This window comes from Protopterus annectens, chromosome 1.part0 (genome assembly GCF_019279795.1).
Source record: "Protopterus annectens isolate FY-2018-M chromosome 1.part0, PAN1.0, whole genome shotgun sequence".
NCBI lineage: Eukaryota > Metazoa > Chordata > Ceratodontiformes > Protopteridae > Protopterus > Protopterus annectens.
In genome coordinates this window covers 157,410,420-157,554,598 of record NC_056725.1, presented here as the reverse complement: position 1 = coordinate 157,554,598, position 144,179 = coordinate 157,410,420, and positions in this window count along the sequence as shown.

The window sequence follows — 144,179 nt, the reverse complement described above, 5'->3', positions numbered from 1 at the left end:
CTTTACAATCACAAACTTTTCTGTTTACAAAGTTCTCTTACTCAGACTCATTGGCTACACACAAATGAATTAGCAATCCAGGTCTCTTTATTATCTGACCTCATTAAACAAAATTATGATACTAATATCTGTGTTTACCAGGTGCAAACTCAATGAATAACACTCTCCTGGAATTAGGTAGTCAGCTCATACCTCTCAACCTCTAAGCATTAAAAATCATAGCAAAGGTTCAGAAAGTAGAGCACTTTCTAATTTCTTACAATAGAAAGTCTTTATATATTAGGCCCTGTAAAGTTAGTGGTAGCAAATCTTTGTATAGGCTTAGTTTATGTATTTCATGAAGTTTGTACTTGTGGACAGCCTGACTTTGAGGAACATCATAAATGTAGGAGGAACAAAGTTACATCTGAGGGCAAAAAATCACAGCGATATACCTAAACCATACCAGTTGAGATAACAGTGGAAGTGGTAGCTTTTGGAAATATTATTCCTATGTTACACGAAGGCTTAAACAGAGATGCTCAAACAAAAGAAGCACCATATTTGTTAATGTAAGGAATAAGTTGCATCTCAGTGGCACAGCAAGCTGTACCATTTTGTAGCACTGATGTCCTTTAAAAGTAAGTAAGTAAAGTAAAGAGATATATGACCCATTCCTGGAATATGGCACACATCCATCTGACTGCCTGAGCGCATTCCTTTATACCTAAGTGCAACAGTCACTTTACTGCCATCACTGGCTGTAAAACGTTACTCTTTTCTTATGAGGTTGGTACAGGAGACTTCTCCTTTCCCTATATTAAGTTAGAGGGTGAAGAGGGCAAAGCCCCCCCCCACTTGGAGTTTGTAAGGGGGATTACCCCCAAGCCAGTACAGGATATCTGGCCTGGGAATCAGCAAGTACTGAACTTGTACAATGGATGGGCTGGTTAAAGTGGCATTAATTCATCTGGGAAGGACATTACCCAGTTACATGGCAACCCTACAACATGTATGCATGTCATGAGAAGCACCCCAAAGGGAAGCACACATACACAGATGCCTCCTTGAGGAATGAGTACCATGAGTTGCAGGATCCCAGCAGTGCTTTAACTGACTGGTGTGGAGAGATGTCCTTTAAGCCCATTAGAAGAACAAGCCGAAAACAACAGTCAGTGCAAAGAAGCCCGTGGTTACTTTTGAAAGTGTCACAGATACTCTTGAGAAGAAGACATGCTTTAAGGCACTGATATACAGCTATACAGGGGATACCTACATTCCACATTTGAGACCCCCAATGAAAGAAAAAGCATAACTGTAAAAGACATGAATGCTGCCTGAACTTTCTCTTTCATGCAAAAACCTAACAGATTGGCATATAACCCCTACTATACCTTGCTGCCTAAAAGCTTAAGCTGAGGGAATTCCTTTCCAGACTGTTGTAGGCTTCCTTATTTAAGAAATAAAAAAGAACATCCATGCTCAGAGCTACTTGAGCGCCACAATGCCAACTAAACCTCAGATGATGTAAGACCATTAAAGTATCACAGTAATGCTTACAACCATATGTTTTAACGATTAAGTGATGAGCAATGCACTGTCAGAAATTTTAATAGACTATCTTCTAGCTTTTCAGTGTGAACCACAAAATTATAATATAAGCATGAACCAAAACATGGCTTCTCAGTGACATGGCAATGCAACAATCCACAGTGCCACCTTTACAACAACAGGGTTATTTTACTAATGTTCTTACTGTGAGGTTAAAACTCATTTTGTGTAGTATTTAGTGAACATGCAGGTTAGTGAAATACAGGCAGTGCTGATGTTACATTATTACAAATATCACAGTGCAAGACATAGGGCTGACACTGACAAACCTTACATTAAGTTTTTTTTTTTTTCTTTTTTTTTAAATCAAGGCTGCCCTACAGTCAAGGGTAATTTTCTTCCCTTTTGTATCATATTGCTTTCATTAACTGATTATCTTACACACCCACTTAACCTACGGCACAAAAGTGTTGGTTGGTTCCAGTTAACTTGGCAACACAAACAGTCAAATCCTTTGTGCCTAAGTGCTTAAAGTCTAGAACAGGTTAAGAAAAATATATAATAGAGGGTGTGGCCCTTTCGCCTCCCAGTTTTGCATTACATTTTCTTAGGAATTTTTCTTGGTGACATACAAGGACCTGCAGTCATATGACAGGAATGGTTAATAATGTATTTAGTGATATATTAAAATGTTGTCACATAAAATCCCTTTACAGAATGTCTTCTGTGACAGCATACCTTGCAAAGCTTTAGAAAGCATTTTCTTACCACACACATAATGGAAGACAGAGAAAATATTTAATGTGCACAGCATGAGGACAGGTTAGGAAACCTTCACTGCACAAGAGTTTACATGAATTTTAGTGACACTGTTTATAACATTACAACCATAAGCCACAACAGTGTATGGAGTATACTGGGAGTTACAAATGCTTTCCTTGGTTTGTTCAGAAAGAAGTGAGAAGTCAGTTGATAAAAGTGATGTTGTTTTGTTGGGATTATACAAACGCCTCTCTTCTATAGCAGTACCAATAAATAAAAGGTAAAATATTTTTTGTTACTTTAAAAAAATGTTTGCACAAGTGTATGTCTGTCATAGTTTTATTTGTACCATGTAAGAATTTAGTTTTGGAGACTCCAGGTTATTTGTCTCTATTTAGCACAAGTAAACTGAATTGAGTGCATCTTGAAAAATGTCATAGCAAGAGTCTTACATCAGCTTTTCTTTGCTTGACAACTTCACACTGCATTACCAACAGAATAAATTGTAATCTTACTTTAAATCATCACTTTTAAAGCACTGTCATTTACTAAGAAGGATTCTTAGGAACTGCAGGAATAAAAATGCATAAAGATTTAAAAAGCAAGGAAATCACAGCCAAATGCTTTACTTTATGCAGTTGGCACATCAGTGTATTGGTTGTGGTTTTAACTTGTGCTTTCTTGTCTCTGAAAGCCTCCTCTAAAACTGAAATGAATGCATGTATTTATTAGATATTCTTCAAAAAGTTTGGTACTTGCGTATTATCGCAACCAGATTTTCTGATACAATGTACTTTACTGACGTTTAGTAAGTGAGCGAAAAAGAAATGTATTACGGGAGGGTAAAGTATTCCAAAGTGTGCTGGGATACTGGTAGTGCTTCTTTAGGGAATTATCACATGCAGTTTCAGGATTTGTCAATAGCCTGCTGTAAAAACGCCAGAGAGTTGAGTTCATTGATAAGAGCGGTTGCGTGTGTTCGTATATTGGCCTGAAAGCACTGTGGGACTTAGCGTACAATGTAAAATGTAAGCTGCTTTCTGGATTTAATTTTTCTGCTTTACTTTGTTATTTTTGGAGTTAGTACTTACATTTCCAAACCTTTTCAGTAAGGATCTACTGCCAAAAGCTGTTGCTTGTTGCCTTTGCTTTCATGCATTTTCATTCGGATGAATGTGATGTCTGTCACAGCAGTAGTGTTGATACTTGAAAGTGCTGAAGGTGTATATTCTGATAAAAACATGCAGTAAGACTGTGTAGCGTATGACATGTACCTAAAAATTTGAAGGGAATGTAACTCTGTTATTCCCTGCCTATCCAATTAAAAATGTAAAAACCTATCTGCCTTTGAAAAACCCGTTAACTGCAGTTTTGACAACTCTTTTGATGGCACGAGAAAAGGAACGCATATAAAGCAGTATGGGACAAGCTTAGCTGACATGAGATGCTGGCAGAAACACGGGAAACCTATTTTCAAGGCTTATTTTGTCAGCGGTTTTAATGGTAAACATAGTTAAACCTTATAAACATTACATAAAATATGTTGTTAAAGTTTATAAGACTTTATTTGTGTTTTTTCACATAAACTGAAACAACCAGCATTACTGTGAAAATCTGGTTGTGATAATACGTAAGTACCAAAAGTTTAAACTGTTGCTTTCTTTTAAGCCAGTAATATGGGTACCTCATATGCTCTAATGATTTTGTAGAGCAGGCAGCCATAATAACAGCTACATATATTCTAGCAGGTAGAACTCTGTACTCAGGCTTTCATTTGCCCTCAGATACTTGATATTTTCAGATTTTCCCATATGGACAGTATATATTCTGAGATTATGGATTAAAAAATCAGGAGTAGCCTCAGGTGTCACAGTAATTAATAAAGGTTTCTCAAGCCAAAACTGACTCAATAAATATATATCTATATATTGGTCAGCTAGCAACCACTGAATGGCTGCTACATCAATGTGGCTAACAGCTAACATGCAATCGTGGGTGCTCTACTGAGCAGTTTTATATATACTGTATGTATGTATATATATATATATATATATATATATATATATATATATATATATATATATAAAATAAATATGTTTGTGTATAGATGTATAAAAATTCTGAAGTGGACTCATTTACTGAGGACCATATTTTATGGCGCTCACAACAGCCTCAGTGTATATTACAAGAAACAAGAAAAAAAAATGCACAACCTAAGGAGTAACAAAAGATTTTTAGGAAGAGGCAAGTTCTTAGTCAAATGAAGCCTTTTTTCTACTATGTTTGAGGTAGTTGTGCTACCATGTTTGATCATATTCCTTTTTGCTCTATACTAGCATTATTAATGTTTGGATAAAACAGTCACCATTTACATGACCGCTGTGTAAATATATTTCAGAGACTGCACTGCTTGGCTTTATGATTGTGCTTTTGCAGCAGTTCAGTTGTCTAATTTAGTTCTTTCATGCTCTGTTTATACAAATAACTGGTTGCAAACTGCTGTGCTACTATGTTGAAACCAAGTGGTAATTGCATTTACACATGGATGTTATGTGGTCATTGGCCTGGCTGACTCCTGTCATTTATTGGCCACACCTTCAGTAGATGTGCTGTGCCTTGGCTGATAATTGTATTGTAGCACCAATAATTTGGTAACTGACACCAGAAGTATGCAAAGTATGGTTGTGAAGACATTTTTTACCCAACAATATACAGAATTAATCTTTTGTTTGCCTGCCTTTCTGACTCTAACTCTTTTTCTCTCTCCATGTGCATACATGGCTAAGTGGGTTCCAAGACAGGAAGGAAAAAATATTTAAATTTCACCCAGAATAATACCAGCAGTATTAAGGATGTGGATCTAATGTTTTCAGAATGAATTCATACAGTGTTTTCTAGACATACAAGCCACATCAATGGGATACACAGTATTTATAGACAAGCTGAAACAAAATCTGCTTTAATGGCTCACTGAATCATTTTATGTCACTGATCCACTTTTTGGTGAAACACAAGATGCCAAGTCAAGGTCATAAAGTCATCAAATTGTTGCATCAGAAAAAAACATACCATACTGAAAAGATCTGATGCTATTTTTTTTCACGCTGTTGCATCTCTGATGACCCAACACTTTTGGTGGAGAAGGTAATCCAGGTACTTCTTGCTAAAATGTCATGCAGCCGCAAGAGTTGTAATGCATGAACCATGAGGGTAGGGATTGTGGAGCTTGCCCCTTGTAAAACAATTTCCGATATTTTTGTTTTTCCTAGTTCAGCAAATTGAAAATGTGGTGATTTGTGTTCGGTGAACTGTGATTTACCAGAAAATGATTTAAGAATATGGCTCATTGTCTTGCAGTCTGGTGATGCCACACTCTCTGGCTGTTTGGTGATATGGTCAGTTATGTTCAGCAAGCTATGATTTAAGAACCTCCATTGTTCTCTGCTCATGCCTATTGGATCAATGACTGGATTTCTCCTGGCAATTCTAGTAATCAAGAGTGCAGTATTTGTGCCTCAAGTGGTCAGATAGCTAGGTAGGTAGAAGGATAACGTACTCGGTGAAAGCTTGGCTTCCCCTAAATCAAGAAAGGTGAACAATGTAACCTGTTTGGAGAGGTAACTTGTTAGCGTTGAGGGTCATATCATGGGCTCACAGCAAAATTACCCAAGAAAGGTGAATATTCATCTCATGCATCACTATACTACGGAACCCACTGTCCCCACTGAAGGGTCAGAGGAGGAGATTTTCAGCAGGAATTGTTTTCTTCAGAGGACATCCAGTCAAGGAATTCTACCTTTCTGGTGGTATTGATGTCTGGTGGCTTGATTCACTGGCTGTGAACAAATGGTCACAGTGGTCCTAATCTAGATAATAATGTAGAGAAGAAACACTGTAATACATGTTAATAGCTACCTATAGAGCTTAGCCATAAAAGACTCAAGAAAATTACTACATTATTACCAGTTTTTCATTTTTAGGCTAACTCATTTAATCTCGAACAACAGAAGGCTAACAACTTTGTTACCTGAGAGCGTCTAAGCCAGGAAACCACTTGCTTCCTGAGAGCGTTTCTCCAAAACCCTCTACTTAAAACACTCTTTATTAGATTTATTATATCTGATAAATGGTGTGAGTTACAAAAAAATGTATATATTATCATCTCTTTGGTAGTAAATGGGCTATACAAAGGTGTTTGTATCACAGGTCTATCTGTAAATGCTGATTTTAATACTGCAGATTTATAAAAGAAAAAAATATATTTTTGATTGCCAAAAAATACTAGTGTTATGGTCAAACAAAAGGTTTCACCTCTGTAAGTGTGCAAGATACATCGAAGATATAAGTAAGGAAATTGTTCATCTGTCCAAGAGCTTTCCAATGATGTTTGGCGAGAGGGAATAGCATAATGCTGGTTTTGAGATATTGCCAAATCTATGCAAATTATGCATGTAATGATTTCACAATATTTTAGAACAATCTACAAAACTACTTGTGTTAGATTTCAAGTATCAGTGACAACACTGTGTGTCTTAATGTTTTCCATATGTTGGCAGTATTTGTTCACCTGTAGGTCACACAGTTTTTACAAAATAACTGCAGGTATCAAATATAGGTAATAGTCATAACTGCTTTACCAGTAAGAGCATTTATTTTTCAGAATGTCTCCACATTACCCACCAAGTTTTAATGTCTTTTTTTACTAACGTCCACAACTCGAACACACCACCCCTACCTAACAGCATTACATTCTATTTTTGCATTAGTAATGTAAACATAGAAATATGTCTTATTTTTCATACTGTTTTGTACACATTGTTTAATATCTCCAGTTCCCCACATTCCATGCTGACCAGTTTATAATTATGCTTAGCAAATCACGTCAGCTTGTAGATGCCACCCTACTGCCGTAGTGTTATGTATGGACATTTACCAGGACTTCAGAAATGAGACTTTAAAAACAGTGATGAATGTACCCATTCAGGAGTACAGGGACGTCCCCTGTAAAGACCAATGTACTCTTACAGGTTACACAGGAACTCTGCTTTCCTGACAACTATACCCTTGTAGGAAGCAATGAGTTAACATTGTTCCATGATAAATAGCAGAACATATGAAGAATATTATTTCTATTCTCTTTTGCAGTTTATTTCATGACTTCTTCCCAATTTCCATGCACTGGAACAGTTACATAAAGCATAAAACAGTCTGTATCACAAGAGATGTTGTCCTGTGAAAAATAAATGTAGCATAAGCAAGATACCATAAAAAACCTTAATGCTTTTACTTTAAAGCTACTTTATCTTTAGAAATTCATGTGGTATTTTAATAAACTATATGTTTCGGTCCTACAAGTATGAACAAAGTATTTTGCATCTGAAGTGAAAGACAGTAAAATATCTCTGGCATTATATATTTATATGTTAACTAGGTAAGTTAATTGATCCTTTGCAGGTACTGTATTTCTGTTAGTATTTATTTATTTGTATGTTAAACAGCTAAATGAACTGATGCTTTGCAGGCTTTTTCTAGTTATGATCGCAATCTACAAATGCAAGAGCATGTGCAATAAATTTAGATGGACAGTCTGAAACAGCCAGTTAACCAGCATGTTTTTGGGAGGTACTCAGACAATCACAAAATAGACTAGTGCACATTTCACAGAAACCCTGCTTTCACAACAGTGCTGCACATGTAGTTAAACTGGCTAGGCCTGGTATAAATTAGCTGCCCCTTTTTATGTTTCCTCATGTTAATAATGGTTTTCATATTAACAGTAGAAACCGGTGAGTCAAAATTACTACTCAAACACACAAAACATTATTTTTACAGGGGGCAAGCCCAGTGCATTCCCTATGTTGAGGGGTCTGCTCCCCTACCTCTAAATGATATATACCAACTGTTACACCACATGGAAACAAAGGGGGAAATCCCTGAAAAACACTCCATCAGCTCATGCAACACATTGATATAAATTTTTTTTTAACAAAAGCCACTGAACCACCAAAGCGTCAAGACACGTAATTATGCATTTAATAACTGAAACATATTTTAAGGGTTAGTACTGTGGTGTAAAAAATATCTTGGCCCAGGCTAGTGTGAAGTTATATAGATAAGGGTGTGTACATTAGGATTTAGAAGTAAGACTTTGAAAACAATGATGAGCATACTCACCAGTGAATACAGATGAGCAAATGGATAGTTTCTACTCTTAATTTACTATCTGGTGAAAGAGATGTAGTGCTCTGGCATCATTTAGTTCTCTCTTGTGCAAAAACAGTAGTCAGTAAAAAAAAAATGCCTACTGATTTATTCATTTATCACTGTTATTATTAAAATTCTTCCAAGATGCTGCACACTAATCAACAGCTGAATTTCAGCTCTCCTTACATAAAAAAGTTGATAGACAAGGGCAAGCAATGTTGCCTGTTTTAGTAAAAATCAGTTACTGGTTAGTAAGTGCATTGCCTGGATATCAGCAAAGAAGAAAGTTAGAGAGCATGAAAGAAAATCAACTAGGAAAGGTGAAGATGGACAACTGATTCAGAAGAATCCTTCAGCTGTTCAGCAAAAAAGCAGTTCAAACTTCAGCTTTGGTATGAGAGTTGGCTTCCTTTAATTTTCAGGAAAAATAAGTCTAATGTGGTCAGAGCTGATTAAAATAAATGAAACATTGAAGGAGTATATAAACTCAAATAACAAATGGCTGGAAAAATGAAAGAAGCATTTAACAACTATTCAGATGAACTGCTAAAACTGCAAACATCTGAGGAAGAGATCAAGAAGATGCTGACCGAGTATGATACTGCTCAAGAAGAGCCGTTTCAAAATATGTTAGAGTTAGAGGACAACACACAGAGAAAATGTGAGATTTTCTGCTGTACCAGAGAAACCATAAGGAACAGATGGTATTAATTTAATGAAAGCACAAATAAGTAAATGGACTGGTTTTCCACAGCAGGATTTGTTAATTGAAAGGATGCATCATGTGCATGCTCCAAACCTGACCACGAGAAAGCACACAAGATCTGTATTAGTAAAGATGCAATCATACTAACAGAATGAGTTGATCTTGACAAAACTGTGACAGAAGGCCAAAATATTAAAAACTGGTAACAGTAGAATGTTTGTGGAAAACGATTATATGCTGTACACCAGGCAGAAGAGAAACAAATTTATCTCAGCAATCAGGGAATGTTGAGAGGCAGGTATGAGATTCAAGCTGCTGTATTCAGCATGTTCAGAATTTTTTTTCTTGGATGATCAAAGCCAGTTTTGATGCAGAACAGGTTATGGTGGAAATACAAACGTTTGTCCAACAAAAAGTGAGCCATCAAACAGAGGGGGACACTGCTTCTCATTCTTCAGATAATAAATCTCATAGAAGGACTTTGCCAGTGAAACCTTTTCCACCGTTTCAAAGAACAATTGTTGAGAGAGACAAAAAAGGACAGGAGTTGACTAAAAGGATCAGGAGCACCTTGGGCTTGAACCAGAGTCTGGGGTTGGGAGATGGAGATGAAAAGGAAGAAGATCAGCAACAAAGAAATTAGTGAATAAATGTAAGACCATAAAGTATCAATCACATTTCTAAAATCTGCTTTGTCAAAAAGAGGCTAAGAAATATTGGATTTTATTTGACTTCAAGCAACTAAGAGAAAAAAAGAAAGTAACTGTAAGTAAAATATTTTTAACAGTATTTGTATAAAGCATTTCATGAATTAAATTGCATGTTATATAGTAAAATATTTTCAGTGACTGGTATGCATGATGAAGTTACTAAAGTAAACAAGTACTTTTTTCTTTTTAGTTATAAGAAATGTAGGCATTACAGTGTAAAAAGAGAAAAAAGACTGGGCAAAAGCATGTTTGAGTTAATGAGCTGTAAGCTTGGGTGATGGAGTGGTGGATGGGGTATAAAATGCACTGAATATAATATATGTAGAGCTAAAATGTTTTCTTTTGCATAAGTGAATGTCTGGGTTAATGCCATTGGCTTAATCTAATGAGACTTTTTTTTGTTTAAGCAAGTTTTGTTTTTAATGAGAGACAATGTTATGAATAGTTTTCCTTTAGCAAATTAGTGTTCAGCAATATAAGAGTAGAATGTACTTTTCCATGGAAACAAGCTGACAAAGTGAAAACAATCAATCAAAAGACATGGACACTGTTTACTGAGAGAAACATAAAACTAAAAAGTAAAGGACAAGCAGCTCAATAAAAAATAACGCTTGAAATTATTGGAAACAGATTCATTGGTAACTAAATACTTTACTTAATTTACTAGAACAATGTATACTTTATTAAAGATACCCAGTGCACTTTTTCTTAAGGCTAAACATTAAGGCTTTCTGAAAGCATATGAGCTGGTTTTCACATCTAGAAGGAGAATAAAATTAAGACAAGAACAGACAATAATTAGTGTAAGTAGGAGTACAGGCTATAACACGTGCATTAGCATGGATAACTTTAATTTTAGGTTAGTTAATGTATGCATGTGCAGCTGTTGATTTGGAATAATTGTTCTCATTTGGAGGGTTAAACTTCATTATTTCAAGAGGTACACAGTTTTGTGTGTTTATGTTAATAGGATACAGAGGTTTGGGGGTCAGTTTTTTTTGAGGGCTTTCATTAAAACAAAAAGTCTTGTAAAATATGACATAGCTTGAAATGGAGATAACAAAAACAGCTGTATAAAGGATGAACCTTCCAAACATTAGGGTGTACATGCAACACAAAAGCTGGTAACAGTTTTTTTTAAAGATGTCATATAATAGATGGGAATAATAACTTCTTATCATAATGGCTTTACTAAACATATTATTTTGGAATGAGAATTGCCTCACAGGTATAAAAAAAATGAAAAGTATAGAATTATATTAAGAAATGCAGAAAGTAAATAGCAGTGGTACAGGAGACTTGTTTGGAAAGAAGTGAGCATGTAAATTTGATAAAGAAAGGATTTCAGGATGGTTATTCCGCAGAATATCAGGAACAAAGGAAAAGGGGAGTATTTATATTAATTGGTAGAGGAGCTTCAATGGTGATAGAAGAGTGAAAAAAAAAGTAATGATATATTTGATGTTTTAAGGGGCTACTGGTAAGGGAGGAGGATTATGCTGGCATGTACTCCACCTATTATGAAGTATAAGAACATTTTGTGTGATAGTGGTTGTTTTCTTAGTCATGTGCTATTCACCATATTTGTTAATAGTCTATCTACTATTCAACTTGATTTGCATATCCAGCTATATGCATAAATAATGATACTTTGGTAAGCATATTTCTCAGTTGAAATTATCAATATGAACCTCCAACTTGATATTTACATAATCTTTAACATAAAACAAACACCCTATGTCATTACCAATAAAATCAAATGCAGCCTATTGGTATGTTGCTACCAAAATACTAAATGCAGTCCCAGGAGAAACTGTGTGGTGTCACATGAGGAAGGTTGTCCTCTCTACCTGCATCAAAGATAGATTTTTTTTCAATGCATAAAAAATATCTTGTCTTCATGGAGGCTACTAGCTGCTAAAACAGTGATTAATTGTAAGTTTGTATGGCATAGACAATAAATTCCTAAAGAGGTGAAATAAAGTGAGTAATAGTTCTTACACCGGTACATTTTTTTGAGTGTGCTCCTTCTGTGCATGGTGGAAGGGAAGCCATAGTCACATAGGAGAGCTTGGATACTACTGCACATCAGGAGGTCTCTGATGACTTTGAAAATTTTTAAAGCCATTCACTTTGGCATAGTGTGAAAATTTACAGCAAAAATAGACTTGGGTGTTAAAGATGCCAATGTGCTACTTTATGACCAAGTAGATGCCATGTTTTTGCAGCAGAAAAACAAGACAATGAACTAGTTCAATAATTTATAGTTGAAACTGTCAATATTTGCCTCAAAGCTTGTTCAACATGAAGACAAGGCTCTAAAAAAATGTATGTGTGATTGGAGTACAGGATAAAGAAAAAGGTTTGGAGTGTTTTTTTATAAATATATATAGTGTGTGTGTGTGAGTGTATGTTGTGTGTATACACATGTTTGTTCTGGCAAAAGTGACCAAAACTTACAAATATCAACATCTGTTCTGTCAACTCAACTTGGCTAACAAAGCAGATGGTCAACAGGTATGCGAAATTGAGTCTAAGGGGTTGAGGAATATGTTCCACCCCCAGGGATTGTGTGATCTCAGAGTCTATACATAGTTAGCAATTGTTTAATGAATATCTGTAAACAATAAAAACATCTCAGCCACTTTAATTCAAGAACATTTTAAGGGAAAAACTGGCTCTATTGATGTCTAGGTACAACTATGTTTTTGTTTTAACTTTCTACGGAGTGGATCATAAAAGAATGCAAACATTGTATCATTGGACTTTTAACTCCAAAAGGAATAAACCAGTAAGAAGCAGATTAAAATAAAACAATACTCAGTTTGCAGAGTCATCATATTGTTTTATTTGTTTACATTATTTATATTTGTTAATACCAGGTGTTAAGAGTTAATGGAACACAGTTTTGCAACGGCCTAAAAGTAAGATCCCCCACACAACACTGACATACATCTTTCAAAAGTAACATCTGAAGCAGTTAACAAAACTTTGTAGAAAACATTGGTCATGAATAAAACTGTCTTTATAGATGACAAGGAGAATAATTTTCACATTTTGTTGTGTGATAAAGCAGAAGGTAAATGGTGTTTATATTTGGGTATATTAATTGTATATTTAAACTCCATAATAAAACTGTGCATATCTTCTCTCATAGGATTGACACCCAATATTTGGGTAAATTGCTTTCTACCAAAATTTAAAAAATTACAGATTGATTAAATCTATTGCACCTATTGCACAAGGAATAACACTGTAATGGCATTTTATTTAGAATACTTAGTCTCACATCAATTAATTCACACACACAAACTACTAAGGCAAAAAAGATGCAGTGTAATGAACATGAGAAAAATTAAAGACCTATAATGTCTAAGCCATGTAGTTTTATTTATGTATTTTAATATAAGTAGGAATTTGGCTCTGCTATTAATTTAACAAAAAACACTCAGCAGCACTAATTGTAAGTCATTTGGTGAATGATCCCATATGATATCATTAACCACAGATATCCATTAAGTGGACAGGGTTATATCAGACAGGTCCACCTCTTGCCACCACTTTCCCTCATCACAGTTTCCTATCATTTTTGTGCAGGTATTTTGCTAATTTTCTCATCATTCAATGTATTGTGTAATAAATATACAATTTGTTTTAGAGAATGGTATATATACTTGTGTAGGTAATAATAAAAAGTTGATCTGTGTTGATAAATTCAAAGAATTTAAATTCAAGTGCTGTTAAAATAAATGAAACTCAAAATGCTAAACCTCAGCACCATACATTTACTGACATTTTTTGTACACGTGCAAATGAGATGTACTTTTATCATTTCCTGAAATTATACTTAATTGGATCTTCATGACTTATTGTTTAGCTGCTAACAAATTACTAGAATTCTTCTAAATAAACAATACTAAATAACCATTAATTTAGTGTTCAGTTCCTGTGGAAGCATTTTTAGTATAATGTTTTGTACATAGAATATTATTACAGCGATTTGTATTTCTAATGCAGGACACACTGATAGCCATGTGTATAGTACATATCATAATTTCATAGATGATTTTCTGTGCCTAGAGAAGACAGTTTGACATATCTCAATATAATCTTGCAAAAAGTGCAATAGGACTGGAAAACAAAATTAGCTAAAGACAGATTTGAAAGAAAATGTGGAATGTATGCATTTGTATTGACATGCATAATTGTTTTAGCATAAGTTCTGAATGAAATATAATTTTTGCAAAACACGCTTTACTTTTCTATTTGATATGCCGGTCTCATTAAATCTTTGTTTTGCTTCAAATTGTTACCCAAAAGTTCTCAGTGGTCATATATCACTGATTACAGTTAGCACAACAGTTTTTATCTCAAGTTATATTTCTAAATAGCTCTTAATAAAATTGACCATTTTTTAGAAATACCCCCCCCCCCGAGAAAAAGTTCAGGTGACATCAGATTTTTCAGCATAGCTCAGTTGTTCATATTTAATTACAATGCCAAGACTCAAGTTTGGGAATTTGGGCTGAATTCATAAAGGGAACCAAGATGTGTGCACTTTGTGATAACCATTTTGTATTCAGAGACAGGCCTCACCTGACATGTCTGCATGAGTATGTGTAGCACCCACCATGTCAGGCTGTGTCCACAGCCATGCCATGAGCTGATGAGGCACTTCAGGGGAGAAGCATAGGCTAATTAGCCATGTGCTCTATCCCCCCTCAGACCAGTCTTAGGGAAGGCATCTAAGCATCAAGTAATTCATAGAATTGCTCCGCCATATAGATTAGCACAACTGCTACTTGATTATCACATGGCTGAGCTAAGTAGCAGGGAGTTTAGAGATAAAGTTGGGTTAGAAGATATGCATGCATGTATATGAGGGGTTGGATGTGTGAGTATGTGTCTGCTGGGAGGTAGCAGTAAGGTAATAGTGAGGGGTTACGATAGGGGTGTGTGTTTTTGGGTGAATAGGATGAGTAGGTGAATGCCACTGGGTGCAAAGGGACTGTTTTGTGTGTGTGTGTGTGTGTGTGTGTGTGTGTGTGTGTGTGTGTGTGTGTGTGTGTGTGTGTATGTGTGTGTGCGCGTGTAGGTTGGGGTGGATGCCTTACTTCCACATACCCCTAGACTAAAGAGCAGAGCCTGCAACACTGCTTGGGAGGAACCACTAACCAGCAGGGATAATCCTAAAAAGTTGTGCCTGAGTGGTGTTTAGGCAGAACAGAGATCGTGGGGGGGGGGGGTGAGGAGAGCACTAGACATAAGGGATAACTCAAATGTATGTGCTTTAGTGGCCCTTTAACAGTACAGGGATGGGAAAACCAGTAGACACTGGGAATAAATCTTATTTCAGTACCTTAATGACACTTTAACAGTACAAGGATGGGGGTGACTAGATACTCTAATATATTTTATGCCCGAGTTAGTGCAGTAGGTGTTTTTTTACATATGTATTAAGGAGCATGGACATTATGCAATGCCTGCAACACTTAGACATGTACAGAGGGATGGGAAATGTTTAGGGGAGGAAAAGGAAACATTAGGCATACTTCAGTCTCATAAGCTTTTGCTCTGTCATGAATCTACTGAAGAAAATGAAGTTTGAAACTCGAATGTCTGGCATTGTGGACTGACTAATCATTCCTGAATTGCTTGGGCAGGGAAAAAGGAGACATTGTGGACAATTTGACAACTGTGCCAGTTATGGGGTAAAGTGGTGTGTGTGTGTGTGTGTGTGTGTCTGTCTGTGTGTTTTACTGTGTGTTTGTGTGCTAGAGTGACTGGGAGGGCCGCTGCTTTCACACTGTCATCACCATTACTGTTCACTAGAGCTGGAAGTGCTGATCTGCACTTTATGATAGTCGATACAATTCAGAGACATGCAAATTAGCTCATAATTAGTTCTTTCCTCATCATAGCTAAAGTGTCTCTGAATCCAAGAATACTGCATCACATTGCATTAAGATGATGTTTTTACAGCGGCACTTATCACAATGCAGTAGCACTTTAATGAATCCTCTGTTGTGTGTTTTCCTTAAAGACAGGACATGAGTTACATATTTTGCACATAAATGTATTTTTGATTCCAAGAGGATAAACAGAAGCAGAACAAAATAAAACAATATGGCTGTTTACAAAGTTGCCATACTGATATATTATGATTATGTTATTCATAGAATTTATACCTGGTGTAAGAGTTCATAGAACAGTTTTGTAACTGGTCTAAAGGAAGGAAGGATCTCCGTAACACATGTGCACATACACATACACACTGCCTCCCACAGCTTTTGAAATAACAACTGAGGCAGTTAACTTCAGAAAGCAATTCTTACCAAAGAACCTGCTTTTGTAGGCTCTATAGATAATGCTCCCTCACCATTAGATGTGATGAAGCAGGAAAATAAAAATTTTCAGTAACAGAGTGGCATTTGGCAACAAAGTTGTACATGTGTGCATGCAGACTAGGTAGATGTGTGCATATAAAATGTTTTTGTCAGTTGTTCTGTACTCATATTAGACTTACATGCACAGAAAAACTGCATCTTTAGTGCTAATAACCTGCAAGTATGACCTGATGCTTTATTCAGAATATTAAGCCTTGCATTAGTTAATTCATGCATTTTAGTTGTATCAAAAAGGCAAGATATAGCTGATAAAAGAGGGCAATAAGGTGCAATTCTTAGCTATGTATTTTGACTTACTTATTTTTCTTTAATGCATGGAAGATCTTTTTGTGCCCACTTATGTAACATGAATCATTTAAAAATTAGTTCATAGTCACTTGTTGAACAACAACTAGCCCTGGAATGGATAGCTGAACAATGGAGGGGTCCTGTACTTGATACAATGTTCTCTTTTGAATACACCCAGTCTCACTGTACAGATGTACTAATTCTATGATTCCTCTAAAAAACAAAAAAAACCCTATGATCCCTTTCTGTATTGGTTATTAAATATACAGTTTTATTTTAGAATGAGATGTCATGTTACAAAGAGTATTTCAGGAAATCCAGCCTTCTTCATAGGTTCATAGATAGGTACTAGGCTATCGGCCCTAGGGTCCATACAAGCCTAGCCAAAAAATGTACCCTGGCTTTTGCCACCCAAGAAATTGATTTTCCTGTGCCCCTGTCGAGCAGAGCCACAGAAGTGATCCCCGGGGTGAATTTCCCATTTCCCATCCAATCATCAAGATTTTTCTTGGAGTGCTAATGAGGAGCTCTGTTTGACATAGATAGGTAGTCTGTTCCAGAGTATGGGAAGTCTCTGGGACAGGAATCTATCCCTCCAGCATGTTCTGTGTATTGTGGTGACAAGGTTTAAGTCCCATGGAGGGACTGGGATTTCTTTAAGTGGAGCATGTCCAACAGCTCTGGGTTTGACATAGCTTTGTATGTTAGGCAGAGATCGCCCCTGAGTAGGCGATATGCGATGGAGTAAAGCTGTAGTGTTTTGAGACGGTCTGCATAGGGCATCTGGTTGAGGTCAGTAATCCTCTTTGTGAGGTATTTCTGTGGTCTTTCCAGTTGTAGATGTCTTGTGAGGTACATACCAAAAGGGGCGTTGTACTCTATAATGGGTCTAATGAGTGATGAGTAGAGGGGAACAATGACCTCTTTTTTTCTGGATGAGAATCCTTTTGTGATGAGATGAGCCACGTAGAAGGATTTCCTGACCACTGTGGCGATGTGATTATCAAAGGAGAGACTACTGTCCACCTGTGTCCCAAGGTCTCTTATCACATTTTTGGCATTAAGTAGACTACCAGCTATGTGGTAGTTCATGGGTACAGAGTTTTTACCAAAGGGGATGACGATACACTTTTGGCATTGAGCTTCAGGCCATGGCTTTGACACCAGGTATCTGTCTCAGTGAGGCCCTTTTGTAGTTTGTCCACATTGTTAGGAGTTTAGATTATGGCTCCTAGTTTGCAGTCATCTGCAAACTTTGTTAGGCAAAGACCTTCTGTGTTGGCCAGCACTTCAGAGAAGTAGATACCAAACAGGAGAGGACTCAGGACTGAACCCTGTGGTACTCCACTTGTCACTGGTCTGATGTCGGATTTGGAATCCGCTACTTTCACAGTGTGGGTTCTGTCCATGAGCCAGTTGGCAACCCATCTTGTGACACAGGGATTTATACCTAGTTTAGTGAGCTTATTTATAATTTCAGAGTGGGGGATGGTGTCAAAATCCTTGGCGAGATCTAGATAAGCTGTGTGAACCATTTTACCCTCATCTATGGCTTTGGTGACTGCTTCACAGAAGTCAATCAGGTTTAGGAGACATGATCTGCCTTTTACAAATCCAAACTGGGTAGGGTCCAGAGTTTGGAGATTACCAATGTCTTTGTTTATGAGTTCCACGATGATATGTTCCATGGCCTTGCAGACCAGGCTCGTCAGGCTAATGGGGCGGTAGTTCCCGGGGTCCGTCGTGGCTCCCCCTTTGTGGAGTGGGATAACCATCACGGTGCGCCATTCAGTGGGCACAAAGCCTGAGGTGAGGCTATGATTGAACATGGTGCTTAGGTAGGGTGCCAGTTCATTCTGTAGTTCTTGTAGAATGCAGCCTGCGATATTGTCAGGTCCCATGGATGCTGTGTTCTTGGCTTTGGAGAGTGTGTTTTTTACCTGTGCAGCCGTGATTATAGGAACTTTGCATTCTTCCGGTATAGAGATGGGCCCTCTAGGGGGTGAGAGGGGGGTAAAGTTAGCACTGAACCTATCTGCTAGGATGTTGGCAATATCAGTTGGTTCTGTATATTTAGTGCCATTGTGCTGTAACTCAGAGCAGATCTGAGTGTTCCCATTTAGATTCTTGACATAGCTATAGAATGCTTTGTGGTTGTCTTTAGAGTCAGTGGCAATTTTGTTTTTGTAACTAGCTTTGGAGGATTTATGAGAGATCTCAGCTTCTTACTGAGGTTGACCAGGGAGTTCCTCCAGTCATGGGATTTTACTCTTTTTTGCAACAGTTTCTTTCTTCTGTTGTAGAGTTTGTTTATGGCAGAGGACCACCAGATTGGCTTCCTTTTTTTGGAGGATAACATCTTGGTTCTATTAGGGATAGCATGATCCATGCACTCATGTAAGTGCTTATAAAGTGCATTTGTGTAGGATTCGGCAGTCATACATCTATTGTCTGGCTGCATGGGTGTCATGAAGTTTGCCACTTCTGTCTTAAGAAGTGTGAAGTTGGCTTTGGAGACGTTTTTTTACGATGGTTTCCCTAATTGGGGCTGGGGGTGGGATGTGGATGTCTAGGCTGATTAGCTTGTGGTCGGATCTGACCAACAAGGAACTGACCTCTGGTGTGGAACACCGGTTTCCCATGTTGGTAATGACCAGGTCTAGGATATTGCTGCCCCTGGTGGGGGTGTGAATAAGTTGATCCAAGGCGTTGGAATTTATGAATTCTAGAAAACGTTGAGCAAAAGAGTTGGTACATGAGTAGTTTTCCCAGTTAATGGTGGGGTAGTTGAAATCGCCCATTATTAGGGTGTTGGGTTGTACCCTAATACTTTCCAGTGTATCAAGAAATGAGGAGTGTGAATCCTGGGGCATGGTGGGGGGTCTGTAGCAAGCTACAATTTGGATTGCGGTCTTCCCCAGATTTAGTTGCACTTGGATAATCTCGGATGCATTATGCTGTGCAACTAGCCTGGAGGTGTGGATATCCTTAATGAATATGGACATGCCTCCGCCTTTAGTGCTTCTTTCTAGGTTAGGTGGCCGAAAGGTGTGGTATGAATTGAAGCCTGGTAATGCAGGGGTGCTCTCTGGAGCTTTGAACCAGGTCTCTGTCACTGCACAGATGTCAATGTTCTCCATTTTAAGGAGTGTCTCGAGTGAGTGCATTTTGAGGTATAGACTTCTAGCATTGAGTAGCATTACCCTCAGATTTTGATTGCTTGTACCTGTTACGGTGGTGAATTTGTCATTTGAACCTTGCCTAAAAAAGGCACTATAGGGGTGGCAAGAGCCTTAGCCAGTATCTGGAATCCTAAGGGTGACAGGTGCAGGCCATCTCTGGCAAAGCATCGTGGACTGTCGATCATGTCGTCCCAGGCAGACAAATACTGGATCCCCTTAGAATGACACCAGAAGCTTAGCCACTCTGGGTGATGGCAGGATGCTACTCAGGGTTAGGGTCATACCTGCCTGGGATACAAGATCGGAGAGCTCCTCCATGTCTCTTTTCATGTAGTTCAGGGAGGTTCACCTCAGGTCATTCACACCAACATGGACAATGACAGTGTCATATTTGTACTTATTGTGGAGTGACCTGAGTGCATGGATTATGTGGTGGATCCTGGCACCTGACAGGCAGTTGACAGTAACTTTCTCCTTGTTTAGTCTAATAAGTGGAACATCAGTGTGCCTGACAATAGAGTCACCTATAACTAGAGTGTTGGGTACGTTGTTATGCCTTATGGGCTGTGGTTGAGCGGCACACTGAGTTTGTGGGCTATGTGTCATTTGGGTTGTGTTGGGGGGTGGAGTTTGCTTGCATTTATGCTTTGGATGTCCCTGATGCTTGGGCAGGTTTTTATTGAGAGCCTCCATGAATGTAGGTGTGTGTTTTGTGTTTCTATGTGCGTGTTTTGGTGGTGTAGGTTTTGAGGGACTATGTGACGAGTGTGGTGTGGTGCAAGTGTTTACCTTCTCCTCTTGACTGTCTAGTCCAGTCTTGAGTGAAGAGAGCTTTGCTTCCAGTTTGGCTATATAAGTGCATCTCTCACAGGTTGTAGTGTTGGGTGGTAGGAGGAGAGGGTTGTCTGTGTACATGAGGCAATTGCTGCATTGCCCCAAGATGCCCAGATTCATCAGGTAGACAGGAGAAATCACCGGGAGCTGACCGTTAGACATGCCTGGATAGGTGCTCATTTATTAAGTACTAAAAACTGCTTTCCTCTAGACAAGTGAGGAAAGTTGAGTGCTGTAGTAATTTGCAGCTTATGTAGTGCTTACAATGAGTTCTGAACAAGTGCTGAGTTCAAAGAAACAGATTTGAGTGCTGAAACTAGAAAACTGGCTAGTTATAAGAAACAAAACTAAGCTAGAAGGCTTCCCTCCAACACAGAAGGGCTTGGGGCTCAGATGCCTACAAACAGTCTAGACCACCTTAACAGGAAATGCAGGAAACAAGCTTAATTTTTTTTTGTTCTCTTTCCCAGATGCTCTCTTTGTACACAGTAGGAGTGTCTGAAATCAGAATATGATCTCACTGCACTCAGTTGAGTGAGAAAATGAGATGGGCCCAGAAGGAGTATCCAAACACAAATTTACAAGAGGGGCGGGCAGTTTCAAAGCCACTAAGATTAACACCAAAACAGAATTAGGGAGGGTGGGTGAGAAAACTAACTGAAGAACAGAGTCAAAACTTCCAGTTCAGTTAATAATCATGCAACACAGTTAAATCAATTTAAATATTGTATTATTTGAAAAAAGTGCAGATAAAGGTACTTAAATTCTCTTATACGTCCAGTTGAATACAGCTAGATCTTAGCCGGCCAAAGCTGAGGTTTTTAAGCAGAAAATATTTCAAACTGTACCACTTAAATAGGCAAGGACAGGAAATCAAAGAATGTGGCTACCCCCACACCTGCAATTACTAAGAAATAATAAAATTCAAGCAGCACTAACTGAATAACAGAGTCAAAACTTCCAGTTCAGTTAATAATCATGCAACACAGTTAAATCAATTTAAATACTGTATTATTTGAAAAAAGTGCAGATAAAGGTACTTAAATTCTCTTATGCATCCAGTTGAATACAGCTAGATCTTAGTCAGCCAAAGCTGAGGGTTTTAAGCAGAAAATATTTCAAACTGTACCACTTAAATAGGCAAGGACAGGAAATCAAAGAATGTGGCTATCCCCACACCTGCAATTAGTAACAAATAATAAAATTCAAGCAGCACTAACTTGAGAACAGAGTCAAAACTTCCAGTTCAGTTAATAATCATGCAGCACAGTTAAATCAATTTAAATACTGTATTATTTGAAAAAAAAGTGCAGATAAAGGTACTTAAATTCTCTTATACGTCCAGTTGAATACAGCTAGATCTTAGCCGGCCAAAGCTGAGGTTTTTGTGCATACATTAAAAAAAATACCCAGTCATTGATACTATAAAACTAAACAATGAAAATTTCACTAGCATGTATTTGGCAGTCTCTGCATTACAAAATGTGCAAATGCTAAGTCATTCATGCCAGAGATTTCATTCTTTCAGTCAGCAGACACAGCTGGTGACATAGGCAAAGATGGGGATGTACACTGACTGGTAAACAACGAGACTTGTCTGAGACATCAGCTCCTTCGTCACACAACAGATCAGTTCACTGGTGACATTGTTACAGCCTGTACTCTAATCCACCTGTCAGCCTTGTACTCCCCCTCACCATTTCTTATGAATAAAACCTACATAAACCCCTCAATAAGGGCAGCTATCTGTCCATTGAGCTGCTTCCTGGTACCTCAGTGCATCAGGCTACGAACATGGTCCATTTGGAAGCCTTCCTGGAGGTAGTAGATGAGCTCATCTCACAGAGAAGCCCAAGTCAGAGATTACCAAGAGGCTCTTATTCCTTTTTAGGATGTCTTATGTCTGTCCTGCTGATGCTTCATCCAGCAAATTCAATTCAACACCAAATAGTGAACATTTGACAGCTTTGCCCCTCTCTTCTCTCAAGTGTACAAAACACATGGCCTTATGTCTGATGACATAACCATAGACTCTATCATCATGCTTCTGTTGTAGGTATACACATTAATTTAACATCCTTATGTTCATATATGCTACTTGTTGTGGACATTCCAGTACTTGTGCAAAAGTCCAGTAATAACCAACTTCTGGGGTTCAAATCCTGGAAGCCCTTCCTTCCAGACACATCTGCTCAGGTATTTATGTCATTCTCCTTAGAAGCACTGAACTCTCCCAATAAAACTATACAGTCACTACATATTTTACTCACCTACTCCCTCTCTACTTACTGGTTCCTACCAATTATCCACCAACTATCTACTGCTACCTATTCTGCTTGTTCAAATTCTTCAAAAAGTCTGAATACTTTAAGCAGCTATTTGTGCATGTATAGCTCTTTAGTAAGTACAACAGCTGTCAGCTTTCATCTCCATGACTGACAGCTGCATTGAGGTAGCCATGCATCCAGTGGAAAAAAAAAAGCCACTAGCTGCATGACATTTGGCCTGACAGTTGTAAGTATCCAGAAGCAAACAAATTCAACAACAGGAACTAGCTACAAAGCAAATCTCTTTAATCCAGATTTGGGATAAGTAATTTGCAATGCATCTAGTTCCTGGTGATCGGGTGTTTGTTTTTTAATTTTACTTTGCTACACAGGAGAAGCTGTTTGCAGTTCAGTGTGTGTGTGTGTGTGTGTGTGTGTGTGTGTGTGTGTGTGTGTGTCTGTTTCTCAGATGTGAATATCTGCACAGCAGCTCAGGACCTTTTATAATGACTATCTCCTGCACACGAAAGGAACTACATCTGATTAAGACTTCTGATTTCAAAGATCGGTTGGCAGTGCAGAGTGATAAAATTCTGACTATGACAAAGACAGCCAGAGTTCACTTAGCATCAACAAGTCTAGAAGAGGCATCAGAGGAGGATGGTGTGAGTAGCCATCACTGATCTGCTCATCTTGGGGATGGGTTGCAACTCAGTCTGCTGCATAGGCTGGGTGTGGCAGTGACTGGCACAAATGACTAATGATATACACCCAGTAAACACTAAATGTGCACCTCTGGATACATACGAATGTGGGAATGTGCATGTATCTGAGCCTAGCACTGTGGGAGTAGCACATGTGTAAAACTTCAACAGGGGAAACAGAGGGTTAGACCATACTAGAAAACCCTGATAGCCAGGAGGGCAGTCCAAAATGAGGAAATGACTATCTGCAGCAGGCAAGAGTGAGAGATCGACATAGAAAAAAAAGAAGCCTCTTTCCACATCTCATTGTGTATGTACAGGTAAATTTGTCTATATTTAACCTGCATTATTCTACCTCTTTTCCACCCCTTTCATGGAGGCAATAGTTTATATCATTAAAGCTACTTTCATTTTCAGAGTTTAGGTGGCCTAAATGTGCCCTGCTCAATCCTGCCACCTAGTGGGCACTACAACCAATTGCAACTCTTTGTCTGAACTAACAAGTTACTGGCATTCTACCAGTTAGATTAGGCTACACTTTATCTATTACTTTGGTGTTCCAGTACTGGAGAAAGACTTCATAGGATCATAGGAGGTTGCTAGGCTAATGGCCCTAGGGCCCTTACACATTTAGCCAAGTTCTACCCTTATTTCAACAGTCAGCACCAATTGCCCCTGTCCGAGAGGGGACCCAATAGTTCAGATTGCATTTGAAAAGGGCCAATGAGGTGCCCTGTTTGATATGAAGTGGGAGTCCATTCCAAAAGTGTGGTAAACTCTGTGAGACAAATCTGCCCCGCCAGCAGATTAATGTCACATACCAGGTTAAGGTCTTTAGAGCGAGTGACCTGTGTACCATTTGACTTGCAGGTATGCAGCATTTCCAGTAAGAACGGGTTAAAGATTGCCTTATATCTAAGGCATAGATCACCTCTGGGTAGTCTGTATAAGACAGAATAAAGTGACAGTGATTTCAGACGATCCACATAGGACAGATGCTGAAGACCTTGAATTTTCCTTGTGAGGAACCTTTGTGGTCTCTCCAACTGCTGCATGTGCTTGGAAAGATACAGACCAAAAGGGGCATTGTACTCTATTATTGGCCTGATGAAGGAAGAGTACAGAGAGGTTATAACTTCTTTTTTTCTGGATTCAATGCCCTTACCTATGAGATAAGCAATATAGAATGCCCTTCTTACCACTGTGGAGACATGGTGATCAAAAGTAAGGTTGCTGTCAAACAGTATGCCCAGGTCTCTCACCAGTGAGTGTTGTTATTCATGTGGTAGTTAATAGGAATATCGCACTTACTGAAAAGGATGATAATACATTTTTTTGCATTGAGTTTAAGGCCATGACTTTGGCACCAATCATTTGTTTGTGTAAGACCCACTTATAGAATGTTGACATAATTTGGAGATTCTGTGACCGCTCCCAGTTTGCAGTCATCAACAAACTGTGTCAGTCACAGACTTTTAATTTTAGCTTGTACTTTGAAGAAATAGATTCCAAATAGTAGAGGTCCTAGAACTGATCCCTGTGGAACATCACTGGTTACAGGTCTGCTGTTGGAGGTGGATTCCCCTATTTTGAGCATATGGGTTCTATCAGTGAGCCAGTTTGTGACCCATGTAATGATATAAGGGTTGATACCTAGTTAGGTGAGTTTGTCAATGATGCCTAAGTGGGGATAGTGCCAAAAGTCTAGGTAGACTGTATGCACAGATTTCTGCTTATCCAGGGCCTTGGTGACTGTGTCAAAAAAGTCCACCTGGTTTAACAGGCATGATCTCCCTTTGACAAATCCAAACTGAGTAGGGTCAAGTGTTTGGAGATTTACCTATATCTTTGTTGATAAGGTCCATGATGATTCACTCCATGGCCTTACAGATAAGGCTAGTCAGGCTAATATGTCTGTAGTTTCCAAGGTCAGTGGAAGCACCACCTTTGTGCAAGGAGATAAAGGTGGCCATTTTCCATTCAGCTGGGACAAAGTCGGAGCTTAGACTATGACTAAAAAGAGTACCCAGTGGTGTTGCCAAGTCTTGTTTGAGCCCATGTGAAATGCAACCTGGGATGTTATTAGATCCCATACATGTTTTTGGCCTTAGAGAGGGCATTTATGACCTGCTCTTTAGGGATACAAGGCAGAGGACAGGTGGTAAGAATGTCATGGGGTATGTGTGGCAGCGACGTGGGGGGGGGGTGAAGTTTCCACAAAACCTGTCAGCTAACAGGTTTGCTATGTCCACAGGTTCAGTATACGTGGTATCATTAACAGTTTGTTTTGAGTTTCATGACATAAATCTACTAGCAGTCTATTTCAAGGACAGCACACATTTGCTGTCATGTGGATTGTACACATTTTAATTTTAAGGAACAGTTTCTGTACAATGAAAAAAAAATGTTAGCAATCTGGTATTGTACTTGTTCAGTACAAAACATGCCAATTCCAGAAAATGAGAACTAGTAACAAGGAACAAAAGGAAAACAAAATTTGTGCATCTGAATGCAGAGTGCTAATATTATACATTTACTGTTGTATAAATTCTGAGCAAAATAACTCTTCTGTAAATCAGATTTTGGTTCACCTCTTCCACTGCCAGTTTCTTTAAAATTTGTTTTGCTTTGAAGTGTAGCTTCTTGTTTTCCCGGTAGTTTAGCCCACTAACAAATTGCCAAATTTTGTGCTCTCCTCTTATAGTTGGATTACGTAAGCATGTTCTTGTTAAGAAAATGATAAAAGGCAAATAACATACATCATTTTGAAAATCTAGACAGGCTGAAATCAACAGCTGAAAAAATGTTTTTGAGACTTTAGAATACGGTAGCTGATGACATGGCCACCATATGAATAATGATGTTAACCCATGCCTGGTCAGCAAGACTTAACAGCCAGCAGTTTATGTTGCCACTTATTTACAGTTAGTTTTATTAGCTGATGTCCTGCAAATTCACTGGAACGTGAGAGTTTAACCTGTCCTTGCTTTTGTGAGACACAGTAGCATACATTTTGATAAAATTCCGTGGTCAGTTGATTTTTTTTCAGAAACCTTATCCAGTTACTTGAAATTGTCAGGTCAAATAGGTAACATGATATATTTCATAATTTATGTCAAGGTCTTAGGCTTCAGAGACAGTTATATTGTTTAGAAGGTTTATGGGGTACAATCCCTACATGAAGGGAGCATGATTTTGCCCACACATGCAAAAAGACCATTTGTAAAGTTACTAGTTTAGTCTACTGGTCTCCAATGAATGGGTTTCCTGGGGAAATTATATAATTTAGTGAATCATATACATCTTGACATCAGATAATGATAATTTCATTCACCTAATCTATCCAGTCTCACTTTAGATAGTTGCATCAGGTAGGAAGAAATATATCAAATGTGAAATGTAATTTAATTTGGTATAAAAGTTACTGTATAGTTCCTTTTAGTTTCTGCCTCATAGTTTCAAGTGTGGGGATCACTACAGACTGATTGTGAACAGTTTGTTAATTTATTCTGCATTTGTTTATTCTTCCAGGAATTCACCTTTCCTCACAATTCCAAAACATTTACCAGTATTTTGATCTGTGTAATTATGTTTCTTATTGCTGTTTCCTAACTAGAATATTATATTTTCAGTTATGTACACTTCCATGCAAGATGTATCCATCCTTCCATTTTCAAAGCTTCATGTCCTGCTGAGGATCATGGTAGTAGATCAGCTCAGACTTCCCTATCCCCAAAGAGTCTCCAGCTTATCCCTGGACATTCTTAGGCAAGCTTAGAGACAAGCCTAACCAACATGGACAATCTGTCCTTCAGATGAGATGGTAAACTGGGGTCCCATCTGCTTGAGCTGGGGATAGCTTAGGTGGATGTAAATGATCCAACGGAACCTATCAAAAAGAGTAGGGGAAGCTTCCCCAATGGCCTGGCCAAATTTCACCTACTAGTATAAGTACCACCTTGGGTCTCCTCTGAAAAGAGGCAAGTTGCCTAGTATGACTAACCTGGTCAACAAAATAATAAATCAATAAAATAAACAAACATGTTTTAGGTCTTCTGTGGGGGTCTCCTCGCAGTGAGCCATATCTGGTACTCCTCTCTTACAAGGTGCCTCGGATCCATCCTCACAAGGTGCTCAAACTACATTAACTGATTTTGCTCAACATGAAGAAGCAACGTTCATACTCCGAGATCCTGTCATCGCACTGATCTCCTTATTCTGTCTTACACACTGAGACCAGCTACTCTCTGAAAAAATATGTATCTGTGCATCTCTAGGGCAGTGTCCAAAAGGACATCACCATAAGTGAGGATGTGTACAGAGGCTGACCATTAATTGATGGAGTATCATGTACCTATGTTTATTGTATTAACCCTCCTGTTTGTCTCCAGGGTTATGACAGAAATAAAATGGGTCTGCAGTGAACCAGTTTTCTTATCAAGTTAACAAATAAAAATAGCTTTAAAGTAAAGTGTTTTAGAAAATTATGATACTGCAACTGAAACACCTTAATGCAATATGTAACAGCAAAATCAGCTTAAATTTTCAATACTGACCTTTAGTCTGAAAGTAAATTAAACGTCCAGAGCTGGAGAAAGAAGTTATTTTTATCTATTTTATTTAAGCTGGTAGGCCAATCAGGCTGTTGGATTGACTTAAGTGTGTAGATACATGTATTTTGTGCACTCTGTTAAGTAAGTGTTCCCTGAAGATCTCTCAAACATTTATTGATTGATTGATTTATTGATAGATTTAAGCATGTTTACCAGGGTATTGCACTGATCACACCAGAGTCCAGACCCATTGCAGGCACAGCCCAGGTGAAGGAAAGTTCAGTTCATTGAACTTATTCACAAACATAGAACAATCACAGATGGTACAGAGTACAGCAAATAATGAAAACAATAAGCAACTATTATAACAGAGCAGAAGAACAAATATGGATTAATTTTAGTTGTAACTACGAGAGGTAGGCAGCAGGAGAGAACACAGGGCGGCAGTATAGTTAATATCGGTAAGGGGGACTAGGTGAGGTTTCCACAGGAAAAGCAGCTGCAGCCAGATTGTTCATGGAGGTGCATTTTGAGCTGTGCTCTGAAAGTGGTGAAATAAGAGATTTCTTTTAGGTGATGGGGGGATCATAAGAGTTTGGGTTCAAGAATGGAGAAGGAGTGGTCAGCTCAGTGCAGTTTGGTATGAGGGTCTGGCGTGAAGGAGTTAATTGGGTGAAGTTGTGGTGGTTGTAGGGGGGTGTTTCTATTATTGAGTTTGACAGCAAGAGGTGGGGATGGCACCTGGATGAAACAGTTTGAAAAGTAGAATCCCTAGGAGTAGCTTAACTCTGTAGGTGACTGGGAGCCACCTGGCTTTGGAGAGGTGGTGTTATTGGGGGTGGTTGTGGAAATCAGGATATTTTATAAACTAAATCAAATCTCAGCAATCCTATATGCAGACTTAGAATCATTTATCTGGATGCCATAGTTATGCATGCAGTGTGATTAGAGATATGTCTGAGCACCGGAAAACAACTTATTTATCACTGTAGGGGTCATCAGCTGAACGTTATGCATGTACAGCTGAACTGTGTGAGGGCAACTACTGGAATGATTTGCACAGGTTTTAAATGTCAAAATGTGAAGTGGGTTGAGAAACAACAATGTGAGTATGTCAGTTCAAATCGTCTGACTCCTGTACTAGGCAAACATTGTCAATGACAACTTTTGACAGGCATTGATGATGGATTGCAGCAGCTTGGAAAGAGGGAGACCGTGAGTTACAGGCACAATGAGCCAGAACTATGAAGCAGCAAACACCATGCAAGCTGTGGTGTAAACAATTCTGAGTCATGAAAAATCCTGGCTATTCTCATGGTGGCAGACAGTATGCAGGATTTACTTAGATCTAAGTATATCCTGAGATATGTCTGCCACCATGAGAATAGCGATCTATCATGACTCAGAATTGTTTACACCTGCTTCTACAATTCTGCATGGTAGTTTGCTGCTCCCATCAAAGTACAGGTTTCTGAATGGCACACTTTAAACAAAGAACTCCCTCACCTCCTTCAATGGTATCAACTCGCACTCACCCACAAACTGGTTAAGCATCCTCTAAAGGTCCCACCCCTCCAGTATCTACTCCCACCCTATCTCACCACCAGATCACTACAATCCAGCAACAAAAATCAATTACAGGTTACTAGAGCCAATAACATTGCTGGAGAAGAACTATTTTCCAGCGCTATAGCCAAATTATGGAACACCCTCCCACCAACAATAACCTCTCTACCATCATGCACCCACTTCAAAGCTTTACTTAAAGCGCACCTAAAAACATGCTGGCTATGCCCTTGTAACTCTCCCCCTCCATCTACCCTCTACCTCTCTTCCACCCCACAAACTACCTTTGATTACAGCAAGATCTGATACTTCCATGCCTATGTACTTATTATATGGCACTAACTTCTTATTGTAACAATTGTTAATATCCGCTATAACTTCGTGGATAGAACAGATGCTAGTTATCTACTGAATGTACTATGTTCTTCATCTATAACTATGTTTGTAATATTTTAATTGCTAGGATTCCTCATCTGTAACTATGTCTGTAATATTTTAATTTGTGGAGCTTTTCTCCCCGGGCCTCCGCTGAAAATGGACCTGCATCCAGTCAGACATTCCCAGTCAACAAATGTAAATAAATAAATAAATAATAAATAATATATGTGTGTGTGTGTGTGTGTGTGTGTGTGTGTGTGTGTGTGTGTGTGTGTGTGTGTATAAACAAAATCTATAAGTTAGTAGAATCAAACTGTGACAAATATTCTAAAAATGTTTTAAAATTTAAAATCGATCATATTTCATTGCACAAAATAAATACATTCTTTAAAGTATACACTGTGTTTTACATGGCATATGCCTGGCTATGCTATGCAAACAGTGAGAAATTCTATTCACATACAGATTGCTTTGTTGAGTACCAGATATTAAGTAATGTAAACAATATGAACAATATATATTTAAGGAAATAAGAAGGTTAAATGAAACTTGTGCAGTCTTCAGTAAAGCAAGGCATCGCCCCATTTTTGCATCTTACTTTAAGTGGTGCATACTGCCTCATACCTATCTTTCTCACTCCCTTTTTATCTATACTATTACTCTGTGATAGATTGCAGTCAATATTTGACAAGACTAATTGCTTATATTAAAATGTTTTTGCCCCCTTTAGAAGACCCAAGTTCTACACAGATATGTCTAATGCTGTAGTGCCCATTAACTCCTCCTCCTCAGGAATAATAGCTGCAGATTGTTCTGCTCCCTTCATATGCCACCATTTTACCTAAATTGTCTGCTGTGACTTGATTGCATAGGCCTCATGGTAGACTGCAAGGAATCCCCTTAAACCTCCTCAGAAAATGTGATCCACACATTACCCACTCACTACTTCCCTCCTTAAACATGGTCTGCCCTCAAGCCACCTAAAAAATGAATTGAGCTGACAAGAATAATTACTTATTTTAATTGAAATTATGAAGTCTCAGATAGTTTAAGCAGATAAGTTGTGTACTCACACCTGAGTCAGCTTCCTAATTTAACTTAATTTATGACTCATGCCTGTCCATGGCATAAGACTTTTGTTAGATACACAATTGAATGCTTCACTTAAAATCAATGTGAGTTACATTCTAAATTAGTGCAGGGGCGGCTCGTGACATCGGACTGCCGGACTGCAGCCCCCTCATAAAAAAAGAAAAAAGTACCTTTTTGTGTAGGCAAGTGTAGCGTTATTTTTTTTTTTTTACTATGTCTCTTAGGCAAGCTGCAGACTAGTCTCCGCGACTTATAGTTCCTTCCAGCATCGGCAAGTACGCGCATGCGCACTTTAACCGCTTCGGGTTGCGGCTATTTAAATAAAGAATTTTTTTTGTTTTTGCTGCAGCCCGGTGAAGGAATTAAGGCATCAGTGTGGTGCCCAGCAGTCTATGTGGTTCCAAACTGCATAGAACTGAAAGGGGTTCGGACTGCGACGTCCACGGGCAGGGCAGGCACGTACATGACGTGCTTGGCCTAAAATGCTGTTGATTGGTTGTCGCTCTCTTCCCGGGCTTTATGCGCTGGGAAAAGAGCAAGAATCAAACAGTTTTAGACAGTTAGTGTTGTGGACTGAATTGTCTGATCATCGTGACTGACTGAGTCAATCGCATTTCGCAAGGGAAGGATTTACATAGGCTATTCGCCTTTGCCATTGGAATTGGATTTCTATTTTTTTTTTTTTTTTTGTTATTTTGGGTGGCCTATATTTTGTCAGCTGTGCTGCAGAAGAACAAGAACTGAAGAAAGAAGTAGTAGAGTTAGAGTAGAAGAAGAAGAAGAAGAACAGAGTAGAGTACAGAGAGTTTTCTTCTTGGTGGTATGTATTTATATATTATTTTTTATTGTCCCAGCCAACTGCATCTTTTATTTTTAACTGTCAATTTGTTTATATCTGAACATAAAACCTGTTCATGAAACATAGATTAATTTCATTTAATCCTAACAGCTGCTATGAACAGAACATTACTGTAGACTTGTCAGTTTTTTTATTTTTTTAACTTGATTTGCTTACACACAAGGCAAAATGAGTGAAGTCTGTGTAACATGAAAAAGTTAAACTGTTTTGTTGCATGCTTGTTTAAACAGAGACCTGAAGTAAAAAAGAAAACCACTTGGGTTAACTAAAAAATGTGAAAGTTATGCAAATGAAGTGTGTGTGTGTGTGTGTGTGTGTGTAATGCCCCAGTTGCTATATACTGGTGGCTAGATAGAACAAATGGTGGTGGGTAGAGATACTCAGGCTTGAACCCTGTACCCTGGATGCAGGTGGCAAGGACCTGAATTCCCTATCCACCACCATTTGTAAAATAATTTGCAGATATTTGCCTCATATTTGTTCTGTTCCTCATAAAATCTGTGGTTTCTGTATCTACATTTTTCCTTGCAAAGTCTGTAGTGCAGTGGTGCACTGGTAGCATTGCTGCCTGACAGCTACAGGTTCTCTGGTTTGATTCTTGGCTGGGGTGCCTTCTGTGTAGAGTCTGCATGTCCTCCCATCTTACAAAGATGTGTCTAGAGTTTCTCCCTGCTCTGCAGAAAATTGTCTTTTGTTCCAAGTCAGACTATTTTCCTGGTTAAATATTTAAAAATAACAGGCATTTGAATTTCAGACTTCATATTCTTCAGAAAGTACATGGTAACACAAAACTGTTTATTCTAGCAGTTGTCTAAGTTTATAACATGGATATTTGAAATTTGTCCCTATTTTTGGGACTGTATTCCCCCATTATTGGCTTTGTCCAGGTATTCTGTGCTAAGGTTGAGAGCTATCTATGGTGAGAACTGAATTCACTGAATGTTTGGGGGCTGTATTCCCCCCATTACTGGCTTTGTCCACATGTTTTTTTGCTAAGAGGTTGAGAGTTATGGTGAGAACTGAATTCACTGAATATGTTTGGGGGCTATATTCCCCTATTATTCGCTTTGTTCAGGTGTTTTGTGCTAAGAGGTTGACAGCTATGGTGAGAATTGAATTCACTAAATGGTAGCCATTTAAGTTTGTCTTCCTCTTTTTCACAAAACAGCTGATTTGGCATAGTGGTATGTTTCTCTGACTGTTTTTCACAGGGTCCCCTGGGTTAAAGACTTGGCAGTGAAATGTTTGGTGGTAACACAGCATTTTTTTCTAGCAACTTTCCAACATTATACAAGCAATGTTAAAAATGTGTCCCTGGTTTTTGGGCTTTTGTCCCCCCCAATAAATTTCGGCTTTTTCCAGATTTCTTGTGCTGCAAAGTTCAGAGATACAACTGCGTGTCAAGTAGATTTTACAAGGAGCTGAGAGCTGCAGGGGAACTAAACTTTAGTGCTGCTTATTCTGAGTCTGCTTGCATTTTTAATAGCACAACAAGTAGTGTACTTGCTTTTGATGCAGAAGGCTGTGGGTTCTACTCTCACAGTCGATAGATGCATTGCTGATACTGTACTGTGTTCTAAAGGGGGTGGATGCTGCAGTCCTTTTTGGCGACGATACCTAGAGTAGTAATTATGAACCTGTTATCAGTTTGCCATACATTCCCTATTGCGATATTACTAGCTTATCATTTTTTTAATGCATGCAACATAGGCAATTTATTCCTCAAGGGCAACAGGCACTTTATTTGTAGATGAATAAACAATGACATAGAAAGTTGTTTGCTAGCAGCAACCTCTTCATTGTTACAGATTTCTTTAATGTGGAATTATTTAGATGACTTTTACTACTTCAGATGTTGTGCATATTTACTGATACTGGTGGACTGTAGAAGGTTGAGTAGACTTTTATGATGGAAATGTTCTGAATTGGGTAGTTTTGTCATTGGTGCATGCATTTTGTTTCATTGTTTACTGGAAAAATGTTCAAAACAATACATTTAAAATGCCCTCTAACAACTGTACTGTGTTGTACAAGGAATACAATTTAATACAATCGGGAATGTGTATCAAAGAGCATGTGTATGTTTCGTGATCAAGGGGCCTATGATTTGAAAACAGCCCAAAAGGGGGCTATGATTTGAAAACAGCTCAATGTTAATCTTTATCTGCCACTGGCAAAATGTATTTTCTTTGAATGTGGGTTTCAATGCTGTTTCAATGTATGTGAGTTTCAAGGGCAGAGAGGTTTTAATGCTAAGCAAGTTTTTATTGTGAGACTGCATTGCTTTGTTTAGCAGATATCTATTGGGGTTTGTGCTGTAAAAATGCAAAATAAAACTTTCAAATGAAATCTAAATCATTGCAGAAGTAAAGCAGTATGCACATTATAGTGTTTATGGTAAATGGGGCAAAATAACCAAGGAATGGGACATTGGAATGGTTGCAGGGAGGGAGGCTCCAATCGACCATGATTTTGAGAGGAATGGCAGCAAACTCAGACAGCCCCAGTTGAACTATACCTCACAGCTGTCCATATTTTTGCAGAATGAATAGATATTTGCTTCTTATTTTTGGTTTGTTCCTCATAAAATGTGTGGTTTTCTGGCAAGTTATTTAGGAATGAAGTCACTAAATGACAGACATTGAGTTTGATGTCATAACCTTCAGAAAAATGCATGCTAAAGCAAGACCTGTTAGAAATTCTATCAACTGTCTTAAGTTTATACAAGAGCAATTTTTAGTAGTGTTTGTATGTTCCCCCAATATATTTGGCCTTGTCCAGATTTCCTGTGTTAACAGGTGACAAATCACAGATGGTACAGAGTACAGCAAATAATGAAAACAATAAGCAACTATTATAACAGAGCAGAAAAACAAATATGGATTAATTTTAGTTGTAACTACGAGAGGTAGGCAGCAGGAGAGAACACAGAGCGGCAGTATAGTTAATATCGGTAAGGGGGACTAGGTGAGGTTTCCACAGGAAAAGCAGCTGCAGCCAGATTGTTGATGGAGGTGCATTTTGAGCTGTGCTCTGAAAGTGGTGAAATAAGAGATTTTTTTTTAGGTGATGGGGGGATCATAAGAGTTTGGGTTCAAGAATGGAGAAGGAGTTGTCAGCTCAGTGCAGTTTGGTATGAGGGTCTGGTGTGAAGGAGTTAATTGGGTGAAGTTGTGGTGGTTGTAGGGGGGATGTTTTTATTATTGAGTTTGACAGCAAGAGGTGGGATGGCACCTGGATGAAACAGTTTGAAAAGTAGAATCCCTAGGAGTAGCTTAACTCTGTAGGTGACTGGGAGCCACCTGGCTTTGGAGAGGTGGTGTTATTGGGGGTGGTTGTGGAAATCAGGATATTTTATAAACTAAATCAAATCTCAGCAATCCTATATGAAGACTTAGAATCATTTATCTGGATGCCATAGTTATGCATGCAGTGTGATTAAAGATATGTCTGAGCACCGGAAAACAACTTATTTATCACTGTAGGGGTCATCAGCTGAACGTTATGCATGTACAGCTGAACTGTGTGAGGGCAACTACTGGAATGATTTGCACAGGTTTTAAATGTCAAAATGTGAAGTGGGTTGAGAAACAACAATTTGAGTATGTCAGTACAAATCGGCTGACTCCTGTACTAGGCAAACATTGTCAATGACAACTTTTGACAGGCATTGATGATGGATTGCAGCAGCTTGGAAAGAGGGAGACCGTGGGTTACAGGCACAATGAGCCAGAACCTGTACTTTCCCAGATGGGGAGGGAAGCTACATTGTAGAATTGTAGAAGCAGGTGTACAATTTCAAAAAAAAAAATCCTGGCTATTCTCATGGTGGCAGACAGTATGCAGGATATACTTAGATGTAAGTAAAGTGAGATATGACCTTTGAAATGAAGCGATCTGTCATGACTCAGAATTGTTTACACCACAGCTTGCATGGTGTTTGCTGCTTCATAGTTTCTGAATGGCACACTTTAAACAAAGAACTCCCTCACCTCCTTCAATGGTATCAACTCGCACTCGCCCACAAACTGGTTAAGCATCCTCTAAAGGTCCCACCCCTCCAGTATATACTCCAACCCTGTCTCACCACCAGACCACTACGATCCAGCAACAAAAATCAATTACAGGTTACTAGAGCCAATAACATTGCTGGAGAAGCACTATTTTCCAGCGCTATAGCCAAATTATGGACCCCCCCCCCCCCACAATAACCTCTCTACTATCATGCACCCACTTCAAAGCTTTACTTAAAGCGCACCTAAAAACATGCTGGCTATGCCCTTGTAACTCTCCCCTCTAACTTCTCCCACTCCATCTACCCTCTACCTCTCTTCCACCTCACAAACTACCTTTGATTACAGCAAGCTCTGATACTTCCATGCCTATCTACTTATTATATGGCAGTAACTTATTGTAACAATTGTTAATATCTGCTATGACTTCGTGGATAGAACAGATGCTAGTTATCTGCTGAATGTACTATGTTCTTCATCTGTAACTATGTTTGTAATATTTTAATTGCTAGGATTCCTCATCTGTAACTATGTCTGTAATATTTTAATTTGTGGAGCTTTTCTCCCCGGGCCTCCGCTGAAAATGGACCTGCGTCCAGTCAGACATTCCCGGTCAACAAATGTAAATAAATAAATAATAAATAATATATGTGTGTGTGTGTGTGTGTGTGTGTGTGTGTGTGTGTATATAAACAAAATCTATAAGTTAGTAGAATCAAACTGTGACAAATATGCTAAAAATGTTTTAAAATTTAAAATCGATCATATTTCATTGCACAAAATAAATACATTCTTTAAAGTATACACTGTGTTTTACATGGCATATGCCTGGCTATGCTATGCATATAGTGAGAAATTCTATTCACATACAGATTGCTTTGTTGAGTACCAGATATTAAGTAATGTAAACAATATGAACAATATATATTTAAGGAAATAAGAAGGATAAATGAAACTCGTGCAGTCTTCAGTAAAGCAAGGCATCGCCCCATTTTTGCATCTTACTTAAGTGATGCATACTGCCTCATACCTATCTTTCTCACTCCCTTTTTATCTATACTATTACTCTGTGATAGATTGCAGTCAATATTTGACAAGACTAATTGCTTATATTAAAATGTTTTTGCCCCCTTTAGAAGACCCAAGTTCTACACAGACATGTCTAATGCTGTAGTGCCCATTAACTCCTCCTCCTCAGGAATAATAGCTGCAGATTGTTCTGCTCCCTTCATCTGCCACCATTTTACCTAAATTGTCTGCTGTGACTTGATTGCATAGGCCTCATGGCAGACTGCAAGGAATCCCCTTAAACCTTCTCAGAAAATGTGTTCCACACATTACCCACTCACTACTTCCCTCCTTAAACCTGGTCTGCCCTCAAGCCACCTAAAAAATGAATTGAGCTGACAAGAATAATTACTTATTTTAATTGAAATTATGAAGTCTCAGATAGTTTAAGCAGATAAGTTGTGTACTCACACTTGAGTCAGCTTCCTAATTTAACTTAATTTATGACTCATGCCTGTCCATGGCATAAGACTTTTGTTAGATACACAATTGAATGCTTCACTTAAAATCAATGTGAGTTGCATTCTAAATTAATAGTGACACAAAGTACTGATCTGAAAGCCAACGAGACTTAGATTTTATTTCTTTGATATTTATATAAGAGTCACTGCTAACTCTTGTAGATGCTGTACTACATTCTCCACAGACCAGTCTTCGGGGAGGATTCCACAATTCATGCAGCTTCTAGCCTTTTCCTAGAGCGCTCCCCTGTGAAAAGGAATCGCATGCATCCTAATCCATTTTCCCAGTTTCCCTGATCCACTTTTCCCACATCAAGAGGTACACTAGCAATGCAGATAGTGGTTTTTCAAGAAACACCACTAGAATTTTTTTTGTGGTCTTTGATGTACACCAGGCCAATGTTATTCTATTATTTTGTCCAGTTTCATTTTTGCAACTTCTTAACTGGATGTCTTCTAAAAAGGTGCTTGTCTGTATTGCCCTCTCAAATTTGCTTAAATGGTTCAGCTACAACATCTGTGTTTCCTTTCTCACACAAAGCAACTTGTTCCAGGATGGCCACCAGACCACCAGTACTCTGTAGTCTCAGCTCTATGTTTTATGAAGGAATCCATGGGTGTTTCTAATAGCTAAAAATCTACAGTGCCCTAGATGAACAATTTTTAAGTTTATATTCAACTGTGAAAACACAAATGCTCTCCCCTTTTTTTAACTTTAATAATGTACACATCAGATTTCAGTAGGTCTTGCAACAGACCTTTTAACTGAAGAATGCAGTAATTCATGAGTATTGACGACTGACTCTATGGAATGCCTAACCTCAAAAAAACAGCAAAAACATAAAAAAAAAAACACACAGTCATTATGTCTGTGATGCCCCTGCACTGGCCCAGTAATCAAGGAGCCTCAATCCTCACCACTGGTAATAGTGGGGGACATGCACACTGGGAGGATGACAAGTACACACACAGTAAAGTGCAGTTTCCCTTAAGAGCACACAGAGATCACAGTCAGTCTGGAGCTGGTTTCTCCCTCTTTCTCTAGATCCCCAATAAGACTCCCCACTGGCACAGCTATAAGGTTGAGATCTCATCTGAGTGGCCAAGCCAAAACCTCCAGCCCCCTCTCTGTCCAAAAAGAGCTTCGTATCCCAGTAGTTGACACACACACACACACACACACACACACACACACACACACACACACACACACACACACACACACACACACACACACACACACACACACACACCTGGGAAAGGCTGGTACAGGTTTGCTAGCTATAGCTATGCCCCCTTCTGCCCAGACTATAAGGTAATTCCAGCTGCCACCAAACACCCTTATCAGCTACTATAAGGCCCTTAACAAAGGGTGTCCAGTCCTACTGTGTAATAATAATAATGTTACTATTAATCCAAATGGTAGCCTGACCAAGAGCAAGGCTATTTAGCAGTGGCCTGTACAGTGTCACCATAGAGATATGTAAGTACTCCAAGAGCTTAAATATGTCTCGCAAATAGCCCGAAAGATAGGTTTAAATATATTTAATAATAATATACAAAAGTACAAGACAATGCACAGTAAATCGATACAGAAACTTCAGAGTTCAAAATCACAGGAGATTTTTAAAACAACATTGCAGGACAGTCTCAAATAAAGAAAACATCTAAGCTATACTTTACTATATTCCTATCTGAATCTAAAAGAGTTACTATGCCCTAAAAACTTACTTAAAACAAGGCAAGTGCAGATGTAGTGATGAGCGGATGTTTCCAGGTCAAATACAAAATACAAAATGCACATTCCTTAAATTAATATTAGCTAATAATTAAATTAGCTTGGATGATATCACTTTTTGTCACCTTTTAGTTCCCAAGCTAAACACTCAGTGCAGCATTTGACATATCCTTGTTGAAAATACATATCTTTCAGATGTTTGCAGATCCTGACAGTCATAAAACAATAAAACACTTCTGCATCTCAAACCTAGTGATTTCTTCTCTTCCAAGACCATACAAAAAACTTCTAGCTCTAGACATTGTGTCTGCTACTGAAATGAAACTGAGAGATAAATTTTATAGCACAATCGTAAAACAATTTAATTTCAACTTATTTTCTTGAAGTTTTGCAAGTTAACCCTCTATGTTCTAGTTTCTATTGTTAAAACGTATACATTTACACAATTACAATAGTTTATATACATTTCTATTGTAAGCCAGCAGGGCATGCTGTGGTTACATTTTAGCTCAGTACTTTATACCTTTACACACATTCTGTATGAATTATAATCAATATTCACAAATGACATATAATTATATACAAAATTCCAGATAGCTGGGCTGGTAGTATTTCCCTTTTGTCACAATGTCCCCCTTAGTTCTGATTCCAGAGTGACACCTGGGAGATGGGTCTGCTGCAGAGTACTTTGCATAAACACTCAAAAATGGAAAATATAGAAGAAAAGTAATTAATATTCCATGATCAATCTGAATGAAGTTTTGGCAAGAAAAATCTAAAGCAAGCAATCTTGCCACTACAGAAATCTGTTAATCAAACAGTCAAGTCAATTTTCTTCATTAAATATTATAGTATTGGACTTACTCAAAATACTAGATTCCTCTGAAATGAATATCTCAGGTATGGAAGAGAGACCCTGGAACACAAGGAAAAGATCAATGATGCTGTGATTGAACAGTCTTCTTCTTTCTGCTTTTTCCCGGTTAGGGGTCACCACAGCGGATCACCTGTCCACTCATGATTGGCAGTGGGGTTTTACGGTGTCAAGTTGCCAGTCCGGCACCCAACCTTCCACAGAAGGCACACACACACACACACACACACACACACACACACACACACACACACACACACACACACACACACACACACACACACATACAAACCTAGGGGCAATTTAGAGTGTCCAATCCACCTACAGCATGTCTTTGGGATGTGGGAGGAAACTGGAGCACCCAGAGGAAACCCACACCATCACAGGGAGGACATGCAGACTCTGCACAGAAGGCACCCCAGCCAAGGATCAAACCAGGGAGCCTCTTGCTGTGAGGTGGCAACGCTAACTGCTGCACCACCATGGCTGCCCTATGCTGTGATTGAAAAGTAAGTCCAAAAAAGTTTTAGATTTAGAGGCTCACACACATCACAGTAATATTTTAATATATGGTTGACACATCCAAATATCTGGACATTATGCAGAACATTTTTCAAGTTTATTAGATTGTCCAAAGCCTCCATGCATGCTGATAATAGAACATGCACACCAGCAAGAGGCCATCTTGTGATATGGGTGCCATAATCAAATATAGGAAAAATGTTAAATTATCAAGATGACCTGATAATTACAACATTTAGATCTGAGAAGAAATTTGTTTATCAGGGATATAAGCTCAAATTTCTCCAGGATATTCATCTGAGCATTAAAAACAATAATGACAAAAGGTATCTCCCCTTTATGACTACCTAATTAGTTTGTAGCTGCAGATTTTTTTTTTCATGGTTAAAATTAACAGAGCAGGTATAAATGACAGGCAAATGACTAAAATATAATACAAAAGAAAGATAAGACATTTCTAAGGAAACACAATAAACTTTAAACTTTTAATACAAAACAAACAATGATTTCATCTCACAGTGGAATGGGACTTCATCATTGTAAAATTTTACCATCAAACATTCACCTTCATAACCATGGTGAAAGTCACCTGTGAAATAATCCAGTCATATAATGCCACACACATAAAAACATTTAAGAGCATAAAACTAAAAGCTTTATAATAAGAGCACCTAACAACACATGTAAACAACTTGTGAAACATACATTGTCATTAATTTAGTCTAGCTAATAGGCATTAGTTAAGAATACATTTCAAATTAATGTTGTAGTTTATCCCAGAGGGGTGTCTAGTTTTTAAAAACAATTAGCAATTTTGATTCTTTGTTTTTAAGTACCACAGTCTCATCTCCATGCCTAGCAGTATCTTTTACATCATGAATAACAAAAAAAAAACTAAATTCTGTCCACTGTAAAGTCTGTCTACACAAGGTATTAGTTAATGTTATAGATCTAAGAGCACTATTGCATTCAGGAATACACCGAGGTGACTTTCATGTCACCTTTCCAAAATGGAAAGCATTACAGCTGCAACAACTAGCAAGTATGAAGTCATCGGGTAATTACAATTAAGAGTACCTTCGATTAGTCAGTGATTTGTCAAGACAAGTTACAGTTAAGCATGAACCTTCATTAATGTTTCTACAGAATTTACCAAAAAGCACAAAGAAAAATTTCATTACATTTCATAGTAACTTGCTTGATTAGTTATTGTGGTTCACCAGATTGCAATAAATCTTTAAATTGCAAATGTTTTTTTCTTTTGCAAAGTATATGATACAGTTTTAAGGAGAATGGAAGGTTATTGTAGCTCTGTCTATATACAAAACAAAATCTTGTTTCATTTTCACACACTGGTTACAGTGCATCAGTGTACACGTGTATACTGCACATACGTGGGCTGCAGTAAACCTAATGCATGGGCAAACAAGATTTGCTTCTGTGTTTTTGATATATGCACTATCTAATATCTATAAGCAGGTTTATAATTTCAAGAAACCACACTTTGTTAAATCCAAGTACGGTATTATTGTTTTTCGTATCTACTTCTAAAGCCACTGTGAGTCTATTGATGGTAATTACTAATAAGACATATTTAGGAATGAGCTCAAGTGCTGCTGTTCTCTCTGTCATGACGAATGCGAGCTATAAGTAGTCCTCATTTTTATCTTCACTGTCTGTGAGTGTGACTTGACATGGCATCACCTCTGCCAAGGTTAATAGCATAGCATCACTCGATAACCTCCACAGGAGGCATGTTCACATCGGTCAGCATCTCCAGGCTATGTGACTGAGCACGTTTATTAATTAGCCTGTACTGCTGTTGTAGTGTACAAGTCTGTGCACGCTATACTCTTTTCCTAAACGTTGTTGGTGTAATAAAATCACGAAGATAATGAATAATGGCAACTTATATGTAAAACATTTACTGTTTCATCTAAGAGTGGGATATTGCTCTTCACTTTTTTCACTTTTTACAAAGTTGCTCCCTTTCTTTTTTATGTTCATTATATTTAGTGGAAAGCAGCCCGGGATTTAACTCACAGGAACATGGCATAATGTGATATCCTTTCCACAGGTGTTATACTAGAAGGTACAGGCATTTTACTCAGCATTATCTGAACTTGCTAAAGTAATGTACACTCCAGTTAAACTGTAATGCAAGATTAGTTTTGCATTTTCTTTGAAGTTAGCAGTGGGTTGGAAATAAATGTTTTGTGCTTTTTTCAAAGCTTAATTAACTCAACAGCTTCTTTAATTAACTGATTTTAAAAAATGAACTAGATACCATTTGCAATTCCTTTCAGAAAGAACAATGCTGGCCTGTAGGTTTTTACTGGGTTCAGTTTCCTTGAATGGTGGGCACTTTCATGTAGCAGAAGACCATTATACATCAGATGTATTTCCTTAGACCTTTGTCTGCCCTTGTATTCATGCCAAGATTTATCTTAAAGATAAAGTAGTAGAACGAAGTAGCCAAGCAGTCTCTCATAGATGTATAAACAAGTAAAACATTTTTATTTTGTACAAATGTTGAGCGCTTTCGCTAAAAAGCTTCTTCAGATCATAAAACAGTTTGAAGGACTAATTGATTTCATTTATATATACAAATTCAAAAAGCTTTCAACCAATTGAAACCATTTCTTCATTTAGTTCTTAAAGTTATACTACTGTGAGCAAAATAAATGACTAGTTTCCCAGTCGTGTATTTCAGAGACTCTATTGTTCATAGGTTCATAGGTAGGTACTAGGCTCCCCGGGGTGAATTTACCATTTCCCATCCAATCATCAAGATTTTTCTTGAAGAGTGCTAATGAGGAGCTCTGTTTGACATAGATAGGTAGTCTGTTCCAGAGTATGGGAAGTCTCTGGGACAGGAATCTATCCCTCCAGCATGTTCTGTTTATTGTGGTGACAAGGTTAAGGTCCCTAGAGTGTAGCTCGGAGGGATTTCTTTAAGTGGAGCATGTCCAACAGCTCTGGGTTTGACATAGCTTTGTATGTTAGGCGGAGATCGCCCCTGAGTAGGCGATATGCGATGGAGTAAAGCTGTAGTTTTTTGAGACGGTCTGCATAGGTCATCTGTTTGAGGCCAGTAATCCTCTTTGTAAGGTATTTCTGTGGTCTTTCCAGTTGTTATAGATGTCTTGTGAGGTACATGCCAAAAGGGGCATTGTACTCTATAATGGGTCTAATGAGTGATGAGTAGAGGGGAACAATGACCTCTTTTTTTCTGGATGAGAATCCTTTTGTGATGAGATGAGCCACGTAGAAGGATTTCCTGACCACTGTGGCGATGTGATTATCAAAGGAGAGACTACTGTCCACCTGTGTCCCAAGGTCTCATCACATTTTCGGCATTAAGTAGACTACCAGCTATGTGGTAGTTCATGGGTACAGAGTTTTTACCAAAGGGGATGACAATACACTTTTTGGCATTGAGCTTCAGGCCATGGCTTTGACACCAGGAATCTGTCTCAGTGAGGCCCTTTTGTAGTTTGTCCACATCGTTAGGAGTTTCGATTATGGCTCCTAGTTTGCAGTCATCTGCAAACTTTGTTAGCCAAAGACCTTCTGTGTTGGCCTGCACTTCATAGAAGTAGATACCAAACAGGAGAGGACCCAGGACTGAACCCTGTGGTACTCCACTTGTCACTGGTCTGATGTTGGATTTGGAATCTGCTACTTTCACAGTGTAGATTCTGTCCATGAGCCAGTTGGCAACCCATCTTATGACATAGGGATTTATACCTAGTTTAGTGAGCTTATTTACAATTCCAGAGTGGGGGATGGTGTTGAAAGCCTTGGCGAGATCTAGATAAGCTGTGTGAACCATTTTACCATCATCTATGGCTTTGGTGACTGCTTCAAAGAAGTCAGTCAGATTTAGGAGACATGATCTGCCTTTTACAAATCCAAACTGAGTAGGGTCCAGAGTTTGGAGATTACCAGTGTCTTTGTTTATGAGTTCCATGATGATACATTCCATGGCCTTGCAGACCAGGCTCGTCAGGCTAATGGGGCGGTAGTTCCCAGGGTCCGTCGTGGCTCCCCCTTTGTGGAGTGGGTACAAAGCCTGAGGTGAGGCTATGATTGAACATGGTACTTAGGTAGGGTGCCAGTTCATTCTGTAGTTCGTGTAGAACGCAGCCTGGGATATTGTCAGGTCCCATGGATGCTGTGTTCTTGGCTTTGGAGAGTGTGTTTTTTACCTGTGCAGCCGTGATTATAGGAACTTTGCATTCTTCCGGTATAGAGATGGGCCCTCTAGGGGTGAGAGGGGGGTAAAGTTAGCACTGAACCTATCTGCTAGGATGTTGGCAATATCAGTTGGTTCTGTATATTTAGTGCCATTATGCTGTAACTCAGAGCAGATCTGAGTGTTCCCATTTAGATTCTTGACATAGCTATAGAATGCTTTGTGGTTGTCTTTAGAGTCAGTGGCAATTTTGTTTTCATAACTAGCTTTGGAGGATTTTATGAGGGATCTCAACTTCTTACTGAGGTTGACCAGGGAGTTCCTCCAGTCATGGGATTTTACTCTTTTTTTGCAACAGTTTCTTTCTTCTGTTATAGAGTTTGTTTATGGCAGAGGACCACCAGATTGGCTTCCTTTTTTGGAGGATAACATCTTGGTTCTATTAGGGATAGCATGATCCATGCACTCATGTAAGTACTTATAAGGTGCATTTGTGTAGGATTCGGCAGTCATACCTCTATTGTCCGTCTGCATGGGTGTCATGAAGTTTGCCACTTCTGTCTTAAGAAGTGTGAAGTTGGCTTTTGAGAAGTTTTTTACGATTGTTTCCCTAATTGGGTCTGGGGGTGGGATGTGGATGTCTAGGCTGATTGGCTTGTGGTCGGATCTGACCAACGAGGAATTGACCTCTGGTGTGGAACACTGGTTTCCCATGTTGGTGATGACCAGGTCTAGGATATTGCTGCCCCTGGTGGGGGTGTGAATAAGTTGATCCAAGGCGTTGGAATTTATGCATTCTAGAAAACGTTGAGCAAAAGAGTTGGTACATGGGTAGTTTTCCCAGTTAATAGTGGGGTAGTTGAAATCACCCATTATTAGGGTGTTGGGTTGTACCCTAATACTTTCCAGTGTATCAAGAAATGAGGAGTGTGAATCCTGGGGCATGGTGGGGGGTCTCTAGCAAGCTACAATTTGGATTGCAGTCTTGCCTAGAGTTAGTTGCACTTGGATAATTTCGGATGCATTATGCTGTGCAACTAGCCTGGAGGTGTGGATATCCTTAATAAATATGGACACGCCTCCGCCTTTAGTGCTTCTTTCTGGGTTAGGTAGCCGAAAGGTGTGGTATGAATTGAAGCCTGGTAATGCAGGGGTGCTCTCTGGAGCTTTGAACCAGGTCTCTGTCACTGCACAGATGTCAATGTTCTCCATTTTAAGGAGTGCCTCGAGTGAGTGCATTTTGAGGTTTAGACTTCTAGCAGAAAACATATACTAACAAATTAGCTTCTCAAAATACATGATGTAGCATTTTTTACCTAAATATCTATGTTCATATTGATCATAACAGAGAAATCTATGACAAAAAAATCTATATGTGCATTGATCCGTACATTTTGTATGTATTTTTGACTTCTAAGAAGTATAAATTATGTTTTAGACTTCTAAAAAATATGAATATGAAAAATGTAAATAAATAAATAAGCAAACATTCATGTATATATTACATACATACTATATGAAAAAATGTTTTGGTTAAATAATATTGTATATACCTTTTTTTAAAAACAGTAATATCTAAAATGCTCAAGTAGATCCTTGAACTACATATATAAATACATCAGCATGGAACATGTCTAAAAAGTAACAATTTTTATAAAAATAAAAATAAACAACATAGTAGGGCATTTATTGATTTTCATTTTATATTTCTACGCTTATTTAATAGGGGTTTTATTGTAGCCCGTTCATTAAGCCCACTACCTATATCAGCTCTCAATAATATTATCCAGTTGTTCTCTCTGTATTCTGTATGATTCCTCATATCTCCTTGCCACATACTAGTGGGAATGACTTCTAGTGTTTTAAAAATAAATGTATGTGCATTGTCTGAGCTTGCGACGTGTTTAGCTAGTGCATTATGTTCGGAACCTTTCTTGATATGGTATATATGCTCTCTTTTCCTGTCTTTAAACTGTCTATTTGTCTTCCCTACATAAAAGGAATGACAAATTTGACATACAGCTAAGTATGTTCTACATGTAGCTCTAGCCTTTGTAGTAAACTCTTTCTGTAAGTCCGGATGGAAAAAAGTTGTGGAACTATCAATATATTCACAGAAATTACAGTTACCACATGGTATAGTAGGCCATTCTTCCTTGTCATCATTTCTCTTACTATTTTGCTGATAGCATAATAGTCTCTTTAATTTTTTTCTGTTTTTGTACAAGAAATAGGGTCTTTCACCCACTAACTTTTTTATTTTTGGATCCACTTGTAAAATTGACCAGTTCTTATTAAATATATCTATTAACTTATTATTATCTGATGTATAAAACATCGGTATCTTAATAATAGTTGATATATCTGGTGTTGCATAAGAACTTTTGTTTACTACTGGTCCAAAATATGGAGCTGCTATATTTTTACGTAAATCAGAAATATCTTTTAGATTACTAGAAATTTCTTCCTGTGTATACCCTCTACTTAGAAGTTTCTTAATCAAGTCATTAATTTCTTTATCAAAACATTCTTCCAGTCTATTTAATCTTGATGTTCTCAAACCTTGTCCCTTTATCAAGTTTTTAAAAATATATCTAGGATGCATACTAGATCTTAATAGCAAAGAGTTACGATAACTAGATTTTCGAAAAATACCTGTATTAATCATCCCATTGGTCAGTTTTTCTATGTAAAGATCCAGATATTCAATTTTATACATAGATCTATTCATTGTAAACTTTAGACATCCTGTTAGACTATTTATTTTGTCATAAAACATGTCTAGGTCATCATAAGTACCTCTCCATAACATGAATAGGTCATTGACAAAACGCCGATAAAAAATAACATTTGTTTTAAATTCTTCTAAATTGAACAATATGGTTTCTTCCCAATGTGCCAAAAACATATTTGCATAGCTGTTGGCACATGGGGTTCCCATAGCTACACCTTCACATTGAATAAACAGTTTTTCATTGAATAAAAATAGGATATTTTCTAACACCAATTCAAGAAAACAAGTTATTAAATCTATTTGTTTAGCTGATAGATCACTATGAATAGACATATACTGATGTACATATTGTATTCCCATATCATTGGGTATCACTGCGAACAGTGATTGAACATCAAATGCTACTAATATTACTTCTTCTATATTGTCTTGTTACTTTAAATTTTCATATAGTTCAATTAAAAAATGTTTAGAGTCTCTGAGAACATATTTGTTCATATCCACTATCGGTCTTAAATGCTTTTCTATATAAACTGATAACTGCTCAGTAAGCCAGCCTCCACCTGCTACAATTGGTCTCATTGGTGGATTTAAAGGATTTTTATGCACTTTTGGCTGGCCCTGTATAATGGGAATTAGGGGATCTTTTACTACTAGATAATCTAGAGTTTCTTTTGTAATGATACCTCCTCTATATATATCAAAAAGAGTATTTTTCACATATGTAATAATACTGTGCACATCTTCTGATGTAATTCATCTATAAGATTTATCATTTTTTAACATTGTTTCCATTGATTCCACATAATACAGTGTGTCCATAATTACTATAAGGCCTCCTTTGTCTGCAGGTTTTATTGTTCTAGAATCATTATTTTGAAGTTGTTGTAAAGCTCTTCTTTCCTTATAATTTAAATTATATTTAACATTTCTCTGATGACTGAAGTATTGTTCATAATATTTGAACAATTCTTCTTCCGTTATTTACATATACACATCTATCAATGGATGATTCGATGGAACAAAATTGCTTAGCTTCTTGAATCTTACCTCAGGTTTTATTGTAATAGACTCATTACTATGCTCAGTCCCATCATATAAATATTTTAACATAATATTTCTACAAAAAACTTTTAAATCTAATATGGTATCTGTCATTTTACTCCTAGTGGTTGGAATAAAATTCAGGCCTTTTAAAAGTACATTCTCTTCTTCTAAAGAAAGTTTATAAGAAGAGATATTGTGTACTAGTGACTCATGCCCTTCCCCCACATTTTTTTGATTGTTTGATTCGGGGTATGTTACCCTGAATGTTTCCTTTTTTGACGTCCCCGACTCATGGAACGTGTCCCCCTCCCTCCTTTGTCTGTTCTTATTGGTAAGGGAAAAGAAATATTTTCACTATCAGATAGGGGCAATGCATGAGATACATTTACTTTTGTCTTTGGTCTTACTACAGGTTATGATTCTATTGTCTTTACTGGAGATCTTATCACTTTCACTATCGGATATAAATTCCCCTGATGTATCTCTGAGTTATCTCGTTTATTAAAGTCATTAAAATCATTTAAATTATCACTTACAAGATTGGGAGTATTTTCTAAGGTAATAACCTCTGTGTTCTGCCCATCAATTTCATGCACTATTTTTTCTATACCTGTTAAATTATTACATCTACTACTTGCAGCTTGAATATTAGCATCCTGAATATAATCATTTTCTAATTCTTTTTCTTTTCTATTTCTATTAACAACATTCGTCTGATTAACAGTCACAGTCTCTTGTTTATTAACAGTCTCAATATTCTGGCCTCGTCTCGGCCACATAAACACATGACCTAATCGAAAGTCATTAGTATCTCTTATAATTTTATTCTTTTTTTGATGCAGAAGCTTGCATTCAAAAGCTGCAACACTGTCCAGCAAGCTTTCAAAAAGTGGATCTATTAAGCTAGAAGAAAAGTTATTAAATAACAATTCTTGTTTGTCTTTTATGCTTTGAGTCAATTTTGCTTCCTCGGGTTCAAAAAATTCTACTTGCCGCTTACCTCGAGGTTCAATTGCTGCCATCGGCTCAATAGTTCCGGATAGTAAGCACCTTGTGTTGGCATATTAAAAACTCTTAAACCACGTGGAACTATTTTCTTTTCCAAACAATATTGGAAATGGTGCCGCAGTGCTTGCAGTCTCTAGTTTGAAAAAATCCATTTTGATATCATCCATTAACTGCTGTAGGCATTCTAAGTCACCTGTCGCCTCTCCGAACATATTTTTAGAAGTCTGAAACATAATTTATACTTTTAGAAGTCAAAAATACATACAAAATGTACGGATCAATGCACATATAGATTTTTCTGTCATAGATTTATCTGTTATGATCTGTTATGATATGAATATAGATATTTAGGTAAAAAAATGCTACATCATGTATTTTGAGAAGCTAATTTGCTAGTATATGTTTTAACAATAGAGTCTCTGAAATACACGGCTGGGAAACTAGTAATTTATTTTGTTCAAAGTAGTATAACTTTAAGAACTAAATGAAGAAATGGTTTCAATTGGTTCAGAGCTTTTTGAATTTGTATATATAAATGAAATCAATTAGTCCTTCAAACTGTTTTCTGATCTGAAGAAGCTTCTTAGCGAAAGCGCTCATCATTTGTACAAAATAACATTTTTTTACTTGTTTTTACATCTACGAGAGACTGCTTGGCTACTTTGTTCTACTACTTTATCTTTATGCTACTTGTTTTTATTTTGGGAACGAAGTACTTATTGAGTTGGTTAACAGCGAGATTTAACTTTTATATTATTATTTCAAGCTTTATCTTACCTAATCTACAATGCAACCTGCCTTCCTTGGTGATGTGCTTTGTGCCTGTTTCCTGGATACATACTAAGTGCCATGTTTAGCCCTCTTTTTAACTTTGAAAGAAAATGGTTTCAAGTTCCTTGACTTACTACAGAGCTACTATGTTGAATTTATTTGCAGTTTTGCTTTCTTTTAGTTGTTAACCAGGTAAACCACTAAGTGCCCCTCTTCAGGGTCGGCCTGGGACCACTAGTAAATCTAATTGTCTTGCTTAGAGTCATGTTGTCAGCTCCTGATGAAGAAGGGGAATGAAATGCAAGACTCTTAAGATGAACTGGAGATGGAGGAGAATAACACGTAGGACTATAAACTGAAGCTCATTAGCAGCTCACAGCCTTCACTCTCTGTACTAATCTAACAGACAACAGTGTTCTGTTTGGCTCCTTAATGAAATGTCAGCACTCAAATTACCAAGTGCCAAAAAGCCCCCCAAAAAAGAATGAAAACCTGGAGATGAGTGAATCTCCAAAATCATTCTTCATCTTTAAGACTACTTTTTGCAGGAGCTTGCCCCTTCTCCATCCCCCACCCTGAACTTGTATATACGAATTCCAAGAATGCCATTCCTCAGAGGAAAGGAAATATTCCAAGAAATGGCATTTTGGACTTGGTATATACAAGTCTGATCTTTCGGCCATTCAGTCTCCACATTTTGGGACTGACTCTAACGGTCCCGACATTTCAAATTGTTACTGTGCTGCTCTCTGTTTTTTTTTTTTTATGCTTTGTCCATCTTGTTTCACTAGATGTTGCATTTGCCTTTGCTATTTTTTGCTATGAAAGTATAGCTTGGCTAAGTCGCAGAGAAGGACAAAGTGATAATCATAACATAGATAACCACAGATCAAATAGCACATTAGGCTCCAGAAAAATATGTGGAGGGATGTGTGTTGGGGCACAGGAGCTGTATGACACAGAGTCTTCCTCAGGCAGCTATAGGATTTTTCCTCTTTTGGGGTTAGCTCAGCTTAGAAGAGGAAGAGATTGGGGGAGACACTGGGGGATCATAAAAGTCTTGCATAGGGGTGATTGCATGTTTTTGCCTTAAGATGTTATAGACCAGGATGTGACAAGCCTAGGTGAAAAGCACTCACTCCTGGACTTAAACATTCATTATAGATGCCATTTCTGAGTGCTTCTATGTGGGAAAACAGCCCCAGCCGCACTTTGCTATATCCCTGGGCCTGGTGGGCCCCTAGACACTGCATCCAAATAGTCACAATTACAGTGGATCATGTGAAAATCCACCTTAATGTCTGAATGAGATCCTACTTGAGTCAGATCCAGGTAGTTCGCCACACTTCTCCAGTACCTAATCCACCAGAAGAGACTGCACCTTTGGCATGTGAGATGAATAACTTTAAGCTCCAGCATATCAGAGAAGTAAAATGCCCTATTATGCCTACCCAAAGCTTTTGATACCATGTTAGGTAGTATGATGGCAAAATGTTGTGGTCTCTGGGACTTGCATTGGGTTAAAGAGATTAAAATGGAGTCTGTTCGAAGATGCTATGTAAGGGAGTTACTCTTCTCAGCTGGAGCTTGTACAGCTTAACTTCCAAGATGGTATCCTTTATCATGGCTCCATGGGTGGAATGACCAAGGGTTCATTTGCTTTTTTCCCCAGATACACAGCAAGTTGTTTATTGAGGTATATCCATAAGCCTCCATTACATCTAGACATGGACTTGTGCATAGGTGAGTATGCAGTTAACATGTGCCAGATGTCAGGCAACGTGGATCCTCTGCATGACAACATATGTGTCAGACTCAGTTGTTTTCCTTTACGGTTTGGTCCCATATCTATTCCTCATACTTCCAGCAAACATAAAACATTTGCTTACTGTCTGGTACCTTGAGACAGGAGCACCAGTACAAAATAATCCAATGCCAGTGCTGAGCCAGAACCAGCAAACCTCTTTGTGCCTGGGCAGAATCCCTTGGAGTGGGGACCTCGGACTCATGTTTCTCCTTATCTTGATTGGGTGGGTGATATGAGAAGCCACTTCCTGGAATAAGGCTGATTATCATGAGGTTCTAACCATTCAGCTTGGAGTTGCCCCCCGACCTATGACCTGCATCTGAGCATTTGTCATTGCGTCAGTACTGCAACTGATGCCCAAGCCTACATTAAGGAACTTCCTTACTAGTCCCTGCATCAGAGCTCTAAACTCTGATGATCCCTCCCCCCTTACCTAAAGAAAAAAAAAAAAGAACTGATGTGCTTAGTGGTTTGGCTCAGTTATGTGATGTCACAGCATTCAGTGGTACTGGACAGTTACATCCCCCAGTGACAGAACTTTCAAGAAATGTTTGGCAGAAAGTAACAGGTGGAAAGGAAGCACTCAGCCATATAAACCCATGAAGAAGGGTCCTCAGTCTTAGAGCTGCTATTTTCTAAGAGAAACTTGAAAAAAAAAATATAAAGCCTGTTGTCTGCCAACACTAAGCTTTAAACTCACACCTCCCTTGTCTAAACTGAGAACCTCAGAAATTGCTTGACTTCAAAACTCACTGTCAAATTCTCTAAAAACAAAGTAAAAACTGATGGTGCTGCTCCCACACAAAAAAGTCTTATTCTGCCTGGCATTAACTAACCTTTCAAACCGATTTTTTTCCCAGCAGCAAAACGGTGTTTTATTTATTTATTTATTTTATTTATTTATTTATTCTTCAACATCAACTACATCTCAACACTGGCAGCCAAATCAGGTCAGAACAGAGGATGTAAGTGTATTACTGTCAACTAAAATCTGTCACATTTCTGACAAGTAAAGTGACAGAGACGGTTGTGTTCTCTGATTTTATTTGTTGACTCCACATTCTGTCTGACACTTCCTAGAGTTACATACTGTAAACTCCTAGTAGGTTTATCCTTTCCACCAATAACCATCTGGCAAAGTTTTCTCATAAGATCCAGTGCTTGGGGGTGGGGGGATGTGTGCATGCAGTGCTAGCATACATCATGACATCACACACAGGCTACGCAGATGTTTATGTTAGCACTCTGAATGAAGCCTGAGGCTGCATTATCTCAAATCCTGTCTGACTGCAGGCTGCTAACTCAAAATACCAGCTGGAGTCAGCAAGCCTTTAACGGTATTGTAGACTTTCTGAGAGAGGTCAGAGATAATCCTACTGCCGTCAGTACAAAGGCAGACCATGAAGAAAGGAAGCATGAAACTTTGTTTGAAAATGAGCAAGAAACAATGTAGTGTAAATTAAGAAAACACTAGAGAATATATATATTTTATATATATATATATATATATATATAGAGAGAGAGAGAGAGAGAGATTACAAGATGCTATAGCTAGACTGCATGCAAAATAGATTTAGAATATTGTTTATGGAGGGCTAGTTTGCATATTATGATACTACATAAAGGCATTGAAGTGGACTGATGCTATCACATTTGTGGCATCTTGAGTCTTTAAAATGTACCTGCCTTTGGTGGCCCTGATATCAGGAACCCACTGAATAAATAGTCAGAATAATGTATTAAACCAAAGATTTAACTGTTCTGGGCACCAAGTTTTTAAATGTCTCATCTGCCAACTCAAAAAAAAAAAAAAAAACAATACAGATCACAGTGTTTCTAACTCTCAGTCACAAACAGTTAAGTCAGAGTTGAAGCTGATTACTCAGTTGCCATACACCAAAGAAATATGCCAGACAGCACGATGCCCAGGGAAGCATATTTTCTCAAAACAGCTTTGATTTCCTATCACTTTAAAGCAGTCAAAAGAAATTTCTAATCTTTTTTTCAAACTCCTCTTATAAGACACCTGTATATTTGAAACAGCAGAATGCATACTAGAACTCAGAAAAGCAGCCATTCACCATGCAAGGTTCATATCCAGGAAGGTAAGGAAAGCCAGCTTCATCTGGACTTAAAATATCAAAGGATTCAGATAAAACCACATTCAAGTCCTGTCCCATAGTTAATATCTGCAGTCTCGACATAGTCTTAACAGTAGAACCCTCAGTCAGATCCACAATGAAAGACTTAACATGTTCAACTCCCACAACTCCAAGTCTCCACTCCCCAAAAATGTTCTAATTGAAACAACTTCAGCTCCTGCAATACCACAGAGGGATGTAGCCCTGACTATGGTGCAGATAGCCTGGGTTCGTTTAGCACCTCAGGTAACTTACGGAGTAGCAGGGAAGAGATGGGAATGCCTATCCTGGGTTGGAGGCTGCTCATTGGTATGCTCCTAAGAAGAGGCAAGCTCCAAAGAAGGGAATTTCTCTCAGATGCAATAAGCAAGTGTGTGTTTGGGGGGGGGGGGGGGGGCAGGAAAAGGAAGTGTGTACAGCATAAGCAAAAAAAAAGGAAGGGAGAACAGATGAGCTGAGCCCCAGAATGCCCTTAGGATCCATGACCAGCCTCAGCATTATGAAGGGGTAGGAGGACGGATGGTAGATCTGTCATGGACAATGGGACACTAGGGGCTGAGAATGCCCTTAGGCTCCACGACCACCCTCAGCATTATGAGGGGTTAGGATGGATGGTGGATCTGTTGTGGACATTGGACATAAGGAACACAGGACTCTGAGGGGGCAGGAGGATAGATGGTAGATCTGTTGTGGACATGGGACACTAGGGGCTGGGCCAGTAGTTATGTGGTCCAAGGGGGCAAAAAAAAAACTGAAACAGCCTCATACTGCCAGAAAATCAGAATGATCACTCGCCAGTCCTAGAAGGATGTCATGATCCCTCCTGCTGAGAATGTTTATTTATTTTGCTTTTGTTTACCGGATTTGCCCAACTGGGTTTAGTCAAAAATCCCTCTTCAATGGAAGCCCATGAAGAAAAGCTCCAATATATTTCAAACATTTTTAACAGACATTCAATAATATACATGACCAGACATTAAATAATGTACATTAACAGTTACACCTTCATTTTCTAATGAGATTACATTGTTATGAAATAAAGGCCATTATAATATAAAAAATGCTTGTGCATTAGTATATGTTGAACATTAAGCATTTGAAAAGGTGTATCATTGGGTTTGTCATACAGATAATAGATCATGTGAGTAGTGCTTAGAAGTTCATAGAAATGGAAGCGACAAAAAAAGTAGGTAGGGTAGAAAATGGTAACATTATAGTTAAGAGGTGGGGTACATGTATACACACACACACAGACACACACACACAGACACACACACACACACACACACACACACACACACACACACACACACACACATATATATATATGATTTGATTATAATGATTTTTTTCTCTAAAATATAACATTCCATTGGGAGTAGTGCTGTATTAAGTTGTATGGCTGGACAATTGCCTGACTTACAAAAAGTCTGTGTATTTTAATTAATTCTGAGAGAACTAAGTGATGTGAATGTGGAACACCTCAAGTTATCCACCTCAAGTTATCCTCTGTAGTGGTATGAGATTTTACAGGAACATGCTGATATGGGTCTACTTTATGCAAAAACGTAAAACCGCAAATACATATGGATCAAACCATATGCATTGAAAGTGCAAGCCGTCGAAAACTGTAAACGGAAATCTCCGTAGGTGGAGATTTCCATTTACTTCAATATAGTGCAATCTCAGAATTGGTATATTTAAGTAGCGGGGGGTGGGGGGTGCAGGGGGGGCTTGCCCCCCTGCCTACATCTTTTTTTTTTCTGTGTATTTTTTTTCTTTAATAACTTTCGAACGTTTAAGAGTTTGATGCATATGTGTCGATCTTTATGTATTCGAACTTTTGAATGCACGAGTTAATAAAGTAGACCTGCTGATATCACTATTAGGGCAGAGAATTATCTATCAAGATGACTCCTTCATAACAATATTGCAGTTTCAGATATGGAGAGAATTAAACAGTGAAAGCCTTAAATAAGTTAAAATGTCACTGCAGTGTAGACTTGAGGCAAATTGTAAACTAAATGTACTAACACACACACACACACACACACACACACACACACACACACACACACACACACACACAATATATATTTAAGGTTACTGTTCATATTACAGAAAGCTACTAGGGTTAAGAACTGCAATTTCTTACATTCATATGTCATGCAAGTTTAATCCAATAACTATATTGTTTTTCTGAAACATTGTGTTTTGTTTCCTGTTTTAAAATATAAACAATTACAAAAATTGGTGTGAAACTAGATATCTTCCAAGCCTATTTTAGAAAAGAAACACAATGTTTAATTTCCATTTTTTTTAATTTGGTGAATAAAATGTGCTGTCTTAAACTCCCTTTTCAGCTTTAAAAAAAAAAACAAAACAAATAAAAACATAAATGCTGTGGAAAGAGACTTTTCATGAACTGTCAGGAGACATCCTGGGATTCAAGAATACTTAGTTCAGCCTTATTTCAGAAGGATTTTGCATCATACTAAGCTATTTTAATTCGTGTACTGCTGTACTACTGAGGTTTTCTCCTTGTGGGGGCCTCAGTTTTCAGAGTGGTCTCATGGATGAATCACATAGTAATGTGGCAGCCTGGCAAAGTGGCTAATGCTAATTAGCCATGTATCTTCCCCCTGGAAATGCCCACAACTCCTGGTAATCATTCAGCAGAGAATAAATTTTACTCTATGAAGAAAAAGTGAATGCCTTCAAGAGATGGTGGTTACCTATACACTCCTATGGGAATACTCACAGTGTACATAAGTCCAGCAAAGCCACGGGGGTAAGACTATGTCAGTGTGTGGATGTGTGTGGGCATGTCTGCAGTGGCATGAATTAGACTACATGAATATATGTGTATGTATGTGTGTGTGCATCTGGTTTTGTGTCTGCTTAGGTGGTCTCACTGGGGGGGTTACTGGGGGGGTTAGGCACGGAATATAAAGTCTGAATGTGTGTGTTTGTGTGTGTATTTGTTTGTGTGTGCATATCTGGACGTGTGTCTACCTAGGTGGTCTCACTGGGGGATTAGGTAGGGAATATCAAGTCAAAATGTGTGCGTGTGTGCATGTAGGGGTGTCTTTACTAACGTGATGCATGGGCTGTCAGGGAGAACATTAGCAAGGCCAGGTCTGACAATTCAGCATTCGATTCGCAGATGTGGTAGTGAGCTACTGATAAGGTCTTTCTCATTGCACTGATACCATGTAGTTGAATCAGAATTTCTCTCCATTAGGCTAATTGACTAACCTGAATTCAGAGACATAATGCACTGTGTAGTCCTGTATCTAGAAGGATTACTTAGTACATTGTAAGTCGAATTCTGTATGTCTCAGATTTGGTGCTATTTACACTGTACAGCTAACTTTTCTGAATATTCTCGTAGGTGTATACAACAATACTTTCCTCAACATGTACAGGTTTGTTATAAACATAAAAAGTTATTATTTATCCGAGAGATGGTCTGTGCTTTGATTTGGGTAATTTTTTTGGATTGAATAATTTTTTTTTATCAAATTCCCTTTTATTACATTTTTCCAATCTGTAACTACAGTAAGACGTTGTCCTGTTCGATTCTCAGCTAGAGTGTCTTCTGTGTGGAGACATGCGTGAATGGGCGTACCTTCATTGAAGGTTGTGCATCAGGGCTGGCAACTCGGCACGTAAAAATCTACTGCCAATCATTAGTGGACTGGAGTTCCGCTGTGGCGACCCCTAACCGGGAAAAGCCGAAAAACACAACAACTACAGCAAAAAAAAGAAAGCAAACAAACAAATTGCCTACCAGGTAACTAAGCAAGAAAACTTAACACTAGTTGACTGTCTCTAGAACCATAAACATTACTAGACAACTGTAAATGGCAAACTGTTCAGCATAAACTAACCATCACGATGGTTGCATTCATTCATTTTAGGTCTTAAAATGGATTTTATAAGCCACAATAACCACAGAAAATATGAATTATGTAATGTTGTATAAATATCTCATGATATCTCAGTAACCATTCAAGCAACACACGTAATGCCAGCAGCATTTTCTTCTTCATGGTGCTGTGAGCTTTCTTATGAGGCTAAACAGTTCTGACTGTGTTACTGTTGATTGTTGAGATATTTAAAGAAATATAAAAAATATTTAAATAAATATGAAAAGTATTAAAAGTAAATAACATACAATATCTTTCCCTTTTATTGCATTTTTCCAATCTGTAACTACAGTAAGACGTTGTCCTGTTCGATTCTCAGCTAGAGTGTCTTCTGTGTGGAGACATGCGTGAATGGGCGTACCTTCATTGAAGGTTGTGCATCAGGGCTGGCAACTCGGCACGTAAAAATCTACTGCCAATCATTAGTGGACTGGAGTTCCGCTGTGGCGACCCTAACCGAAAAGCGAAAACACAACAACTACAGCAAAAAAAAGAAAGCAAACAAACAAATGGCCTACCAGGTAACTAAGCAAGAAAACTTAACACTAGTTGACTGTCTCTAGAACCATAAACATTACTAGACAACTGTAAATGGCAAACTGTTCAGCATAAACTAACCATCACGATGGTTGCATTCATTCATTTTAGGTCTTAAAATGGATTTTATAAGCCACAATAACCACAGAAAATATGAATTATGTAATGTTGTATAAATATCTCATGATATCTCAGTAACCATTCAAGCAACACACGTAATGCCAGCAGCATTTTCTTCTTCATGGTGCTGTGAGCTTTCTTATGAGGCTAAACAGTTCTGATTGTGTTACTGTTGATTGTTGAGATATTTACAGAAATATAAAAAATATTTAAATAAATATGAAAAGTATTAAAAGTAAATAGCATACAATATCTTGATCTGCACTAGACAGAGATCAAATATCAATACAGTTGTGTTTGTCATGGTGCAAGCTTTAAGATGACATCTTCCAGTACCTTTTATATATCATGGGCTTTGGAATTATTAATGCAACTATGAACAAGCAGTATCTGACGTAGGATGTAACTGCAGAAATGCCTAGAGACGTCACTAGGCTATAATGAGTTAATTATAAGGACCCTTTACTATTTGTTGTACTTCTCTGTCTACTATAGGCCCTCTGTAATGATTGTCTTTGACCTACTTTGTTTCATTACATTTTTTTTTAACTTCATGTTAACAGTCTTTGGCAGAAAAATGGACCTTTGCATTCCAGCCAACTTCCTTGTTAGTAAATAAAACTAATGTATGAAAGCTGTAGTAATGGTTAATATACAGAGAAAACTAATTTAAGACAAGTTCAGAAGGAAATTAATTCAACAAGTATATAAAAGAAGATGTGTATTATGACTTAACTATTTGAAATGTACATTTTGTTAAGTTTCAGTCTAAATGAGTATTTTGTTTGGTCATAGAGTCTACTCTTGAGAAAGCATCCTATTTCGAAAAACACTCAGAACATGAAGGGATGGTTACAGGGTATACATTATGTGTTGAACTCTGTAAAAGTTAAATACATTGTTAACTTTTAAGTGTTGCTTAAACAGGACTGGCCTAGTTTATTTATTTGCATTTGTTTACCGGGGAAGTCCAACTGGGTTTTTGACCCATTTTCAACAGAGGCCCTGGGAGAAAAGTTCCACAAATATCATTACAAAGCAATTGTTAAAAACAACAACAAAAAAAAACAGTTTAACAAAAATACAAAGTACAATTTTGGCATAACGTTATTAGCAAGTTAATGTACTGAAAAACATTGCATGTTCTGTGTATAGATAAGTACAAGGAGGTGTTAATAGAGAACTAGGAAGTGAATTGTGGGTTAAGATGGTTAGAACAGAGGAGAATATTTGTGAGATATAATTAAACGAGAATGGAGGTGGTGTGAAGGAGTTAGTAAGGTATTATAAAACATAAACTGTTTTTGAGTAGAGAGGTGGCACAGATATAATTGCAGAGGAAGCTGAAGCAGCTAGAACGAAAAAGGGTGTTTTAGTTAAGAGAAAGAGTTGTGGGTGGCATTACCCTGGCTTGCTTGGCTGTTTTCCATTAAATGAAAATACTAAAAGACATTGAGTTAAAATATTTGTGGTTCTTGTGTAGCCATACTTTTTTAAGCAACATTAAAAGGCAGAGAAAAATAATATAAAAAACTATACTTTTCACTTAAAATTGTACGCTTAGATGTAACAGTGCACATAAAAATTCAATTTAAAGTGAAATTTCCTTAGCGGTGTTGAGAGCTGCACCAAATATAGCTAGTGCAAATCAGAATCAAGGAAACGTCATATGACTAGTTGAAGTTTGTTGACGTGCACAGGTGACAGTTCTGCTGCAATGGCATCCTGTATTTATCTGTTAAAGGTGGAACAGTACTGAGTACTTTTGCATCACAGAGCTGGGTTCACAGCTGGGGTGATGCTTTTTTGCCTGGGTGTTCTGGTTTCCGCCCACATCCCAAAGACATGACAAAGATGAAGTGATGATATCATATGTTGTTAGGTGTGAGTGTTGTGTGACAGAGAATGCATGTGTATCTGTGGCTTGTACCTCATTCAGGATGTGATTTTATGTGTTGCACCTACTGAGAACCAGGCTAGGCTACACCTCCCCCATGACCGGGCACTTGATTAAGTGGATAAAGAATAATTGAATATTAAACCCATGACAATGACCTATAAAGAGGTATAATGGAAAAATATGAACTGATAATAATGAGCTTAGAGATGGCATGTAGCTAGCGATGTCATTTAAAAGTCAAAGTATGAGTGATGATGGCAGATCTAAAAGACTAAAAAAAAACTATGCCATAGAGCAGTATATATGTCAAGTCTGAAAAAACGACCAGGCAAGATTTAATGCTGTTTAAGAATGTATTAAATAATTCATAGAAACACTAGGTAGTTTATTTAGGGAAATGTGTTTGCCCCATAGTGCTTAATAAGTTCTCCCAGCATTCAAATATCCAAAACATAGTATTGGGCTATTTTTTAACTCAGACCCACCACAATAATTTCCTGCTTTCAAGAGTGATCAGGAAGCATTGTTCTGCGACAGACTGTGGAACTCAGATCCAAGCCTGTATTGCAATATTTCTCTATAGGTCATTGCATTCCTCAACTTGTCATATTCCTAGCCAGGATAAAGAAAATAGTAGAACTCAGAAAAAAAATCACTTATGATTTCAATAAGTGTATTTAGAGTGGTGATAGAACACAAAAACTGAAGCAGCAGCAGAAGCATCTCACGTCAATACTTTTGCCATTGTACATAAATACTGCTAACTCCCTTAATTAACCCAGTATACCCAACACATCAGCAAGTGTCATAGATGGTGTCTGTATCACCTTCTCATGTACCAGAACTTCTTATTCACTTGTTCTCTTATGAGTGGTCTAACTCGTATCATGACCTACTGCCGCATTAAAAAAATATTCAAAAACCTAAACTTGCCTGTCTTGTAGCAGACTATCAGTAGAATATCTAAAAAAGCTGCTGAAGACATTGAAAATTCAGTATCTATACTTATAAATCTCTCTAAGATGTTATAAAGTTGTAGTCCTAAAACTCTAGAAACAATCCTAAATGATCCCTACAAAGAAAAGTGACATCATTTGAATTAAAATACTACAGACCTTTAGCCATCTTGTCCCCTCTATCTAAATCACTTGAAAAATGTGCCACGTACAATGCAGAACAAATTACTTTCCATAAGATCACATGGATTTAGGTCAGACTGCGTCACAGAAGCAGCATTATTAGCTTTCATAAACTGTATTTGTGAAAGATGAAATCAATGTAAACTGGCTGCATCCTAATTTACAGCTATCCAAAACCTTTGATTCAGTTTTAAACACCATACTATTACTTAAACTCAAAGATCTGAGCCTCAGAAACAGTACATTCAACTGGTTTAAAAGTTACCTTAGTCACTGAACACAGTATGTACACTGGGCAGATAAGCTGTGAAGCTTCTCAACAAACTTTAGGTGTGTCACATGGCTCATTATAGTTATTATTATAGTATTCAATATTAGGACCTTTGTTCTTAAATATATTTATAAATAAAATGCATATGGTCTCTTACTGCATAAATCTAATCCAGTATGCCAATGACTCAACACTAATATGTGCAGACTCCTGAGTCAAACAGCTCCAAAATGACTACAGTATTCCTTTATAAAAACTGAAACTGTAGATATCAAACTAAACTAGTCCTAAATCTAAAGAAAACTAAATGAATGGTCTTTTCACCTCCAAACCAGCAATCAGACTACTGCACCTTAAAATATTATCAGTCAATAATATTTGAATTATGTTACTGCAAAATACAAAAGTATTGGTTATGATAATTGACCATTTGATCAGCACATCCAATCTGCATTTCAAAAAAATCAGCCATAAACTAGGACTTCTTTGTAAAGTATTTTTTTTCTATCAGAGCATGCTTGTAATACTGTAGCTCAAATGTATGTACTTCCTAGTCTGCTGTATACCTCATCAGTTTTGACTAACCTACATTCCTCTTAGCTAGCCAAACTGGAAAAATCCTGTGGTTTGCAGTGGTGGGATCCACTTCACATACTAAATGGCTTGTAGTGTTGTGGGTAGAGTGAATCCTGTAGCTTATGTACAGTGATCTCTGAAGGTGTTTTGTACTCAGAAACAGCCACACAGTGAATACTCCGAGTTCAGATCACAATTATTTTATTTCTTTTGTTAGCTTAGTTAGTCAGGGTGAGTAGGCAGCATGTCAGCACAGGAGTATGGAAAGCTGACAAGAAGCCAGCTGGTGGAGATGTGCCAGGCTAGGGGACTGGTACATGGAAACCTGACTATGGCAGACCTGACTGCAGCCTTGGTTACAGCTGCATCAGAAAACAGCATCCAGGAGGACAATCAGACTAGCAGTGGAGATACAATATCCTCTGAGAATGGACAGCTCAACCTTTCTGTGAAGGACAGTCAGACTGGCAGTGGAGATGCAATATCCTTGGAGAATGGGCAGCTCAACCTTTCTGCATTGGACTTAAAAATCCAGCTGGAGCTAAAGAGACTTGAGTTGGATGCCAGGCATTTGGAGATAGAAGCCAAAGAAAAGGAACGTCAGAGGAGGCATGACAGGGGAATGCTGACTCTTCGCCAGAGTCATGGGGGTGATGGTGAAGGGAGTAACTTGTCCCCAGAAGCACAACAGGTCAGTAAATTTCTTCCGCAATTTAAAGAGGGGGATAATTTTGATAGTTTCATTCATGTGTTTGAGATGGTATGCAAACAGTATAGTGTTGACCAAAGGCTCTGGGTATGGTTCCTGACCCCCTTACTCCATGGGGAAAGCTGTAACTTGTATATCACAAATGCCTGACTCTGTTTTGATTATACTGCTGTAAAGAAAAGTCTGTTAGAATGCTTTAAGCTAACACCTGAAATGTATAGGAAAAGGTTTTGTGAGCATAGACGCAAGGCAGATGAAAATGTATGTGAATATGTTGCTGAACTGAGCACTTATTTTCATAGCTGGGTGAGCGGATGTCAGGTCACCACTTCTGAAGGGCTAGCAGACCTTTTGGTGAGGGAACAAGCTCTTAGCACTTTGCCTGAGGACATGAGGATCTGGTTAGCTGATAGACGATGTGCTACTTCAGACGAGTTGGGGAAGAAGGGAGACCTATACCTGGCAAGCAGGGCAGCCCTGCACAGGAAGGGGACCCCCAGTACTGCTCATGGGTCTAAAGGAACCCATGGTGGGCAGCACTGACTGTCCCAACAGAATCTGCCAGTAGCAGGGGAAGCCACTAGTCCAGGTACACATCCAGGAGCTAGGGTTAAATGTTTTGAATTCAACCAGTGGAGTCATGTGGCATACAGGTGTCCATGGAGGCAAGGTGGGAAACCAAAGGTGAGGGAGCCATTAAGTGGGAAAGACAAAATGCCAGTAGTAGGTTGTCTTGAGACAACAGAGGTATGGAACTACCATCCTGCAGATGTCCTGAGAGGGAAGGATTTGGATGAGGCAGTACCATGTATGTATGCAGTTACACACAGTGAGGCTAGGAGACAAGCATGTGAGTCTGGTAGCCTGGGGGAGACCCAGACAGACTGCATACTTGCAGCCAGGACTGCTGAGGTGGTTACTTCAGGGAGTGCGCTATGTTGTGAGCTACATTGTAGCAGTGAGACTGAAGGTGAGCCACAGCTGCTTATGGGTACTGATGTTGCCTTGGACAGGTTAACTGCAAAGGTAGAGGTGAGTAGTAGTACCCAGGCTGACAGTGTGTCACCACTGTCAGAGGATGCCAGACTTCCTGTGGAAGGGGAGCTGGAAGGTTTACAAGGAAGAGTTGAGACAGGCTTAGCTCTCAGACCCTACATTATAAGGCCTGAGGCAGGTAGCTAGGGAGGCACCTGATTTTCAAGGGAAGGGGGAATCTGTATACTGGGACAAAGGATTACTATACAGAGAGTGGACCCCTGAGGGAGGGCTAGAAGGTGAGAGAGTACAGCAGTTGGTAGTACCTAGAGTCTACCATCTGGCGCTTCTAGCCACAGCCCATGATATTCCCTTTGCGGGTCATATGGACATAAAATGTACAAAGAGGTGTATTATGCAAAACTTCTACTGGCCTGGAATTTCCAGAGATGTAACAGGGTACTGCAGGACCTGTGAGCAGTGCCAAAAGGTAGGCAAAGCAGGAGACAAGGTGAGAGCTCCTTTGATGCCTTTGCCTGTGATTGAGGAGCCATTTCAGAGGGGAGCTATGGATATTGTGGGCCCTCTGCATACCCCAAGTTCTACAGGGAAAAAGTATATCCTAGTGGTAGTGGATTATGCTACACGATACTCTGAGGCAGTGACTTTGTCCTCCATTGAGGCAGAGAAGGTGGCAAATGCTTTTTTAAAGATTTTCAGTAGGGTAGGTTTCCCAAAAGAAATACTGACTGACCGAGGTGCCAGTTTCATGTCAGACCTGCCGGCTTGTCTGTGGAAGTCCTGTGGGGTGAAGCACATGAAGACCACCCCCTATCATCCCCACACTAATGGTTTTGTTGAGAGGTTAAACTCTACAATCAAGTCCATGCTATGGGCATTTGCAGATCAGTTTAAGAGGATGTGGGACAAATATTTGCCCTATCTGTTCTTTGCTTACGGAGAGGTCCCCTAGGAATCCACAGGTTTTTCACTCTTTGAGTTGCTGTATGGGCATAGGGTGAGGGGACCTCTAGATTTAATTTGAGATGAGTGGGAAGGTGAGTGTGAGTTTCACAAGGAGTCTGTTGTGACATATGTCCTAAACCTCAGGACAAGGCTCAGGGAACTCTTGGGCTTGGCCTAGGAGAACCTGCCAGAAGCCCAACAACAGAAAAAGGTGTGGTATGACAGGAATGCTCGAGCTACAGAGTATGCTGTGGGGCAGCAGGTAATGGTTCTCATTCCTGTCAGACACAGCAAACTGCAAGCAGCTTGGGAGGGACCTTACAAGGTGGTAAGAAAGGTAAGTGATGTTAACTACATGGTGGAAGTGCTAGGCAGATGGTAGGGGCACAAATTGTACCATGTTAACATGATGAAACCTTACCATGATAGGGAGGCCCTTGTGATGTACATTTGCAGTGGATTGCAGGAGGAGTCTGAGGGAGATCTGGGGACTGATCTCCTCAGTGAGGCTCGGGCTGACACCTTGGTGGAAGGGGTAGCAATGTCCCTGCAGCTATCTCCTACCCAGGTTCAAGAAATCTGAGCAGTGTTGCAGGAATTTGAGGACATGTTCACTGGGAAACCAGGGTGCACCCACCTGGTGCAGCACCAGGTGGATACAGGACCCCAAAGGCCTATTGGCAGGCCCCTTGTAGGGTGCCTGAGAGAGTCAGACAGACTCTGAGGGAAGAGGTACAGGAGATATTGGAACTAGGGGTGATTCAAGAGTCCAACAGTCCCTGGGCCTCCCCAGTGGTGTTGGTGCCAAAGAAAGATGGCAGCACCAGGTTCTGTGTGGATTACAGGAAATTAAATGGTCACACAGTCAGATGCTTACCCCATGCCTAGGACAGATGAGGCCCTAGAGCAGCTGGGTAGGGCTACATATCTTACAACCATTGATCTTACCAAGGGTTAATGGCAGGTGCCCTTGACTCCCAGTACCAGAGAGAAGTCAGCCTTTGTGACTCCTTTTGGCTTGTACAAGTTCACAAAGATGCCCTTTGGGATGAAGAATGCCACAGCAACTTTCCAGAGGCTGGTGGATAATATCCTAGCAGGAGCAGGAGGGTTTGCCCTTGCTTACCTAGATGATATTGCCATCTACAGCCATTCCTGGCCAGAGCACCTTTAGCATGTCAGGGAGGTGCTGGGCAGACTACAGAGGGCAGGGTTGACCATTGGGCAGCGCAGTGGTGCAGCGGTTAATGCTGTCACCTCACAGCAAGAGGTTCTCCGGTTCGATTCTCGGCTGGGGTGCCTTCTGTGTGGAGTTTGCATGTTCTCCCTGCGTTGGGTTTCCTCCGGGTACTCCAGTTTCCTCCCACATTCTAAAGACATGCTTCTGGAGCATTTCTCCCCGGGCCTCCGCTGAAAACAGGATCTGTGGAACCTAGTCGGACTTTCCCGGTCAACAAATGTTAAATAAATAAAAAAAAAATAAAAAAATTAAGTTGAGCAAATGTCAGGTGGGTATGGCAGAGGTCTCCTACCTAAGACATAGAGTGGGGAGTGGTAAGATAAGGCCAGAACCTGCCAAAGTGGAAGCTATTCAGGCATGGCCTGCACCTGTTACCAAAAAGCAGGTGAGGGCATTCTTAGGGACAGCAGGGTACTACAGAAAGTTTGTCCCTAGTTATAGTACTAAAGCTGCTCCCCTCACAGACCTAACAAGGAAGAACAGGCCAGATAAGGTAGTGTGGACCCCAGCATGTGAGCAGGCATTCCAGAAGCTTAAAGAAGCTTTGGGAGGACCCCCTGTGTTAGCCAGTCCAGATTACAGCAAATAATTTGTTGTGCAAGTGGATGCTTCAAACTATGGGATGGGGGCTGTACTTAGCCAGATTTATTTAGAGGGGGAAGAGCACCCAGTGGTTTATCTCAGTCATAGGCTCCAACCCAGGGTGGAATGCTATGCAGCCGTAGAAAAGGAATGTCTAGTCATAGTATGGGCACTGCAGAAACTTCAACCTTATCTATATGGAAGAAAATTCACTGTAATGACAGATCACAATCCTCTAACATGGTTAAACAGAGCCAGTCAGCAAAATGCCAATTTGCTAAGATGGAGCCTGGGGTTGCAAGCATATGATATGTCAGTGCAGCACCACAGTGAGATTAGCAATGCCAATGCAGATGGGCTGTCAAGACAGGGAATGGGGTGATGTTCACTCAGATATACCTAACCCTCTCAAGCGGCATTTATCAAGGGTCATTTGAAAAACTAGCTTGAGTTCTCCAGGGGGGGAGAGATGTGAAGATTGGGGAAGAATGGGTGAAGGCTGCCAGCCTAGTCAAATAGAATTTGGTACATAATTCTATCATTGTAAATATAAATGTAAAATACAGGCTTGTTTCTTAAATGAAAGAAAACACTGTAAAATGTGAACTTCAAGATTGTAGCAACATTGCCATCTGCTGTAAGGAAAACTAAGCCAAGCATTTCACATCTGTTCTTTTGAAGTTAAAATTATGTCTTGTATACCCTTTGATCTAGATAGTGGCACTGAAGAGACTAGCTGAACACATTCTTTCTATTGTTTTAACTTAAGGAATAATTACTAGAGTGTACATGTGAAATGTCTTTTATTGTTGTAGTTTCCTGAGCAGGTGTTAGATTGTTAAATAATGTAACCTGTTGCCCTGGGAACTCCAGACTAAGTGTCAAAATGATGTAATGTGTATACTGGGAAAACATAAGTGTCAAAATGATGTAATCTGGGAGGGTCCAGCAGAGATGCTGTTAGTGAGTTTAAAAACTATTGCTGAGAGAGAGACTGTAAGCATTTTGATCTTGATATCCAACCCTCAGCAGTGCCTTGCTCTATGAAAGTAAGTTACTTTAGAAGTATGTTTTCTTGTAGAAATAGCTAGGACTATAAATATTAGACTTGTGTTTTTCTGTTATATCAGAACATTCCTACTGTATTGTTTTAAGTTTCTGTGTGATCTCTGAACTCTTGGATAACACTGTGGTGTAGTAGTATTGTCTTGTGTTTTTAATTATTTATTATTAAATATTTCAAAAACCTTTTGCCTGTGGCTGGTTTGTGTAGAGTTAAGTTAAGCTCTAGAGTACATTGCATATTTATAGAGTTTATTGTACAAGGCCACTCTAATAAGCCTTAGACTGATTAGTCACACTTACCAATTGGATAATAATATTGCACAGTAATAATTGGACACCCTTTTAAGGGCCTTTGGGTAGCTGATAAGTATTAGCTGGTGGTGGCAGTAATTACTACCGTATAGTCTGGGTAAAGGGGCACAGCTGGAGAATCTGTGTCAGCCTTTCCCAGGAGTATCTGTGAAGTTGTATAAATACTTATCTCAAAGTGTGTGTGGTGTGTCAGCTACCTGGGCAGGGACATGAAGCACTAGCAGAACAGAGAGGGTACTGGAGGTTAGCTTGCCAGCTAGGCTGAAATCTGGACCCTATAGCTGTGCCAGTGGGGAGTCTTATTGGGAACCTGGGGAGCAAGGGAACAACCAGCCCCAGAATGACTATGATCTCTGTGTGCACTTAAGGGAAATTGTACTTTACTGTGTGTATTTGTTATCCTTTCCTCTTATATGAGATGCCCTCCCTGGTGTTAGTGGTAAGGATTGAGGATCCTTGATTGTTGGGCCAGGGCACGGCTGTCACACTTATCACAAAATTGCAAAGTTTGCAGGTAACTACTTTAACCTGAACTCATCACTGTCTTACAGTTTAATCTCTTAACTGGCTGGAGCTACAAAATCTGTTAGCATACACTCATTGAAAATGCCCACAACATTCTCTTTGGCCCAGACCAATGCACTGCCATCAGCCAGTTATTAAACTGGTACTTTCCTGCAGACAACTGAGCTCACAGAACCAACGCTTAGTCCTTACTCAAAAATCTAAAAAATCATAAGGTGACGACTAAACTTTGCAACTTTCTTCCCACAAAGATTAGAAATATCTCCTCTCATCTACAATTTAAAAATCTTCCCTAAAATGTAACTGTCAACAAAAGGGTCCTGCACTTGTAACACTCCCATTACTAAACATCCTTCTTATCCTAAATTTATTCCATTTATACTTTAAGATCTAAGGAAACCATACCTATGAACAAAACAACCCTGTGGTTGTATTAGCACCATTATTAAGTCATGTGCTTATGCAGCCTGTGATGATGTGAGGTATTGCCAGCTATGTCTGGAAAAGTAGGGCAGTGGATGTGTAACATATGCCAGCAAAGCTAGCAGGTGTTTTGTAAAAAATTATATGTCATTTGTATATCAAACTGATTTGTACAGATGCTGGTGTTGAAAATGTGTTTATAAAGCTGCTTGTGTTAAAAATGTACCAATAGTGGGTCATGCTGGACAGAAAAAAATACACCTGTATGTCAGACTGTATTGTAACTGTTGAAATTAATGTACTATAGCAGAGGATACTGCAGGAGAAGTAGTAAATCTCAGTCCAGAAAAACAGTCTGAAATTAAATTACCTGGTTTAGGCCATATTGTATCTTATGGCTCTGATTGCAGCCAGAGATAAAATGTCTGTGAAAACCAGGACTATGAATCCTATTGTATTGTCCTTAAGGGTGAACTAATTACTACCCTGGAAGGGTGGAAGTTTTGAAATGGTTTTATAGCTTCCAGATGCTGTCACACATCTCAGCAAAGCTCTATTTGTGTGTATGGTAACACATATGTGCTAAATTCTGGTTCAGTTTCTAGTAAAGGGTGGTAGTGTGGGAAACAAAGTCAGATGACCAGATGTATGTGATGCTATTGTGTAATTCAGCACTGAAATGATGTTTTAATACTAGATGAGAAAGAAGTCGCTGGGCACTCTGTTTTGAAACTGACAAGAGCACTCACCCTTCATCTTGCTTTACTTTAGAAAGTGAACTAGGGAACAGTAATTCTTTAGATCAGTCAGGAAAATATAGTGAGATTAGTTAAGTATTGTTTTTCTGTATCTGTGTGAATCTTTCCATCTGTGTTATTTTTAATATTTCCCGTGATTGAAACTCTGGTGTTTATTGTAAATAGATGTTTAGTATTTTTATGTCTTTTTATTTTATTATTTATTATTAAATATATTAAACTTTTCATTGTGGCTGGTCTTTAAGAGACTATTTTAACCTTTGAGCGTACATATATTCATTTGGTGGCATTATGGCTACTTCTGAAAGCCTTGCTGCATTGGTCAAACACTACCATTTGTGGTGGTATTAATTTTACTCAGTATAATTGGGTTATCTTGTAAGAGCCTTACAGGAGCTGGCTGGTGGCACTATGACTACCGTGTAGTCTGGGCAAAGGTAACAGAGCTAGTAAAACTGTGCCAGCCTTTCCCAGGTGTGTGTGTGTGTGTGTGTGTGTGTGTGTGTGTGTGTGTGTGTGTGTGTGTGTGTGTGTGTATGTCAGTGAAAATCAAATCTCAAAGAGTGTGTGTGTCAGCTACATGGAGCAGGGACACAGAACACTGGTTTCACAGAGAAGGTGGTGGAGGATTTGGCTTGGAACACTCGGCTGAGGACTCAACTCTACAGCTCTGCTAGTGGGGAGTCTTACTAGGGGCCTGGAGACATAGAAACCCAGCCCCCAGAGTGTGTTCTGTTCCCTATGTGCTCTTAGGGGAAATTGTGCTTGGTGCAGAGAACTGCATCTGTTAATACTGTGCATCTATTTTTGTTCCAACTTGTAGGTACCTCTCCAGTATCAGTGTTGAGGATTCAGGCTCCTTGATTACTGACCTAGAGCAGGGACATCACACAACCAAATCAAATAAGTGTCATAAAATCCTCCTATACATACAAACATGCATACATATGTACAACAATTTCAGGCATGGGCAATAATGTCCTGCTAGTCTGTCAATATTAAAACAGTTGTTTCCATAATAACTGTCCAAGTTGTTTTTACAGATATCTCAACTAGTGTTTGCTTTAATATAATTTATAGTCTATTCCATGCATAAGCTACTCCCTCATAACCAGTTAGTGCATCTCTCATTCTTATAATAATCTTCTGCATATGTTGCCTGATGATTCTCCACTACTTTTTGATAACCCCAAACATCTCTATATGCCCTATGCACGTGAATGAGGTCTCCTAAATATCTGTATGAGACACTGTTCAGGTTCAAATATTTTAGGCTTTAATAATATCTTACATTTTCAAAACAATGGATGCCCTTGACATATTTCTGCTATATTCTTTTCAATTTACTCAGGATTGTTTTCTTATAAGGTTTCCATATTGTTAGTTTTTACTCTAGTTTGGGTCCAATTCAATTTAAACTAATACTTTGATTCCTGTTTGCAGGTCTCAAGTGAAAAATGCTTGCATAAAATATGCATATACCTCATCTGTTCCCTGTGAAACTAAAATTTCAATGTGACTTTATCCATAAACTGTAAAATAATGCAAAGTGTTCAATAGATAATATGTGACATTTGCATTGTAGGAATACTCTTTAGTATACTGTGGTGATCACCTGTTAAATTACAAGTATCTCAATCTTGTGCCATATGGTTTTATTGTTAGCTCATGTTAATTGCATGTACAAATGCATGTAATGTGGAGCTCTTCTCTTTGGGCTTCTACTGAAAAGGGGCTTTGTCCAGTTGGACTTTCCAGGCATTCAAAGGCAAATAAACCGATAAATAAATAAATGCATATCATAGATAGGAACATTGAAGTAGTGTAACTTGAAAAAAAATGAAGTCCAGTTAACACAAAATATATTTTGATAAATCTGTTAGCTATCCTGTTTACTTAACTTATTTAATCCTTGATTAGCTGATGGGACCCATTAAACATACATTTGTAGGTTTATACAAGGCTAACAATCACCAGGGTCTTTACAAGCCTAGTCATGCAACCCAACCCAGTTTTGTCCCTGATTTCCTTGGATATAGTCAAAGTCAAAGTAAACTTTATTGTCATTTATCCTACACAAGTGCAGTCTACATGAAATTGCATGCATCAGGCTCAAATTAAGAAGACGTATACATACATACATACAATAACACATACAACTGACATATATTTATGTAGAAACACGGTCCAAAAAATGGCAGATAGTTCCAGTATAAAAATTCTTCTTTATTCAACCACAGATGTATAAGCGCTTTCACAGATAACTTCTGCTTCTTCAGCTACAAAGGCATACTATCTACTGTGTATCTTTTATACCTTGAACCAATTAATTAAGTCGTGTTCATCTTAAAGAAACATCCTACATTAAGTAAAAATATTCTTGTAAGAAATTGTCACATTCAAACTAATTGAGTCTGTCCATTACTGTGAGAACATACTTCTTAAAAATGTACTTATACAACAAACACATATAAAAACACATATAGAAAAACTCATATTAAATACACATACATAAAAATGTGCTCAGATGTAAACATTTACTACTAAAAACTTTTAGTATTTAATATAAGTGAACCTATGATTAAATAACTTAACATTTCATCTGTTCAATGGTCTCGCTTTAAGTTTTGGTCTTATTCGTATCCTGTCATTTAATCCATGCCCAGAGTCTGCTTTCAGTCTTATAATCCATTTTGCCTCAAGCTGTTCTGCCCTGTTTCTAATGTCTCCCATCCTAATATTATCATGTATTTTACCTATAACTAAAAAGGTAAAATTATGTGTGTTGTCATTCTCTTTGATGTGCTTGGATAGTGCACTGACATCACTTTTTTTCTGTATCTGTTGCGTTCTCTAAGGGCTCTGTCCATTTTCCCCACATAGAATCAAAAACATACCATGCAGTGAGCTAGATAAATAATATGTTCTGAGGCACATGTAGATGAAATGTTAAAAACATATTCCCTACCCGTATCAGGATGTAAAAATTTGTTACTACTATGTTTACACATGGAACATTTTCCACATGGGTAAGTCTGTCCATCTTCCTTTCTTATATTCTCATTCTTAAAATAGCAAAGTCTTCTTTTTAGTGAATGCATGTTCTTGTGTGCAAAACTTGGTCTGGGTTCCAGTAAGGAACTAATCTCTTTGTCTGTCATCAAACTTTTCCAGTGTTTCTCAATTATATTTTTGTATAACCTCACATCAGTAGAATAAAACAAGGAAAATCTTATTTTATTTTCTGCCTTCTTTTTATATTTTATATGTGCTGGCATACTGTTCCTTTTAGAAAAGTATGGTTTAGCTATATCTTTCCTCATTTCAACTACCATGTCTCTAGTTCTACCAATTTCATCCTTGTCATAACCTCTTTCTACAAAATGTTGGCTTATCTTTCAACTTGTTGCTCAGAATCCTCTGTTCTAGCATTAAGCCTAGATGCTCTAAAGTAACTGACTATGTGCTACACTTTTAAATATGTGTGGAGGATGCATACTCGTTCTGTGAACAAAGCTATCACAGTGATATTCTTTCTTGTATAAGTTTGTATATATCCTTCCTTCCACATCCTTTTTAATGTTGATGTCCAAGAAATGGATATGGGTAGGGAATATGTTTTTAACATTTCAGCTACATGCGCCTCAGAACATATTATTTATCTAGCTCAATGTATGGTATTTTTTTGTTTCTATGTGGGGAAAATGGACAGAGCCCTTAGAGAACGTATCAGAGAACATATGTATGAGATACAGAAAAAAAATTATGTCAGTGCACTATCCAAGCACATCAAAGTGAATGACAACACACATAATTTTACTTTTTTTTAATATATATAATAATATTATGATGGGAGACATTAGAAACAGGACAGAACAGCTTGGGGCAAAATGAATTATAAAATTGGAAGCAGACTCTGGGCATGGATTAAATGACAGGATACCAATAAGACCAAAACTTAAAGCGAGACCATTGAACAGATGAAATGTTAAGTTACATAGGTTCACTTTTATTAAATACTAGAAGTTTTTAGTAGTAAATGTTTACATCTGAGCACATTTTTATGTATGTGTATTTAATATGTATGTTTTTCTATATGTGTTTTTATATGTGTTTGTTATACAAGTACATTTTTAAGAAGTATGTTTTCACAGTAATGGACAGAATCAATTAGTTTGAATGTGACAATTTCTTACAAGAATATTTTTACTTAATGTCGGATGATTCTTTAAGATGAACACGACTTAATTAATTGGTTCAAGGTATAAAAGACACAGTAGATAGTATACATTTGTATCTGAAGAAGCAGAAGTTATCTGTGAAAGCGCTTAATCCACCTGTGGTTGAATAAAGAAGGATTTTTACACTGGAACTATGCCATTTTTTGGACTACGAGTGTTTCTACATTTATTTGCAGTTTTTTCTTTGGTGGACTGAAGCTTCTAGTAAGGACGGTGGTGTGTTTTTTTACTGACATATATTTATACTTAATTTTCAGCAGCTGAATGATTTCTTATTGCACAAGTTCCTATTGCACTGTACGATTCTGACATGAATAAGGATCTAGTTAGTATAATATTGCATATTCATTGCCATCTATGTATTGTTAATGTTTAGAATCCGAACTGTGTCTCATTTATTTGCACCAAAAGAGTTGGCTGTCCCACATCTTGTTAGTGTCTGGCTTCCTTGAGATTATTGCCAGAGTTCGAGAGTCTCACTGCCTGAGGGAAGAAGCTATTTCTGAAGCTGGACATTTTACAGCGCACTGTGGTATATTCTGCCGGATGATAAGCATATGAACAGTTCATAAGCAGGGTGTGTAGGATCCTTGATTATTTTTGTAGCTCTATTGCAACATCATGCTGTAACTCCTGTCATTCTGGAAGTTTGGAGCCTATTATCTTCTCTTCCACTTTCGCTATCCTTTTTAGGGCTTTTGGGCTGCAATTGAACAGTTCCCGTACCACACTGAAGAGTTACACAAAAATACTTTCTATGGTACCGCTATAGAAGGTGGAGATGATATGGGATGGTAGACTCGCTTTCTTCAGTTTCCTCAGGAACTGCAGATGTTGATGAGCCTTCTTTACTATATGACTGGTGTTTATTGAGCAAGATAGATCCACCGCAATGTGAACTCCCACCATCTGGCCATTAATCATGAGAGGAGAATGAGCTGGGTGTGTTTTCCTGAAGTCCATTCTAATCTCCTTTGTTTTATTGACATTAAGATCGAGGTTGTACCGGGCACACCAGTCACAGCGAGCTCACTTCCTCACTATAGTCTTTTTCATCTCCTTTACTGATGAGGCCCACCACTGTAGTGTCATTTATTTATTTATTTGTCTTTTGTTAACTGGGTTGGTCCACTGGGCTGTAGGCCCATTTTCAGGGAGACCCGAGGAGAAAAGCTCTGATATAAAGAAAAAAGTTACAAAAATGTATAGCAATACTACAATCATTAAAATCAAAGAAATGCAGTACAAATATCTACAAAGGTATACAATACTTACATATGTGATATAGAAGATGTAATGCTGTAATAAGAAGAGTGCTTAAGTGGGGTGGTGACAGGTACAAGATGGAGAGTTGGCCAGGTAACTCTTTAGTTCTCTTTTAAAAATATTGGGAGAGTGGATAGAGCGTAGATGATTAGGGATCTTGTTCCAAGTTTGAGACATAGAGCATTTGTAAAGTAATTTGCCTATGGTTTTATTGGGTCTGTAGGTGTCCAGCAGGTTTTGGTCAGTACTGCAGAGGGGTTGAGAGGGTTTGTAAGGGGATAGGAGGTTAGATAGGGAGGGGCAATTGGCAGGTTTATTTAGAATGGGATGTCTAATTTGAAGCTGAGATAGTAGTAGAAGTTGAAGGAATTCAAGCCATCGAAGTTGTATGAGGTCAAGGCAATGGTGAGATTTGCATGGCAGGTTGATGGCAAATCTAGCTATGCAGTTGTATGTCTGATAGAGTTTAGTTAAAAGGTTTACTTGGAGGTGAATAAGAATAGGGGAGGCATAGAGAAGGCAAGGGAGGAGGTAGGCTTGAGCAAGGGAGGTCCTACAAGCAATAGGCAACAATGTACAACAGTCCAAGTTTTTGGTTGGACTTTTTTATGGACTGTTGTATGTGAATATCAAATTTCAGTTGATCATCAATAATGACCCCCAGCAGTTTAGTATGGGAATCTGCATGAATTGTTGTGTTATCTAAGGTAAATGAAAATAAACGACTAGCAACGGATGGAGCCAGGCATATGCAAAGTCCAAAAATCCACACTATAGACTTCACGAGTAAAATAACTCAAAGTGCAGACATTGAAAAATCACAACTATGTAAGAGGACATAAATACCTTTATTGTAGTCGACAAGAGGTAAGCACTTTCACTGTTTCAGCTTCATCAGACCAAGTAACAACTATAAACACACAACTCATTTTAACTCAATCATGAGAAAAATGCAGCCAATGAATAAAGGACATGAGTCCAACAATTAATTCAAATAAAATGCTCACGCCCCATAAAATGTGACAAAGACAAACATATATAAATAAATGTACAAAAGTACTAAACTCTATACCATATCTAAAGGCATATATAAAAACTAAAAATATATATTTTTAAAAACATATACATATATACAAAGAATAATTTATATAATAAAGATGTATATATGTTTAAATGTATAGACATATGTACATACAATTATATAAAAGCTCTAAAGATATAAACCACAAAAAGCACATATAAACATAAATAAGTACAAATACTAAAAATATATGTACAAAAATATATAATACAAAGACACAAACAAGTGCAGTACTGATGGCTACCTAAAAAGTCTCCTTTTCTTCAGGGCAGGCTTAATAGAGGCCCTTTCATTCAACCCCTTGCCCCGATCAGCATGGAGCATAATAATCCAACGGGCCTCCCTGTACTGTGTGTGTGTATAAAAATCACCTCCCCTAATGCTCGGACTAATAGTCTCAATAACTCTAAAGCAAAAAGTATGGCATGTACCAGATTCCAACACATGCTTAGAAAGTGCATTATGTAGAGAGCCCTTCCTGATATGATACAAATATTCCCTCATTCTGTCATGAAGGATCCTGTTGGTTTTGCCAACATAGAACGAACGGCAAAGAGTACATTCTGCCAGATAAATCACATGGGGGGGGGGGTCATGCAATCTGCAGAAGCATGGAATATAAACTCTCTATGCAAATCAGGATGCAAAAAAGTTGCAGAGGTGTTAATGAACGCACAAAAACTACAATTACCGCAAGGTAGGTCAAAACCAGAAGATGGGGACATATTGCTATGATTCTTGTCATAGCACAATAGTCTCTTCAAATTCTTACAGTTCCTGAACCTAAAAATCGGTTTCTCACCTACAATTCTGCATATATCATCATCTACTTGCAGAATTGCCCGATGCTGACTAAACAACGTAGTAATATCACTATGATTACTGGTATAAAACAAGGGAACCTTCACCTCAAGGGTATTATCGCCTCGTTCCCTATCAATACTCGAGTCAACAGCTGGTCCAAAATATGGACCTGCTGTAGTCAATCTCAACTGATCTAAATCTGCCCATTGTTTGTCTGTTTCAGAGAGGCTATACCCACGTGCCAACAATTTACATTTCAAACCATCAATCTCCTGTAAAAAGCCAGAAGTGGTTGGATTCAATTTGGAGGCCCTTATCCCTTGACCTCTAATTAAATTTTTAAAACTATAGCCAGGATGCATACTAGATCTAAACAAAAAAGCATTCCTATGGCAAGTCTTATGATAAACTCCAGTGTTAATAATGTTACCCGGCAACTTTTCAATATATAAATAAAAAAACTCAACGCGTGTGAACGACCAAGTAAAAGTAAACTTTAAACAGTCAGATTATTCATCATCTCATGAAAGGCAAATAATCTGTCCACTGGGCCTGTCCACAACAAAAACAAATCGGCAACAAAATGTCAGTAAAATATCAGTACTGCAGAGGGGTCGAGAGGGCTTGTAAGGGGATAAGAGGTTAGATAGGGAGGGGCAATTGGCAGGTTTATACAGTATGGAATGTGTAATTTGAAGCTGAGATAGTAGTAGAAGTTGAGGGAATTCAAGCCATCGAAGTTGTATGAGGGCAAGGCAATGGTGAGATTTGCATGGCAGGTTGATGGCAAATCTAGCTATGTGGTTGTATGTCTGATAGAGTTTAGTTAAAAGGTTTACTTGGAGGTGAATAAGAATAGGGGAGGGATAGAGAAGGCAAGGGAGGTCCTACAAGCAATAGGCAACAATGTACAACAGTCCAAGTTTTTGGTTGGACTTTTTTATGGACTGTTGTATATGAATATCAAATTTCAGTTGATCATCAATAATGACCCCTAGCAGTTTGGTATGAGAATCTGCATGAATTGTTGTGTTATCTAAGGAAGAGATAAAGAGTGGTGTTCTAAGATTGGCCATTGATTTTGAAAGAAAGAGGAGTAGATTTTGTTTTTTGGGATTAAGGATAAGTTGGTTATAGATTAGCCAATGTTCAATGGTGTTAAATGAGGTTTGTGTCAGGGAGTGGAGGTCAATAGGTTTATTGTTGAGAGGGAGATAATAGTAGAGTTGTCAGCGTACTGGATTGGAGTAGCTGTACAGCAAGTGGAGTGAATGTTATTAGTAAAAATATTAAAGATAAGGGGGGCTAGGATGGATCCTTGGGGAACACCTGTGTTGTTAGGTAAGAAGGGAGAGCAGGTGGGCATCCATCTAACTGATTGCTGTTGGTTAGTAAGATAGCTAGAGAACCAGTTAATTGTGGAAGCAGAGAGGTTGAGTTCAGTTAGTTTGTTAAGAAGCTTAGGTGGGAGACAGTGTCAAAAGCCTTAGAGAGGTTGAGGAATAGGCATGACACTAGTTTGTTGTCATCTCTGGCTTTGGCTATAGTCTGTGTAAAGGAAAGAAGAGCAGTAGAGGTGCTGTGGTGGGGCCTAAATCCATGTTGAAAGGAGGTAAGGAGATTTTCCTGGAGTAAGTATTTGAGAAGCTGAGAGTGAATGCATTTTTCAAGGATTTTAGAAACAGGTAAGAGGATGGCTATAGGGTGGAAATTAGCTGGGTCAGTGGAGTTACCTCCTTTATGTAATGGAATTGTATAGAAGGATTTCCAGATGTCTGGGACTACGGATTCTTTAATGGAGCAGTTTATAAGGATGGATACTGGATAAGCTATGGTATTGGCTGCAAGTCTGAGAAATATGGGGGGTAAGTTGTCAAATGAGGGAGAGCATGGCTTAAGCTTCAGCAGAATGGATTTTATGCAAGCTGTGGGAACTTGTTTCAGGGAAAAGGTGGAGTGGGAGATGGAGGTAGGGGTGGGGGTATGAGGATGGTTGGTGTCAGGAGGGGTTTGTTTGCGGATTGAGTCAATGAAGAAATTATTTATTAGGGAGGCTATTTCTACAGAAGACTTATCAGGGAAAGGGTTAGGGGTAGAGGGTTTTCCTGGGTAGAGAATAATATTTATGGAGTACCAAAATTTGGGGGGTTGTAAGTATGGGTTGATTGAACCTCTAGGTAGTAATTTTTCTTGTCTTGGACAATGAGTTTTTTGTAAGGTTTCTTAGTTCTTAAAATTTGAGGAAGAGAGTGGGAGATTTAGACTTTGACCATTTTTTCCAGGTGGAGTCTCTGAGTTTCATGGTGGAGAGGGTATGTTTGGAGAGCCAGGGTGTGGGATTAGATTTGATCCTTATTTTTCTTAGGGGCGAGAGAGTTTACGATGTTTAGAAAAATGTTGTTAAATTCCTGAACAGCATTGTTTAAGGGAAGGTGGAGAAGGTGGGACCAGTCTATAAGAGACAATAGATGGTTGAACTTCACTGCATTGAAATTAGAGAGTTTACAGCAGTTCTTTAAATATGTTTTTTAGGAGGTATGAGGTGGAATCCTTTGTATAGATATTGGGAGGTGATCGCTTAGAGAGTCAGGTAGAGCACGGGGATTATGGTATTGATTAGGATTAGAGGTTAAGATCCAGTCTAGAATGGCGCTGGAGTCTTTGTTGATTTGGGTAGGAGTAGAAATATGTTGGCTGATCCCAAAGAGGTTAATACTAAGACTAGGGGAGAGGGGTGAGAGTTTGTTTCAGTCTATGTTGACATCCCCAAATAGTATTGTTTCATATGATAGATTCTGGGAAGTCCAGGCTAGTATAGCTTCATGTACTGGAATATTATTACCTAGAGGGATATAGATGGATGCAATTGCAATTTTCTTGTGTGGGTTAAAGTGGCAGTTAAGGAAGATGACTTCTACAGGAGAGAAGTCAGGGAGGGGGATTGAGATGGGGGTAAGGTTAAGATGTTCTGAGTATATGACAGCTACACCTCCACCCTTTTTGGATAGTCTGTCCTGCTGGAATATGTTATAACCTGGGGGAAGGATTTCCGCATTTCTGATATGGGGTTTGAGCCATGTTTCAGTTAGGGTGAAGATGTGGGAAGAGTAACTAGCAATCCATGCATGTAAGTCTGTAATTTTATTTGTGAGACTTTGTAGGTTAATAGAGTAGATGGAAAGGAGTTTTGATAGGGAGGGTGGGAGTAGGAGACTATTTAATGAGGTGGAGTTAGTAGGGTTGGATGGAGTTAGTGGACCAGGGTTGGGGTGGATGTCACCATCTGGTAGGAGAGTGATAGGAGGTATGACATGTTTAGTGCAAAAGAGGTGGTAGGTAATGAGTTTAAGTTTCTGTTTAGAGGGGGGGAGTGTGATGTTAATGTATTTAAATTTGTGATAGTGAATACACACAGTATTATATAGGGAGGGTGAGATGGGGAAGGTTGGACAATTGCTAGGGGTGGGTGTGAAGTGGGGGAAAATAGGGGATATGGGAGGGTTATCAAGGTCGGTGTGATAAGAGGATAGCTAGGAGAGGATGATTAAGATGGGTGGTATAAGGAATTGCAGTTGCATATTGTGAGAAAGTGCAGATGTAGGACAGTGGGTTGAATAGATAATTAGGAAAGGAGTAGGTGGGAGTTAAAGGGATAGGTTGGGTTGGGGGAGTCTTAATGATTAAAGTAGAGTAAGTTATGATTGGGAGTCTGGAGGTGTGGGGAGGTACTAGTGTAGTGTTTAGAGTATAAATCTAGAGTAAACAGGGGTGGGTAGGAAAGGGGGTAGGGTAGGGGAGTGGAGTGAGCCTGAGCATAGTGAGGGTGAACGGAGTGGGGCTGCACCCCTGAGTCGGAGTTGTTAGCTAAGAAAAACAATCAGTTAAGAGGGGAGGCGAGCAGAGTACAGGATATGCTGATGAGTTATTTAGAAGTAGAGAAGGAAAAGAAGCCAATAGGTTTAGTGGAGTAGGAGGAAGAGGTTTGGATGGTGTACTAAGGTGGAGGAGTGGGGGGTACAAAAGGGAGGGTAGCAAAGGTAGTAAGGTTTCAAGGTACACAGCAGAAAGGGAACAGTGTGTTCAAGAGAGGATTGTGAGTGGAAAGGAAAAAGAAAAGAAGGGAAGTAGCAATGCGGGACAGGGGAGAGTAAGATAGAGGAGGTGTAGGTTAGGTGATCTAGTCCAACAGGACTACTGTATATGGTCAAGCTAGTCAGTAGAGAGAGGCTAAGAAGAGGATAGAAGAAGAGCACTTAGGAGAAGAACAGGTTCTGGTGGTGTGGGGTAGTCATTTAGGGGATTACAGTACAGATATTTTATAGTAAGGAACATACGTTGTTTAAATGAAGCAGTTAGACTGGGAATAACAGCTTTTCCAGTGCCCTATTAGGGAGTTGCAGAGGTTATCTCATTTCCAGGATGGTCGCTGGGTAACAGTATTTGGAGTAGTGAGGTTGAGGTAAGATGTCCGGGCTATATACTAGGAGCTTTGTACCTAAAAAAAAAGAAGAAATCACAATAAAATGAGGGAGACAGGAGTGGTTAAGTGAAGGGGAAGTGGTTAAGATGCTAAGGTGAGGAGGATGGCAGTGAGTGGGTGTCAGGTGAGATAGAAATTTATAAATGGAGGACTAACAACAGCTAAACTAGGAGTAAAAACCAACTAGCAATTCTAATATCACAGCGTAGAGAAACAATTTGTTTTTTCTTTTTTCTACAGTGCAGTGTTTAACAGTGAAATTACATAGCAGTGAAAAACAGCAGTCACCTTAGTAGTTAATCTACAAGTTAGCTGTAAATAGTCAATATCTGAATTAAATCATCACCCATAAATGTAAAGGTAAAAACACAGTCTGGAATAGCACTAGCAACCTAACAGTAACAAGAAGGCAATGCTGAAAGTCCCTAGTAGCAACACTTCTTCACCGTAGAACACATAGTTAAACAGTTATTATTCTTTGCAATTGAAAAAGAAGTAAGCTTGTTGATGTGATTGGTGTTGAATCTAGCTTTACAGTCTTGTGTTAGTACCATAAACAGTAGTGGACTCAACACACAGCCTTGAGGTATTCCTGTGCTGCTTGTGATGCTTTTCAAAGAGTTATTGGGCCCGAATACCCTTTGAGGTTTTTCAGTCAAGAAGTCCAGGATCCAGTTCCACATATGGGCTTTGACACCTAGATGAACAAGTTTTTCAATTAGCTGTTGTGGAATGACAGTACTGAATGCTGAACTTGAAGTCAATAAACACCATTCTAACATAGTTGCCCTTGTTCTCAAGATGTGCTAATGAGATATGCAGTGGAACTGAAATTGTATCTACAGTGGAGTGAATGGCACGATATGTGAACTGGAGTGGATCTACTGCCACTGGAAGGCTTACTGTCAGGTGTTTTTTGACTAATCCTTTGAAGCTTTTCATAACAGTGGACATGAGGGCTACTGATCTATAGTCATTAAGGCTTGCTTTACTTACTGTCAACCTCTGTCCATCTCTGGCAGTGGACTAATATTTGTGTTTTTGAAGCATTGGGGTACTTTTGCTTGACTGAGGGAGATGCTAAATATATCCGTGTGTACAGTGCTTAGTTGTTCATCACAGTCCTTTAACACCTTTCCCATGATGTTGTCTAGTCCTGCAACCTTCTTAGGGTTCACCTGCTGCAGGGTCCTCTTCACCTCTATTGAGTTTTGGCTGAGCACTTCATCTCCTGGGTCTGTAGCAAGTTTCACTGCCTTGGAGATGTTACTCTCCTTGAACCTGCAGAAAAAGGTGTTCAGTCTATCCAGGAATTCTGTGTTATCCTTGCATTGGGCTGACAGGGGTTTGTATTCAGTTATGTCTTTTATACCCTGCCACATGTGCCTGGGGTCTTTTGTGTCAGTGAAGTGGCTCTGGACTTTCTTTCCATAGTCCCTTTTTGCTTCCTTTACCCCTCTCTTCAGGTTTGCCCCTGCCACACTGAAAGCTTCCTTGTCCTTTGATTTGAATGCCACATTATGTTCCTTCAGAAGCTCAGATACGTTGCTGGTGAGCCAGTGTTTTTGATTGACTCTTATGATGATGTTTCTGATGATGGTCACGTCATCTATGCAGTTAGATATACATGCCATCACAGTTTTTGTGTATTCGTCCAAGTTAATGTGTAGATCAGCTGTTGCAGCCTCTTTGAATATGCTCCAGTTTGTATTGGCAAAGCAATGTTGGAGTGCTGTAATTGCTGCATTTGGCCATACCCTGATTTGCCCTGACTAGTGCAGGTTTGTATGCTGGGATTAGTATGATGGTGAGGTGGTCTGAGCTGCCCAGGTGTGGGTATTGCACTGCTTTGTATGCCATCTTGATATTGGTGTATACCTTGTCCAAGGTGTTACTGCCCCTTTTTGCAAAGTCCACATGCTGGTAGTAGTTGGGTAATGCTGACCTCAGGTCTGCTTGGTTGAAATGCTCTGCAATAATGTGTGCAAAATCTGGGTTCTTATCCTGCAGCTCACATATAAGTTATACAGCGTAGCCAGTGCTTCTTTAGTGTTTGCATTCAGTGTGATACACACCACTATGATGCTGACACCATTTAACTGTCTAGGCAGATACAAAGGTCTACATCTGACTGCTAAGAGCTCTGTGTTTTCAGTGCAATGGATAAGGGCAGTCTCACAGTTTATGCACCACCTACTCTTTACATACATGGAGACTCCACCTCCACTAGATCTCCCACTGAGTGCTTGATCTCTGTCTGCATGAAAAGGAGTGAGCCCTTCTAGCTGTACTGCACTGTCATTAATGTTAATATGCAGCCAAGTTTCTGTAAAAATAAGAACACAAGTATTTCTCACCTTGCTTTGTGATGTAACTTCCAGCCTTATGTAGTCCATCTTATTATCCAGAGAGAGCATGTTCTCTAGAAGTAAGGATGGTAATGCAAGCCTAAAAGGATATGTCTTCAGTCTGGCAGAGATTCCAGCCTTTGCTCTCCTTTCTGGATTTTCATATATTTTCCTCTTGATCTTTTTTTTTCAGTGTGCTGTGGAAGCTCTTTTTACCTGTTTGAGGCACGTTGAGCCGTGCTGTGTCAGAACACCAAGGTCATGGAGTACAGAAGTTATTGTAGGCCCCACAGACTGTGCAGACAGCAGGTCATCCATCCAGCTGCACAGTGAGCTTAGTTGCTTGATTTCCTGTAAGTTCTCTGTACTATAAGTAACTGTATCTTCATTTCTAGTCTCAAAAACTACTTTTTCCATTTTTAAGTTAAAAAGAAGACAAATGCTGAACATTTCTCTGTCAAGCCAACACAGCCGTAGCCTCACAGGGTGCCACCATTTTTTTAAATTATTTTATTATTATTATATTATTATTTTATTTATTATTATCATATTTATTAATAGTATGTATTGTTTATTATATTATTATTTTATTCTTTTTTTATATATTTGGTTGGGGTATGTTAGTAACAAGGTAGCTAAGTGTTATGTGTGGGTGGGGGTATGTTAGTTGGGGTTTAATTTACTTACTGTCAACCTCTGTCCATCAGAGACATGGTAGCCAAACCGGTGGTGAATTTGCAATTTTCCATCTAATGATTAAGATTTCTTTTGAATAGGGTCAGGGATGAACTCTGCTTCACATAGATGGGGAGCTTATTCCATAGTGTGGGGATCCTTTGAGACACATGTCAGTCTCTCCAGAATGTTCTGTTTATGTTGCAAGCAAAGTACAGGTTCTTGGATCTAGTGTTTCTGGTGCTGTTTGTTTTGCGGATATGCAATGGATCCATCAGAGTTGGATCTGAAGATGTCTTGTATGCTAGGTGTAGACCGCCTCTCTGTAACATGTAGTACACTGAGTATAGAGAAAGAGACTTAATGCAACCTGTGTGAGGCATGGTATTCATACCCTGGGTTTTCCTGATGAGGGAGGGACCTTTGAGGGCATTCCAATTGTTTCAAGTGCCTGGTTTGGTACATGCCAAAGTGGCAATGTACTCAGTGATGGGTCTGATAATAATTGAGTAGAGTGGTACTATAACATTCTTCGCCCTGGATTGCATATCCTTGCTTGTGAATTGGGTGGAATAGAATCATTTTCTTACTGCCTTGGCTATGTGTTTGCCAAAGGCCAGATTATTGCCTGCAAATATTTCCAGATCCCTAAATAGTGGGTCAACTCTCTGGTGCGATTTTCTCAATGGAGTAATTAGCTTTGGTGGACAGTTTCTCAAAGGGCACTATAATGCATCTCTTCGCTTTGAGTTTTAATTCATGGCTTTAGCAACAATCATTATATTAATAATAAAGAGAAATGACAAGTTTATGAAGAAATAAAAAGAAATCTTAATCATTGGGTGGATAATTCTTTCACAGAAGAGAGTCTGCAATAATCCCAGTTGTAAGATGTTCATAAATAATTGGGTCTGCAATAAATCCCAGTTGTAAAGATACTTGACTGGTATGATTCAAGGTGACAAACAATATGATGAGAAGAAACATATCTTGGAATATCTTTCATCTCAGCCTTCTTGTTAATAGAAATGACAAGCTCAAAAAACAATAAGACACAATTGGGCCGACTGACTTTTGAAGGTGTGTAGTATTGGGAGTGGGATTGCGGACTGGAAGCTGTTCAGACCAGTCTCCAGTATTTCCTCATTTCCTCCACTGAAACAGAACACGTTAGTGTATTGTTCACAGACACCGTTGAGTTGAAAGTCTAGGTTAATATCTGAAACTATGTAATGGCAACTTTGTAGAATCCCCAGACAGTCAGACAGTTTCAGTTACTTTCTCTTTTCATTTTAAGTTTCTTTCTTTTCAGTTTTTAGGTGGCTACACTGCTGCCTCACAACACTTGTTTATTCAATGTGGCCCTTGGCTGGTAAGTCCTCTGTGTGGAGTCCACATGTCCTTTCTATGTCCATGTAGGTTTTCTGTAGCTAAAATAGTTTCCTCCCGCATCACAAAGGCAATTCATGGGTGAAATGATGAGGCACCAAATTGTTGCTCATATTTATGCATGCAGTGTGTGTGTGTGTGTGTGTGTGTGTGTGTGTGTGTGTGTGTGTGTGTGTGTGTGCACTTGTGTGTGTGTGTGTGTGTGTGTGTGTGTGTGTGTGTGTGTGTGTGTGTGTGTGTGTGTGTGTGTGAGAGAGAGAAAGAGTGTCCTTCAACAGTCTGAGTAAATACAAACATACATACGTACATATATACATACTTAGCTGTACTTACTTTCTGTGGTCTGTCTTTACTAGATAGGGTCCGACTCCCCCATAGCCCTGAAATGATGAAGTAAAGTATGAGGAAATTAATATGTTTTTAACTAACGCTTTCTACGCACAAAATACATACTGCAACAGTTCCTATTATCACACATTTATCTTCTTTAGAGTACATTTTTGGATCACTTTTCTCGCATTTTATTCATACCAATAATAACAAGAAGTCTTCCAAGAAAAACACTTCTGATTACAAAATTGTAAAGCTACCCCATGCTTTGGAACAAAATTCCAAATTACATCAGGCAGATCCCCTCGCTAACACACTTCAAGAGAAACCTTGACGAGTGGATGGGTAACAGAAAATACACCCCTGGGATCACTTCACTGGCTCTGCTTGACAGAGGATCAGTTAATTAATCAATGGGGCGGCGAAAGCCGACGCACTCTGACTAGGCTTATAAATGCGCTCGGGCAGATAGCCTAGTACCTACCTATGAACCTATGTAGATGTTCATAAAAGCCCAAAAATACATATTCATTTAATATCCACATTAAAAAAATGAATACAGACATATTTAAATTAATTTGCACTGTGACATTTTGAATGCTGGCAATTTAAGCCAAAATTACTTTATGAAAAGGCTATAATGGCTTTTAAACACTGCAAAGAATGTTTCAGAAATAGGACTAAGACATAGCTGGCAGGCAGTTTCCATTCAGGAATGAAAAGATGACATTACACCACACCCTGAAGAGAAGGCTGCAAGTATTAATTTCACTGAAGCCATAGCATGCTATGGAAATGATTACATATTTTAACATATGAGGGTATTAAATGTTCTGTGTGATCCAAATTTATTTATTTGTTTATTTATTTTACATTTGTTGACTGGGCTAGTCTAGCTGGATACATGTCCATTTTCAGTAGAGGCCCAGGGAGATAAGCTCCAAACATAATCAAATTACAAAATAGAAATTACAAAATAAAATTACAAAAAATAGAAAATTACAAAATAAAAATGCAGTACTTGAACTAATAGCTTTCATATGTAGATAAGCTCAAATCATAGCAAAATTACTATATATAATACTTAAAAGTTTCTAAAGTTCTACTACATAAGAGAATTTAATAGTGTATAGGTTACAATTAAATGAAAAGTTTGTCTAAGAAGAGGAAAAGTAGTTTAAAGTCTTTGCATGGGTTTTTAGATTTAAGGAGGTCAGGCACACTTTGGGGTTCTCATGTTGCCATTTGTATGTCAAAGTAGAGGAACATGAGTTGAAGGTAGAGAACAAATGATACATATGAGGGCTGGACTATGGTTAGCTTCTAGGATTGAAGGAAGAGAGGGGACAGAGCCCATAAAGAGGGTATAAGGCAAGAAGAGATAGTAATAAGAAAAGCGAGGTTCAGTCAGGTTTAAATATTGTAAAGAATGTCATATTTCTAAGTAAGTTTGCTTTAAAGCATTGCCGATGTCATTGTGTGATATAAATATTATGTTTCTTTATGAGCAGCCAAGCAACTATGCATTAGTTAGAGGAGAACTTCTTTGTGTTGGATTAATGGGTCATTAGGAGACCGATTATCTGCTTTACTCTTGCATAAAAGGAAAACTTTTCAAAGTGATAACAGATGTTCTTCATCTCACATTGCTGCAGTCCTGACACTTGGGTAGTCCGCTGTCCCAGTCGGCCCGAATACCAAAGTATAAGGCTGACGTCGGTCAAGGCGCATTAGTCTGACGTCAGGACGTCAGGGTACAAATGCGCATGACCGTCATTTCCTCAGTCTTTTTTGCCGCATGGTCCGATGCAGAAGCAGTTTTGCAAGTGCAGGTTGGCGTTCTGAGATTTTCCAAGTCGGAGTTTCAGACCGAATCCAAGTTGGCTAAGTACTGGGGAATATTTTGGTTTTCTTGCCTCAGTATTTTACGGGATGTCAGAAAAAGTGAATAACTGTATTTCTTGTGGGAAACAGATACCTCATAGGGATTACCATACCTTGTGTATACCTTGCTTAGGGCCTGAGCACGATGTTGTTGGCTGTCGCTCTTGTGCTAGATTTAACAAACGCACTATAAAGAGAAGATTAGATTGTGCCAGGTTAGTTTTTGAGAAGGCGTGTAATTATAAAATGCCGTCGGATGCTCCGGCGCCTAAAAGCGCAAGGACAAAACAGCAAAGCCTAGGCTGGAAGAACCGTCCGTACCGGACGTCGGTTCTTTAGAGGGCTCAGTGGAGCCAGAGGTTCAGCCAGAAATTTCTTTGGAATCCCAGGGAGAGACTTTATTACTGCAAGATGTGACCTCTCAGGAGGTAGGCCAGGCGGAAGGGGCTTCTCAGGTAGCTGTTCTTCCCTCCCTTCCTAAGGTGGTTAGGCCCTCCTGCTGTTTCCAAGGCTTCTCCCAGGGGCAGGCCAGGTTTTGTTTCAGGTGTTACCCCTAGTTCTTCAGGGTCTGTACCTAAGAAGCATATGCTTAAGATGGCAGAAGATTTGATTACTATGATTAGAGGTTCTATGCCTCCTGATAAGAGGCCTAGGGTGGAACCTGAGCTTGGGAGTTTTGAGCAGTGTTTGGATGCTTCTGAGTCTTGACTGATGACTTGCAGGAGTATTCCCTTACTCTGATTCTGATGTAGATGATTCTACTCCTTCTGCTTCTCCTCCTGAGGATTTTTCATTTTCAGAGACTCTTCATTCCATGAGGGAGCATTTTAAATGGGAAGGTCGGGATTTCTCTGATTCCAGGAAAAGGCTTAGGGAATTTTTGTTTCTACCCCAGCATAGGCCTTTAGCTATACCTCCTGTTCTAGATGTGGTGGAGGATGTTTTGCAGAGGCTTCTCTGAACCCTGATTCTTTGCCTCCTGCTCCAGTTAAACCGGATAGATATTATAGGGTGCCTGAAGCTCATAAGTATCTTTTTAAGAGTCCTCGGGCAGACCCAGAAACTGTTTCACAGGGGCCTAAAGGTGTTAAGGCTTCTGTTGTTAAAAATCCTGTTCCTCCAGATAAAGAGGCAAGGGCTTTGGATAGATGGGGAAAGAAAGTGTATACTTCTTCCACTTTGGCCATGAGAGCTTTGAATTGCCAGTTTCACATGTTGAAATACCAAAATTATCTCCTTTCACAATTAAAGTCTAAGGTAGATGCTTTGGCGGAAGGTATTGAGTGTAAAGAGTTGCAGGATTTAGTTCATGTTTCTGAACAGGTGGGTAAGCATTCTTTGCAATGTGGTTTTGATGCTGTGCAGGCCTCTTGAGGGTGGCTGCCATGGGTTCGGTTCTTAGGCACGCCTGGCTGAGGGATCAGAATTTAGCTGAGCATGTGAAGACAAGGATTTTAGATGCTCCTTTACAATCTGATGTGTTGTTTGGTTCGCCTGTGGAAGCAGTTCTAAAGAAAATGGAAGACAAGGCTAAGTCTATGCAGACTGTTAAAGATTTTTGCAGGTTCAGCCTCCAAGTTTAGTAGAAATTGGCCTACCAAGGGGTGGACATATCCTGCTTATGATTCCCAGTCTAGGGGTAGGTCTAGACGTGGTAGGGGCAGAGCTCAAGGTTCTTTTAGGCCTAGAACAGGGAGTTCACCTGCTCAGTCTTCTGGTGAGGGCAGGGGTCAGTCCTTTCATAAACAGACCCAATGACCTGCCTTTTCAGCTGCCAGAATCTTCTCGTCTGGCAGCACCTTTGGGAGGAAGGTTGGCACTTTTCAAGGAAAACTGGAGTTTAATTACCCAAGACAGATGGGTATTGGATATCATTCACCACGGTTACAGGTTTTATTTCCATACCTTGCCTCCTTTCAAAGGCATGCCAGACATTCCTCCTCAACAAAGGAAAGAGGCTCACAAGCAAATTTCTCTGTTACTCCAAATAGGGGCCATTCAGCGGTTCCTGTGCCAGAAAGGGGCCTAGGATTTTATTCATGCCTGTTCCTAGTACCAAAAAGGGAACACGTGGAGACCAATTTTGGATTTATCTATCCTCAACACTTATCTGGACATTCCCAAGTTCAAAATGTTGACGTTACAACAGCTTTTACCTCTGCTGGGCAAAGATCACTGGATGGTAACTTTGGATCTCAAGGAAGCTTACCTTCATGTTCCTATCAGGCTAATTTGCAGGAAGTATCTGCGTTTCGAGCTGGGAATTCTCATTATCAGTTCTCTGCATTGCCCTTTGGCTTATCTACTGCCCAGAGTATTCACAAAGGTTTTGGCTCCAGTGATAGCTTTCTTCAGGCTAAAAGGAATACAAATCTATCCTTATTTGGACGATTGTCTGATTCTGGCTCAAGGAAGGGACGTGCTTCTTCAGCATTTGGAATATGTGATAGCAGTGCTAAGATGCCTAGGGTATTCTGTGAACGAAATAAAGTCCAGTCTAGTACCCTCTCAAGACATGTGCTTTCTGGGTGTGAGACTGAATACAGCAACCCAGATGGCCTTTTAACCCCGGACAAACAAAAGAATCTTTCTCTTTACTTCCATCAACTATCTCATCAGTCCGGGCTGACTGCAAGGACAGTCCTTCAAGCCTTAGGGTTCATGGCATCTTGTATTCTGGTGCTTCCCAATGCCAAACTGCATATGAGGAAGCTGCAATGGTATCTCAAAATGTATGGACACAGCACTGCCAGGATTTGGACACTGTCATTCAAATAATACCTTGCATTCAAAAGGAATTTTTGTGGTGGGCTCAGGAATGTCACCTAAACAAGGGACTCTCTGTGACCCGGCCAGAGGCGAGTCAGATTCTAACGACAGATGCCTCAGACACAGCTTGGGAGCTCATCTGAATGGAAAGTGGATACAAGACAAGTGGCCTGCCAGACTGCAGCATCTACATATCAACATGAAGGAGATGTTAGCAGTCCAGTTTGCATTACTGGCTTTCAAGGATTTACTTCTTCCAGGGCAGGTGTTGATTCTAACAGACAACACAACTGTCATGTGGTACATCAACAAACAAGGGGAACACATTCTTATCCTCTATGCAGGCAAGCAATGATTTTGTGGGAGACTGCGTTAAGCTTGCAACTGAATCTTCAAGCAAGGTTTCTGCCAGGAGCACAGAACTCCTTAGCAGATGTGTTAAGCAGGCAAATCATGGATCCCCACGAGTGGAAACTGGATCTTCATGTATTTCAGAAATTGACAGTGTCATGGGGAACTCCAGACATAGATCTGTTCGCTTCTCCACTAAACCACCAGCTGCCAAAGTTTTGCACAAAAGGTTTCATCACACAGCCTGGAAAGTGGATGCTCTTTCTTTCAGTTGGAAAAATCTTCATGTGTATGCCTTTCCACCTCTGCCTCTCCTCCCAAAGGTACTCCTAAAGGTCAGACAAGACAAGCCAAGGATGATTTTAATAGCTCCAGATTGGCCTCGGCAGCACTGGTACCCATTGCTGAGGAGTCTGGTAAGGAAGCCTCCATGGCCCTTACCCTTGATTCCACACCTATTGTCTCAGAAGGACGGGCATCTACTCAATGTCAAGCTTCACTCTCTCCATCTAACAGCCTGGCATATTCTGTTTTGAACCATAGCAGGTCTCAGCTTCCTCAACAAGTTTTGAATGTGATTATGGAAGCCAGAAGACCTAGTACAAGGAAAGTGGAAAAATGGAAGAGATTTTTATTTTGGAGTGCAGCAAAGGATTTGGATGTTTCTGAGCCAAATTTGAGTGTGGCTCTTCAATATCTTATTGAGTTATTGGACAAAGGTTTGTCTTTCTCTTCCATTAAGATTCATGCTGCAGCAATTTCAGCTCACTATGATTGTGACCCACCATTGTTTTCTCATCCTTTGTTCAAGCAATTTCTTAGAGGGCAAAGAATATAAGACCCCGAGCTCCTACTCCTGCTTGGGACCTCAATTTTGTGTTGGAGAAACTCACTCTACAACCTTTTGAGCCTGCAGCTACTGCTGAATTGAAATATTTGTCATGGAAGACTGCTTTTTGTTAGCCATTACCTCTGCAAGAAGGGTGTCTGAATTGCAGGCCCTTATGGCGGTTGAGCCTTTCCTGATTTTTCATAAGGATAGGGTATCTTTACTAATCCTTCCTTTATGCCTAAAGTGGTTTCTAGTGTGGCTTTAAACCAAACTATTCATTTGCCTACCTTTTATGCAAATCCCCAAAATAAGGGGAAAAGATTTTGCACACTTTAGATGTACACAGGCAATTACGTTATTATTTAAGCAGGACTAAGGATTTTAGGCAGTCTCAGCAGTTGTTTGTTTCATTTGCTTTGAGTTCTCAGGGTAAGCGTGTCAAAACAAACTATTTCTAAGTGGATTGGGTTTTGCATTACTTTCTGTTACTCCCATCATGGCAAGGAGATTCCAGCTGGGATTAGGCCTCATTCCACTAGGGCTACTGCCACATCAACAGCATTTCTAAGGGGGGTGGCAACTAAGGATATTTTGGAGGCAGCTACTTGGAGTTCAGTGCATACTTTCTCTAAGCATTACCACCTTCCTCTCTACTCTAAATCTAGGGCTGGTTTTGCCACTGCTATTTTACAGGGCATGTTGTCAGCCCCTGCTTCTTTGTGATTTGCCATCCTCCCTTTCCTCTGCTTTGGGATTCTACCCAAGTGTCAGGACTGCAGCAATGTGAGATGAAGAACATAGTACAGTTTTGTACCTACCATAAATGTAGATGTTCGAAGATCCACATTGCTGCAGTCCCCTCCCTCCTTCCCCTCTGTGTTTAGGGGTGGTTGTGTGGGTGGGATTGTACTTTTCTGCCTTTGTATATATTGTACATATATTTGGTACAGGGGTGTTTGGTGTGTTGTTGTTTTTGGTTCGGCCTTATCTTTTAGGGTCTTCTGACATCTGGGGCAAGAAAAGACTGAGGAAATGACGTCGGTCATGCGCATTTGTACCCTGGCGTCCTGACGTCAGACTAATGCTTTGACCGACGTCAGCCTTATACTTTGGTATTCGGGCCGACTGGGACAGCGGACTACCCAAGTGTCAGGACTGCAGCAATGTGGATCTTCGAACATCTACATTTATGGTAGGTACAAAACTGTACTTTTTGCTAGAGTCTGAAGTGTGAAGCTCATTTTCTTGTACAACAGAAAATTGGGGTTCATGTGGAGACAGCCATTCTCCCCAAATCAGAGGTGGGTCCTCATGCATGAAGAGGAACTCCCATTTATGAAGGATACCTTCAAATGCTGGTGGAAAACTGCATAAATGGAGGACTGGATTGGTATGCTCTTGATGGGAAACAAGTCCCTTCAAAGCCTGTGACAAGTTCATCACAGCTGGAACAGGCATTTGCTGTACATTTGGAGTTTTTTACTCATACAGTAGAGAAAACCATTCATGGACATATTTTTTGTTGGTGAGAATGTGTATATATATACACACACACACACACACACACACACACACACACACACACACACACACACACACTCCTTTGAGTGAATCAGACAGTTGTCTGAAGTTGCTGAGTGTGTTTGCTCTTCTTTAAATTAAATGGAGTTGATTTAGGAGTCATACAGAAAGACTTTCTTTCACTGTCTGCACTGTTTAAAGAATGTTAAATAAACCTAGAGTGCAGCTATTTACTTCCAGAAGACAAGTGATTGAATCAGATTAATTAGAACACACTGTTGCAATATGACTTTCCCATTAATTAACCTGAGTTTGTGTGAAATGAAGCACTTGCCTTTTTTCAAAGTAATAATATGACTCCAGAGATACTGTAACTACAGTAAGTAGGAGGGATGTCAGGGTACAGCTGTCCACACTAGAGTACAGGTGGTCTTGCCCCCCCCCGAATGAAACACTAATATTGGGCAAAAGTCTGTAATATTTTGATTTCTGCCTTTGTCATGTACACACATTGGTTCATTCTCTTGAAATTTACTGTTTTAATTTATTATTTATTATTTATTTAACATTTGTTTACCAGGATAGTCCAACTGGACAATAGGTGTTCATTTTCAGTGGAGTCCTGGGGAGAAAAGCTCCACAAAGTTATTAAGTCAGATGAAAAGTTAAGAGAGTAGTTACAAAGTTCAACAGTAGTTAAGAGAAAAAACAAATTTAAGTAATATTAAGAGTTAAACAAAATACAGAGTTTTTACAACTATTACAGGCAAATACTGATATTACAGTAGGAACAAATTCAAAAGTATTTACACTATATACAATATGTCTAAGTGGAATACAAGTCAATAGAACAGTGTTCATCAGAATCAGTAATGAATAATGCCTAGTATAGGGTGGGCTCATGGAGGGTCATTACAGTTGCATATATGGTTTTCATGAAGGTATGATTTGAGGAGTTTTCTGAATGCGTTAGGGTTGTTTAGTAGCCTGAGTTCTGAGGGGAGGGTGTTTCATAATTTTGTAACTTCATAAGGGAATAGAGATTCCCCTGAGCTGTTTTTACATGTGATAACTTCAATTAGGGCTTTGTTACTGGATTGTAGTTGGTGCTATAGAAGTTTAGGAGACCTTGTAGGGAATGGGTTTTATCAGGGTGGTATAATATTTGATGGGCTAAGTTGAGCTGGTGGTAGTGTAGTAAGTTTAGAAATTCTAGACAGTGTAGTTTCTGTAAGGAGTGGCAGTGGTGAGAGCGTGATTTAGCTATTTTGTTATAGCAAGTTGTAATTGACTCTTTAGCACAGAGGAATCATAGGAAATACAAGGCTATTAGACCAGAGGCCTTGTATGTCTTGACAATAATCTTTTCAAAAAGGACAAGGCTTGTAAGTCCTGGAATGTATTTTAGGTACCCATCCAATTGACTGAACTATGTTTGAAGGCAGGCAGGGAATCACACTTTTTAACATGCAAGGTGAGTCTATTCCACAGCAAGGAGAGACACTGGGTGACGACATTATTTATCAATTTAGTTTTATTTATTCCATGATCTAGTTTCAGACATCTTGTTCTACTGCTGACTTTAGTACATGACAAATCCAGAAAAGGAGGTCTTGGATAATGGGATCCTGAAGGACATGAAAAGCAAAGCATAGGTCTCCCCTCAAAAGTCCATATATAACTGGTTGCTAAATCAAGTAAAAAGTTTTTTTTTTTTTTAAAGAGTCTATATGAAACTGAGTAGAGGGACAGTGACTCCAGATTTTCCATGATAGCTAAGATTTTTGAGGATTGAAATACTTTTTGTTAGAAATCTCTGCAGTCCTTCAGGTTTTTTGATATGTCTAGTATGATGCATGCCAAAGGGTGCATTATATTCTACAATGGGCCTAACCAATGCAAAGTAAAGGGGGAACAAATACTCCCTGGTTTTGCAAGAGATGGATGTTCTTGGTGATTAATTGTGATATATAGGTTGATTTCCTGACTGTATGGTGATCAAAAGAGAGGCAACTATCCTCTCAGGAGCCCAGGTCTGTGATGACAGATTCATTTGAGAGCCGGTATCATTGATGCAGTAGGTGGTAGCAATGTGTTGTTTTCTAAAGGAAATGATACTGCATGCCTTAGCATTTAGTTTCAGCCCTTTCTTACTGCACCATGTGTTAACACATCATCATTCCACTTGAAGGGAATTTGTAATATTTGCTGATTTGATAATTACACCCAACTTGCAATAATCAGCAAACTTAGACAGCCAGGGATCCTTATTGTCAGTGGTGAGATCAGAGAAATAAATGCCAAAAAAAAGGAGGGCCAATACACACACCACTGGGGAATGCCACTAGTTGGTTACCTTTTCCATTATTCAGGATGCATCACCGAACCTGACACCAGTCTGCAATCCATCTTATAACATGGACATTAGCTTATTTACAATCCCATTATGAGATATGATGAAATGCTTTTATTAGAGCCAAGTAGGCAGATTGAGCACTGTGACCATTATCCATGGCCCATCTGACCTCTTCAAAGAAGTTCACTGGATTGGGAAGGCATAACCTGCCCCTAAAAATCCAAATAGTTGCAGTTCAAGCCTGATTAATTCTTAATGTCCTGGTCTATGAAGTCAGTGATGATGTGTTCCATGGCTTTGCAGACAAAACTAGTAAAGCTAATGGGTCTACAGTTGCTTGTGTCAGTGGTGAGGCCAGTCTTATGAAGAGGCATTACCACCACAGTGTGACATTAATCAGGAATGTAGCCTGTGGCAAGGCTTAAGCTGAACAACTTAAGGAGGGAATTACCAGGGACTTGCCTGCAATGTTTATAAGACAATCTTGAATATTGTCTTGAGCCTTTGAAGAAGTATTCTTAGTCTTGGGAGCATTTTAAGGATATGATTTTTGGAGATAGTGGTGGGGTGACCCCAGTATGTTTGAGGGTTGGATGAAAGTTTCAGGTGAGAAATTTGCAGCAAACTTCTTAGCTAATATGTTGGCAATGTCATTAGAATTTGAATAGGAGGTGCCATTATAGATACGTTCTGAGCAGTGATATGAATTATTCCTTACTTTTCCTATGTAACTGAAGAAGGACATCTAGTAATTCTTAACCTCAGAAGCAATCCTACATTCATGGCCAATTTCACTGGTGTAAAATAGCTGCCTTCAGATTCGTGGTGAGGAGTTTAATATTTTATTGTGCTGAAAGGTTATGGTCTAAAAGGGTAATCTTCCTTCTGTTGTAAAGTTTATTTATATCCATTGGCAGGGGATGCGTAAATTGTTATAGAATTTGCTTCTGTATTCGGTTCTGGTGGGGAGAAACCTATCACTACATTTATGTAGATGAAAATATCCTTGGTATACATGGCTGCATATCCTGATCCCATTTTGGGACTGGCATGGGAGACGTTTGTGATTTCATTATGCAATTGTAAAAGGTTATCTTTTCTGAAGTCTCAAAAGAGGGTGTTATTAGCACCCAGGAAAGAGGATGTTCTGGGAATAAAGCAGTTGGTAATCAGGTTTATTGTCTGGAGTACCAAACATGGGCAGGTAGCAGACTGTAGCCGAGTTTGTGAGGATTAGGTCCAAGATACTACACCCCTGGTGGGGTTTTGGACAATTTGATTCAGGGAATTTTTGTAACTCCACTCTAAGAAGCATTGTGCATACCTAATATTAAAAATATAAGTACTACAGTGTATAGAGGGGTAGATGACGTCACTGAGGATTAGATATCCATCTCTAAAAGCAATGTTTTCTAGGAAGGCTGGGAACATATCATGGTCATGTGAGGCCATTGAAGGGGACCTGTAACAAGCTATAAGTTGAAGGTCCAGCTTACCTAGTTTAAGCTGGAATTCACTGGGTATCACTTTGGAAGGGATGAAATCCATGACGAAAACTGAGAAACCACCACCCTTATTTCCAGTGGGCTTGAAGATATCATAGGTACAGAACCCAGACTTAGGATTTGTATCATGTCTCAGTCACTACTCAAAGATTGACTTGTTCCAGATGCAGAAGTGTCTCCAGATCAGGCAGTTTGTTATTAAGACATTTGGTACTGAGAAGAGCCACATTGTTGTTATCTAATTTATGATTTGATTTGTTGGTTAGGATGAGATGTTTATTAGATGACCTCTGCCTAAAAGGGCACAAGTGAGATAAAGGCTTCCACCAGAATATGTAAACCCTTCAACAAGATGCTTAGACCATCCTTGGTAGAGCAAGTAAGATTGTAGATATCCTACTTGGGAGACACATACTCTATTCCCTCCTGGAATGATAGTAGCTACTTAGCCAATTATTGAAAACAATCATTTAAAGTGAGGGGATGATATCAGTTGAGCAGAGGTGTATGACGGAAGCATTTGTAGCAAGTTCCAGAAAGTCCTTCTGCATGTCATTCAGGGGTTTCATGCCAGATCCTTCACTCCAGCATGGGCTTTGATCATGCCATAATTATACTTAGTGGAGGAGAGGAATTTAAGGGCGCTTGCAATATCAACAATTCTGACATCCAGGAGACAGCTAACTGTAAAGCTGCTTTGTTTAGCCTGGTAGGTATGGAATCAGTTTGCATATCAATGGACTCACCAGTTATGTAGCTGTTTCCAGAAGTTGATTTATTCTTGTTAGGCTCAGGGGTGTTTTGCTGCTGATGATGAAGGGGTGTGTGTAGCAGATGTATCTGGGGAAAGTTTCACTGATTATTCTTACTAGTTCTAGGAGGGTTAAGTAGACAGTTATCAATGGCATCAGTGTATGACAATTTTGTGCTAGTGGTATGAGAACAGGATCAAGTGATAATCATTTATTTGCATTTTAATTTTCTTTTTTGTGACATGCATGGCAGCAGGGAAATATGTTTTCTTTAATTCTACAGTCTATAAGGCCAGAAACTGAAGAATAAATGTGTTTATGTTATATTGATATTCTACAGAGTACTAATGTCCCTGCCATACTATAATCAGATATTATTATTTTTACTTTGTTCTACCCTCAAAATGGCATAATGAGGGGACCATGAATTTATTCTCCAGCTAAGCTTTTTTATTTCCCCAATACACTCTGTGTGATCAAAATATGACATTTTTGAACAGCTGTCTATTTCAGACTGTTCATGCTCTTAGAATTGCAGTATACAGACATGCTGCTTATTTTCAGAATCCATGGATTCCATAGTGTCAGTCACTAAAAACACAAGTCAGTTGGTGCAACTGACAAAAGCACTAAACTATAAATTTGTAAAAGTCAAGTCTCAGGATTCTGAGATGTCTTTTAGGGTTTTCTTATTGACACTGGTGTGTTCATTTTGCAATGGATTTTTTGTGTTTTTATTGTGCTTAAACTGTTTTTGTAACGGCTAATTGTTTGTAAACTGTAAGAAGTCCACCTGCTCAGACAGTAGTTGTCAGTTTTCCTAACATTTCAGCCTTAGATGCCCTCAGTTGTGACTGCTACTACACAATAACAGAAATGTGAATGTTAAGAAAATCAATAGGCTTACAACTCCATTGGGAAGTAAAAAAGCAATGCTATACATACTTAGCTATATGAGTTTTGCCTAACCAAAACTGTAAATGTATGTGCAGTGTAAAGGACATGGAGACAAATCCCTAAAGAAAGTATAGTGAGATTTCATGCAAAAGTAAAACTGTGTGTACTGAGAAGTAAAACAGCACTGAAATCTTACAAAGCAAGACAAAGCTAAAATGTACATTTTTAGTAAAGACAGGGTAAGAGCATTTTGTAGGGAGAAAGGTGGCCTCTGCAATGAGGAAAGGTAGTCTACAGGGAGTTGTTGTTATTTAAGGTATCCTTGCATTACTACATCAGAGCTTCACAAGAAATAAATGGCACATATAAATGTAATGTTGCCTGCGTGGTGTAGAGGAAATGCACTACTTCCTTGAGGAGCATGCATTTTTTCACAATGTTTTTGTGCCACCTAGCCTCTCAGGTAGTGCTGTGTAGGTTGCATTCCTTTAGTGTGATAAACTTGAAAATTAGTGTGATGTAAACAAAATGAACACGAACTATAGTTAAGTTCAAGTTATTTGTAAAGAGCCATGTGCTGCCTCATCCTACCTTCTACAGAATCATCAGTATACATGGTATGTGATCTTAGTAAGTAACTTTAAGAAAAACAGTATGTTTCAATCTACCACAGTATAGAGACATATTTAGAAGGTTTACCAGGGACAGCTTTCTGCAAGAGCCTTATAGGAGTCTTGAACGTCCCCTGGTGATAGCTGACAAGCACTGCTGGCAGACTGTAAAACTGGTGCACTGACACTGTAGAAGGGGGTGGGGTACAATACACAATACCCTAACAGAAGCCAGTCTTTAAACTGATTCAATCAGTGTCATAATTTGTAAGTTCAGAGTTATGGTTTGGTAGTATATATATATATATATATATATATATATATATATATATATATATATATATATATATAGCATATCCTCCTTATTTCCTGGCAAATTGGGATGGCTTTATGCAGTGGTTATAAAGTGAAAAGCATTATAATATTGTTGCTTTTCATAATAACATTTATTTATTTATGTGTGCATGTATGTATGTATGTATGTATGTAGATATGTGCTGATTGATTGATTAAAAAGAATGAAGTCTCTTGCTCTTTGCTTAATATGATTAGGTAGGTTTATTTGCCTTTTAGTAGCTGTTGTTTATGAAAGCAGATCACATGATTTATTGTTTCCTCTTTAGAATGAACAATTTTTTTTTTATTATTTTAATTGAAGCAACTGCATTTATTTTAACTGATGCAGAAACTTAATGATGTTCATAAAAAATAGTCCTAAAAGTGCACATTTGCAACACATGACATATAGCTAAGACAAGTGGGACCTGTGCGGCTGCTACTGTGTTGAAATGACAGCAGTTTTGCATCTCCTCAAGAAAGCCATGGTTTCCTAAATATTTTGTTTATTTGTTTTCTGTTTTGTAAATTACATTTATACTGTATGCAACTGACTGACCCTGAATAGACTGAGGCTACAACTAAACTGATCTTGCCTATAACTGTGTTGTACCTTTTTCTGCCCTACACCATTCTATTCCATCACCATAGAGAATGCAACATGTAGTTCATTCATTATTTTTTTTTAAATGTTTCCTTTCTTCCTACATGTCTTGATAACCTCCAAAGGAATAGAACTGCAATGAGCAGAATGAGTGGACATTGGTCACTCATGCATGCGGCGTAGCTCCTCTGGCAGTCCTCCCTCTCTTTGAAAGTGGACACCTCCTGTGAGGTTTTCTGTCTCCACTGGAAACTTAGTGGTGGGATGAGTGCTACCAAATCAAATATTAAGGATTTATGACTGACCAGCTTTACAGATGACTGTAAAATTGGTGTCATCATAAACTCCCCAGAGAACACCAAATTCCACCAAATACCTGGTGTCAAAACCATGGACTAAAACTAATTGCCAGGAAATGTATAGTTCTATCTACTGGCACGCATGATTTCCCTTGTAACACCGGCAACACACCCCTGAAACTGATATAGTAGTCAGAGATCTGATCACACAAAGTACTCCCTGTTCAGGCCATGGTTCAAACAATGTTCACTAAAGCAGTTTGAATGCAACTGTCTGTTTAAAGGACATATCCTATAAACCATTATCGCCATCTGAGTAGTACTTTTACCTCCCACATACTTGAGCCACCCAATTTAACTCACTCAGTCCTAAACTGTGATTCATCTTACCAAACCATGACTGCCTTAAACCCCACTATACATAATCTCCAGCCATCCATCCACAACCCCTTTTTCCCATTTATGCACATGGGATCAGGGTGTCACTTGAACAGTGACAATCATCTAGAGCCAAGGTTTACACTGTCAGGTGGCTAGACTTGCCACAGTAGTTCTTCTACAACATACACTCGCATGCACACTCACATCTATGGCCAATTTAGAGTGTCTAGTCCACCTACTGCATATTTTTAGAATATGGGAGGAGACCAGAGCATCCAGAGGAGACCCACACAAATACAGGCAGGACATGCAGACTCCACACAGAAGGCACCTCAGCTGAGAATCGAACCTGGGAACCTCTTATTGTGATGTGACAATGCTATCTGCTGCACCTATGTGCTACCACTACACCTAATTTAAGCTCCCTCTTTCATCTTAGTGGTCTCTGTTAGAATTTCTAACCTAGCAATTACTACCCATATCTCCAACACTTTTACTTCTCCTACTTAAACTCTGTTCTCCCTTTCCTGTTCCAAATATGCAATGGTATAAATATTTGGTTTCTTAGATCTTCTACGTATATATTGTTTGTTATTATGATGTAACCTAGGCTGAGCCTGCAATTCATTATTACTTGATCAGTGCTTTCTGTAGGCTGCCATAATAGAAGACAAGTACAGGTCATTACAGGGTCCCCAAAATGATAGTGCATGCCAAGACCAAGGCACAAGCCATTGCTGGGGATAGATTTACCACAAGAGGTGGACTATCAGCACAGAAGCAGCTCACAGAGGTGGAAAATTTCCTGATAATCCTGTCTTTGACAGGTGATCAAGTCTTTGCACCTGGTGGTATCTCAGATGTGGGACTTGAGCTCCTTATGACTGGCTGAGTGTTTGTAGGGGATGTACCAAGTTAATAACACTAGAAACATTTCCGACTTATACAATCACCTGCATTTTAAGAGGAGTTATTCAACACAACACTTTTGCATATCTTTTATCCATGTGTGTCAGGACTGCATTTCACATTTTGTTCCATTAGAAATAACCGACCAACCCACATACAGCAGTTAGCATGTGCAATGAGGATTTTATTGAAACCTAGGGTAAGAGTGTCAATGTCCGAATGGCTATAACATGCAACAATGCAGCCGATTAACATTTTCAGGCACTTTTTTACTATATTATGCTAATGAGCAACAGACAAAGATTAAATGTAATTATGTTATTGAGCAACAGACAAAGATTAAATGTAATTCACTTTGTAAGACAGAGGCTTAATTTGTGGGGCTTTGTGGTTTATATCTTTGAGTAAGTTTTGCCAAAAGGAAAGTAACCAGTAGAAAGCATTTGAGGTGGAAGAGACATGTCAATATCATAGTTTACAATTAGTAAGACGCATATCATTACAATATTCCTAGACTGAAAATAACATTTTCTTTGGAACTGATCTCCTAATTTGCAAAAAAAAAACCACATTCATTTTATTTTTATTGTACTGCACTGTATGTTTTACCACATCCATTTTGTATTGAATGCTGTTTTATTTGGTAAAGTTTATTGTATATATTGTTTCTCTGTAACTGTTCATTGGAGCTTTTCTCCCTGGGCCTCTACTGAAAACAGGCTCTTTGTGGCCCAGTGGACATCCCCATCTATCAAACTGAAATAAATTAATTAATTAAATGCTTAGCTTTATATCTGTTGTATTTCTTATTGTCGGTGTTAAAAAAGTATAAGACTAGTAGATAGAGTAAATTCTTTTTGCTATGCTGAAAAAAAGTTCTGACTTTGTAAAAATTATTATTTGTGCATTTAGGTTGTTTTCTTCTAAACTTTTACTACAAAAAGCAACATAGTGTCATAATGTAATATGTATCCTAATAAAATGATGGTATGCATATATAAAACAGGCTGTATAAATAAGTAACTATGCTAATGGTGCAGATGTAAAAAGCAGGATTACAATGTTATCACCGTACGCTATAGCAGAGATGAATACAAGAATATTACAGGCACTCATAAAAAAGTATGTGCAGACAGGCAGTCACAAACCAAGTGAATAATGCAACAAGTCCACTCTGAAATCTTAAACAAAATCTAGACAGTACTTCAAAATATACCACCCAGACAGACAAACTGCTGCCTTAACAGAGTCTGCTCTGCAGAGTAAGCAAAGAAACAAAACAGTGTCAAATGTGAGTGATCTGCCAGTAAAGAACAGTTCTAAGTATAATGGCTCATGATTTCAGAATAGCAAGGAAACTCTACCCAGTAGGGAATGGGAGGGTCATGCTACTGGGAGTGGGGAAAGGAACACTAGGGTCAGAGGTCAGGCACAGCTGCAAATGGAGTTACTAGAATGACAAAAGAAGGATTTGCAGAGTTGAAGAATAAGGTTTATAATTGGGGGAATGGGGGAAGGAGAAATGTGCATGAAAACCATCTTTGAAACAGACTTTGCTTGGAGTTGAAAGGGTTCTTGATACACTAGACAGATGTGAAAAATTAAATATGGACTGTCCTGTTTTTGCTACCTGATCAGTGAAATGTCACCCACCTGTGCATTCTGACCCCACACTCTTCAACGAAGTTAAACTTGTGTTTTAATAGAGAAACAAACTTAGCTGCACTTACATTTACTGTGCATACAGAGATGCTGGTGTTACATATCTATCACTTAAATGAGAAGTGCAGATTTCGCTTTACTGCTTTAGCCATAAAAAAATGTGCATTAATGGGAAAAGGAAAATAAAGACCCCACTCCACCCCTCTCAAGGAGGACCTATGTAGCTGAAATTTCACATGCTGTTTGGCATCAGTATGCCAAAGTAGTAACAGAGAGAAACAGTGTGTGCATCATGGACCATCTATTTCACTGGAGTGCTCTCCATTTGTCCATTTAAGCTGCACAACCATTAGTGATTGCACCAGTCATTGCCCCTGTCTTCCTAAAGAAGCCTGTTTTCAGCTATCCAAAAAATGAATCTGTTCTTCTTGTAAACATCTTTGTTCCACTGTACCCAGGTAAGCACCGACTGTTTGCATCTGTTGCCTAAAGCCCATATAACTCCATTCTGGCCTCATTGTGACTTATGTGTCTCCTCTCTCCCATTTAAAACGCTGCTAGAATTAACTATGTCAGTATGACCTGCAACAGTTTTCCAAAATGCAGTAAAAATCGTTATGCATTTTGTAAGTTTTGCAATGTGAAATGACAGTATTTGTTTTAGTTAACATTTTTTTGAAACTGTTACAGAATCCTAATTTAGATGTGCTGTTTCACTTTGTATTGTGTTACTTTTAGGGTAAGACGCATAGCCTGTAGGTTAGAAAGCCGAAACAAGGAAGTTGGCTGTTAAAATATTTGTCTTACTGAAAAGGTTTCTGGTGAGTGCTTCAGGTGGTGGTATAGTGTAACAGTTTGTCACTGTGCCTTGAAACTTAAAGGATAATCTCCAGTTACAACTTGCTTGTCTAAATCCACTCCGCCCTGAGGAGGATCTTGTTTCCAGGCACAATTTTCCACTCGATGTAAATCAAGTGAACTGTTACTTGGTTTCAGCCTGAGGATAACACCCGGTTATACAAACAATATAAGGTTTCCATGCAGAGAATAGACATCACTGACAAGGATGTCTGGCACCATCTTATATATGTAAGTTAAGACTGCATTGTGGCTGCTAAAGTTTATAACTCTGTGGTAAAGAGTCGACTAACTTTAGTATTCCTTCAGGGTTCAAGACAAACTAACTATTGTTACCTGGCCTTTAACTAAAACCAAGAAAAGCATTAAAGGCCTAGTGTCATGGTAATGACAACTAATGCCGGTGGTTCCACTGCTGCTATTGGCCTGGAATCAAAGTGCAGCACCTCCCTCCCTCCCCAAGGAAAATAAAAAGACGGCTATCAAATGTTGTAGGTGAAAACAAATTCAGCAAAAACTTGTCTTCTCACTAGCTTAGCCTGCTCTGCGTTACAAGTAAGAAATTACTTCTCTCTGAGGGATATGCTAACATAATGTAATAAGGACAATTAGGCAGATTCACAAGTTGTGGATAAATGCAAAACCAGTTTTGCAGTTTGAATTACTGCATCATCACTGGGTTACAATAAGAGCTAGCCACTCACACTGAAAATACCTTTTCTGTATGTGGAAGCTATAGATACTGGCGGCTTATGAATGTACAGTTTGTGCAGTGAGTAAAATGTAAATTAGTAACCAGATGTTCCTGTGTTTTTGTAAGTGGATTCTTGTGAATTTTTAATGACTCAATAGTTCTGCAATGGGAGTTGAAGGGCTGTAAATTTAGATTTCATGTTATTTACCTGAGGATCGTAGATACAGCCTATAGTATTTGTTATCTGACAGAGATAAGTGAAACACCAGGATGTGGAGCTGATGTTGGTCTTCCTTGCTTTGACATAGAACTAAACTTTTTGTTAGTTGATAAAATTTGTCAGAAATTGACAAAGTGCTAGCTATCCATGTTATAGGAGATGCCATAAGTCAATGTGCAAAGACACTACTTACAGTGAGAATCATAATACTTTTCATACAACAATAGGTACTGATTTGGGTATTGTATTAGAAAAGTTACAAGTACCTTGCAGGCTTGTCTGAGCAGATGTGGGAGTGGCCTCAGTGATTGACAAGTGAAACAGGTGTGTTGTGGAATGGAAAAGACTGCAAGTATTTTTTTTTTTACTTTGTTTTTGCAGGGCTAATCCCCTGAACACTCCGTGGGGGAGGTGCCCCTCCACACCCCCTGCAAATTAAATATACCACCTCCAAGATCGCACTACATTGAGGAAAAGGGCAAACTACGAATAGACAATGAATATTCATGCCTCATTGGTATGAATATTACTGTATTTTCACTGATTGTTGGATAGTGGGTGGGGTTTGGGTGGGACTTGCTACTCTGCATCCTGCGAGGTACGTTTCTAATGCAAAGCCCTGATTTGCACCAACATCTCAGAAAGGAAGAGTCATGGAAATGCATTTTACTGATAAAATGCATGCCATTCACAAATCAAGACTTTTAATATTTTTAATTTAATTTAAACGTATATAAAATTACATTTATGTATAAATTCTGGGTAGCATCTTGCATAGCTGGCTTTATTGTTGCTTACTTTATGTTTATTTTTATTGTATTGTGCTTAGTATTAGAAGTCTGAGGATTGATAAAGGACACTGCAGGAACTGTGTTGCATATGTGCAATAAGAGCTCAGTAACTCCTGTTTTGATCCTTGTAATGTCCTATGCAAACGTTCTCATTTGATACTGAAGAGAAGATTGTGGCTTCTGTTCCTGCATCAGGCACTTGTGCTACATGCCACTTCTGATACTGCAGTGCAATATCACATGAGGAAGTCAACCTTCAGATATCATGAGTTTGTTTACTGGCCTCGACAATGGTGGAGTTGGCAAGGCAAGAGAGAGGCGTGACAATGCCTGCTCACCTCTCTTGGGGAAGTGGGGGGGGGGTGAGGCGTACACACAGTCAGTGTACAGTCTGTGCTAGGATCCCTGGTGGACTTGCCTTAAGGGGTGACAAGTACTTCTGAGGGGTTACCTCACTTGCAGAAGTGGGTGAAACGCCCTTGCTAAAAGCTAATTTTACACTGAAGACTTTGAGACTTTGGTATTTTCAGACGTGTGCAGTGGAGGGAATGGTTCTTATTAAAATATACAATGTTGACTGCCTGGATGAAGACCACACAGTTATTGTCCAATTAAGAAATGAATGGCACTGGGCAGAGTCATTGAAGTCAGCCAGATTGTCTGCAGGTGTGCGAGGTTGTGAAAACATATTTAAAAATATTAAAAGTTGCAATAAAATGAGAACCATGGTATTTTTTTCTTATGTCCATGCACATATGATTCACTGCTTCTGCTTTCTGAACAGCAACTTAAGTATTTTCAGATCAACTTTGATGAAAAACCTAAAACAAAGATCCCAATGCCAATGCAGGAGACACAAACAGTTAACATAGTGGAACATACTCATTTACCCATAATCTACCCATCAGTTATCACTAATGTCAACACAGTGTAAACTCACAACATTCTCATGATATTTTGCAGCCTCAAATGTTTTCAGGCATTGCATGTATTTTCTTTGTTTACCTCTTTCTGAGTAGTTCTGCACAAACTGTTTAATAACGGAGTATAGATGGTTTCGAAGAATCAGTTCTCTGCTGATTTACATATATTTGCAGGTTATACATTTGTTGCTAGAAGGCCATGCCAATACACAGGTATTGCTCAGTCTATTAGCAGTAAGACTCTACTATGCCCTTCTCCAAACCTGCAGTTCTCTAATAGCAGGTTTAGTTCAGGGTCCAGATCTGCTGAATGGGGTGCAGCCCACCCAGTGACAGTGATAGTATTCAGAGTGCTGCAATTCGTCAAACTTCAGAATGATGGGTCACTGTTAGGATTGTGGTATGGGATAATGCTTTAGAAGTGCTTATAAAAATGATGGGTCACTGTTAGGATTGTGGTATGGGATAATGCTTTAGAAGTGCCTAGAAATGAAGTTCATTAGTCAGCATGACAGTTTTACCAATGGAATTCCCGCATCCAATTAATACTTTTGTCTGCATATATTGGTGTTATGGCTGCCCAGTTCCCCTATTATCAGATGGCTATACCCTGAATATCTTGGTGGCATAGTGGTATAACACTGGTAACATTGCTACATTTATACCAGCCTGTCTGTTTCAATTACCAGCTGAGGTGTCTTCTGTGAAGAGGCTGCATATTTTGTTTGTATACATGTGAATTTTCATCATGGTCTCCAGTTTTCTTATAAATCCCAAAAATATGCAGCAGACAGACTGGCAAGGCCCTAAATTGCTCCTTGAAATGTGTGTGTGTGTGTGTGTGTGTGTGTGTGTGTGTGTGTGTGTGTGTGTGTGTGTGTGTGTGTTGCCTGTACTAGACTGGTGTACTTTCCTGTGCTAGTTTTCTGCCTTATAACCAGTCCCAACAGGATAGTTCCTCACTCTCTGTCACCCTGAACTGATTCAAATACAGAATGACAATGAATCAATTGTACATGTTGCTAAGCTGTATATAGCCTAGTACCTACCTATGAACCTATCAGCCCAAGGGCCTAAGTAAGCCTACCCAACAAGGTTCCCTGGCTTATGCCACCCAAGAAAGTTATTTTCCTGTGCCCCTGCCGAGCAGAGCCACAGAAGTGATCCCTGGGGTGTATTTCCTATTTCCCATTCATTCGTTAAGATTTTTCTTGAAGAGTGCTAATGAGGAACTTTGCTTGACATAGATGGGTAGTTTGTTCCAGAGTATGGGAAGTCTCTGGGACAGGAATCTATCCCTCCAGCATGTCCTATTTATTGTGGTGACAAGGTTTAGGTCCCTAGAGCATGTAGCTCGGAGGGATTGGGATTTCTTTAGGTGGAGCATGTCCAACAGCTCTGTGTTTGACATAGCTTTATATGTTAGGCAGAGATCACCTCAGAGTAGGTGATATGCTACGGAGTAAAGCTGGAGTTGTTTGAGATGTTCAGTGTAGAGCATCTGTTTGAGGTCAGTAATCCTCTTGTGAGGTACTTCTGTGGCCTTTCCAGCTGCTGCAGATGTCTTGTGAGGTACATTCCAAAAGGGGCGTTGTACTCTATAATGGGTCTAATGATTGTTGAGTAGAGGGGAAGAATCTCTTTTTTCCTGGATGAGAACCCTTTTGTGATGAGGTGTGCCATGTAGAAAGATTTTCTGACTACTGTGGCAATGTGATTATCAAAGGAGAGACTACTGTCTACCTGGGCCCCAAGGTCTCATCATACATTCGGCATTAAGTAGACTGCCGCCTATGTGGTAGTTCACGGGAACAGAGTTTTTACCAAAGGGGATGACAATGCACTTTTTGGCATTGAGCTCGAGGCCATGGCTCTGACACCAGACATCTATCTCAGTGAGGCCCTTCTGTAGGATGTCCACATCATTTGGGGACTCAACTATGGCTCCTAGTTTGCAGTCATCTGTGAACTTCATCAGCCAAAGGCCTTCTATGTTAGCCTGTACTTCAGAGAAGTAGATATCAAACAGGGAGGACCCAGGAATCTGCATTTACCACTTTATTGATTACCTTTATGCTATTCAGATGCAAAAGAAAAACAAGTATATTCATACACACAGCCAGTTTACTGCCAACCCATACTACCCTAGACTGCTTTTGTGGTTTTAATGGAAAGTTCAGCAATAGTAAAAACAAACAATATTAGAAAAAAACTTCTCTGGTCACTCGTAATTACCTGCTGCATACAATGCCATTACGATTTAATGCTCAAGTAATCTAGAATAGTTGGACACTGTATGTGTTGCCTGATCCTAATGTTTACATTTTCCCCTAAAACCCAGACCATTGTCATCTCACTCACAACTTTCAGGTTCATTCACTGCAGACCAAACACACAGCAACACAGTCAAAGCTAGAGTGGGACGAAAAAGGTGGTGCTGCTCCAGGTAGAAGCTGTTTGGGAGTATGATCAGTACTTGGGGGGGGGGGCATTTGGTCAGCACACATTAGTAGCACTTAGACAGTTGGGTCAGAGTCACTGAATCACAGCCTCTTAAATGATCTGTTTTAAGAGTGTGTGCTTGCATTAGGGACTGCAACATGTAGCAAGTATTCATCCTTGTTACAGTCTACATTACCTTTTTCTTTGGTCTTCCATTTTGGTAGGCATTTTTTAGTCATCATCTCTGATTAAGGTGAGTGATTGTCCAGAGCAATTGACCAAGCTACAGCTACACCTAACATCCCTAATACTGCAAGCCTATCCAGACCTACAAAATTATTGTTTTCCTTGAGATGGATTTTCAATTCTCAAGAAATATTTGCTTACTGATAAAACTTTTTTTATCATTATTATTTTATATAGGACTTGGAACAATTGATAATAATGTCATAATTTCTTTAAATTCTAAAACCATATTTTTGTTTTTTCACCTAATGGTGTTGCAAAGAAAACTTTATTTCACATACAGATTTTTAGATCATCTTTTTAAGATGGAATTGTACAATAACACTTCTACAAATGTAGAAATGTAACATGAGTATTCACAAAGTTTCATCCCAAAGTATTACTGACTATCAAAATTAACTTTAAATATAACATGGAAAAAAAAAATTCCATAATTTTGCAGAAGTTCAACAATTTTATATGCAATTTTAAAATCCCATATTTGGAACTCATGGTTACATTATATATACCTCTAAGATAAGTACTCCAAATGTTTGTCCCAGACTACAAAATTATGAGTCATTTAATTTGATAAATATTTCCTCAGAAGTTTCCTGAAATTCAACATTTTATTTTACATTTACAAAATGCTACCTATGGGTCCTCAGTTCATCAACAACTTCACTGTTGGTACATATTTCTATATTAAAAACATATTTTGGACAGGAAAACTCATTTCACACAGTAACTATGAATTTAGCTTTTAAGACAGAACTACACAATGACATAGATTTCATGACCTAGAATATGAGTATTCTCAAAGTGTTAGCCTCAAATGTTACTAATTACTAGAGTTATGACTCAGTCTGATATGACAAACATCTCCTTGTAACCCTATAAAAATTTAAATTTTTACACCAAATTTACAAAATCCCATCCCTGGGGCCTTACTTTATGAACTCCTCATGAAATGCTGCACTGTACATGTGCCACTCTTACACTACAAATTGATGTTGTTTGTTGTCCACATTCTCCCACTTCCAGCTTATGAATTCATGTTCATTGATCATTTTCTGAGGTCACTTCCCAGTTTACAAATTCAGGTACAGTGCTTACCACCCAGAGTCATTCCCCACTCATAATTTTATGTTCAGTGCTTCTTGATCAGGTCACCCCTTCACTTCCTGAATTAATTTTCAATATTTAATGTCCAGCATCATACATAGGGGGACTATATATAACATGTATTGTAAGTGCATGGATCCAGGGCCACACCTCTCACCTCCCAAAGCCATGTTCAGGGCACATCCTTTAAAAGATGCCACAGTGGTTAGTGTTGGCGCCTTTCTATTCCAGGACCAGTGGTCTGATCCTGTGTGTGTGTGTGTGTGTGTGTGTGTGTGTGTGTGTGTGTGTGTGTGTGTGTGTGTTTCACAGCCTCACTTATTTCATGTGCATTTCAATTACTCCTGTGTATTCCCACCTCCCAAAAAACTGTGTTTGATTGGCTACTGTAAATTCTCTAAGTACATACTCTTGGCCTTTGTCCCTGCCTTTCCTGCCTGGGCCAGGGCTCAAAAGAATGTGCAAGGCCATTGTACTTAACAAATGATTAAGTAGATTAACCCTGGCACTAAAATTGAGCCTGATAAATCATAATTCACAGAGAGTCCCTTTTACCATTCCATTAGCACACATTTTACTGATGAAGTACTAAAATATATTGGGGAAAAATAATCTCTATGCAGTGTTAATAAACATATATAATACAGTCCTGTACTTAAAATGTATAAACAGCAGTTTCCACTTAGTTGTATGGATGAATATCTCTCAACTGTCCAGATATTCACAGAGTGTATGGATTTTTGCCTCATATTTCTGGTCTGTTCCTCATAAAATTTGAGGTTTTCTGGATTTTTGTGGCAAATCAATGAGGATTGACTTCACTAAATAATGACAGGCATTTGAATTTCAGACTTCATATCCTTCAGAAAATGCATGGTAACACAAAAGCTTTCATTCTAGCAACCTTCTAAGTTTATAAAAGCAATATTTAAAATGGGTCCATATTTTAGGGCTTTGTCTCCCATTATTTTTGGCTTTGTCCAGATTTTTTTGTGTTGTTTGGTTGAAAGCTATGTATGGATGTTACTTTGGCTCTCATTTCTATATAACTTATATATAATGCTTAGTTTTGTTCATTTTGAATTGAACTTAAAAAAAATGTTTCTTCTTTTCTTTTATTTTTTAGGACATTTTGTCTTTAGAGTAGATTCACATATTTAGTCTTTCATTTATTAAAAGAATCAAAATAAGAACAAAACTGCAGCACTTGGTTTGCTCTGATTAATTAAAACACATGCCCCACATTGATAACAAAGTGTTTTATTTTATTTATTCTTGTCGACTGGGTTAGTTACACTAGACTAGTAGCCTCTTGCAGGGGAGACCGGAGGTAGTAATGATACTACTAGGGAAAATTTGGCCAGTGCATCAGGGAACCTCTATTACTCTTTTCAATAGGTGCTGTGGAATCTTTTGCATCTACCTGAGCTACCACCAATTCCAGCATTTATGAGCTTCTTTTATTATCATATCCAAAGGATAACATACTCAGGAGTACAACACCCTTATTATGCTGCTCAACAGTGCCAGCAATTAATATACCTTGTGTGGGAATAGAACTCACAGCCTTCTGCACCAAAGGTAAGCCTATGACCTGTTGTGCCACTGACACTGCATCATCACTCAATTAATTATTGGATAGTCTCATCTGCTATCTATTCCTAAGGAATTACTCTATCTCTCCCTTTCCTTGTGTCATATTCAGCATTCAGCACAGATGCTTGTTTCTTTTGATTCAGTTACAGCAGAAAGCTACACACTTTGAGATGATTGTTTTTATTTCTGTAGTACAGCATTGTACTGCATGGCTGTTTAGTAGAACATAAAAATGTAATTAGCTTATGTTCATTTAAAAGGTTCCCTATTAGCTGATCAAAGATGCATTCTTTCAAATGCGTCTTGATCGAACTTTGTAGCGTGAAACGGCAAAATACCGAAGTGGCATATAAGCGAATTCTTTCCCTGGGAAAGAAATTGCTTGGCCGCCTTTGGTATTTTGCCTTTTTTGTTACTGTAGTGCAGTCTCAGAGTTGGTATATTTAAGTAGGGTGTGTGTGGGGGATACAGCCCCCCACGTCGGGGGGTGTGGAGGGTGAAGCCCCCCACATTAGAAATAGTTTGTGGTGTGCGTGTGTTGTGTGTGGTTTCTCAGAACAGAGAATTTTTTCCCCTGGGAAAATAATTGCTGTTCTGAGTGTTCGCGATTGTAAGCTTTCACTTACATGGGGTCGATGCATCAGCATTCACTTTTCTAAGCATTTGGCGATTCAATACAGACCCATCTAAAACATTGTGTGGTCGACTAAGTTTGCTGATGATTAAAAGGAAGGGCTGGAATATGCAAATAAGCTGTGCACCAAAAACATCTTAATCTAAATGCAAAAAAGTGCAGCTTATTAGCATTCAGAAAAAAAGCTACTGTCACCTCATATGTTTTAAATGGTACTCCTCTTTAGACAGACACACTCATAAGAGACCTGGGTACCTGTGTGAACAACTCTCTCTCTCTCATTCAATTACCATGATTCCACCAAAATCAGGAAACCCTACTATCTGGCCAGGTTAACTTCCAGGAGATCTTCAAGATCCAAGGAAGTCATCCCAGCACTGTACTCTTCCCTTGTCAGACTTATCATTGAATACAATGCTCCCTTTTGTATTTACAAATAATAGCATAACACTGAACTGGAAAGGGCCCAAAGATTTCTGATCAAGAAAATTAAAGGCCTTAAGTACTTAAACTATCCTGAAAGATTAACATGATTGTTATGTTCGGCAGCATTCTTGTTGCTCTGGGGTGACTCATCGTTGTTTTTTAGAACCATGAAAAATCCAATCTTTTTGACCTCCTATTTTTTGCAAAGCTAGTGGCTGTGCAAACACCCACATTAGAGATGTACATCCATCCATCCTCAACCCCATTTTCCCATTTTGCACATGGGGTCGGGGTGTCACTTCAACAGTGACAATCATCCATGAATGAATAAGTAAGACTCACTGGAGAGATGGGTTACTCAATGTGTTCCCAGACTATGGAGTAAATTACCACTTTAGGTCAAAGTACTGTTTTGGCTATCTTTAAGGTTAGTCTAGATGACTGGATGAACAGACACAAATTTACATAGAGTCATCGATTAATACTAGGCTAACTGCCCTCATGGACCATTTTGAGCCTAGCCAATTACCCCCTATGAGAATCAAACCCTGCACCTTGTGCTGCTAAGGTAAACACCTTAACCATTACACCACCCTCCCACCCTCCACCATGATCATCCTTTAGAATCTTGCTCAGTCTGGGAGATGAGTACTGTTAAGTGTTTGAAAAGAGTGATAAAGGCTTTCAAGTGTGTTTACGTAAAGGTCCATATAGCTAGGCCTTGCATTGTCCCATGGTTGCTTGCCTAGTATTGCTCCTGTGTTCTTAGCCTCCTACTTATGGCTGTATCACAATTTCTTTTGCACTGTATAACACAAATGGTCTTGCTTTGCGTATCACAGTTGTATCATTCTGCTTAATTATGAATCACAACTGCTCTGCCTGTATTTATTGTTTGTATCTTGTGTCCTGTTGTGTCAGAAAAGGCTGCTTGTTAGACAAGTCCTTGAGCATACAACAAATAAATAAAATAACCTGATGTTCCAAAGGACGTAGGTGAAGTGATGTTTAGCCTCCTCTTATCTTCCAGGGTTTGAGGATGCAAAATTAATCAGGGTCTTGATTTAGGGGATTTTGCTACTCACAGTCAGTGGTACAGCAGATGATGTCACTCCACATCAATTTTTAAAATGCCCCCCCCCCCTTGCATTCTGCATGCTCCCTTTCATACTGAGTAGTCTCTGTAATATTCAGATAAAAAAAAGCTGTTGATGGGAATGATGATGCACAAACTGCTTACAGGAAATATTAAGCCTGTCCTAGACTCAGTGTCTCATGCAAAACAAGATATGAAGATGTGCGTTTATTGCTCTCTTTAAGATTGGAAATGGTACGTGCAGTGGCAACCATGCTTTCTCCTTTGTGCCTCTCCATCTCTGGAAGACTTCTGTTCACCCTCCTAATGACTTGAATCAGTTGATGTTTTTAAACAGGTTGTATCGGATTGCACAGTTGCTGGGGAAAAATGAGATCCATCTATGCTTAATCCTCTGGGAGGTTATTTATTACTAATTTAATTATGTGATGAGGCAAGGCATGTATGGTCACATGATCTGTAATATTTTATAAGTTCATAGGCAGTTATTAGGCACATGGTCCATTAGACAATTGAGGAACCTACCTCAATCCTACTTGCCTAAGCAAATGGAGACTGAGGTTATATTAAACTTGTTCTTTGATGTTAAATGCTGCCCTTATGTATTCACGTACGTATTCAAATTTAATGTATATCTCTGTGATAGATATATACATATGCAGATATATTTAATATAATAGTTAAAGGAGTGTATTCATCTATTAAATTATATTAATTATACATTCACATTCACGGTCCATATATCTGTCTATTTATATATATATATATATATATATATATATATATATATAAACGTTCTGTTTGCTTATGTTCCCAGTCACTAATACCTACAAATATGAGCCGCCAACACACTGAATGATGTAAATGTATAATGTCTTTCAGGTGGCTGGGAAGTGTTAGTTTGTTTGAGCCATCACTTTAATATTGCTGCAGCTGTCTCCATGGTTCCAAATAATGCTTCTCCTATTTACATGTGGAGATGTAAATGTCAGGAAAACAAATATTAAGTAAATCAATTTACAAAACACAGAATGCAGTTTGTTTTGCAAATAGTATTTAAGCAGAGTAGTGAAATTAACTTTGCGCAAAACCAGTTAAAGGCAGAAACCCAAGTTGCATCTCAGCATGTTTCTAAACAGCATGTTCTAAAAATATAATGCATGTGTACTTTAAAATTTATAAAATAAATGAATAAATAAATGAGCCGACTTAAAGAAATAAAATCTGAAAATTAAACCATGGTTTCCTAAAACAGTGTATTATGAGTCATTCAGTGGAATTTATATTTACAAAATATTTTTGCTGTTGAAATATGACGAAGGAAGTTATTTGCATGTAAGTTTCCTTGTTCTATTTGATGCCACTGTGTATTCTCACACAATATAATTTGTTTTTATTAAACAGAGTAAGTGCAGTTGACAAAGCTCAGAAAAGTACATCAACTCCTTTAAGGCTGTTTGTCCGACAGTAGCCTGTCATTTTATTTAGTATTTTAAAGTACATCACTGCTGTTCAGGCAAAAATGTTTAGTACTGAAAACTAATTGTGAAAGCAACTATGTTAAAAGCTTATGGCCAAGTTTATATCAATTTAATTCATTTATTCACTTATGTGTTCTGTGGGAATCCACCATGAAAAGTCGACTCAAAAACGCAATTAATGCATACCAGTTCATCTAAAAAGATCCAGATAACCAGCACTGAACCCACCATGCAAAACATACCTGACTTCTATATATTTTTTTTTTTTGCAGTGGGACAAGTCCCTCTCAATCCCCCATGTTGTGGATTCCACTCCTCTATGCCCACCTTCTTAAATATTCTAACAACACTATTTCAGAATTCTGTGGAAAAGGGAAACATCCTACAAAGATGAAAGTAGAAGTCACGTGAACTGCAGTCTCACAGTCAGTCACTTCATTAGTATTGATGGCCAGGGCATACCTTTGGGGAACTGGAAGTGGGGACAGAATTGTGACTAATAATTTCTCTATCACGTGAGAGACAATATTTTCTACAACAGCCCTTATCAGTACATCAAAACACTCATCTATTATTTTTTTTTTTTACTATACTAATTCCTATTGTGTTTCAACCTTCTTCCTGTCATTCAAGAATAATCTTTGCCACTTCCAATACTCAAAGCATTATGCATTTTGGATTGTCCCTAAACAGAATGGCCTTCTCTGTTTAACTTTCCTTCCTCCCTTCTAAGACCCTTCCATATGTTCTACCTGTCTATGACCTATGAAGACCGGTCAATTATCTTATTGTCTTATTATATCTGTCACTATATGTATAGCTATTTCTATAATGGTATCTATTTGGGTGTAGTGACAAACATCAAAACACACAAACATTGACATAAATAACATCAACCACAAAAGGTTGACAAAGCGAATCTTGACAGTACAATATGCCTGCACGAGGAAATTCCTTTCCACATGCAAAGACACAAAACACACAAAACTTTTTTTTTTTTGCAGTGGGGGATGCCCCCTTGCATCTCCCACGTGGGGGACTGCAGCCCCACATACCCTACTAATTATATATCTTAACTCCAAAATCATACAATCACTGGGAAAGGGACATATTCCCCAACACTGGAGATTGTGAATGCCTCATACCTGTCACTCATCTGCATTGTCTACCAAAGTCTGTTGAGAAAACGTGTTGACATTTGGGTGCTTCAACCAAAGCCGCTGCTCCCATTTTCTTGTCTATTTAAGTATTCTGTCCTGCTATCTTCAATATCTTCTGTTTTTTTCTTGCCATTTGTTACATTCCCCTCATTTTCATGTACTGCCTTTCCTGTCCAACAGTTATTTGCTTTCCTCCAGTGCTCTCTGCATTACTTTGATTTTTTTTTTATCTGATGTGTATGTTCCATACCATTTTAGACTGCCATATAGTCTACATATACTTATTTATTCTTTAGTGTTACTACCTTCTTGATTGATTTACATGCAGAATGGTCAGTTACTGTAAATCTGTACTTTTAGGATAGGTTACATGCCAAGGATATTACAAGGCACTTGTGATTTTTAATTATATAACGTATATAATGCAATATAGTTTCATATATAATATCAGTTTATGTTTGACAACTGCTGCACCTGGTCTTCAACTGCTCTGTGAAGTACATTGTTTCCATTATCAGAATTTAGCCTGTAACATTGTTTGTAAAATTTCAACAACACTGTTCTGTCTCTATAGCTGTCAGGATGTGTGAGTTCATTTTTCCAGATCTAAGGGAAGCAGAGGAAAGTAGTCTTTCTTAAGCAAGGAGGTATAGGTGGACAGGGGCCTACCCTTTATTCATTAATGACCCTGGAGAATACAGAGGCAGAGAAACAACACAGCAGGATAGGAGAGTGCAACAGAAGGTATTCTGACTGCAAACTGCAGGTGTCTGTTCTTCTGTTTGCTCATGTGTTTCATGAAGAAGTAGGCGATGTAAAAATTTTATGTTAAACTGATTTAATACACTTTGATTCTTGTGTGAATAGAGAAGTTCACTGTCTGCTTATTATTGTCATGTCATCCATTAGTAAAATTTGATTAAGCAGCTATCTTGTCTCTTAAATGCACTGACCAACCTGTTTCCATTCCAAAACGATGCTGAACCAGGTGGTATGCATCTTTATTTTCTGGATGAAGAGCAGGCTCTCCAGCAAATAACTATAGCTAGAATACTGTAAGACACTTGAAAGAAGAGGGGAAGTAGGGAGCATGCTATAGAGGTATAATAAATAGAACATAAGCTGAATTTCAAGGTATAAAGAAGAAAGGCTTATCATGAACTGTAACTATCCACCCCCTTGGAAACAGAGGTCCATTTCTGCCATGCTACTAAAGACCTTGAATATTTGGAAGAATTAAAATCAAGAGAAGTGATATGCAAAAGCTTTAGCAGACAGCACACACTGACATAACATAACAATTGTAATGGCTGAAATGAAAAAAGTGGTTCCAAGTAGAAATAATAGTTACAAATGTTTATGTATTTGGGAGTACCACTGATTCCTGACCCGAGTAGCTGGCTTAGTGCTGTATTAGTCATTCTGTAATTGGGAAGTTCTCCGTTTTTTGATATTTTATCATGTTAACATTTCTTCTTGTGCATTCCTTATGATTTTGATATTGAAATCAAATATATAATAAACTACTGCCTTGGGCAGTTCATGGCTGACCTGTCACTTTCTCCAAGTCAGATATCACTGGCTTGTAAAAATGTACCAGTGCTACTGACATAGTGAGATAAAACCCTGAATACCATCCATGCAATCTGAGTTTGTCTAGTGGTTTGGGCTCTTCAAGGCACTGGCAGGAAGGATAATAAGCTCAGGTTTTGGTTAGGGAGCGGTAGAACCAGATGCACACACTGATGTTCTCTCTCAGAGGAGGAATGGAGATGTAGACAGGAGTCCTGGGAGTGGGTGTTGTTCTTCCTAATCTGCAGATGGTGGTAGCCTTCACAGCAAGTGAGCAGAAGCACACACCTCCAAGGAGAAAGCATTGTAGGCCCAATCAAGGTGACATGGTTTACCTAGTCCCCCACCAAGGGGGGATTACATCACAGAAAAATACTGTCATTGTTGGGATGCCAGTGAGATAGCAAAATACCTTCATGGTTGCCTGAATGATACCCCCAAGACACTTCTTGCCTTGGTTCCAGGTGGAATCCCCAGAGCTGAGGAACAAATGGTGGAGGCTTAGTGTCTGGTAGGCACAGAGGCAAAAACAACACAGAAAAACTGACTGATTTATAAAAATGAAAAGAAATAGATTAGAAAGTTATCTGTCTGCCTAAAGTGCAGATCAGGACTTTCCTAAGTCACCATCCAATGCCCAAGCACCCATCTGTTGATGCAAAATCTGGGAGGCTTATAATCATCTCAAGAAGGTCAATGGTGAAGGTCTAATCAAGTAGAACATTTAGGAAATAAAGGCTCATGAAATATGTATGAACCAACTATGAGAATTTCACCCATCATTCACTTGGTTGTTCTTGGTGGAAATCCAACGTTGTGTTTAAATGTAAAGATTATAAGTGTCACAAACAGGCACTTGAAAGCACATCCAGTAAAAATAATGTTGAACCTGTTTTGGAATGTTGTGTTTATATTATGCCTACAAAAGGTCATGTCATCCTTGTAATACCCATACTGCAAGCATTATAGACTTTCATTGTATATGTGGGGGGACTGTGTTGTCCTAAGTCAAATGAAATAAACTGCAGTGATTTATGCCACGTCTAAGTTCACAAATATGACACTGCAGTAACAAATCATGTACTACAAGGTAGAGTCTAAGGCCAATGGAAATGGGTGCCTTTTCAATGTACATGGACCATAAAAATGCAAAAGAGAAGGATGTATACTAAATCTTAGACTGATGAATCTCAAACCTTTCTCCTAGGTGCAACAGTCTTTGAGTTAGTATGTAAAAATAGCAGGGGTGTGCAGCCTTCTAAATTCAGGATGTAGGGGGAAGCCCACTGGAAAATATGCTTGAAGGTATAACAGTGAGTTTTGCAGTTCACTGTTTTTCTGTTTGAATCATCATTTATTTTTCAAAGTGTCAAGAGTCCCACAACCAGTTAGGTCCAAAACTTGTGATACAGAGCAGTGCAAACTCCTGACTCCTGAAAGTGATCATCAGCAGTGAGTACTGGTGCCAGTTTTGGCTGTTTAGAAAAAGTGCTTCTTTGATAAGTAGTATTAAGTGATGTGAGTACTGCAGAGATGAACTTTGGCGGCATGAAGTAAACACATCTTTTAGCAGAGCAGTGTCAGTGGTGCAACAGGTAATGTTGTGGGTTTATTCTAACACCAGGTAGATGGATTACTGGCATTACAGTGCAGCTTCTGAGTGTGTTGCTCTTTGGATGAGACATTAAACAGATGTCCCATCTGCTTGAGTTAGCAGTAGTTCAGGTGGATGTAGAAGATCCCCCCTCAGCATCTATTGTGAGTAGAGGAAGTTCCCTGACATTCTGGCCACATTTCCTCTAGTAGTATAAATACAACCTCAGGTCTCACCTGAAAAAAGCCCACATTTCCCTTAGTAGTATAAATACCATCTCAGGTCTCACCTGAAAAAGGCCACTAGCCTAGTAGGACTAACCCAGTCAAAAAAGGTTAAATAAACATATTACGTCTGTGGACTCATACTTTCTCAATCAGATGCTTTTAAACTTACTGGTATTTGAAGCAATTTGTTTTACATGTCTGAAATTTCAAAATAAAGTGTATTTTTATGAAAATGCTTATAAACTAAATATTTGCTGAAAAAATTGCTGTGACCTTTGTGTGTTTGCTGGTGTGACATCCCCCCACTGGGCCAGTAATCAAGGAGCCTGAATCCTCACCACTAGCACTGGAGAGGGAAGTTGGAATACAAATGGATACACTCAGAATTTCCAGATGCAGACCTCTCTGCATCAAGCACAACTTCACTTAAGAGCACATAGGGAAGACACTCAGCCCGGGGTCTGGGTTTCTATATCTGTCTCCTTCCAGGTCCTCAATAAGACTTCCCAATGGTACAGCTGTACAGTTAAGCCCTCAGTCAAGTGCCCAAGCCAAGTACTCCACCACTGTCTCTGTGAAACCATTGTTTCGTATCCCTGCTCCAAGTAGCTGACACACACACACACACACACACACACACACACACACACACACACACACACACACACACACTATGAGATTTGATTTTTCATATGCACACACCTAAGAAAGGCTGACACAGATTTACCTGCTGTGCCCCTTCTGCCTAGATTATAAGGTAGTTATCACTGCTGCCAGACACTCTACAATCAACTACTCTAAGGCCCTTAACAAAGGGTGTCCAATTATACTGTGTAATATTAATACTAATACAAATGGAAGTAGTTGGAACAAGACAGCTAGGCCTTCAGGAGTGGTTCACACAGTGTCATCAAATAAATATAAGCACTATCAAAGGTTAAATACTTTCTAAAAGGCACAGCCACAATAAAAAGTTTTAAATATATTTAATGATAAATAATAAAAGAGCATGAAATACTGAATATATATTTGCAGTAAACTACAGAGTTCAAATCACAGGCAATATTGAAAATAACATTGCTGGACAGACTCAGACAAATAAAGAAAATAACATTGATGGACAGACTCAGACAAATAAAGAAAAACAATATCTAAACTAAGCTTCGCTATATTTTCCTGACTGAATCTAGGAGAATTATTACTTCCTACTTACTTAATAGAGCAAGGCAGATGATGTGGTAAATGGTCCTTCTTATTGTCAGGCCAAAGACAGAATGCTCATTACTGATTTCTCTTTGTAATATCTAACATTTCTAAGACGGCTGACAGAATGACCTCATCTGGTCACCTGACTCTAGGTTCCCACAGTATTCCCCTTTGAAGCTTGAGACTGGATGTTAGCATAGATGTGATAAGATGCATATATAAAGTTGTGCTAATGTTTATGACAGTGCCTGGGGCTTCCCCTCTTTTTACTGAGCTAATGAACAAAGGCTTCTTCCAGACATGTCATCTCTGCTGCTATTCAGAGCTGTCAGATAAGCACTTCTATGGCCCAACAGGTGGTCCAATTAACAGTATTTTTCTTAAAGTAAGAAGTAAGCTAGCTGTTTAACCCCTTCTCTTCCAGTACCCTTTGCTAACATATATACATACAGTCTCACATGTATATTCCTTCTCTGTCCAGCAGGGCCCACACTGTTGATACATTTTTAACACTAGCAACTTTACAAACACATTTTCATTTTCAAATGCCATACAGTTCTAATACATTTGTAACATAAGCATTCGTGCAAATCAGTTTGATATTCAGTACATTTGTAATATAAGCCTCTTGTATAATTCAGTTTAATATTCAAAGGACAGAACCCCATCTGGCTATGCTGGCACTAGCCCATGTCACTGCAGTTGGTATGCTTATACCTGGTTACAAGTTTTATAGAACAGACAGAGAAAGGATAAGGAGGAGAGATATGATAGAAGAGACTGACTGCATACCTCTTAGAGCAAGAAATCTGGAAAAAGCCATAAATAAAAGGGGGACAAAGGCCCAAAAATAGGGACAATTTTTTTAAGTATTGCTCTTACAAACTTAGAAAGTTGATACAATAACAAGTTTTGGTGAAGTCTTAAAATAAATATCTGTCATTATTTTCTAACTTCAGTCTTTAATGGTTTGCCAATAACTTGCCAGAAAACCACAAACTTGCTAAGGATTTGCTAGAAAACCACAATTTTATGGAAAAAAACCCCAGACAAAAATATGAGGCAAAAATCTGGACATTCTACAAAAATCTGTACAGTTGAAAGGTATGATACTATGGAGAAGATGTAAGAAAGAAGAAAAAATGTGATAAAGAGCAGTGATTTTGTACAAAGTGTACAGGCTACCAGCTCCTGGAGAAGGAAACTAAAAGAGTGGAGCATGAGTTACATCAGAAAAAAAGATAGTAAGTGTTATTTAGTAAAATGAAATTTGCATTGGTAGAGCATAGTAGGGCAAATATGTACAGAAATATAAAGACATCAACAAAAAAGAACACCATATTAAATAGGATGTTGACTAAGGGAAAGGGACTGGGAGAAGCTGAACTTAAGGAACTGTAAACAGATAGTAAACATGTGTCAGTATGATTCATTGTGACAGCAGGAAAAAAATGAAATGATACCAAAACAGATAGTTGGGATTACTGAATGGCAGATTATGGAAAAATGGTTGATGTTTTATACTCACTAGAGAAACTTGAGGGGGGGTGTGCTTACATCAAGTAGGGATATTGGCTGGATTGAATGGATGCAGTATGAAGAGGAAAAAGAAGGGAAAATGGAGAAATGGCCATTGTGGATGAGTATTAGAAGTGCACCTGTAGAAAGAACAAACTGAGTGGAGAGAAAATGATAGCAGTAAGAATCAGGGAAGAGTGTAAGTAATTTAATAGGGAAGACATACGGAAATGGAAAGGAAACCTACTGGAGCTGTTAATGAAGGACAAAATATGTTTTTCAAATACATAGGTGAAGAAAGAAAGAAAGAATGAAGGGTGGCCATGGTGGTGCAGCAGTTAGTGTTATCGCCTGATAACAAGAGGTTCTCCAATTTGATTCTTGCTTATATTATGTATCTGCATCGTGAGTGGTACTCATGATGCAGATACATCCCATATTCCAAAGATATGCAGTAGGTGGACTGGACACTCTAAACTGATTGTAGGGGAGTGTATGTGTCAATGAGTGGTATGAATGAACTGGTGGTGTAAACCTTGGCTCAAGCTAAATTACTAGACATGAACTAGTGCATTGTTCTGCAGAGCCCATTTGCACCACTGGAGGCCTCTGGAGAAAAGCTACAACATTACATAGTAAAACATATTAGATATTGGATAAAGTTACAATTCTTGATACAGATACATAAGCTAAGCAATGTTCAATTTATATGGAATATAGAAAAATATAAAGACATAAACAGGTAAATGGGTAAGGCTTCACATTACATAGTAGACATTGAGTTTGTGGATTAAATAACTATTCAAAATTCAGACGTGAAATGGAACATTGGTAAAACTACACTTTATATAGCAAGCCACAAACTCGAGCCCAGTGGAGCCCCCCTCCGATCACCAAACTGAAATAAATAAATAATAAATAAGTGACACCTTGACCCCATGTGCAAAATGGTGAAAAGGAGTTGAGGATGGATGGATGGAGGTGAAGAATGGAAGTCAAGCTCTGTCAGTGCTGGAAGAAAGTGGGAGGAAAGCTAAGGAACTCTTTTACTAATGCTTGTAAGTGCTACTGTTAACCATTTGGTGAATTGTTACCTCTGTATCCATTATGAGTAAACACCCTTGCCATTTAGTTCCCCCTTTGTTCCTTCTCCCTCTATTTACTATCCTCCAGGACAAAGAGGGAAAATGCAACTATCTCACAGATTTCTACTTTCCACCATATTGTGAGACTCTCCAAATATACTCACCCAGCTTGAACACAAATCCCTGTATGGCAGTAAATGAGAAACCCTTTTTCACACTTTTGTCAGTTATCTTCCTAAAATGAAGCAAATCATTGCCATGTTTAACAGTTTTGACCAGCACTGCAAGGAAAATACTTGACCTACTACATTTGGTGGATGTATAAACCTTATCCCCCCAGGGTGCAGAAGGAGTGCAGTTGGTGCATTCCTATAAGGAAAGTTTAAAGGTAAAAAAGATTTCAAATTCTGACTAAATGGACTTGAACATATAATTTCAATTGAAAGCTCATTAACTGATGTATCTTCCCTGCAAACCATTTAATTCTGCTTTTTTTAATTTAGATGTGTTTGTCTTTATCTTTATTATCTTTGATATATGTTGCTTTAAGACCATACAATAATCATCTTATAAGATGTATGCTAAATGGTTAACGCACAGAACTTTTGTCAAGCTTGCACTTTGAATATCTTTGTACAGCCTGGGTTATGGCTAAAAATGGGTCACTGGACTATCTCAATTACTCAGCTCTCAATTACATAAATAAATAAATGAAAGACCCAAACTGTCAGACTATTCGGCTGATGAAACATATGTAGGTGCTTAGTAGGGACAGTACATCTTTATAACAAACTGTCTTAAGTCTGCCATTTGCAGTTTATCAGGTGAAGACCATGCTTACCTTATCCTGTTGAACCTTGCTTATAGGTTCATAGGTTCATAGGTTCATACTAGGCTATCTGCCCGAGGGCATTTACAAGCCTAGCCCATCGTTTTGTGGCTTACGCCACCCCTTTAGTATGGGGAACTATACCCATTATTTTGCTGTGCCTCTGTCGAGCAGTGACACTAAGGTAATCCCTGGGGTATATCTGTGATCTCCCATCTTGATCGTGGTATTCCCCCTGCCAAATAAACAGCCTCTGCAAGGCTCAAACCCAGGACCCTGCACACCATAGATAAAGTTATTTACCACTAAGCCACACATAAATCTTATGGCTAAAAATGGGTCCATAATGTACAATAATGCATATCATAACCCCCACACAGCGCATACATTTTCCAGTTTCCTAAAAGTGAGTCCCCTCATGTTTCAGGTAATCACTGTTTCTGTCCACTGCTGAGGACTGCTAAAGGACTGCGTCCATCAATAATATGTGTGTGTGTGTGTGTGTGTGTGTGTGTGTGTGTGTATATATATATATATATATATATATATATATATATATATATATATATATGGGTCTATCTGAGTTCATCGACATGTTAAAATGTCGAAAACCGACACGAGAATGTCGAAAGTCACACCGACGCCAGAAGATCGACGAGGCAGAAGACCGACGAAGAAGACACCGACGCTGAGAAGCTGCGATGGGGAAAGGATATGTAAGTCTGCGGTAGTGGGACGATAGGGTGCGAGTAAGGTAAGTGTGCGCTGGTGTTTAGTAGGGGTAGGGTGGGATAAGTGAGTTAGGGTTAGCGGGTTAGGTGAGTGTGCGAGTAAGGTAAGTGTGCGATGTTGGTGTTTTGTAGGGTAGGGGTGGGATAAGTGAGTTAGGGTTAGAGCGGGTTAGGTGAGTGCGAGTAAGGTAAGTGCGATGTTGGTGTTTTGTAGGGGTAGGGTGGGATAAGTGAGTTAGGGTTAGCAGCGGGTTAGGTGAGTGTGCGATAGTGACGGACCTTAGGGTAAGGGTTTGGGTCAGGGTTGTGGATAGTTGTGTATGTATGGGTTAGTGTTTGTTTGTAAGGATTTTGGTGTGCTTGTGTTGTGTGTGTGAGTGTTGGATAGGGGATGTGTTTTGTTTGTTGGTATGTTGTGTCGGGTGTATGCGATGTCGTGTTTGTGAACTGTCGATCTTCTGGCGTCGGTTATATGAGTTTCGCTGTTTTGGTGTCGGTTATTTCGTTTTCGGTATTTTGAAATGTCGATGAACTCAGATAGATCCATATATATATATATATATATAAATACATACATATATATACACACACACACACACACACACACACACACACACACACACACCACTCCTATTGCCATAATGTACAATAATGCATATCATAACTCCCACACAGCGCATACATTTCCCAGTTTCCTAAAAGTGAGTCCCCTCATGTTTCATTCCCCTCAGCTTGCTGCACAAATTCTGTGCCCTGTGATGGAGCCAGTTCCTCCTTCTGCTTGGGCATGACTCTAAACTGCAGCAGTCCCGTTATGCAAGCTAGCCCCCCCCCTCCTCCAATAAGTGAAGATGAGCTACAGAGCTCAGGTGGGCTACCAGACGTGCTCTGCTTGCTATTTCACCCCTTGACAGTATGACACTACAGTGTTAGTTCACCCCTCCCCCCGCTGCACCCAATATTGCCATCACTGTAACAGGGAATCTTTATAGTTTGCACATTTTGGCCTGAGGTTAGGCTTTTTTCCCCATGCTTTTTACCTTGTATGTAGATCACCAACAGCAATAAGGTTAGCCCCAGACTCCACAACTACAGTTACCCTCCCTAAAATTTAGACCTTACCCGACTGCAGTCTCTTACAGTTATGATGGCAATTCTCAGTGTCCTAGTCTTCTTTTAGCCACAAGTTCTTCAGCACTGTTACAAATACACAAATGCATTTCTTTGGTACATTATATTTTTGATACATCACAGCCATGTTAGGACCATTGCTGCTAACATAAGCATGGCTTTGCCGAAGTATTGCATTACAAATGATTGTGACTAATCATGTAAAAAAAACATATATCCAGTGCCATGTCAAGGTATGGAATACTTTTTAGTGAACAAAAACTGTTTGTGTAAAGGAAGGTCTTGCTTTTTATGAAAATGCTCCTTCACCCTGCATGGATGTAGTTACCATCATGTGTAACATTTCTATAAGGCTGTCATGTAGAGTTCTTTAGTGTCAGCATGCCTTATGCCACATAAAACGTCTATATGCTGCATTACAGTAATCAGACTTTGCACACATTAAGCCAGTTCCTGGGATATATGGGACTCATCTTGCTTTTGTCTGCACAAAGCCTGTAATCAAAACGGTATGTTAGGTAAACAAATAAAACAAGCACAGTGATTCTCCTACAGAATAACTTAGTCCTACTCTTTTTAAAATGTCAGTGTGCCAAGATAAACAACCTGAACTAAATATTCATTCAGTTTAATACATTCCATGCTGAAGACATGAATGCGATTGTTTGTCTCCTCCCCTTTTCCCTGCTTTATGTATATCCTCCAGCCCAACAAGCACAGCTCCATTTCTAATTTCTGCGGTCGCTCTAATGTGTTTGTGAACCTGACTTAATGTGTTATGACATCCATGTTCAGTGCTGCCTGCTATTACATTTCCATCTGTTTATAAAACCAGACCTTTTATTCAATGGCTGATTAGCTCAGTGGCTTCCTGTCCACTCTCCCTTGGCAAAAGAATGAAAGAAGATATAAACAAATGGAGTTTTTCAGCAGATTTCCCCATCTGGGGGCTTTCAAGCCAGTGTGCATAACCGGTTACATGTTCAGCTAGTGTTTGATTTAAATATGAAGAGGCATAGTGTCTTATTACACACATTTTAGTCTCTGGCATTGGATCATCCAGGTTAGAACTTTGGTTACCAAAACCACCAGTTCTTTATGAGTGTTACTACACTAATATTTAAAGTCATAATTTGTTTTTTGCTCTACTTCATACCCCTACGTACACCAGTTCTGCCAGTACACTTGGTCTTCCCACTATTAGTCAAGTCCTCAGGCCACTACCAGTCTTGACCTCTACCCCAGTATCTTGGATAAACATTCTTGGGTCAATCTTACAATTTTAAGTGACATAGTTATGCCCTCATGGGCTTAGATTTTAGCCTGGTGGGGTCCTCTTTTGTTCATAAGACATCTGCCAGCACAGCCTAACTTTAGGTGACATGCAGTAACAGTTGCATCAAGTGTACCTTGAGAAATGGTGCTGAGTAATTGACAGCTGTCCTGAAGGTCAGTAAAGTGTTTGTGGATAGGTCTCTCTATTTACAACTCACATTTTTCTGGAGAAAGACATATCACGGGCATCCAGTTGGTATACTTGCTCTCATCCATGACACCAACATATCATGTCTAGTCTGTAATACTTATTAGAATAAATTGAGCTCCTAGTCTTTAGTACACCACAGTCATGCAATGATAGAAACCCTACCCCAGTTAGAACAGGGGTCTTAGCCCTTCAGTGATCCAGGCCCTTTTACCAAACTTGGAACCCTGACGCTGCATGAGGCATCCAGCCTCTGGGGCTGTGAACTCTCTTAGAGATACAACAAATCCCAAAAACTAGAACTGTTATCACTTAAAAGAAATTGTGTATTTAGATAATTATGTGATGCACCTCATCTCTAGTGGTGTCCCAGGAATAAAAACTACAAATATAAAACAAGGAATACAGTTAAAAGGAATACAAACATACAGAAAATGTGGAATATTTCATAGGATTCTTATGAGTGATAGGCATTTCAATGCTGTTTTAGTCTAATGACCATATTCTCCTTGTCAGTACTTACCCTCAGGCCTCTGAAGGGAGAAGACGGTGACTCCTCAGGAAATTTTGAGAGTATCCATCCAGTCATCTATGTTTAGTTTGAAGGAGGACATTTGATTGCTTTGCTAAATTTAGAGGTTTATTCCAGAGAAGTGAGAGACACTAGGTGCTAACTCTAACTCTCCACTGGGTTCTTTATCTGCTGATGATGGTTCATATCTGTGGTTCAACTGTTAGCTGTGCTTTTTGACTTACTAAGAAATAAAGGTCAAAGATCACCAGATCTCTAATGGCATGATGATCCAGGCACAGAGCACCCTTCAGGATACAGTAAGAGAGCTTCCAGCCACACTTGATAACAAAAACATTTAAGACTAGTGATCTTTGTGGAGTCTATATTACCATGTCGACAGTGCTGTTCATCGAATGCCCTTATATTGACACATGTACACCTAAGTACCTAAATGATGAATGGCCACAAAAGCAATTTTTTCCCAGGGAAAAAAAATGCCGGGCCAACAAAAAACAAAACAAACCGACAGACACAATGAAGTGGGGGGCTTCACCTCCACCCCCTTAATTAAATATACCAACTCCGAGATTACACTACACTGTAGGAAATGGCAAATTCCTGACAATGGCCAAGCTAAATTGCTTTTGTAGTGTTTGACATTTAGGTATTCCGGTGTACATGTGTCGATGTAAGGGTGTTCAATGAACAGCCCTGTCAACATAACAATATAGACCCATCTTTGTGGTTAGGAACAATTTCTGTGAGAGAAATTTAAATGTAACTGTAATAAAACAGGTCATGTCATATAACTGATCAAATCTTCTGCTGATTACCCTTTACAATGACTCCTCTATAACCCTCACTAATACACGCTACAACAACCTTGTAAATATATATAAACTTTTTCAATCTCTGCTAACTCCTTACATATTTACTTTCACACACTGACATTGGACTCCCCTATACTCTCCTGATATTGCTTTACTTGCTGTTTTATTTCTATTGATGAGCCATCCTCTGTTTTGTACCACAGCCTTTTGATAAGATTTGTTGTCATCATGGTGAATTTATGTATAATGGGCTAGAATTCACTGATGTTCTACTGGTTATCTTGCATTTGTATTGTATTTTCTCTTTGTGTTGTTAGGTTCATTACAACCCACAAAGGAACAGCAATTGATTATTACTGATAAGTGCTCTAATGCAGTAAACAAACATAAATGAATATACAAATAAATAACAATAAAAGGAAACAGTGGATTTGTTTTGAGTTTGCTGAGATGTCAAGTGAGTTGCATCCCAAAAGTAAGTGTTGTACAATACAAAACATTTGATTAGTGCTGAATATAGGGGAATGATAGTATCTTTGGATTTAGATGAAATACCCTTGGCTATTAGTTGTGCTAAGTAAAAGGATTTACTGACTACAGTTGCAACGTGATGATCAAAGGGGAGGGACTTATGAACCCAAGATCCTAAGTTCCTGACTAGTTTAGTAAGGAAGCATTTATACTGTATTTTATGTGTAATTGCTGTATTCTGAAAGAAACAATAGTTTACTTTTTTAGCATTCATTTTAAGCCCATTATTCATATACCAGGTATTAATTAGTATTAATTATGGGCTGAGCTTGTAATCAGTCATTGTTTGGTCAGTGTTCTACCCTGGTAAACAAATTTAAATAAATTAACTAGTATAAGCTCTATGTGAGGGGTACAGATATCCAGGGAGGTTTTGACAATTAGACCTAGTGTGCAGTCAGCTGCAGATTTTGCTAACCAGAGGTCCTATTTGTCAGTTTAGAGATTAGAGACGTAGATACTGAACAGTAAGTGGACTCAGTATAGATCCATGGGGACTCCACTGGTTACTTTAGCACTATTTGAAGAGGAACCTCCCACATGACCTATCTTGGTTCTGTCTTTTAGCCAACTAACACTCTATCTGTCTTGCCACATAGAGATAAGTCATATAGTTTCCTGACAGTTGTATCATGAGGTATGGTATCAAATGCTTTGGCCAGATTAAGGACAGATGTGTAAGAACTTCCCATAACAGGAGATGTCCTACTGATCACTGATGCAGTATTCCAAACTGTTGGGTTTTCTCACCCAATAACCGTGACATCCCATCAAGGTACTAAAGCCAAAGTCTTCCATAGAGTCATGCATCTGATGCATGACCTAAGCCCTTGGGCACAAGGGTACATAAGCAGATGCATGAGTGTAAATTCTCAGACTATCTCCATGCCAGTAAGCCTGAAGGGGTCTGAAAAACAAATTAAAATGGTCAGCTAAGTGGGAAGAGGCAGAAAGACAGTGATATCCCTCAGTTCGTGAGGAAAAAAGGGAGAAGAATAAAAAAGGGGGGTATGGAGGGAAGGAATACTGCAACAGTGATAAGGAGGACATTTGCTGTTATATTAAGTTCTTACACAACTGTACTCTGTCATTCCTTAGATCACTTTTCAATATTCTGAACTATTGGATGATTCCCAAAGCTTAAGATGAAAGAAGGGTGGTAAGATGTTGTATAGGAAAACTGTCCAGTAGACCCGAAAGGAATGACTTGACAAAGGCAGTCCTGGATCTACAACAGGCTTCCACTCTGTAAAGTTTAGTAAAGGTATGTACAGAAGACCAAGTAGTTGCTTCAAGAATGGTCCTAGAATCAATTCCCTTGTAAAAGGCTCCATATGAGTCAACTGCTCTGGCAGAATGTTTGCCTTTGCTAGGGAGGTAAGGGGAGGTTACTGTGCTGAGCATAGTAAAAGCCAATGGAATTTAGACATCCAGTTAGGAATAGTTTGTTTAGAAACTGTATTTTCTAGTTCTGAATCCTGGAATGAGACAAATAATTGGTCCGATTGGTGGCTATCGTTTGTCTTATCTAAGTAAAATATGAGTTGTCCATGGATATCACAGGAATGAAGGATCCCCCACTCCCTATTTTATGAGTTAGGGAAGAAGTTTGGTAGGTTAAGAGCCTGATTAAGGCACAGTCCATCTACCACGTTTGGCATGAATGAGGGATTGGCCCTTGACATGTTATCCTTGTGGAAAATTAGGAAGGGAAGGATTGCCATAATGGCAACTCTGAAAATCTTCAGAGAGAGGTGAGGGCTACCAGAAGAATAGTATTCCAAGTACAGAATTTGAGTGAAGCAAATGCTTCTGGTTTAAAGGAAGGTAGAGTTTTTCCATCAAATAATTAAAGTCCCAAACAAGGGGAATAGCCTTCTTATGAGCTTTAAGGTGGAGTACACCTTTAAGGAACTTTTTAACCTGGCATCTAACCAGAAGAGGGGGATCCAGAAGGAGGCAATTGGATATAGCTGACGTGTGCCTTTATCAATGAAAATGTTAGACCAGAATTCAGTAGTTCACACAGATAGAAGATCAGTGAGGAGTTAGCTTAAACTAAGACCTTTTTTTAGTCAGACATCATATAGAAAATATTTGCTATTTGGCTATAAAAGATTTCCATGTGGAAGGTAGTCAGCACTTCCTTAGAGAATTGATGTCTAAAAGGGATTAGAATCATACCATCCATGTTGTAAGGTAGAGGGATGGTAGATTCAGATGTCGAAATAAGCCCTTCTGCTGTGTGAGGAAATCACTATGAGGGAAGTTACTAGTGATGGCTGTTGGCTAAATGGAAGAGAAGTGGGGAACCAATGCTGCCTTGGCAAATAGCAAGTCACCAGAATGATCTTTGGGCATTCCTTTTCTTATCTTTAGTAAGAGCTTTGGAAGAAGGGGATTTGGAGGGAATGCATAAAAGTACTTCCTCTTAAAAGGAAATGCCATTTCATCCACTTTCAAAGCCTTAGGACAATAAATCCTGGTACAGAAAAATGGAAGTTGTTTGTTGCAGATGGAGGCAAATAGATCTTTCTGAGGCATCCCCCATTTATGGTTTATGTCTAGGAAGATCCCACTGTTTACAGCAACCACTCATGGGGGTCTTCCCTTGATCTTCTTAGACTGACTGCTAATATGTTGTCTTGTGAAGGAATGTAAGCTTACAGAGAGAGAGAAAGAGAGAGATCTGCTTTTGTTACTGCCTCCCAAACTAAAAGGGCCAGTCATCACAGTTGGTAAGATCTGGTGCCTCCTGCTTGTTAACTGTGGTGCTGTCTGTGGTCACTCTTAAAGGACCTGGTTTCCAATGGTGGCTGAAGGCCTGCAGAGCCTGTAATATTGCTCCCATTTTCTTCAGGTTGATGTGTTCTGATCTTATGTTTTTTTTACCACTGTCCCTGAACTTTCAGTTTGCTTATCCAACTCCCCATGCATCATTTGATGTATCTGTCTGCAGCTCCTGCTTTGGAGTCTGTAATTTGAAAGGTAGTCAAGGGTTGAGCTTTACTTGTGCTACCCAATAATGTGCTACACATAAAAGGATCTCCATCTTTAAGTAAGGTAGGAGTGAAAGAAGTGTATCCAGTGGCTGTGAATGCTGGGACCAGGTGGACTTCAGGTACCACTGGATTTTACTCATGTGCAGTCTAGCAAAGGGAACCATGGTTATGGTCACTGCCATGTGTCCCAGCACTCAGAGGAATTCCCTTGTTGTATAGGACTGGAGGGGAAAAAGAGAGAGGAAGTAACTGGACAGACTTTCAACTTTGTCTGGTATTAGGAAAGTCTACATGATTTTGGTGTTTAGTCTGCACCCCAAGAAGACAATGTCTTGGGTGGGGTTCATTTTAGACATTTTGAGGTTTGTTGCGAGTCCCAAGCCCTTAAGAAGGGACAGGGTAAAGTTGAGATGTATCATGAGTATGTGCTGAGATGTTGTCTGTATTAACAGATCATTCAAATAGGGAAATATCTGTATTCCCTTTGTTCTAAAGAAGGCTATGACAGGGATAAGATATTTTGTGAAGACTCTTGGGGCTGTAAAAAGCCTAAAGGGCAAAGCAAAGAACTGAAAATGTAATGAGCCAGCAGAAAAACCTCAAAAATGTCCTGTAAGCAGGATGGATAAGGATGGGAAGCTAGTGTTCCCCAACCTAAAGGGTGCCTAGGAAGGCCAAAGGTAGACTGAGAAGTAACATAGTCTGCAGAGATAACATTTTGAAGGAAGGTACCTGCAGAAAGATGTTGAAAGTGAACAGATCCAGAATTGGTTTCCAGTCTCCTCCTTTTCGTGGTGCAAGGAATAGTCTGGAATAGAACCCTTTCCTACATATTGATAGGGAATTGGTTCTATTGTACCCTTTTGAATTAATTTGAATGATGGAACAGAGCAGCTGAATCTGGTTGAGAGGAGGTGGGGGGAATGTCTGTGAAAGGAAGAGCCTCTTTACAAGTCATTCAGTACCAATGCTGAATGATGGAGAAGACCCATTTGTCTGTTGTGATGAGTAACCAGTTTTTAAGGATGAGGAGAGCCTTTTGGAGAGGAACAAGGAAGGACCAAGGGGTGGAAATGGGGGCATGCAGATTTATCTGAGTAGAGAGGCCTCTACAATCTCTTTCTTTTTTTTCCTGAAATCTCTTTCTAAGTAACTTCTTGGCCTTGTGAGAAGGCCTAGATTCCCTTTGAGCAAAAGAAGTGGACATAGCAGAATAATTCCTTTGATAGCTGAGAACCAAGTTTACAAAGATCTGTCTACAGTCCTTCATAACTTTTTCTGTTCTGAAGTTGCTTGAAAAGTCTAGCAGATTCTGGACCAAATAATAAGTCCCTGCTTAAAGGAGAATTTAACAGTTTTGCTTTAATATTCTCTGGCAGGGGCTGAGAACATGGTCATGCAAACCTCCTGATCACATAGATAGTTACAGCTGTCCTGGAAGAAGATTCTACTGCATCACAGCTACACTTAATGCTGTGCCTGGCCACTTGGGAACCTGTGCTGCCACGGATAAAGCCTGTTGCTTATTACCTGATTCTTCAGGTGCAGAGAAGGCTTTGTACAAATTATATAGCAAGGATAATAAATATTTGGCCATATGGGTCTAGTAGTTAAGGACTCTAAAAGCCTAATTGAAAGATGTGTAGAATGTTTTACCCGACCTTTCCATTACCTTGCTGTCCTTATCAGAAGGAAGAGCATTTACATTAGGTAGCAACTTGGCAAGTTTGTCAATAGACAAGGAAGAGACAAATGGGTTTGCCACAGTATTTTTGTACAGGAATTTTAATTACTCAGGGGACCTTTTAAAATCTATCATTCCTTTTAGGGGCTACAGGCTGTGAGTCTGATGCAAGGGAAGTGGATGCAAAGGCATCCAGGAAGACATCTAGAATGGGTGGAAAAGGAGCAGAGGGTAGTGACCACCTTCAGAAGGCTATAATACCTTTGTTAAATATCAGTGATTTCTTTGGATTTCCATTCAAAGTATTTCATCATATTAACAACAGTTTCTCCAAATGAAGTTTCCTCCACTGGTAAATCAGGGGAAAGCCATCCTCATGATCGGAGCCAACTTGACTTGGGGAAATGGATCTGTGATGAACATGCCATGGAATACTCATTAGAATCTAAGTCATCCTTTTCCTCATCAGAAGAGGTTTCTAAAGGCCTCTTTTGAGGAGTGATAGGAGAAGCTGATGTTGGGGTGGGCCCTGAGAAGAAGGGAGGCCTGAGTGCCATGATGGCTTTAAATAGGCCCTGAAAGAAATCCATCCACTTGGTTTCCTCCTGGTACATCTTGGGGGGAAAAAACATTTTTGAATTTCTTTTCCTTTTTCTTCAGTGTGACATCTGCTTTTACTAATTGAAGAAGCTCTTACCCTGACCCTCTTCGATGAGAGATCCTGGGATTTCTTCTCTAATGAGAATCTGTGGAATAACCTTTGATCCCTCTAAAATAATAATACCTGGTTTTCTCTTCTTACCATAGGTAATTGCAGTCACCTTAGATGTGCAAACCTCAGACACCATACTGTCTTGTGGCTGGGTCACAGTAGCAGGAGTCTGAGTTGTTGTCAGGCATACAGGTTATAAGGCCTCAGTGGGTACGTATAAGTATTGGTGCTCTAGTCTATGGATGCATAACTGAAGTCACCTAGGATTATGAAGATGTCCTTACATTCACTGCTGCAGTATCCCTTATGTATGGGATTCCTGTGAAAACCCGATGTCCAGGCAGTATACCAAAGCCTACTGTTGCTTTAAGGTATGCCGAATGCCACCTGTATGCTCCTTGCATAGCGTAGGGCATAAAGTTGATGTTCAGGCATACCATCCTCAGAACATCTTTGCTACTATTCCGAACACTTCTTCTGATAGTCGGTCTGTTCACCTACATCCATTTTCTGCCAGTTTGAATACATTTCCATTCTCTGGTGAACAGCTACATCTTGTTCTGGAGTGTTTGACCTTGCAGATAATTACCTCATTGGGGTTTTGTTTTTTCTTGGCTTTTTTATATTGCTGTTAGGGGTTAATGTCATCCAGGAATGATAAATGCCAGTGCAGGAGACAGATTCCCCAATAAGACCACCACAATAACTGCCTTTTCTGCCTAGGAGCCTCTCACAACCATATCCCCTGTTTGATTTGTCAGGCATTTGTATTGAAAACACTTCATAGTAGATTTTCTTCCCTTTCTTTCTGTCTTGAGTACCAGTGCCTTAGGCTTCTCATTAAAGACTTAGAACTGCAAACAAACACAACAATTGATAAAAACCAAAGGAAAGGAATTCCAGTGACCTTAGCACCTCACTTTACTAAACAACTTTAGCGCTAGGTACAATAGACATCTTCAGAATACTCATCCCTTCTCACTAAAAATACAATGGAAGGAAATTCCTGCCCTGAGGGTCAGCTGTTAGGGAAGAAGAAGAAGGTGAAAAAATTAAGGCTGGAATCTTCTGCTGTCCAGCCTCTGCTGGATGTTTCTCCCAAGGTTGGTTTAAACCCAGAAGCTCACCCGTCTTTGTTGTCAGATTCCTCTGCAGTGACCAGGTTGGAGGCCGGTGAGGATCTGGCTTGGAGCACGTCCAAGGCTTTGCAGGCATCTGTTTCAGATGTTCGGGAGAACCACTGTAAATCATTTCTAAGGTGCCTAGGGGTGTTCCACAGATTCTAGTTAGGGAAATAGTTCCTACTATGGTTATTGAATGCTGTCCTGGGTCAGAGCCTTCTATGTTTTACAGGGTGTGTGATGACCCTTCTCTGGGTCAGTAATAAAGGAGCCTGAATCCTCACCACTGACACTGGAGAGGGATGTTTACTTGGAATACAAATGGATACACTCAATATTTCCAGATACAGAGCTCTCTGCATCAAGCACAATTTCCCTTAAGAGCACACAGGGTACACATTCAGCCTGGGGTCTGGATTTCTCTATCTGACTTCCTCCAGGTTCCCAATAAAACTCCTCCACTGGTACAGCTCTAGGGTTAGGTCCTCAGCCGAGTGTCCAAGCCAAGTCCTCCAGCACCCTCTCTGTGAAACCAGTCCTTTGTGTCCCTCCTCCAACTAGCTGACACATACACACTGTGAGATTTGATTTTTTGAACACACACACACACACACACACACACACACACACACACACACACACACCTGGGAAAGCTGGCACAGATTTACATGCTGTGCCCACTTCTGCCCAGAGTATAAGGTAGTTATCACTGCCACCAGACACTCCACAATCAGGTACTCTAAGGCCCTTAACAAGGGGTGTCCAGTTATGGTGTGTAATATTAATACTAATACAAATGGTAATAGTTGACCAAGATACCTAGGCCTTCATGCATGGCCCATACAGTGTCACCAAATAAATATAAGCACTCTCAGAGATAAATACATTCTAAAACAACCAGCCACAATAAAAGTTTTACATATATTTAATATATAAAAGAACATGAAAATATTGAATATATATTTACAGTAAACCACAGAGTTCAAATCACAGGAAATGTTGAAAATAACATTGATGGACAGACTCATACAAATAAAGAAAAACAAGCTCTAAAATAAGCTTCAGTATATTTTCCTAACTGAATCTAGAATTACTATTTCCTACTTACTTAATAAAGCAAGGCAGATGATGTGGTAAGTGGTCCTTCTTGTTGTCAGGCCCAAGATAGAATACTCAATACTGAAAGAATTCTTTTTTTATAATATCTAAAATTTCCAAGGTGGCTGGCAGAATTACCTCATCTGGTCTCCTGACTCTAGGTTCTCACACTATTCCCCTTTGTAGCTTGAGCCAGGATGTTAGCATAGATGTGATAAGATACATACCTAAAGTTTTGTTAGTGTTTATGGCAGTCCCTGGGGATTCCTTCCTTTTTACTGAGCCAATGAACAAAGGCATTCATCATTTTAATATTTATGGAAACATGTAAAATTAAATGAAAATGAATTGTTTTGAATAAGGTCTTAAAGTAAACACTTGTTTTGTATTTATATTAACATATATGCTGTATATTCAGATTTTGAGATGTGCTGGAATGTTAATTTTATGTTTTTTAAAGGTTTTATAAACATTTGTGGATATTTATTAATAATTATTAATATGTATAAATATTCATAAATATGCATGCATAGATTTGTTCTCAATTGCTGAAATCATGGGGGGGGTGCTTTTTATATGATGTCATCACTAATTGAAGGTATTTAAACATGAACTACTTTCTTTTAAACTGTCTGAAGAAGTTTCTTATGGTAAAATGAAAGCTCTAATTTTATATGTGTTTTGATTAAATAAAGTGTGTTTTGCATGGATAAACAGACTTTGAATATTGGATTTTACAGTTTTTGTACCCCACCGGAGTATTCAGATTTCCTGTCTTTTGGTCTGGTTTTCTTCAATTTGTGGTTTTCTGGCTTACTGGTCTTTATGCATTTCCTCCACTTCCTCTAATTCCAAAACTCCTGTTCAGGATTCAACAAGACACTCCCAAACTCTTGTTGGTGACGCCCTTTTGGCCATGACAGCACTGGTTCCCCCTACTTCTGCATCTAGCCAAGGGCAATCATCACACGTTACCTCAGCGGGTGGATCTACACAGGACAAGGGATCTCGCATCCACTCCCACATGTCCACACTTCAACTGAGACTGTGGGTGATAACATTTTGATCCTTCATAGACTTTTTTTTTTCTCAGATCATGCTGAAGGTCCTGCAGGAGGCCAGAAAACCTACTAATAGGAAATCTTACTTATCCAAATGGAAGAGGTTTTCTATTTGATGTCTCTCTCCTAACCTGGACCCACTTACTGTTGATGTTCCTTTGGTTCTGTCTTATTTGTGTGAGTTGCTCAATGCTGGTTTGTCTGTTCTTCTATTAAGACCCACTTCTCAGCTGTCTCTGCTTGTCCGCCTTTATCTCCTCCTTTAGCTTCTAGATTTGAGGCTAAACAATTCCTTAAAGGTGTTCTTCACATTAGCACTCCCAGGAAGCCTGTTCCTCCTCCCTGGGATCTTAATTTTGTTTTGGAAAAGTTGACTCAGAGTCCCTTTGAGTCTGTTGCTTCATCTTCCTAACAACATTTTTCTTTGAATACAGTCCTTTTGCTAACTCTTACTTCTGCCAGATGGATGTCTGAGTTGCAAGCCCTTATGGCCTGCCCTCCTTTTTTGACATATCATAAGGGCAGGGCATCCTTGCTTACTAATCCTTCTTTTATGCCCAAGATGGTTAATGAGTTGTCACTTAATCAGTCTATTCATTTACCTACATTTTCTCCTGTCCACAGTCTGACAGTGAGAGGGTACCGCATATTTTGGATGTATATAGACAACTCGGATTTCATTTGCATAAGACTAAGGCTATTAGAAAATGTGATAAGCTCTCTGTTTCTTTTCATCCTAGGTCTTTAGAATTGGCTGTATCCAAGCAAACTATTTCTTCTTAGATTTCAAAGACAATTTCATTTTGTTACACCTTTCATGGCAAGAGCCTTCTTTTTATGTAAAGACTCATTCTGCTAGAGTTGTGGCTTCTTCTTTTTATAAGGGGTTGGATACTAATTCTATTCTTGAAGCAGCTCCCTGGACGTCTGTGCGTACTTTTACCAAGCACAAGTTGGATTGTATTTCTATAGCTAGGGCTAGTTTTGCTAGGGACATTCTTCATGCTTTCCTAGAAGCCTCTACTCCTCATTCCTTCTCCCAAGTTTCTTCCTGAGCTTTGGCACCCTCCCATACATAAGGAATACAGAAGCAGTAAATGTAAGGACATAGCACAGTTGTGTAAAATCTTACTATAACAATAGATGTCCTTGCTTTCACTGCTGCAGTATTCACTCCCTCCCACCTTCCCCCTAGTCCTTTTCCTTCCTGGATGTACAGGTCAACCCTTGGGTTTCCTTGGACTGGTGTTCCTACTGGGGCAATCAGTTCTTAGGATGATACGCCTGAATGTCACCTTAATGCCCTATGCTACGCGAGTAGTGTACGGTCGATGTTCTGTGTACCTTAAAGCAACACTAGGCTTTGGTATACTGGTTGGATGTCGGGCTCCCACTGCAGGGAATCCCATACATATGGAGTACTACAGCAGTGAAGGCAAGGACATCTACTGTTATGTTAAGATTTTACACAAGTGTACTTTCATGCTTATAGGAATTGCTAAAACTTCCATTAGTCTTGCATGATCATCTGGGGACAAGAGGAAGATTATGTAGTATGCTATAAGTTGGAAGCTTGTGTTGTCTTATCTATGGTAAACTGAAGTTCTAGGAACTCAGTTTGTGGGTCTATGGGAGTCAGTCTAGATGAGATGTGGGCCTTGACAAATATGGAAACACTACTGCAGTTAGACCAGGCCTGATGGTATGGTAGGCACATAAGCTATGTATGTAGGAAGTGCTTTCTATACATTAAAAAACAAGTCTTGGTAACTGTACATACATGGACATGTTTCAGATACAGCAGGATCTCAAGATCATACAATTTGTTATTGAAACTCCTGGTACTGTGAAGAGTCACCTTAAAGTGACCCAACGTAGGTTAGATGAATTTACTAAGCTAAGATGTCCATGAGATTGACTCTGTCTAAAAAAGGCACTATGCGGGCAGCAAAGGCTTTTGTCATTATGCAGAGACCCTTAAACAAGAGATGTAGGTCCCTTGCAAAACAGGTAGGACAATTGATCATCTCATCCTAGGCTGATACATACTGGAACCCCTTGGAATAACAACAGCTACGAAGTCAGTTGTTAAAGCCAGTTATCTTCTCTTTATACCAAGACGTCATTCTTTGTGAAGGAAGGATCCAACTCAAGACTAGAATCTTACCTGCAATCATCACATGCATGCATACAAAGTTCTAACCTATCTCTCTGCATGTCCTTCAAAGTTTTGCAGCCCACGTCATCCACTACCATGTTTTCGTCATACTTGTCTTAGGAGGGTCTTTGTAATGTCTGTGATCCTGGTGCCTGAAAAGCACCTAATAATCTGTCTTTGTTCAGCCAGGTGAGGAGAGAATCTGTATGCCTAACAGCTGAGTCACCAAGCCTTGAAACACTTTAGCCAGAATCTAGATTATTGACATTTGATTGGTAGCAAATTGTCTATTGGGGATTTGTTAATGTAGGTGTACATGGAGGAAGTGACCTGAGGGTCTTCCATTGAGGCCTGCTCTTACAAGCTTTATAGTTGTCATAGTTTTGAATGAATTAAAAGTGCAGACTCCTGAATACCACTAATGAACTTTTTCCTTACCCAGATTACCTTTTAGTATTCATTACAGGAGGCCTTAGCAAGGATTTCTTTATGTCATCAGCTTATGATATTTTTGTGTGCACTGTTTGTGAATGTAGTTGTGGTTAAGATGAGGGTGGGGAGATGATCGCTGTGTATTTTTAATCATGAGAGAGATGCCTCCATATTAGTTAGGTATTTGCACCTCTGACAAGCTGGGATTTCTGTAAGTAGGAGTTCAGCATTAGTAGTGAGCATTAGGCACTTACTGCACAGCATTAGGCTGCGTAGTGCTAGGTGGCTGGTGGAGGAAGGTGAACAAGTCTGATATTGTCCAGAACTTTAAGTGTTATCTAGCTAAGTGCACATGGAAGTTAAGGGAGGGTTGGAAGAATACTGCCAGAATAGTACAGGTGGTGCCAACAAAGGGACATGCAGAGCATTGATACTCCCAGTGCAGTTAGAAGCAAATCAGAACAGTTAAGTGAAAATAAGTTCAAGCTAATGCTGCTCTGGGCACAGCCAAACCAACTGTCAGCTAGGGGAACAAATGACAGTTTGGGGAGTACTGACTGAAGAGAAAAAATGAAAATGGACTCACTACTCACAATTCAACTACAACTATGGCTGTGTCAGTGCATGGCCATGCAGTAAATAGCAATGAAGCAAAACCAAACAGCTAATCAGAAAATTATTCATGGAGACGCAGTAACATATGTACAGTCAACTTAAAAAATGTTGTATAGTCTTGTCAGCGGAATGCAAAAATTAGTCCACCAGAAAGCAAAAAATAGATCAATCACAGGTCCACTATTTAGCGCTTTCATCTGTTTATTATAGAACTTCATCAGAAACCTAATGCATTAGAGCCAATTAATTTAAATACACACATCAATTATCATATCAACCAATCACAAACACCATATGTAATTATGATATCAACCAATCACAAACACCATACATTTTAAAACCAAAGGTACAAAAACTACTTGTTAAAAATGTCATAAAAAATATACAGTGGTAAAAAATGGCTTATCAAGGGCATAAAATAAAAAAAACACCAGCAACTTATGTAATCAAAGATGTCCAAATCTTAATCTTAAAATGCTATTAATTGAAATCTTATAATTTATACAAGGGGATGAGTGGCATTCAACTTAACCTGCCAAACTAATTCTCTTTTCTCCAAAAATACCTCCCAATCACCCCCTCGGACATTTTGTGAGACCCTTTCCAAAATGGAGAATACATTTTTTTTAAAAAACTT